Here is a 126,401-nt window from a genome sequence, read left to right as displayed (position 1 = left end):
GAGCTGCCGACTGTGATCCACAATTCTACTGAGGGATTGGAGGCTGAAACAGAACTAGGCCTTAGGACATTTTCAGCCTCCGTAGCATTTCTGCTGCTGAATGGAGGAATGGGGGACTGAATCACAGAACAGCAGCATATTGCAGAGCCAGGTTTCCCTGAGGAACAGCTCTCTTACGCTGATCCTTCTTATATCCGATATGTTTCTTAACTTTAGACCTACATTTTGGCTTGGATAACCTTTTGGCTTTAGAGTCTCTGTAGTATTGATATATTGGTTCTTGGCCAATACACTGTATATCTGTGGCAGGGGTGGGTTTCAGCAGGTTTCTGACCAGTTCTGGAGAACCGGTAGTGGAAATTTTGAGTAGTTCGGAGAACCCGTAGTAAAAATTCTGACTGGCCCCACTCCCATCTATTCTCTGCCTCCCAAGTCCCAGCTGATTGGGAGGAAATGGGGATTTTGCACTAACCTTCCCCTGGATTGCGGAGGGAATGGAAATGTTACAATATCCTTCCCCTGCCACGTCCACCAAGCCACGCCCACCAAGCCATGCCACCCCCACCAAGCCACCCCCACAGAACCGGTAGTAAAAAAATTTGAAACCCACCACTGATCTGTTGAATATTTTGTCCCTTCCCTGTAGGATGGGACAGACCAGCATTTTTATTTATTTTTTAAAAATTTTTATTTATTTGATTTTTATACCGCCCTTCTCCCGAAGGACTCAGGGCGGTTTACAGCCAACATGACCTTATACTGCCTTATATTGCCTTATATTGCCTTATATTATACTGCCTTATACTGCCTTATATTGCCTTATACACTGTAAGCCGCCCTGAGTCTTCGGAGAAGGGCGGGGTATAAATGTAAACAAAAAAAAAAAAAAAAAAAAAAAAAAAAAAAAACAAATTTATAAATAGAATTAAAAACATTTTAAAAATCTAATTCAATTTGGCTAACCCCATTTAAAAGCATTGCCATGTTTCTTTTTAAGAACCAGTTTTTTTATTAGATTTTTCTTTTTCTCCAAGTATGTCAATTCAATCCAAGCAAGACTGAATGACTTTGGGTATTTTGACCTTCTGGTGCCAAGGTCTTTCCATTTGTGGTCTTGGATGAGGTGGCGTAGCCTAAGACAGACCCAGTGCCCAATCTCATGGTCTTCCAGCACTTACAGTTCCTGCTCAAAGAGCAGAGGAAGCCATGGCTGGGAGGGCCTTCGCACAATATCGGATTCTGTGCCAGTTGTACTTATACCTGAACTGGGAGGTTCTGTTCACTAACACTCATGCCTTTCTGGACTACTGCAATGTGGTTTACATGGGACTGCCCTTGAAGAGCATTCAGAAGTTTCACCTGGTGCAGAATGCAGCAACATTGGTGGTAAAAAGTGCTAGTTCTTTGACACATATAACACTATTTCATGAGCTGCATTGGTTGCCAATGTGCTTCCAGGTGTATAAGACATGGCTCTGTAGCTGGGCCTGGGGCCTTGAGTGTGTGCAGAGATCTGTTTCCTGATTTTAGTGATTACAGTGTATTTCTTTACTTATGTACTTTAATTTTTGTGTCATTGTAATTGTTTTTATTTTATTTTTAACTTTGTTCTCTGCTCAGAGTTACTTGTTGAGATGGGCCTCCATTCAAATTGAATGAATGAATGAATGAATTGAATGAATGAATGAATTCTATAGACCTAAAAGAGTTTAACAATTGTTCCTTATTTTCTTGAAAGCCCAACAATGTCATTTAGAAGCAGGAAGGATAAATCTTTTAATAGTATTTTTTAACACTTTGACAAGCTGAGATTCCTAGAATTCCTTAGATGGTTAAATAATCAAACCAGTGTTAATTCAGAGGGTAAATACTTTCCAGCTTTCTTCTTCCTCTTCTGATTTATTGGATAGGATCTGTGTGAATGTGTGTTCAGCAGCTGTGTGCTTAAGGTGGATGTATTATCTGTTGCAATGAGGTGTTAGCATTGAGGCAGTTTGTCACTTTTAACAGTCATGGCTAAGTCATCTATGACTTAGTTCGCAATGACTTTGCTTATGCATTAAGCATTGGGGAAACAAAACAACTTATAAAGTGAACATATAGGAACAGCAAAGAAGAGCTTGCCAATGAAGTTCAACACGGGAGATTCCTTAATAAATTTTCACTCTAAATGTATTTGCAAGAGCGTAATAAAATAAGAACAACAACAAAGGAAGATGAATGATAAGGGTCGGTGGCGTGACCTGAAATGCTTTAGACAACTTCTCGTTCCTTCCTAGAAACAATCTGACATATACTGTATTTGCAAAGACTCCAAGCTTGTGGTGGTCCTTGAAGAAAAAGTTAAAAGGCTTGCTATCTGATGAGTGAAGAGAAAGATTTATCATTTCCAAGGAGAGGCAATGTAACGGAAACATAAAACAGAAGTAACTTTCCATATGAAAAATAAAGGTGCAAACCAATGGACCTCTATCAGAAGCAAGAAATATAAAAATTACTTTGTACCACTGGAAGGTAGAAATGGTTTTTGTACTATCAAGAAGAAACAGATTTTGAGCCTCCAAGAGAAGAAAAAAAGATAGTTTAGAAGAGGTAATAGGATGGAGGATCCCAGGGTGGTGGTAGGGGGCCAGGTAGAATGCAGTTGGGCCTTGCAAGATAACAAAGGAAAAAATGTAATAGTTGGTGAGTCATTACAGTGAAAAATGTGACAACCAGACTCTTTGGTCATGAAACCTTCCATCTACCAGGAGGCAAGGATTAAAGATACCACAGAACTTGGGTTGCATTCACAATAACAAGTCATCGGTAAACTAAAATGGTAGTAGTTTTGAGGTTTGTGGAGGGAGCAACTTTGTTGAGGATCTGCGGAATACATTCTCAAAATTTTGAATGTGCTCATTGGTCCCAAATCAGATTTAAGGGCTGGGATCCTACAAGACGACATTCAGAAGGCATGATAGAAAGCTGAGGTTATGCTGCGGCTTTGCAATAATTAATAATCACAGCAACAGGTCGCTTAGCTCAGTGGTAGAGCAAGTGGCCTGCTTGTAGATGTGTCAGCCAGTGCTCAGCATAGGGAGAAAATGAGGGAAGCTTTGAGAGTAAGTTAAATGTTATGGACGGTCTGACTTGATATAAAGGCTAAGACAGACTTCTGTGGAACTGACCTTCTGCTGGATTTTCACATATGCAGAAGTATGTCTCCAGATCAAGGATCACCCATGGTGCACCAAAACTCATGCCTCATATGTCAATTACAACATGTTTTATTATTATTATTATTATTTTTAAAAGAGAGAACTATCCTTAAGAATGCTCAAAGGTCATGCGTCAAACAAGTAAGGAAGTGTTTCGAAACAAACAGCAACCACTTCAAACATTTCATGTAATTTACATAATAAATTGTCTAAGGTATACACTGTATTTACCAAGCGGCAGCAGGGTTTGCCAATCATAACTCAATCTCAGACTCTTTAAGAGGTTTCATTTTAAACTTTTTTCTTCTTATCTCATCTCTAAATGACATTTTCACCCACTTTTTTTTCAAACAAAAGCCTTATTTTGCCATCAGTTTAGTTCACATTTGCCTTACACCTTACATAACAGAGACAGGAGGTGGGGGCGAGCAGGCTGCCATGACATTCATTACTCCAAACACGCAGCTGCTATTCTGGTCGCTCTCAATACCAGGTGCCACTCTACATGGCAGGTGGTAGGTTTTAATCAGCAGCTTTGCATTGCTTCATATGTTAGCCTTGTTATTTTTATCCTTGGTATGTTTTTGCTTCCATGCCTTATTTAAGCAGCTTCTAAATTACTTGATAATTAATGCAGCAGTTCCTCTTTCCTGAATGCCGAGACAGCACTGCTTTCAATGACAGCTATTTATATGGCATGGCCTGTGTTTTCTTCCCCCATGTTTTGAAAAAGGGAACATCTCTTCTTCCGCCTTCCCCTGTTCCTCCTCCTCCTCCTCCTCCTCCTCCCACCCTTTCTTCATCAGCATGCCTTTGTTTCTAGTACAGTTTTGTACAGTTTTTGCCCACTGATCAAAGAGGAGCTGGATCCAGATGGGGGAAGTGTTGCATTGTGCTTCTGAAAGGCTCACTAAAGTGCAGTTCAAATTAACTACGGTTGGGCATATATCAAATATCACGGGGGAAGCATCAAGAGTCTTATAGAGATTACTAATGAATTCAGGCTGCTGGCCAGTTGCACAGGGGTGAAATGCTCCCGGATTGGACTGGATCCGCGATCCGGTAGCGATAGTGGCTGGTAGTTCAGTGATCCGGTAGTGATGGCGGAGCGAAACTCTGCCCACCCACCCGGGTGTCATGACTTTCTGATTTTAACCAGGAAGTAATGTGTTTTTTTACCTTTTGGGCATGTGGTGTGTGTGCGTGAGTGAGCGAAGTGAGCGCATGCGCGCAGCACATGCACTTCCAGACCGGTAAGGAAGGTAAGTAGATTTCACCCCTGCAGTTGCATCATTTCTTACATACCTTTTCTGACGCATTGACTGTCAAGCGAAGAACGCCTTAATAGTAAGAGTAATTTGATAATGGAGCCAACTATTTGGGGACATTGTGTGTTCCTCCTTACTGAATGCCCTTAAACAGGGACTGGAGAGATATTTCTGAAAGATGCTTGAATTTGGATTCTAAAATCAAGCTGGGGATTGAAATCAATGGTCCAGATAGCCTCTTCCAGCTCAGTGATCGGATTTGTGGTGACTGCCTCTTAACTAATTAACTTCACTGTAGCAGCACTAACAAGGAATTCTCCCCTTGCTGCTTGTAGAAGTGACATAATAGCATTTCCCTGGAATCTAAACATTTATTTTATTTCTCTTAACTTGTAGGCCCTGGAGGCTCTGAGGGATTGTATTATGCCGTGTTTCCTCTTCCTAGGAATTCGAATGCTTAATATAACTGTTACAAAATAAGCAGGGTTGTTGCAGATTTACTGGAGCTGAAAGCACCGTTGAACTGATCTTCATTTATAAACGTTCAGGTTGTGCAGATGAATGGTTCAAAGCCAAATGGGTTTAGAAATCTGAGATCCAAATTAGGGTTGGATTCCGATCTCATATTAAACCAGGTTTTCTTTTTACTCTGTTAAATAAACAGCTTCAGACCTAACACATGTAATCCACCTCTTTTTTGGCAGCCCCTTAAAGTCCTTCCGAGATAGTGCCATTAAAAATACATTTTAACTGTAACTAAAATGCCTGGGTACACAGACTACAATTTCAGCACAGGTTGTTGCAGCTGACTGACAGAAAAGTCATTAAAATAGTTCTGCTGGACAGGTACAGCAGTTTTCAGAAATAGGCTGAGAGTCTAATCCTCTTCTCTTTCCTCATTTTATCCCTAATTGCTACAAGATAGTAAAAAAAAAAAAAAGTTCAGGACACTTGAAGGAACCTGGAGGGAATGCAAAATGGGATCTCCAAAATATTTTTCTGGAAGTGATAAGTAGGAGCTGCAGTTAACTCCAGAGATTCTGCAAATATAAAGCATGATTGAGATACGTTTTTGTAGAATCCTCGGTCATTCACTCGTTAGGAAGCGAGAACAGAAAAGAGGAATAGGCCTATTGGACAAAATAAAGACACACAGCTATGGTTTACATCCAGATGGTAAATAACATTTAAATGAAGGTGACATATGCCTTGTGGAAGCTTTGCTGTATAAAAAAGTTCTTTATAATTGAGTCTGGCCCACCAAAGTACAATTACAATTTAGTGACACTAGGTTCCCAAGACTTTAGACAGGATTTTTTTTGTGTGTGTATGTTGTAACTTTAGATACTAGGGTCAAACCAGAGGTGAAATATTCCCAGTTTGGACCAGATTGGGAGATCCGGTAGTGATGGGGGCGGGTAGTTCAGAGAATTGGTAGCAAAAATCCCTGCCCCCCCCCCCCCGCCCATGACCACCCAATTGCCCGGTCACCACTTGCCTACTTGGCAGCTTGCTGCTCCTTTGGGGTTCGCTCGCTTTTCCTGTCTTGCTTCGGCTGCTGCAATCAATTGCATCAGCTAGCAACTGAATCTGTATTAACATAACATAACATAACAACAGAGTTGGAAGGGACCTTGGAGGCCTTCTAGTCCAACCCCCTGCCTAGGCAGGAACCCTACACCATCTCAGTCAGATGGTTATTCAACATTTTCTTAAAAATTTCCAGTGTTGGAGCATTCACAACTTCTGCAGGCAAGTCGTTCCACTTATTAATTGTTCTAACTGTCAGGAAATTTCTCCTTAGTTCTAAGTTGCTTCTTTCTTTGATCAGTTTCCACCCATTGCTTCTTGTTCTACCCTCAGGTGCTTTGGAGAACAGCCCGACTCCCTCTTCTTTGTGGCAACCCCTGAGATATTGGAACACAGCTATCATGTCTCCCCTAGTCCTTCTTTTTATTAAACTAGACATACCCAGTTCCTGCAACCGTTCTTCATATGTTTTAGCCTCCAGTCCTCTAATCATCTTTGTTGCTCTTCTCTGCACTCTTTCTAGAGTCTCAACATCTTTTTTACATCGTGGAGACCAAAACTGGATGCAATATTCCAAGTGTGGCCTTACCAAGGCATTATAAAGTGGCACTAACACTTCACGTGATCTTGATTTTATCCCTCTGTTTATGCAGCCCAGAACTGTGTTGGCTTTTTTAGAAGCTACTGCACACTGCTGGCTCATATCTAAATGGTTATCCACTAGGACTCCAAGATCCCTCTCACAGGTACTACTATTGAGCAAGGTACCACATATACGGTACTGGTGCATTTTGGTTTTTTTGCCTAAATGTAGAATCTTACTTTTTTCACTGTTGAATTTCATTTTGTTAGATAGCGCCCAATGTTCAAGTCTGTCAAGATCCTTCTGTAATTTGAGCCTATCTTCTGGAGTGTTGGCTATTCCTGCCAGCTTGGTGTCATCTGCAAATTTGATGAGTTCCCCATCTGCCTGCCTACAATCCATCTCATCGGTGAGCAATTCAATCTGCCTGCCTTTTCCCTTGAATTGGGTAATGGGGGGAGGGAGCTTTTAAAAAAATAGTTGATTGGGTTTTTTTTTAGGAGTTTTAATTTTTTTTAGACAATTAGCAATTTAAAGTTAAGGTAGTTTTAAAGTTAAGGAAGTTTTAAATTTAGCTGCTTTTATCTAAAATATAAATAAAATAAAATAATAAAATATTTGTGCAGCTTTCTGAGATTTGGTGTGTTTCTGTAGTATTTCACTCTAACTACACAAACACACAAAATCAACACAAAGCTGTATGTGGCATTTTGTGTGTGTGTGTGAGTCAGTTGTGTTGTGTTGTACTGTGTGTGTGCAAAGTGTGAAAGGTGGTTTTTGGGCTTTGTGTGGCTGTGTGAGGTTCCTGTTTGTTGCAGGGGCCATTTTGTGTGAGGTGCGGCTGCTTTTACATTTTGTGTGAGTCAGTTGTGTTGTGCGTGTGTAAAGTGTGAAAGTTGGTTTTTGGTACCTCTTATTGTTTTGTGTACTTTATTATTGTTATTATTTATTGTTATTGGCCACGGCCACCGGTCATCTGACCACCAAGCTACGCCCACCAATTAAGCCACACCCACAGAACCTTTAGGGAAAATTTTTAGATTTCACTCCTGGGTCAAACTTATGATCTTGAGGCAAGAGAATGATGATGTTGGAAGAAATGTCTATCTGGGTTCAGTTCCAAGTGGGGAGAAAGACACTGGAAACATGGAGGCTGCTTGGAAGGATGGTTTAATGGTGAAGCAGAACCACCAGGCATGTGTGATTCTGGGTAGCTGAGCACATGGAACACAGAGAGAGAGCAATTTATACCCTCTCTTGGGCCTTGCCTTTGAGCTTCCTGTTCCTGTGCAAGAAATGTATTCTATTGGTTATCAGACTCCCAGGGACCTATGCAGGGGTCTTAGCTAACTTTGTAGGCTGCCTGTGTCCCAGGCTTGGTTGAATCTTGCATGGTGATACAATGAAGGGGCTTTGGGCAGTTCCTCTTATGGCTGAGGGCTAATCCTACCTTTGTTGAATCTTGGGTGAGGGTATTTGCTTATGAATAGACCTGGCAATCTTTTTATCTCTTTAAGTGCTGACATCTGCTATGCGCTATTGAGGAAGGTGGGGGCTATTAAGAGTGAGTCTGCTTCCTGCCTCAAAAACCCCCCCCCCCATGTTTCTCCATTTCTCATCCAGGGAAATATAATATTCTGCCTTTTTAATATTTCCTAGAATATTTCATTCTTCTAGGAGAGAGGTGGGTGCTAATTTTCTACAATGACATATTCAAACCCTGAGATTTATAAGGAAGATAGTATAAATTTTAAACAGGGATTTTCAATATGCAATTTGCTTACTGTTTTAAAAGTCTAATCAAAGACCAAAAAGTAAGAAAAAGTATTATAATAAAGTAAAATGAATAAAAACTTTGATTTTCACTTTTGACCTGTAAATTTTAACCTTGTTTTTAATCGTTTTTGAACTGTGCTTTTAATCAAGCATTGTTTCATTTTGTTGTTGTAAACTGTCCACTTGGGTGAGATGGGTCGTGTAGAAATTTGAAAGAAAGAAAGAAAGGAAGGAAGGAAGGAAGGAAGGAAGGAAGGAAGGAAGGAAGGAAGGAAGGAAGGAGCCTTCCTTAATTAATGCAGTGGAAAGGCACAAAAAGAGGAAGAAGATTTAGGCAATCTACTGCAAAAGAAGCACTACAACAAACCAGAATTGCCTTTAGAAGATTTGGGATTTAGCTTTTGGAAAACCTCATACAGTTCTCTAAAACAAAGCCTAATTCCCAAATCTTCTAAAGCAGTGATCCCCAACTTTTGTGGCCTGGCGGCCTGGCTGGAAATTGGGGAAGAGGGGAACTGGGCCATGCGAGTGGTGGACCGGCACTCGTGTGCATGTGTGCAGCTCAACTTGCATGAGTTGCAGCCCACTGCGTATGCACCTGCAGCTCAACTTGTGCAAGTTGAGCTGTGTGCATGTGTGCACGCACGCTAGCTGCCACTCATGCAAGTCGAGCATGTCAACCCACTGCTTACGTAGCCTGGTTTCAAATAGGCCATGGCCCAGTAATGGGCCACGGCCCAGGGGTTGGGGAACCCTGTTCTAAAGGTAATAGTAATTGAGCATCCTTTCCTGGAAAATGTCAGTGAAAAATCTAAAAGTAAGAAGTGAACAATTTCTGCAACTGACGAACCACTATAACTAGGAAGAAGTAGATATAAGAGCTGCACGCTGGTTATTATAAAAGAATCAGTGGAATAAAAGATGAGTAATTGACTCAATGGGTAACTCTGAACAGATACAAAATCACTCCAAGTAAAGGACATTGTTAAACCGTCCCTCTGTCGGAATAGATGGTAAGGAACTGAACATTGCTAGGATGAATATACTTCTGTATTGACAGAAGAGATGTTATGAAGATAGCCTGAAGGTCTGTAACATAGGTCCTCGTAGCCATAAAGGTGAGGTTTTTCACTCTGTCATTCAATATGCAAAGCAAATGCTTTATTAAAGAGCTAGGATTTTTCAATTTGCTGGAATCTAGTCCAATCAGATGCAGTTCTGCTTTTTGCATCTAATACTTCCATATGATTGTCTAGACCAGCACAGGTTATTTCTTCTCTTATTTTTAAAGTTTTCCTACTCTTCACTCAGTCTTGCCGTAGTGTATTTCCTAAAAAACCATGCACAGAAACCTGAGTAGGAAATATTTCATTCACTTCGTTTGTAAGGGAAAGTTAAGGGAAGGGAAGGGAAGGGAAGGGAAGAAAAGGAAAAGAAAGGAAAGGAAAGGAAAAAAAGAAGTATAATGTCTTTTACGGTGATAATCATGAGATCCTTGGTGCTTTCTGAGCCTGGTTGTTTTCTTGCAGACATTTCATTACCCAATGAGATCATCGTCAGAGCATTGATGATGTTACCTAACTGGGTAATGAAATGTTTGCAAGAAAACAACCAAGCTCAGACAGCACCAAGGAGTCCACAGTCCAAGCCTGAGCTACGAATATTCTCTTCTGTTGATATGGAAGAGAATATTCCAACCAGGGAGCAATATAGGATCCAGCGTAAAAGGCAAAGAACAGAGCAAAGTGATAATTTATATCTGGGAAATTCTGTTGGGACTGGGACTTTTCTCTTATTTTGCCTCATTGCTTTATTTAAAACTAGGGGGAAAAATTATTTGCTTAAATCTTCTTTTTGTGATTTTCCACTCCATTAATCCAAAAAGGGTCCCACCCAAATAAGTCTCTTCTTCCTTCCTTCCTTCCTTCCTTCCTTCCTTCCTTCCTTCCTTCCTTCCTTCCTTCCTTCCTTCCTTCCTTCCTTCTTTCCTTCCTTCCTTCCTTCCTTCCTTCCTTCCTTCCTTCCTTCCTTCCTTCCTTCCTTCCTTCCTTCCTTTCCAATTTCTACATCACCCATCTCACACAAGTGGACAGTTTACAACAACACAATGAATTAATGCTTGCCTAAAAGCATAGTTCAAAAACAAATAAAAAACAAGGTTAAAATTTACAGGTTAAAAGTGAAAATCAAAGTTAAAAAATTCAGAAGACTAAAAAAATGTTTCCTGAGCATTTTCCAATTTTTGAAGAAGTAGGTGTAACAGTACCAAATATAAGATGATTCTTCTATTTGATATGTGATGGGGACTTAAGTGTCAATTGTTGCCACCTCTTCTGCTTGTTGCGAAGCAATTACGATTCAATGCTACTTTCTCAATGTCTGTGATGATTTATTCATGCCATGTTCTAATTTCTTAGTAGCGCCTGGGATATTGATCACTTGCCATGGAGATAAGCAGGAGGGAATCAATATTCATTGTATAGGGAGATGTATTGCTAACAACTTCACAGTTTGCTTCGGTGGCAAAGTTACATATATTTCTTGAAACTAGTGGCAAAATTCTGGTATCAGTTGGATCATTTTATTCATCTTTATACCATTTACCCTCCCTAAAGGTCAGGAACCAGGATTCAATTCAGAAGTCCCGGTAATCCTTGACTTACAATAGTTTGTTTAGTGACCATTCAAAGTTGGAACAGCACTGAAAAAAGTGACTTATGTCAATTTTTCACACGTCCATTGCAGCATCCCCATGGATATGTGTTTAAAATTTGGACGCTTGGCAACTGGTTCATATTTATGATGGTTGCAGTGACCACCTTTCCCGACCTTCTGACAAGCAAGGTCAATGGGGAAGCCAGATTGACTTAACAACTGTGTTAATAACAACTGCAGTGATTCACTTAACAATTGGCAAGCAAGGTCATAAAATGGGGCAAAATTCACTTAACAAATGTCTCAGTTGGCAAGATAAATCTTGGGCTCAGTTGTGGTAGTAAGTAGAGGCCTACCTGTACAAGTTTATTTCATGCTGCCTGTACCCAAGAATCTGAACTTAATGGCCAAGGTGAATTGGCATCAAGTAAGAGTCAATGGACTTGAAGGGGGGAGGCTGGACTTTGGCTGGACTAGGATGTAGAGATTCCAAACTGATGATGCATTTGACCCAATCCTTTGGCTCGGCCTAGTTACTTCCTACATCCTCCCCACAAATGAACATTGTGGCATCCTCTATAATTTGTATATTTTAACTTAATTCCTTTTATAGTCAAAGCTCCGGAGCACCTTTTCATCTAAAGCATAAAAACTCCATTATAGTGTATTTTATGTGTATCGTATATCTATATTACCCTTATTTGATGAAATTAGTTAATGAAGCCACTTAAAGAAAATTTTGGCTGATTCAAGAACAGAATAAGAGTCTATTGTTGTTCCTGAAGTCTGCCGAAAACACATCTTATACAATTAATTTCTTAATTTTTAGTATTGCTTTATAATTAGGGGGTCAAAGAACCTTACTCTGTTTGTGGAAAAATGTGAAGCTGCCAAAGCAGATTCATACAAAGACGAGAAGAAAAAAATTAATGAAGCTCCAATTCATTCTAGTTGTGCAGCTGCGAGCTTATGAAAAAGACAGTGTGGGGCAAATGAAAACTCACATGACAGCCATTCAATGCACAACAATTCCCTTTGCACAAAACTCTGGGCTTTGATTTTTTTTTTTATTTGTACACGTTAAAACACAAGACAAACATAATGACATTTATATATATATAACTCTGGGCTTTGATTCTCCTGTTGCATTAAACGTTGGTTTATTGAGTGAATTACAGTTGATAGTATGGTAGCTAAGATGATACAGTGGTTTTAAGAGTTGGACTACAATGAGTTTAGACAGATTCTTGTCTGCCGTCAGCCACGGATTCTCACTGGGTGATTTTGAGCCACTCACTGTTTTGCAGGATAGCCTAAATCAGGGGTGTCAAACTCGCAGCCCATGGGCTGGATGCATCACGTGCTGGGCATGCCCACCTCTGGTTTAGCAAAGGGGGAAAAAGTTGTGATACATCACATGACAATAAGATGTCGCAAGTTTGACACCCCTGGCCTAAATCATAGGGTCATTGTTGCAGGGAAAAATTGGAGGAAGGAGTGCCTCGAGCACCTGGTTGAAACCTGGAATATAAATTTAGTAAACAAACAAATAAGCAACCAACCAACTAAGCCAGGTTCCTACAATTTGCTGAATTATTACCTCAATTTTGTAAATCAGGCTATCCAAATTTGTACCACTCACTTCAGTCAAACTACATTATGGTCCAATGTGGTGCAATTTCAGCCCAATTTGTCTAGAACAAAAGTTCTCCCTTTATATATCAATAGAATATATCTATAACTCTGGAAGGTATAGGGATCTAAAGCTAAGGCTAAGAAAACTGTTTATTTTCAGAAGATTCTTTAATTGCAATTACCATCTCAATAAAAGATATAGCAAATAACTCAGCAGCCTTCAAAATTGCTTAAATACGATATATGCTTACATTACTGGAATATTTACATTTTTTTTAAATTTATTTTTTTAATTACTTTTTTTACAACAAACAAACAAAAAGAAAATACATTATTACACCCTTGTGCTATACATAAAAGGAAGATTTGGGTCTTCGGATATATCCTCATGATTGTCAAAATCCACGTTCTCGAGGTACAGGTACTGAAGCATCCAATGTTCCAAGCGCAAAGTCCACAAATGGTTTCCAAGTCTGCCAGAAAATATCTTCTTTATACACACCACTTCTAATTTTAATATCACATGTCATTTTATCATTTAAAGCTAATTTCCACATTTCAGAATTCCACTCTTCTATTCTAAAAATCACATCTAGTTTCCAATATCTAGCTATTATAATTCTACCTATTATAATCATAATTCTAATCAATTCTTTTTCATATTTTGTTAATTCTATTTCCTTAATTACCAACAATAATATAGTTTCCACTCTCAATGTTATTACTTTCCCCATCATTTCAAATATCATTTTCTCCAATTGTTGCCAAAACTTTTTAACCTTATCACAATTATACCACATATGTTCATAAGTCCCCAATTCCATCTCACATCTCCAACATTTTTACTAATTTTTTATCCATTTGTGACAATCTTACTGGAGTCAAATACCATTTCCAAACAACTTTATAATTGTGCTCTTTAATCCTTATAGATAAAGTTCTCATAATTCTACTCTTCCAATTCACATTCCAATCTGACTCTGGTATTTCAATATTAAGATCTTTTTCCCAATTTGTCCTCATCACTCTTTGTAATTTTTCATCAGAATTTATAATCTTATAAACCCTACTAACGAGTCCCTTTAGCCCAATTTCATCTTTCATAATCCGAGATACTAAATATTCAAATTCAGTTTCACATCTATTTATCGAATAATTTTCCTTTAGTTTTTTTGTCCATTTTTCTATCTGTATTTTTTCAAACCAACTTAACCCTAATTTTTCAATAATTTCTTTATTCCTCCTTTCATTTCCCATAACTTTTATCCAATCTCTAATAATTTCTATATTTTCCTCTTTAATCACTTCATTACGTTTTATATTATTTTTAATCGGCCAAATTCCAATTGTCTCCCCCAAAAAGATTATATCCGGAATTAAAATTTTAACAAATTTATTCCACATTTTACTTAATCCCTTTAACCAATAACTTCTACTTACACATTTTAAATTTGCTTTATCTAAAAACCACTTTGATCCAAATTTCTCTATATCCCTTAACTCTAAGTCTCTCCAATACTTACCTGGCAGGGGAGACACCATGATCATATTTACATTTTTAAATGACTATGAAACAACAATCAATTAGAAATTTAATGTGATGTAACTTCTCCCTTAACAACAGTATATGGGATACATTAGATTTGCATGCTCTTTTGATATTAAGTAACAAAACTCTCCCTTTTTATAACCTTAATTTGGGATAGAGTTGGGGCGACTCGATGGAGCTGAGTATTTACTGGCTGGATGCCCTTCCTGACAATATATGAAGTTTGCTGGAGATACTGGACAAAAAAACACTAATTTATTCCTCGCCTATTTCTAATTTCTCCCTCTCTGTCATTTTTTACATTTGTGAATACAGAAAACCCCCAACTTGTACAGGAAAGATATTGGAAGTTGCATGAGAGGCTTATTTTGCACTTATTTTAGATATTAATTTTCCACTTGCATCCAAAAGTCATCCACTTCCATTTCTTTTAATTTCAAATTGCAGTCATGGAATATATTCTGTTTCACATAATTTAATTGTATGAAGGGGAAAAAAGGCAAGTGCCATCTAGCTTTGCCTTGCATGTCAGTGATTATCTTCTTGAAATGTTAAAGAATTATCCACTAAGTAATATAACTTGAGGGACACGGTGGCTCAGGGGCTAGGAGGTTGAGCTTGTTGATCGAAAGGTCGGCAGCTCGGCAGTTTTAATCCCTAGTGCTGCCGTGTAACTGGGTGAGCTCCCGTTACTTGTCCCAGCTTCTGCCAACCTAGCAGTTTCGAAAGCACGTAAAAATGCAAGTAGAAAAAATAGGGACCACCTTTGGTGGGGAAGGTAACAGCGTTCCGTGCGTTGAGTCATGCCGGCCACATGACCACGGAGATATCTTCAGACAGCGCTGGCTCTTCGGCTTTGAAATGGAGATGAGCACTGCCCCCTAGAGTCAGCAACGACTAGCACGTATGTGCGAGGGGAACCTTTACCTTTACCTAATATAACTTGGCAGACCAAATACCATCTGCCAGTGACTCACCAAATTCTTCTTGGTGTTGAAGAGTAAAGAAAGTAAGCATCTCATTTTTCAGGTTAGGTCAGGGGTCTGCAAACTTGGCTCTTTTAAGACTTGTGGACTTCAACTCCCAGAGTTCCTCAGCCAGCTTTGGAACTCTGGGAGTTGAAGTCCACAAGTCTTAAAAGAGCCAAGTTTGCAGACCCCTGAGTTAGGTGATCAGGACAGCACTATTTTTCTTAGCTATCTGACTTTTGTCTGGAGGAAAAAAAACAAATGAATTGTTCCAATTTCTTCATGAGCTGGCATGAATGGAGCTGCTTTTAATATAGTTTACAATTTTCATGATTTTGTCTAACACAGTTTCAACTCTTATGCAACTGCTTTTGTAACGAATGCACCAGAAAGTAGGAGGCAATGTGTTGTTACAATACCACTGCTTACTTTTCCACTGATGAAACAAATCCTTTCATTGACCCAACACTGAAGCAGCATCTTCATGAATCGGTCAGCTAATGGCACTGTGAAAGTTTTAAAGGGAACTTTTAAAAATATTTCTCGTTCTACTTTGCTTTTTAAACATTTTTACCATAGCAAACAGGAAGAATCAGCCTTTGCAACTGTGTGATCTAGCTATGAATTCTGCTTAGCAATGTTTTTAGAATGTAAAAGTCTCTCAAATTAGGATCAAAGTTATTCAGCAACATGACTTATATTTTACCAAGAAATTTTTGTTCATCTTGCTGTGCACCAGTACTTTATTAGCTAATGACACATTCTGTAATATGATTAATTCATCACCACACTGAGTAATATTGCTAATTAACTTTCCAGCTAGAAATCTTAGTTTATGTAGTCATCCCTGTCTTGCTTATTTTTGGATAACATTCTCCTTTTACTGATAAAGTGATTGATCTATTATGAATTTTGGAATGGCTCCTTGGTATCCTATGGAAGGACTGTTGTTACTTCTTATTGACCAATCAAACTACCTACTTGCAATTGTCCCATACCTCTGCTTTGGTTTTTGTAATGAAAAAACCCCTTACTTCATATAGGCTTTCAAACAATGTAGTATTTTTTAAACATAAGCTTAAAAATCCATTAACCCATTAAAATTTAGATATTCATAACATAACATAACATAACATCAGAGTTGGAAGGGACCTTGGAGGCCTTCTAGTCCAACCCCCTGCCCAGGCAGGAAACCCTACACCATCTCAGTCAGATGGTTATCCAACATTTTCTTAAAAATTTCCAGTGTTGGAGCATTCACAACTTCTGAAGGCAAGTCGTTCCACTTATTATTGTTCTAACTGTCAGGAAATTTCTCCTTAGTTCTAAGTTGCTTCTTTCTTTGATCAGTTTCCACCCATTGCTTCTTGTTCTACCCTCAGGTGCTTTGGAGAACAGCCCGACTCCCTCTTCTTTGTGGCAGCCCCTGAGATATTGGAACACAGCTATCATGTCTCCCCTAGTCCTTCTTTTTGTTAAACTAGACATGCCCAGTTCCTGCAACCGTTCTTCATATGTTTTATCCTCCAGTCCCCTAATCATCTTTGTTGCTCTTCTCTGCACTCTTTCTAGAGTCTCAACATCTTTTTTACATCGTGGCGACCAAAACTGGATGCAATATTCCAAGTGTGGCCTTACCAAGGCATTATAAAGTGGTACTAACACTTCACGTGATCTTGATTCTATCCCTCTGTTTATGCAGCCCAGAACTGTGTTGGCTTTTTTAACAGCTGCTGCACACTGCTGGCTCATATCTAGATGGTTATCCACTAGGACTCCAAGATCCCTCTCACAGGTACTACTATAGAACTATTATAGAAGAATGAAATTTAATTTACAGATAAAATTTCTTCTATAGTGTGTGTGTCTATCTGTAATGACTTAGTTATAAGAATTCAAAGTTTACATTTTTTTAAGATGCCCCTCTTAATGTCAGAATATCTCTGACATTCAATGAGGCCATGAGACCATGGTTGAGATTTTTAAACTCTCAGTTTAATGGACCTGAACTTAAGAAACTTCAGATGCAATGGAAACACTTTTTCTTTTGGCCCATCTAAGTTCTAAGTTTCAAAATTCATGCTGCTTATGTGCCATTGTTTGGGTTGCATGTGGTCTTGGGTCATATGTGCACTTCTAAAGTGAGGAACTCCTCTTTCAATACCGAGACCATCAGAGACCAAGGTTCTCTCCAATTTTGGTTTGACCAGGTCACTAGCTCCTGATCTACTTGTGAAAGTTTCCAAAGTGCTTTTTGATATGTTCTGATATGATACGATGTCTTCTCATTATGTTTTTTTTTATTTTATTTTTTGTCACAACAGGATACACAAACAAATGTCATAGATAAAACAGCATATCTTGAAGAATATATATATATATATAATTAAAATTATGCATCAACTATATTAATTGGATATAATGAAGGGAACAATAGGACAGGAACGGTAGGCACATTTGTGCTCTTATGCACGCCCCTTATAGTCCTCTCAGGAATGGGGTGAGGTCAATAGTAGACAGCTTTTGGTTGAAGATTTTGGGATTTTGAGTAGAGACCATGGAGTCAGGTAACGAGTTCCAAGCATTAACAACTCTGTTACAGAAGTCATATTTTCTGCAATCAAGTTTGAAGCAGTTGACATTTAGCTTGAATCTATTTTTTGCTCTTGTAATATTGCGATTGAAGCTGAAGTAGTCTTTTATAGGAAGGATATTGCAATAGATGATTTTGTGTGTTAAACACAGGTCATGTCGAAGTTGACGGAGTTGTAAGTTTTCTAATCCCAGGATTTCAAGTCTGTCGGTATAAGGTATTTTGTTGTTTTCGGAGGAATGAAGAACTCTTCTAGTAAAATATTTCTGGACTCGTTCTATTGTGTTTATGTCAGAGATGTGGTATGGGTTCCAGACGGATGAGCTGTATTCAAGAATAGGTCTGGCAAATGTTTTGTATGCTTTACTTAGTAGTGTAGAGTTTTTTGAAAAGAAGCTGCGTAAAATTAGGTTTACAACTCTTAGGGCCTTTTTTGCTATGTAGTTGCAGTGGGCTTTGGCATTAAGGTCATTTGATACGAGAACTCCCAAGATCTTTGACACCTAACAGCCATTGTTCATTCATGGTTGGGTTTTTTTTTGGGGGGGGGCAATAATGCAGAAATTGTCTTCTTTCAGGATCGATTTGGAATGCTTTCTCCAATATGAGTTGGCTTCTCTCATTGCTGCTGATCCCACCTGCTAGCACCTCCATCGTGGTTTGTCAAGGTCACCTCTTTTGACCATGTCAATGAGGTTTATGCTATCATGAAGTCATTCCTGCTTGCATTATTCTTAGGATCATTGATACAAGACATAATAGTCACTACTAATTTGGGTAGTGACTACTAAAAAAGGACTGGATATCTTCATGGAAAATAGGTCTGCTTAATGTTATTATTCTTGAAGTCTTAGTGATACATCTAAGTTGGGAGCAGCATGGTTTCAAATAATGGATGTCTTCATCTCCTGCTTATGAATACTCTACGCTGTCTGTGAGTCATGCTGTGTGAAACAAATTGCTACCGGTAGACTTGGGCTAACAATCTTGAATGAGAATCTAAGTTTGTTACTGAAAAAAAGCTGGCAGGGAACTTTTGATCAACTGGATGTGTGATGGCCTTCCAAGATTGGATGACAGGTATCTTCTTGCATTAGCTGGCCATTAAGTATGTGTTTCTATGTGTATAAATCATTCCTTAAAAAAAAAAAACCTTACTTCCTGTCTTCTGTCTTCCGATGTTTTGCCAAAGCAGGCTGGAATTTGTCCTAGTTAATTTTCAGAGTTGATTTCATAGTATTGCATGCAAATTATGCTTTCATGACTGATCCTTGGTTTTTACACATTCCATTCCATTCATTTTATGGAACAGTTAAAATTGCATTGTTTTCTGCCTATTTTCTTATAAAATGCATGTTTATCTACAGTTTACAGATAGCACAACTGGAAACGGCTAGTTTTTGTCAAATTCATATATTGTATCTCTGAAAAGACAAAACTGACTGTTAAATGGAACATCACTCTGGATTGATATCTGCCTCCGTCTCCATGAAGAAAGGCCAGTCAGCTTGCCCTCTCTCTAGTTGCTTCCTTGAAAAGGTTCAACATAGGTTAACTAGTTCTCAGTAGAGTTTACAAATTAATATCTCCTTCTTCTAGAAAAAAGCTGTCTCTATAATGCATCTTCCTGCATCTTGCTGAAGCCATCCTGCCTGACCTCTACTGGTGATTGTAAGCAAATTGTCCACTCCAGAAATAATAGCACCTCTGAATAAAAGGGTACAAGCTTAGATCCCTAAATTTGATGCTATAGCTATTCCATTTATGCCTATTAAAGTGAGGATTCAAACAATGGATCATCCCAGATTCATTGAAAAAGAGAGAGGCTTTAATCTTTTGACAAGCATTTGTCTCACATCACTAAAGTATTCCACCCCATTGTCCCCTCCAAGGATAAAACACCCAGACACAAACTGAGCAATGTGGTATATGCAGTACAATGCAGTGAGCCGTGTGCAGATCTGTACATTGTGGAAACAAAACAACCACTTCATAAACATGGCACAACAGAGGAGAACAAACCCATCAGAACTAGATTCAGCATTACATCTGCATTTAACAGACAAAGGCCACTCTTTTGAAAACAGCAAAATCCACACTTTGGACAGAGAGGACCTCTGATTTGAAAGAGGGGTCAAAGAGGCCATCTATGTCAAAATTGAACAGCCCTCTCTCAACAGAGGGGGAAGGATACGACATCATCTATCTCCAGTCTACAGCATAGTCTTTTCAACAGTTCCAAGAAGGCTCCACAACCATTTGCACCACTCATGATCCTGATGGCACAGATAAACCTCCAGGTGGCCTCAACAGCTCATTCTAAGAATGCAAATGGCCAGCTGTCTGCAAGGAGTATAAATCATTCCATTCCCCACCATCCAGTCAGAGCTGAAAAAGCTTCTTGGATGAGAAGCGAAACATCTTCTAAAGAAAAACCAGAAAGTCCAGTTGCCTCTTGAAAAAGCACCTTTGGGATGAAGTATTCATCCCTCATCATTATACTATACACACACACAAACACACACTTTATTTTCTGTATGCTGTTTCCTAGGTTTTTTAAAATTTCTTATTACCTGAATTATTTGTTGTTGATATTACTGGCATTTTGATGTATATTCAGATTGATCAGGATATCTAAAGGTAGCTGAATGCACTGAATAATGGTACCCATGTATTCTGAAGAACAGTGTAAGCCTTGTGGTTCAAACAAGAAGCACAACAACAAATACAACTCTATCTTTATCATAAGGTTATAATATTGCAAGACTGAAAGTATTTCCTCTTTTTCTTTTACTCCCTGGAAAATTATGGATGGTCCCTTCTGAAATGCTTCCCATTCCATCCAACCTTCACTGAGCTAATTTTAGCTGTCCAGTCTGCAGCTCGCTCTGCTGTCCCCCCATGTCATTTCCAAATATCATTACAAAATGGCCCATCAAGATTTTAACTTTCAGATAAGTCCTCATTTTACCAACCTTGGAAGGATGGAAGGCTGAATCAACCTTGAGCCAGTCAGGATCAAACTGTTGGCAGTCAGCAGAATTAGCCTGCAATACTGCATTTTAATCACTGTGCCATCATGGGTCTTACAACGTATGTACTTATTGTAATTGTGCAATGTACAATTACAATGTAATGCCCTTTTTATATAAGCGATCGATGTCACTAATCATCAAATTCACATGTCATCATTTTATTTATTGCTGTTCCTACAAAAAAACTAAAAGGGCTTCTAATTGGTATTAGATTTGGCCAATGTTTTTTCTCTGATCAAGCTTAAAGTTTCACCATCCCAGTCAGCTATATCAGTTTTAACAACCACTCTTCCTTTGTAGGTATTGTTGAGTACTGCCAACATTGGGCATATAAAAAGTCTTGCTGCCATCACCATATACAAGAACAAAATGCCATGCAATTTTTCCAAACTTTTATCCATCAACCCCATCAACAAAAAATATCTCTGGTCTCAACTGTATTTTGACCTTCAAAGTTTTTTTGAATTAAGATATGTATTTCAGTTCAATAATTCTAGCTTGTTTTACAAGTCCATAAAAGTCCCTGCTTGGTGTTTATATTTCTAACATTACATTGAAGTCCCTTTATACATATTTGACAGTCTTTCCGGTGATAAATGCCATTTGCACATCATTTTATAGAAATTCTCCCTAAGATTGTCACATAGCATAATGTTTCTTTCTAGTTATTCTTTATGGCCATAAATGGAAGCTATCACACTACTATTTCATTTCTCCTGCTTGTAAAAAGGCGAGATGGCCTCCTGTTGCCAAATATAGAATTGTTAGGAATAAAGCCATGGGGAGGAAAAAAAAACAAATACCTTCTCCTTTCAGCTTTGCTAATAGAAATAAGAATAAAAACGTTGTTTTCATCAAACTCACTCGGTAATAAGGAATGAGCAAATGAATTATTTACAGAGACATTCAATATATACTTTGAAAAATAATGACTTATCCTTGGAACTTCTGTGCCACAGATACTTAAATGAGGATGATCTTTATTCCTTCAACCTTGGTTTCCAAGGCAATTTTTTCATATAGGTCTGATAACCTTTGTCCTTCCTCTCTCTCGCTATCTATCTGTCTCCAATTGTTTCTACTTGTCCCAGCAGATCTGGCAAGGAGGGCATGCTCTGGATTCCTTCTATTAAACAATGTTATCTTGCTGGACCAAAAAGTTTTGCCTTCTCTGTCACGGTGCCTGCCCTGGGGAACAACATCTCCCCAGAAATTTGGATGCCCTACCCATCTCCCCTGCCCTCTTCAGCCCTTTGTAAGAGACTTAAAACTGGGCCATGATGTTCAACAAGTTCTGCTGATTGGTTGATTAGTTGGTTTTATTCCTGTGTTTTATGGTAAATTGGGAATGGCTTTTCTTTAGTAAGTTATGTAGAAAGTCAGCAACCCCACCCCTCACCCCTGAAGAATGAAATATTTTGGGAAATATGAAAAATTTCATATTATATTATATTTCCCTAAAGGAGAAATGGAGGAACATGCTCTGAAAGACAGAAAGCAGACTCAGCAGATATTTTGTGTCCATTAAGAAAGATTGGGCTAGCCTATTCAGAAACCAGCCCCAGTTTCCCTGCCCCAAGCAGAAACTGAGGAGGCCAGCTTTTAGAAATGTAGATTTGGTAATCCATTCAGAAAGACTGGGTCAAGACGAAACTCAGATAAGCAGCAAAGAAAAGGTTGACAACATTAGCTCAGACAGGCACCTAGGATTTGCATTTCCTCTTTAGCCTATAAAGCCAGCGATGACCTCTATACAACCCCTTCATGAATTCCATAGGAATCTGACAACACCCAATAGAATATTAAAGGAGATGTTCTTGCACAAGAACAGGAAGCTCAAATACAAAGTCCAAAGAATGTATTAAAAAAAACCCTCTCAACTCCATTTTGTTGAGAGCCACAAACATCAATAAACCATCTTTCCAATCAGCCTCCATATAGCCAGCTTTTTTCTCCCAGCTTGGAACTGAACCAGGTTGATATTTCTTCCAACAGCTACACGATAAAACCCTCAGTGCATCATTCCAGAGCTATTACTATGAAGGCAGCATGAAAAAGAAACCCACAATTTCATCTCAAATCTTAATCTGATTCTTGAAAAGTGATGATGGCAAAAATGCTTCCCTTGGAAAGGATATCCCATAGCATTGGCACCAATATTTAAAAAGGGGTTCATGCTGTGTAATAATGTATTACATATAAAAGCAGTTTTTATTACATTAACTGCTAATTGTATAGCAAATCTGTTCATGTAATTGTTAATGGTGAGATTCACCAGGAATATAGAATATGTTTGAGGAAAAGAAAATGCACACAATCCGCGTAAATAACTGCTAATCAGAGCAGTAGATCTGATGTTTATTTTCCTTTTTTTTTCTTCCTATAATTCTGATTTTCAATTGCAGACATAGAAGATGGAAAAGCGCTAAAATGGGTCTTTTGCTGCCTTTTATAGTTCTTGTTCGTACTAGGACAGAGGACTCTAAGATTCAGCACTTCTAGTTTGAAATGTGAATGGAAAGAAGACAGTCTATAAAATGTTGTGAGGGAGAAAATTTGTAATGATGAAATAATTGCCCTGCCTATGTCGCTGGTCCCTCTGATGAATCCAATCAGAAAAGACCGTACTGTGTAAAATTTGTATGGACTTTGTTGCTGTAGTCTTTTTCAATTTCTGTGGCATTGTTTTAATTTGTACGTTGTCTTGAGGGCATTGTCAGAAAAAAAAAAGTGTTGCAAACAAGTAAATGCATGAAATTCAGAACAATTTCAATTTTTTAATGAAAGAAACATTTATTATTTATTTTTTTATTTTGTCAAACACAACAGTTTATGTAAGTATAAGCATGAAATAACCATATGAATTGGATACAATCAAAGGAAACATTAGAATGGTAGGCATGATGGTGCTCTTATGCATGCCCCTTACAGGCCTCTTAGGAATGGGGTGAGGTCAATAGTAGATAGTCTTTGGTTGAAGCTTGGGGGATTTTGGGAAGAGACCACAGAGTCAGGTAGTGCATTCCAGGCATTACAACTCTGTTACTGAAGTCATATTTTCTACAATCAAGATTGGAGCGGTTCACATTAAGTTTAAATCTATTATGTGCTCGTGTATTGTTGCGATTGAAGCTGAAGTAGTCTTTGACAGGAAGGACATTATAGCAGATGATTTTATGAGTTATACTCAGGTCATGCCGAAGACGGCGGAGTTCTAAATTTTCTAAACCCAGGATTTCAAGTCTGGTGGCATAAGGTATTTTGTTGTGATCAGAGGAGTGGAGAACTCTTCTTGTAAAATATTTCTGGACACGCTCAATTGTATTAATGTCCAAAATGAGGTGTGGGTTCCAGACAGGCGAGCTGTATTCAAGAATTGATCTAGCAAAAGTTTTGTATGCTCTGGTTAGTATTGTAATCTTTTTGGAGAAGAAGCTACGCAAGATTAAGTTTACAACTCTTAAAGCCTTTTTGGCGATGTAGTTGCAGTGGGCTTTGGCACTTAGATCGTTTGATATGAAAACTCCAAGGTCTTTGACGGGGTGAGGGTCATCTACAAGGTAATGTCCATCAAGCTTGTATTTAATGTTCTGATTCTTTTTTCCAATGTGTAAGACAGAGCATTTGCTGGTTGAGATTTGGAGTTGCCAAATTTTTGACCATTCCGACACAAAGTCAAGGTCTTTTTGAGGGTTAGCCGTATTGTTGGTAGTGTTAAATAGTTTAACATCATCAGCGAAGAGAACACAATTACTTATAATATGGTCACAGAGGTTGTTAATGTATAATATGAAGAGTGTTGGTCCTAGAACACTGCCTTGAGGGACACCGCTATTGACAGGAGCGGGATTTGATAGGGCACTGCCTATTTTGACCACTTGTTGTCTGTTTGACAGGAACGCTGTTATCCAATTATGGAGGGGTCCGGAGATGCCGTAGGATTTTAGTTTTAGAAGAAGTTTGTCATGCACCACTGAGTCAAAATCTTTACAGAAGTCTATGTAAATTGCATGTATTGCTTTGTAGTCCATATGTTTTTGCAGTGAAGAAGTTGTAAATTACAGGATAATTTTTTTCTGAAACCAAATTGTTTATTAGAGAATAGGTTGTTTGTTTCAAGGTGGAGGGTGATGGATTGGTTGATGATTGATTCCATTACTTTGCAGGTGACGCAGCATAAAGAAATTGGTCTGTAATTTTCAACTAGGCTGGGGTCTCCGTTTTTGAAGACAGGGATGACTGTGGCTAGTGACCATAGTTTGGGAAGGGAGCTGGTCTTGAAAGATTTTTCAAAGATTATGCTTAGGGGTTTTGCTATAACAGTGGAAAGCTGTTAAGAAGTATGCACATAGACCATCAGGAAAGAGGAAAGGAAGAAAGGAAGAGAGAGAGAGAGAGAGAGAGAGAGAGAGAGAGAGAGAGAGAGAGAGAGAGATGATAGGCAGCTGACTGCTTCTAAACTCCTGCCTGTTGACTAAAGACAGCACAAGAATAGATTTTATTCCCATTAGTTGCCTAGAAATTATTTCTTCATCCTCCACCTCTTCCTCTGTTTACTTACGAACTCCTGGGAGAGAATTTAGCTAAAGCAGCTCCAAAATAGTGTCTTTACACAACCTAATTTTGAGATGTTTGGGAAATAAAGGCAGCTTCAAGCAATAAAACGCTATATATCCCTCAAGAGCACCCACTTCGGTCCTCTTCCACCATTACCTGCAATAAATCCAACCATTTATGTTTTCTTCAAAAATGCTGCCTGTTTCTATTTTGAAATTAATGGCAAAAGACTGCTCCCATGCCATTCTAAAAGCATTCCTCACTAGCCTTCCAATAACAAACAATATTATTTTGTTGTGGTAGTTATTTAATATATTTATGTCTCTTGTCCCCTTACTGTAAATCTTAAAGTGGTTCACAGGAAAACTTGTTATAGATCAAAACCCAGCATCCACAGTGCAGGTATGGCATGATTCTTGTGCTTTTTACCTTCCGCTAAGAAGCAGGGAATGCTGCCAGAGGAAAATACAGAGTAAGATCAGGAATGTAAGTTTAAGTAAATTAGCTGTAGCAACCAATTCCAATATATCAACCAATTCCTCTGCCTCCAAAACTCACCTAATTGCTATTCTACAGGTTTTCTTCAGCCTTTATCTGTAGAAGGGGAAAACCACCTGGGATGCGTAGCTGGAAATTCTTCCATCTTCTCTTACTCTCCAGTTGCACCAATTCCATGGAAATATCATGTATAAAATGGCAAAGAAAGGGCAAAGAAGAGACAAAGCATCCAGCTTTTCTGGCGGTAAAGTAGAGAAATCAAGATCCAAACAAATCAAGACTTCAGTATATTTGAGGATCTGGATATATCTACCTTCACATACCATTTTTTATGACCTGTCCAGGTCACTAAAACTGAGGCTTTTGTTTTGCTTTGAAGTATAAAGGGCTAAATATTGCAGATGCATAAAATACCCCTTTTACTTCCTAAGATTATCATTTCCACAAAATGACTCATGGCCCCCACCTACTTTTGAAATATAAATCCGCAAGATTTATTCAGCCTCAAGTTGATGGAAGTTTTGCTCCCTTGACTTCAGATGCTGAACAACAAGATAAATCTACCTGCTCCCCGAGATCTGCTACAAAAGGATCTTAGAACGGAAAGAACCTGTCTTAATCTGAATAGGATAATTGGCCCCTCTTGCTTGATATTGTCTGCTCTGGCAGCATCTTTACCTTGAAGTGACAAGAGACTGAAGCTGAGATCTGTATTTTGAATTGCTGTCCTCCTCCTATCTAATTAAGGTGTACCTTTACACACGCATAGATGACCTGTATGTGTCCTTAATTCTTGCCACATTGACAGCGCTTTAGAGTTATAAAATCTCTTCTTAATAGGATCAGTTCTATCCTACCCTCTATTAGAGACCCCCTCCCTGTACTTTTCCACTATGATCGACTGACATTTTGTAAATAGGGTGGCACTTCAAAACCACCAGTGAGGATACAAAAGTCTGAATGCAACTCATTTTAGACTCGATCGAATACTAATAAGACCTCATTACTGAGCCAGTAGCATGACAGAGATAAGGGGGAGTGGGGAAAGCATTTCTTCTCTTCTCCGTAGGCATAGTTATAGATCCCTTTTCTTCTCTGCTATAAAGAACAGTTCCTTATTTACCCTGATTATCTCTGGGAGAGGAGAGACATAAAGTGGAATGCCATGCTGTGGTCGTTCCGAGTCTCTCAGCAACTTGCAGTACCAACAGCCACGGCATCCAAAGGGTTGCTTTAATGACACGTGGATAGAGACGTTTCAAAATGATTCTGCTCCTATCTGGAGATCTATCTCCAAAAAGGGGATTTCTGCTCGACTCTCTGGCATTTACACTGTTTTGTATTATTCCCCCATACGGTTCAACATCCGTTCCACCACGGAGTGGTTCATTCGGATTTTTAGAATGAAATGTCATATCGGTAGGTAATTGAACGCTAGCCGTTCCTCCTTTTTTATTGGATTTAGGCGATTGTACATCTAGCGGCAGTCGATGGTCTAAGCGAAGCTGAAAGATACAGACACTCAATCCAAATAATACAAAAGAGCTGTTAATAGAAGCATTATTTGCCCAGAGAACTTGGATTCAATCTATTCTGGGAGAAGTTGCACTCTTCCTAATGACCAGAGCTTTGGCATGCTTCCTGAACCGTTGGTGATAGTATAGCCACAAGTGACCCTTATGGCATGAAATACCTCTCACCAGCTTAGTGTGCAATACCAGCAAAACCCTTGGAATTAGCCTCATAGTTGTGATTCACTGTAACTTTTCACTTAGGTTACTTCAATGCATTGTACTCTAGGTTGTTGTTAAAAGTGAGTTGTAACTTCAGTTAATACAAAATGACAGAGCAAGAGAACTGACTGGAACTGGGTGGTATGTACTTGTTCCTAATTTCTAGACCCAATTCAACATCCTAGTTTTAACTGGTAAAGCCTTTCATGGCTTAGGACTACAATATCTGAAGAAGTATATCTTGACATCAGTGTCACAAATCCTATTTCAGATGTTCTTCTAGGGATAGGAGTATAGCTTTTAAAAATCTATTAACTTTGGAGTATACTTCCCAGTGAAATATTTCTGGCATTACTCTTATTATCTTTTTGGCATCAGGCAAGTATGTTTTTATTCTCCCAGACTTTTTTTATGACAACACTGCTGGGCTATTAAACTTTTTCAACTTTTTTTCAACTTTTATTGGTGCTATTGCTTTGTTATTTTATCCTGTTGATTTATTTAATGCTTCAAAGAGTGTTTTGATTCATTGTTTGAATTCCTGACTCTTATGGTAAAATGCTTTAAGAAGCAGTATAAAAATATTTTAAAGCAATAAAATATTACACAGTCTTGGCTTTATTATCTCTAGCAATAATCAGATATCACAGGAAGGAAAAAGAAGTACACTCAGATTAGAAAAATAAGTGCTCACTTTCCTTTGGGCCAGTTAAACCAACTGGAGAGAAAATAAATTACCGATAATTAAATTACCTTCCTGTTCTTACTGGCTTGGGAGCTTATAGAATGATTGACAATCAATGAGCAGCAATACTGTTGGGAAATATCTTCTTTGTAGTCTACTTGATGAAATAAAGATCTTGAAGTGACCATTCTCAGTCTTTGAGTGGCATGTCTGTCTTGATGTTCCAGGCAGTAGGATGTTTCGTTACCCTCCAAACACATTGCATAGTCATGTTCTTAACGGTTGGTTTTGTTTGCCTATCTCTTTCCTTGGATTACGATTCTAAGTCTTGGACTCTAACTTCTTTTCTCTCCTCACAGTCTTAACTTTTGTGTAGTTTGGCCTTCCTGGATAAGAAACAAACAGATAACTAAATCAACTCTCAGAACTGTCAATCAGTATAGATGCTGTTGACTGTTCTGGAAGTTGAAGCTCTTCCATGAAGCATTCAGAAAACTCAAACTGCCCAAGGAGCTACTGATCCAGTTCTACAGAGGAATTATTGAGTTTGTCATTTGCACCTCTATAACTGTCTGGTTTGGTTCTGCAACCCAACAAGACAGACACAGACTTCAGAGGATAATTAGAACTGCAGAAAAAATAATTGCTACCAACCTGCCTTCCATTGAGGACCTGTATACTGCACGAATCAAGAAGAGGACTGTGAAAATATTTACAGATCCCTCACATCCTGGACAAACTGTTTCAACCCCTACCATCAAAACGATGCTATAGAGCATTGAACACCCGAAAAACTAGACACAAGAACAGTTTTTTCCTGAAGGCCATCACTCTGCTAAACAAATAATTCCCTCAACAATGTCAAACTATTTACTAAATCTACACTACTATTAATCTTCTCATCATTTCCATCACCTCTTTCCACTTATGACTGTATGACTGTAACTTTTTGTTGCTATCATTAAGGGTTAAATTGCAACCTATGACCATCATTTGTGTTGTAAATGTTGTACCTTTGATGAAGGTATTTTTTTTTCTTTTATGTACATTGAGAGCATATGCACCAAGACAAATTCCTTGTGTGTCCAATCACACTTGGCCAATAAAATTCTATTCAATAAAATTCTATTCTATTCCACCTAGGATGGATGGCTTTCAAGTCTTCTTTTAGTTTCTGACTACTGGGCTATCTATTTATATGGCCCCAGACTGCTATGGGAGATCCTATGTTTGCTGTAGGCTTCATCCAGCAGTTTAGTGATTAAACCAAGAGCCAGCTGAATTTAGAAGAAGAGATTGCTTACCTCCTACTTTGTTTCTTTGTTAAAGTTCCATCCCACCTTTCTTCTAGGAATTCTTCCACACATACAAACCCCGAACTAACAATAATGTTGAGAGCTAGGTTGGGTTGAGTGGCCCAAGTTCACTTAGTCAGCTCCCATGTCCCAAAGAAGACTTGAACCTCACTGTCCAACACTCTAACACTATCTTGTACTTATTATTTTTAAACTTATGCAAATTATTCCTTTATGTAGAAGAGTATAGTGATACTGGGGAAAATGTTAAACCCACTGAATCCCGCTTTTGTTCCTAATTTATCTTAGAGTATAACATATTTTTGGAACAAATTAAAAACAAAATGATATCTGGGATGAATTCAATTAAAACTATTCCACAATTCAATTACAACTATCCCAAATTCAATTACAGCCATTCCAAATTCAGTTATAAATATTCTTATCCAGTTTATTCTCTCCCCTTTTCTATCTTCTTCTCCAACTTGTCAGCCGCTGCTACTGCTCTTATTTTATGCTTCTTTCTACCATCTCTTCCCATTTATCTTCGCAATCACTTTGTTCTTTAAGTGATTTATCTCTCTCACCCTAATGCAAGACCACGTATGGCTTCTCACAATATAGTAATGTATGTAGTTGTATCCCAGCCTTCAGCCAAAGAATTGAAAAAACGAGTTGACAATAAAACCCCAAGTAATGACATGCAACCATGCATTAAAATCAATTCAATATACATACCTAAAACTGGTACCAATAAAATAATTAGCAGAGAGTGGAAACAAGTCGAACTAAATTCAACAGAATAAACCTGGTCAGTGGTGCTTTGTAAAATATAGGACTTGGGGGGTGGAATCTAATTGCAGAAGCATCACCACCAGTAAGATTACAGAGTGGGTCCTAGGGGAATCCATGAAGAAAAGCATTGCTTTATAATGCAGAGTTTAATCAATACTAGATTAAGTGCTGTATGAAGCTTCTGTTTTATTTTCCAGTGAATAATGGAGAAGTAATGCCTATCTCAAACTACAGGGCTCTTGGCATGGAAACAGCTTCTGCCCAATTGTGTGAAAGAAATGCTAAGTGTTGTTTTTTTCACAGAATCTCAAACCTTTTAAATCCAGCCTTATGAGTAAACCACTTATTTCTGGGACAGTGATTAAAAAACAACAACAACAAGTATAGAATTGAGTGTTAAAATCCTCAATTATAATCAAGCATTGCTTAAAGACAAACTCCCAATGCTTGGCCCACCCATAGAATACTCTTCCCCTTCCTCTCCAAATAATCAAATGGCAAAATTATAACATCAAGAATGTACTCAAAGGCGGGAATTCTGACATTCTGTCAAATGTAACATCAAAAGTTGGGCTTACCTTTGAGTAAAGATGAATAAGACTAAATACCAAGTTATGACTTTAAGCAATATACACTGTATCTACTGCTTATACTTCCTAAAAATCTAAAAACAATTCTCTAAAATATATATGACGGTGGTTTGGCAAATTACTTAAAAATATAACTTTACAGATACAAACAAACTTCCCGAGATCAATTTTTATTTTCTTGTCACTTCCCTTGATATGAAAAATGTGGTTGCTTTGATAAATGGAATTGAAAGTTTATCTAGTTTCAGAGGAGCTTCTGTATACCGGCTGCTGTGATTTTATTTTGGAGCTTCTTAAAGCTAGATTGCTGGGATGTGGGTGGAACTTGATCTCTGAATTATTTTTCATGCGGTCCCTCAATTTGTCCTTGTTTCAGGAAGTTTTTTTTTTGGGGGGGTGGGGGGAAACTTGAATTCAGAATCCTGCACATAACAAAATAGTATTTTCTTGTTGTTAGCAATGGGAGTTATATAAAACCTTCGCTGTTGGGTTATAAATTGTGCTCTCGACATGTAACTTGAGAGGTATAATAAACAATAAATCTCGGTAAAAGAAAACAAGGGTGCACATGCCAACATCTCCCAAGATACTAATCGAACATATTTTGAACATGAAGTGGACATTTGGCATGTTTTTACTCATCTATCGATCATCTATTTAAAAAGGTAAAGGTTCCCCTCACACATACGTGCTAGTCGTTGCCGACTCTAGGGGGCGGTGCTCATCTCCGTTTCAAAGCCGAAGAGCCAGTGCTGTCCGAAGACGTCTCCGTCATGTGGCTGGCATGACTCAACGCCAAAGGCACACAGAACGCTGTTACCTTCCCACCAAAGGTGGTCCCTATTTTTTCTACTTGCATTTTTTTACGTGCTTTCGAAACTACTAGGTTGGCAGAAGCTGGGATAAGTAACGGGAGCGCACCCCGTTACACGGCAGCACTAGGGATTCGAACCACTGAGCTGCCGACCTTTCGATCGACAAGCTCAATGTCCTAGCCCCTGAGCCACCGCGTCATCTGCAAGTAGAAATCTTTCTCATCCAACTTTGTAGACATTTCCATCAAGGATGACTCCCTTTTTGGTCAAAATGAGAAAACTTCCTCAAGTAGCAAATGTTGGGATGGGCAGCCAGATGTTAGAGGTGAAAACAGTATAGTAAGTGCCATGACCTATATCCTGTAAACAGACTTCAGGAACAATGGAGAATGTTTATCACCACTGTTGAAGAAAATTGTATTTTTCATCTAGGCAACTAGTTTAAATAAAATGGGAAGAAGCAATCTTTCTTCCACTCTTCAACATGGAAAACTCAGGGATATTGGTGAGATGCTGGTATGTGTAATACTGTTATACTTAAGCATCTTATTTCTACTCAATTCTGCTTAGCATCTAAATAGGTCTTTTGTGAAACCTGTTAGATCACCTAACTTTGAGAGGCAAATTAAAGAAAGCCCTCAATGTAACTAGAGGTACCAAGGATTGGACCAGAAGTTTTCTGCATACGGTATTTACACAAAAGTCAACCTGAATTTCAGGATCTCATGAGAAGAATTTTGCTGTCATGTTTCTGAAATGTGTGTATTAAGGAATTCATATTTTTCTAAGGCCACACCTGCTTCAGAAAAGGGGAAAGCAATCATTTTACGAAAGGTTGAACTTCCATTCCCTGCATAAGGAGATATTCCTAATAAAAATAGTCTCCCTTACAACTATAAAAAAGCAAGAAACAACAACCAAAAAACCCTAAAAGAACAATAAAATAACCATTGTTAAAAGTTATGGGCAGATTCCAGTGGTGGGTTTCACGTATTCTTACCACTGGTTCGCCACGTGCGCGCATACTCACTTCGTGCGTGTGCCTTCCACAAATGCGCCCAGCTTTCTATGCACTTTGCTGTGATGTGTGCCTACTGCGCATGCACCTGGTCTCAAATACGTGGCTAAATAGGATGACATTATGCCAGGGTGGGTGGCCAGGCCCACCTGCAGTCGCTGCTACCGGTTCATCTGAACCGGTACGAACTGGCTGAATACCACCTCTGGCAGACTGCCTCTGATATAATGGGATAGCCCAGGGATCTGCAAACTTGGCTCTTTTAATACTTGTGGACTTCAACTCCCAGAGTTCCTCAGCCAGCAAAGCCAGCAAAGCTGGCTGAAGAACTCTGGGAGTTGAAGTCCACAAGTATTAAAAGAGCCAAGTTTGCAGACCCCTGGGATAGCTTATAATGGTAGAGTTTACTATAAATTATAGTGGATACATTCATTTAAGATGATTTTTCCAAATATGTAGACACTAGATGTTCAAAAACTGAACTTCTTAGGCATTTCAAATAGACAGTTGGTGCACGTTTTGTTTTCACTTGGCCAAGCCGAGAACTACTGCAGCCCAAAATATGGAAACCAAAGGTATCTTGTGAAGAGTACATGAAGACGCAATGAATATAAAACGTTATATCTTTGCAATGCCAACAAGTTCCATATCCATCCATCTATCACTTGTCAACTAATTGTGGGAGATAAAATGCAGCTACTCTCCCGAAGGCAGACATCTCCAATTAGAGGAGGAAACAAGAAAAAAGGGGAAAAGGGGAGAAAGGCAAACATGCAGAATATTTTGGAGGTGAAGCACAGAGCAACAGCTTGTTGTAAAGGCTGTCATTTTTATCTATCCTATTAATACAACCCCACTGATATGTTTCCATCTGCTTTCATCTCCCTTTTTATTCCTGGCCCAAAGGGCCTGATGTGTTTCACCTCCTCTTGCACAAATGTCTTTTGTGTCCCTCAGAGCCTACAGTTAAACATCTGCTGTCCCAGGCTCAGACTACTTACTTTGAACCCTGGTGGTGCAGTATTGCGGGTAACCTCTGCTCACAGCCTGGAGTTCAATCCTGACGGGGCTCAAGGTTTGACTCAGCCTTCCATTCTTCCGAGGTCAGTAAAATCAGGACCCAGATTGCTGAGGGCAACATGCTGACATTGTAAGCACTACAGAATAGAATAGAATAGAATAGAATTTTTTATTGGCCAAGTGTGATTGGACACACAAGGAATTTGTCTTGGTGCATATGCTCTCAGTGTGCATAAAAGAAAGGATACGTTCATCAAGGTACAACATTTACAACACAATTGATGGTCAATATATCAATATAAATCATAAGCATTGCCAGCAACAAAGTTACAGTCATACAGTCATAAGTGGAAGGAGATTGGTGATGGGAAAGATGAGAAGATTAATAGTAGTGCAGATTTAGTAAATAGTTTGACAGTGTTGAAGGAATTATTTGTTTAGCAGAGTGATGGCCTTCGGGAAAAAACTGTTCTTGTGTCTAGTTGTTCTGGTGTGCAGTGCTCTATAGCGTCGTTTTGAGGGTAGGAGTTGAAACACTTTATGTCCAGGATGTGAGGGATCTGTAAAGCACTATGGAGTGGTATATAAGCCTAAGTGCTACTGCTATTGCTATAATACAAGGCCATTCAATTTTTATGGATTTCTTGAAATAGGGGTAGCCCAGATTTGCTATGCCTACTTGGCATGGGGTTCTCTCAACTTTAGAGAGTGAGACCCAGGTATCGATCAGGTTCTTTGCAATATTTCGCCCCAAATCACAATGAAACTTCCTCAGTGGAACAGGTCTGAATGCAATGCTAAGGAAGCTTCATCAGGACAAGGGGCAAAATAGCTGAAAAAGATCTGATTAGTTTTCCTTGGGAGGAAAAGTTACTTTCGGATACAGGAGAACATTTTGTACTGGTTTCTCACATTCTCACGTATTTAAATTATTTGTTTACTGATATTTCTTCTTATTTTAGTAGGAGTAAAATGGAAGAAGCTTAGGCACTCAATGGGTTCCTCATCCCTGCTGTAAAAAATACAGCTATTCTAGATGAGTAGTACTGAACCACTTCAAAAAAATAAATACAGTGTGATACCGGTGCATACATACACACATACACACACACACACACATGTACACACACATGCATGCAAATACTGAGACACACCACAACTTTTCATGCACTGATTGATGTCACCAGTTATATGTATTGTTCTAGCACATTGCCCCATTTTGTATTATTTTATCATCAGAATTTATCAGTGCAGAATTGTTTTGAAAATAAATCACGTTTTGGCAGTCTGGAGCGCAAAGAGCTATAAAGACATTTTATGAGCAAATCAATTTTGTGGCCTAATCAAACAGACAGCATAGCCCCCAGTCCCTGGCACTTCAGATGCAGCAGAATAGTTTATAATTATATAAACTTCCCCCATCTTTCCATCTCTTCAGTGAAAGGAAGGTGCATGCTTCCCTTCATTTCTCGAGAATTGTTTTCAATTTGGAAACCAAATATTATTTTATTTTATTTTATTTTATTTATTTATATTGCCGCCTATAAAACCACATTTAAAACAATAAAAACTAACAAAAAGAATCAAATAAATTAATACAGTACAATATAATAAAATCACACCCCATCTCCCACCCCAGGCCCTGGCAGGTCAGCAGATCATACAAACCATTTAATGGGCTTCATCCCACTCTGGGTTCCCCAGGCCCACTGGCAGAACCAGGTCTTCAACACCTTCCATTCTAAACTCTGGGAGAATGATGTTCCAGAGAGAGGGAGCCACCATGGAGAAGGCCATTCTTCTGGGTCCCACTAGGTATATCTCCCTCAGGGATGGGACCTGCAACATTCCCTGCCTCCCCACTCTATCAGGTAGATGTGACCTGCAAGAGATGGTCCCACAGATAACCTGGTCCCAAGCTAGTTGGAACCAAGTTGATGTTGGGGCATTTATAGTCCACATGGATGGAGTAAGAGTTCACAATAACAGAATAATACCATTGGAAAGGACTTTGGAGCAGGGGTGAAATGCTCCCAGTTCTGACCAGATCTGGCGATCTGATAGCAATCGAGGCTGGTGGTTCGGCGATCCAGTAGCGATGGCGGAGCAAAGCTCCACCCCACCCACCCAGGTGTCATTACTTCCTGGTTTTAACCAGGAAGTAATGTATTTTTACCTTCTGTGCATGCGCAGAAGGTCTGCATGCACGGTGTGTGCAGTTCCGAACCGGGAAGGAAAGTAAGTAGATTTCACCTCTACTTTGGAGGTTTTCTAATCCACACCCCTGCTCAAATAGGAGACCCTATACTATTACAGGCAAATGTCTGACCAATCTCTTCTTAAAAACCTCCAGTGATGCGCACCCACAACTTTTGGAGGCAAGCTGTTCCACTTGTTCTCATTATCTGGAAATTTCTACTTAGTTCTAGGTTGGATCTCTCCTTGATAAGCTTCCATCCATTACTTCTTGTCCTGCCCTCAAATGCTTTGGAGAATAGGTTGAAGTTAAACTATTTTCTATGACAGTCCCTCAAATATTGGGAGACTGCTACATATCACCCCAAATCCTTCTCTTCATTAGACTAGACATACCCAGTTCCTATAACTGTTTTTCAAGTTCTTCAGTTGTTTCCCTGACTTTTCAAGAAGGGATTTCTTGTTTAAAGCCATGGTGTTAATGCAATGTTACTTCATTGAAATTATAAATATAAATATGTCAGATTTATACTATACTTTTTCTATGTTTCCTGTTTCAGAATGATATATATATATCTTTACCTCAGGGTAACTCTAGATGGCTTACAATTATGAAAGATAAAAACTGTGAAGCTAAAAGACATAAATAGTAAATAAGTAACTAGTTGGAAAGAACTCTGGGCAGTTAGACAGACAAACATTTTAGGGGATATCAATGAGATTATATTTCCACATTGATTAGAAATTTGGAAATTGTATGGGAGTTGTCATCCTAAACATGTAGATAGCACCTTTTGTCAACATGAGTGTATGTGCACACATGCACACCTACAACTGAATCTTCAGTCCTGGGGGCTATATGTAGAAGTCCACGTACTTTTCTTGACAAGATTTTCGGAAGTGATTTGCCTTTGCTTTCTTCCTAAGATTGAGAGAGAGTAATTGCCCTAAGGTTATCCAACTGATTTTGTGGCTATAGAATAGGGACTAGAACTCATGATTTCCTGGTTTCTCATTTGGGAACTTTAACCGTTATACCAGCTGGCTATTTGTCTACCCCTACTCATACTCAATTGCTTGTTCTGAATACGTCATCTGAAATTACTTGACCTCTGCTTAAAAACTTCCACTAACAAGAGAGTACAAATGATTCAACCGACAAAATTTTCTGCTGAGGAGTTGGGTAAAGTTCTGTGATTTGTAACTCATTCAGAATCAGATGTTATAATCTTCTTTTAAGCACCTGCAGTCCCACCACTGCCAGCCTGTTTATCCCTGCAGGCCTTCATGAATAATGAGTGGCTGTCATTTTCACAACTCTTTTTCCTATGCCTTGCAACAATTTCTTGAGAATAAATATCTGATGGATATGATATGTGTTTGTGAAGACACCTTAGTCCAGTGGTGGGTTGCTCCTGGTTTGGTCTGGTTCTATAGAACCGGTAGTAAAACCAGTGGGAGCCATGACATCATCATGGGTGATCTGTGCATGTGCAGAAGTGCGTGCGAGTGAAGCACACGAGCATGGTCCTGTTGCGAACCAGTAGTAAAGGTAAGTAGAACCTACCCCTGCCTTAGTCTGGTAAGTCTATTTGGAATGATGCATGTGCAAGAGAGAATGTGTGCCTTTCCTTCCAGCAACCCACATTCATTGTTTTTTGAGGGTCCCTGTTAAAAATTAGGTCCAATAGAGTTAAAAAGGACCCCATTGAATGTACATGATAATGCCCAGGTGCCCCTCAGCTGCCACTGAGACAGCTGCCCAGGGAAACACCATAAAATTGCATAAATCATGTATACTTTTGCATCATATTAGTACTAGCTGCTAAAGACTCAGGTTGGTGTAGTGGTTAAGTATCAGGCCAGTAACCAGGAGACTGAGTTCTAGTTTTATTTTATTTTATTTATTTATTTAGTTTGTCAAACATGTACGAGAAAACAGGTATAAGTATAAACATGGACATGAACACAGGAAATGAGTATGAATAAATGGGGACAGTAGGACAGGGACGGTAGGCACGCTGGTGTGCTTATGCTTACAGATCTCTTAGGAATGTGGTGAGGTCCACGGTAGACAGTTTAAGGTTATAGTTTTTGGGGTTTGAGGATGTAACAACAGAGTCAGGTAGTGCATTCTTGGCATTGAGCACTCTGTTGCTAAAGTCATATTTTCTGCAACTGAGTTTGGAGCGGTTTAGCTTGATTTTGTATCTATTGTTTGCCCGTGTATTATTGTGGTTGAAGCTGAAGTAGTCATTGACAGGCAGGATATTGTGGCAGACAATTTTGTGTACTAAGCTTAAGTCAGACTGTAGGCATTGTACTTCTAGGTTGTCCAAGCCCAAAATTTAAGCCTGGTGGCATAAAGTGTTATATTTTGAGCAGAAGAGTAGCGTACTGTCTTCGTGAAGTATCTCTGGACTCACTCAATTATATTAATATCCAATACACAGTGCTGATGCCAGGCAGATGAGCTGTATTCGAGAATTGGTCTGGCAAAGGTTTTGTATGCCCTAGTTTGCAGTACAATGTTACCAGAGAAGAAGCTTCACAAAATTAGGTTAACAACTCCTAATGCCTTTTGGCAATGCTGTTACAGTGAGCTCTGGGGCTTAGTTCTGCCTCAGGCATGAAGCCAACTGGGTAACCTTGATCTATCCATCTTTCTTAGCCCTAGGTGGGAGGCAATGGCAAGTCTATGTCACCATTGAGCAGCCGCTATGTTTTTTTTCCCTGAAGTCTATTCAAATGTACTTTCTTATCCTCTAAATCTTTTGTTCTTGCTGTGCTATGCTAGCAATTACAAGTGTAGGAGATCAGACTTAGTTCAAAGCTCTTTATGGCAGCCATAACTCCTATCCCAATGCAAAAATGTAAGGGCACAACAACAACAACAACAACAACAACAACAAAGCTAACGTCAAAAGCCAAAGTTCTGTACAGACAAATCAAAAGATCCAGGAACCAGGGCTAAGCAGAGTGTTATACCAGGTCCAAAGATCAGCCAGGAAAATAGAAACAGCATACATTCAGGAAGTCAAAACTTAAAAGTTGTTTGCTAACTTTCTGACTTGTTTTAAAATATCAGCCCAGACATGCTTGTGTCGTGCCTGTTATTTTGAGGAATCTCACTGAACGTCTTTGTATTTTCCACTGGATCTTTCTGAAGTTCTTTTCCTGTGCAGGCTCTAGGTCCATTGACTCAGCTTGCAGCTTTGCTTCTGCATCAGGTGGTTGATTTCCCCAGGACTGAAGGCTGACTCTCTAACAGGCCCTGCTCTTTCTGGAGCCCCTGGGTGGAGACATCTGAGTTACACTTTCAATTCAGAGTCTTGACTCATCAGACAGCCCAACACATACTGCCTTTCTGAGATAATTCTGAACAATTCTGCTCTATCTTAATACCGGAAAGGATATAAATTTTCTGATAACCTGTTAGTATTTAAAGACATCTATCACACCTTCTCCAGACTAAACAGACCCAACATTTCTAACTATTTATTTATTTATTTATTTATTTAATTAGTTAGTTTGTCAAACAGGTACAAGATAACAGGAATAAGTATAAACATGAACATGAACACAGGAAATGAGTATGAATAAATGGGGACAGTAGGACAGGGACGGTAGGCATGCAGGTGCGCTTATGCACGCCCCTTACAGACCTCTTAGGAATGGAGTGAGGTCAACAGTAGACAGTTTAAGGTTAAAGTTAGGGGGGTTTGAGGATGTAACAACAGAGTCAAGTAGTGCGTTCCAGGCATTGACCACTCTGTTGCTGAAGTCGTATTTTCTGCAATCAGTTTTTCTTTCTCTCATTCAATCCTCCTACTTGGATGGAGTAAACCACAATTAGCTGTACTTGTAAAATACATTGAGACAAATTATATTTTACAATTCACGCTGGCCTTGATTTATAGACATAGACATAGAATAATAGGGTCGGAAGGTACCTTGGAGATAATCTAGTCCAACCCCCTACTCAAACAGGAGACCCTGTACCATTTCAGACAAATAGCTGTCCAGTCTCTTTTTGAAAGCTTCCATTGTTGAAGCACCCACAGCTTCTGAAGGCAAGCCATTCCATTGGTCATAAAACATGCTAAAGCAAAATCAATGAAATTAAATTAGTTGACATTTGAATCTAGCCAACGAGTTTGTTGTTTATATTAGTGATTGTACAGGATAATTGTATGCATAGTGATGCATTGCATATCTATTGGATACAGTGTCTTGTATCCCTTTCTACACACACACACATATACAGACACACATACACACACCAGTGGTGGGTTTCAAAATTTTTTACTACTGGTTCTGTGGGTGTGGCTTGGTGGGCATGGCATGGATTGATGGGTGTGGCTTGGTGGGCGTGGCAGGGAAGGATACTTTAAATCTCCATTCCCACCCTACTCCAACATTCCATTACTGTAAAATCTCCATGCCCACCCCAATCCAGAGGAAGGATACTACAAATCCTTATTTCCTCCCAATCAGCTGGGACTCGGGAGGCAGAGAATAGATGGAGGTGGGGTCAGTCAGAATTTTTGCTACCAGTTCCCTGAACTACTCAAAATTTCCGCTACTGGTTCTCCAGAACTTGTCAGAATCTGCTGAAACCCACCTCTGACACACACACACACACACACACACACACACACACACACACACACACACACACACACACACATTATAATCTGATTATAGATATGGTCATGGTAAAACAATTCTTTCAAAAATGGAACATTTAATAGATCTTCATTTACCTATCATAGCACTTCCCAACTATCTCTTTTTCACTTATATCAGATTGAAGTTGTAGAAACTTCAGGTAGTATGAACAGCCAGTTTTTAAATTTTGGTGGTATATTCCAGTATATCTGGAAAGAACTCAGTTGGAGAAGCCTGCTCTAGTAGATTACAAGCTAGGCATTTTTTTCATTTTCCCTCATCTTGTTCAAGTTCTTTATTTGTTCATCATTATTATTTTTTTTAATTAAAGTTCACTTGTAAATATGCTTTGATTTATTTGCGCATATAGTCCTTGGGCACTTTCTAGTAATAGATATGCTTTTCTACCTATATAAGTAAGTTTCAGTTTAAGATTCAAAAAGGCAAATCAAGCTATGTCTGCATTAAAATGCAAACTAAATATATTATTTCCCATTGCTTAATAGTTATATGTCCGTTGCTGCTGCAAAGTTGGAGACTAAAAACTGGGTTACATAACCATGTGTGAAAACCCCTGGTGGCTCAACAGGCTAATGCAGCCTGTTATTAACAGCAACTGCCTGCAATATTGCAGGTTCAAGTCCCACCAGGCCCAAGGTTGACTCAGCCTTCCATCCTTTATAAGGTAGGTAAAATGAGGACCCAGATTGTTGGGGGGCAATAAGTTGACTTTGTATATAGTATACAAATGGATGAAGACTATTGCCTGACATAGTGTAAGCCGCCCTGAGTCTTCGGAGAAGGGCGGGATATAAATGCAAATAAATAAAATAAAATAAATAAATAAAATAAAACAAATCCTCAAGCCAGGTTCCTAACTCACCTATTCTGCAAGCTATCTTCCAGACAGTTTCATCTATACTGAGACGCCAATAAATCTTGCAAACTCTAAATGTCACATAATTTGATAACATCTGCCTTTTTCCTCAGACCTCTCAGGGGGAAAAAAGAAAGGGAAAACAAGGAAGAAAAGAAGTGTATTATGGGCAATAAACTGTACTTTTAGCTATTGTAAATCCAAGCAAGTCAAAGATTTCTCCTTTCCCACATTATTCTACAAACAATTTGATTAGGATCCAGTTAAGATTCACTGAAAATTGTTTGTCTTGTTAATTCTCCCTGCTATATTGACTAGGTTCCTTGCATATTTCAGTGAATATAGATAGGTTTTTATTTATTTACCATTCCTATTTGTCCCATTCACATTTTCTTTTTTGTTTGCTCCTGTACCTATGTTGTGACCCAGGCCCAAGTAGGTAGTAGTAAATGCAATCAGTTCAAAAACAAACAGACTTTATTAGAACAGCTGAGAATTAACTCATTCTCAGCGAAGTCCAAACTAAATCAAAGCAAATTCTTCATAACACAATTCTTCAGTCTTATCACCGACCTTGGTCTAATTAGGCAAACTGCCAAAGGCTTTTCTTGGCAAAAGTTCAAAAGCAGAAGACATCAGCAAGAAATAAATGCAGCAAGACAAGGAGCACGTCCATCAACATTGTTTTCCGGCAAAGAGCCCAACGCCGTTGCTGGTGTTTTAAGCCTTATGGGTGGGGCTAATCATCTCTTGGCCCTACTCCCGAGTCATCCTCTTTGCTTTCGCTGCTCTTGCCTTCTGGCAGCTCTTCTCATGTGTGCACTAGGAACGGGCTCCTCCTGTTCTTCTGCTTCACTACTGTCAGCCTCTGGAGGCTCCGGAGTCCGCACATCACTCCCAGATGGCCCTGGCCCCAACTCTGCCTCCGACACAGAGCCCTCATCCGGGCCTTCACCAGCCTCCAGGACTGGCCCATGTTCTTCCTCAGCCTCATCACTGTCCAACTCCATTGCCTCCGCAGGCTGCTGGTGGACCATAACAACCTACTTGATTTAAATACGCTAGCTTGTTTAAAACAAGCACTGGGATGGATATTTGAAAAATAATTAGAAATTAAGTGAAAGGGTGTAGGAGTCTCAGTATCTTTCAGCGGGACATTTCTCTAAAGATGGAACAGAACACATAGGGTATGACAAGCGGAACTCATAAAAGGAAGACCGAATTTGCAAAGGACTAGATCTGACCAGAAGCTATAGAAAGCAGCCCCTACCCCAAAATTTTCGGCACCAGGGACTGTTTCTGTGAAGACAGGTTTTTCTGTGGACTGGAGGGGGTCTGGTTTTGTGTGCTGCCTGCATCCTGCGGATGGGGCTTTGTTTGTTTGCACAGCCCGGTTTCTGGCATGCCAAGGCCTGGAATCAGACTCCTGCTATAGGAAAAAGGGAATCCAGGAAAAAAAATCTCCCATTGAATCCACATGCAAAGACAATGGTGCAGTTGCTTATAATATTGCTAAAATTTTCACTCTAACCTTCAACCATCTTTCTTCCTAGTCACATGATCTGGAGTGGAACTATTTTTAATGGATTGGAAAACATTCTAGAAACAATGCTAAGGTAAAGGTAAAGGTTCCCCTCACACATATGTGCTAGTCGTTCCCGACTCTAGGAGGTGGTGCTCATCTCTGTTTCAGAGCCAAAGAGCCAGCGCTGTCCGAAGACGTCTCCGTGGTCATGTGGCTGGCATGACTACATGCCAAAGGCGCATGGAACACTGTTACCTTCCCACCAACGGTGGTCCCTATTTTTCTACTTGCATTTTTTACGTGCTTTCGAACTGCTAGGGTGGCAGAAGCTGGGACAAGTAATGGGAGCTCACCCCGTTATGCGGCACTAGGGATTTGAACCACTGAACTACCGACCTTTTGATTGACAAGCTCAGCATCTTAGCCACTGAGCCAATGCGTCACTTAGAAACAATGCTAGAGCTCCCTAAATTATGCTGTTTAAATATGGAAGCAAACTGCTAAAAAGACCAGGCATAATTTCATGATGTTTTTGGTCATACAGTGCAACACATACACAAAAGTGAAAGTCATATTAAGCCATATGAAAATAAAGAAAATATGCCAAAACTAGGGTTAATTTATTACTGATATCCTATAACTGCTTCTCTGTACCATAGCCTTCAACGCATCACTATTCATCATCATTGTTTGTGACTCCTGCTTCTTAAAAATCTGTCAGCCTCATCTATTGAACTCTAATATGTATTTATCTATTGGGCATACTAATGTTTTTCAATCCTGGCAAATTTAAGATGTGTGGGCATTAACTCTCAGAATTCCCAAGTGAGCAATAATGCCATAAAGTGTTTCCTCAAAACCAAGCTACCCCAAATATTTCATATTAAAGCCTTGATGGTTTATAACAATATATTATTGCTGGGAAAATTCATTCTTATCTTCCCCTAAAGTATTATCATGGCAAGGGCAAGCCTAAATTCATATTAGCAGTTGATGCATTGTTATTAGCAAGTCATTGCACAACGCTCATTTATACATACCCTCACTTTATTGACAAGAGGAGAAAATTCAGCTTCAGACATTTTATTTATGAGGAAGAATCTAAATTTTGTTTATTTTTCAAATTAGCTGCACTGACCACACTTTTTTTCCCCATTGCTGTTTAGGAGAAACCAGTGTAAAACCAACTTTGGCAGGTGGATTATTTAAATGATATCCATATTTGTTTTAGCACAATATACTAAATATTAAGCAATTCTCTACAATAAGGTTTAATCTTCTGTGGGGAAGAAGATATTTATTTTTGTGGTAATTACAAAGATCTCTTTTCAAAGACGATTAATAGGCTGCATTACAACCAGTAGTGGAATTCAATTTTTTTTACTACCGGTTCTGTGGGCATGGCTTGGTGGGTGTGGCAGGGGAAGGATACTGCAAAATCTCCATTTCCATCCCACTCCAGGGGAATAATATTGCAAAATCCCCATTCCCACCCCACTCCATGGGAAGGATACTACAAAATCCCCATTCCCAACCCACTCTGGGGCCAGCCAGAGATGGTATTTGCCAGTTCTCCAAACTACTCAGAATTCCCACTACCGGTTCTCCAGAACCTGTCAGAACCTGCTGAATAGAACCCCTGATTACAACGCTGTCTCCATTTCTGATCCCCACAACCCAATTTTGCTCAGGATTTCCATTAAAACATTACATTGTTTCAAAGGTTGGAGAGAAGAATCAAGGTTGGGGGTATAAAAAATGGCTGGAAAACCATCAGGGAAATTTAGCAAGATCAGGGACATTTTGAAAGAGAAATCCTCAACAGTTACCAGGTTTTCTTATAATCTGGTTGATGAATGACCATAAATTTCTTCTGTGCCTGGCATCTTAAAGATTTTTTTTCAAAATTAGTACATCAAATGCTCAAAATCTGGTTTTGATTTGAAAAATCAGCTTTTTGGCAAATTCGGAGTCAATCCAAATTGGCGCTTTAATGCCATTACTGTACTTTCACAAGGCGAACATGGCAAGTTTGGCACTCCTGAATTCAGATTCCACTTATGAGGAAAGTTTTGCTATTGCTTTCCAATTCGAATTATAAATATGAAAAAATATCACACCTGCAGTACAATATTTTTACTGTTGGAAGTTCAAAGGGTTCTGATCTGCCCCCATCCCCCCCCCCCCTTAGCACCTCACCAACTCCATTCGGCAGGCAGGAATCCCCTCAGGATAAAGGAAGACATCAGATTCCCTCATGATCAATCCATACCTAGGGAGGAATCTGCATATCTGAAAGCAATCTTCCTTTTTGGGTTTCACATGCACCTCATGATCAAAGGCTAGGGTAGGAGCACCCCAATCTGTACAGGAAGTACAATGACCTTTTGGCAGTCACACACTAGAACCAGCACGTACACAAACCACACATCCCTAAAGCACTCACCAAGGACCAATTCCCCTGTAAAACCAAGTCTGTGGACCAGAGGTGGTATTCAGCAGGTTCTGACCAGTTCTGGAGAACCGGTAGTGGAAATTTTGAGTAGTTCGGAGAACCGGTAAATACCATCTCTGACGGGCCCACGCCCCCATCTATTTTCTGCCTTTTGAGTCCCAGATGATCAGGAGGAAATGGGGATTTTGCAGTAACCTTCCCCTGGAGTGGAGAGAGAATGGAGATTTTGCAGTAACCTTCCTCTGGAGTGGGGAGGGAATGGAGATTTTATAGTATCCTTCTCCTGGAGTGGGGAGGGAAGGGAGATTTTACAGTATCCTTCTGGAGTGGGGAGGGAATGAAGATTTTACAGTATCCTTCTGGAGTGGGGAGGGAATGAGATTTTACAGTATCCTTTTCCTGGAGTGGGGAGGGAATGGAGATTTTATAGTATCCTTCCCCTGCTACACCCACAAACCACACCCACAGAACCGGTGTAAAAGAAACTGAATCCCACCACTGCTCTGGACCCTATTTCCTTTGTAGCCTACCCCCCAAACAAATCTATTTGCTTTTGGGAATAAATAGACCCCCTTTCTCACAGTATGTTGGATTTCATTTTTGATTTGTTCTTGTACAAACCTGGCTTGCAGAACCCCCAAATTATTCTTCTAACAATACGTTATATTTAGTATTTACTGTAAATGTTCAAATATTCTCTCAGTAATCCTTGTTCAGTGTGGTAAAGGCCTTTTCTTAAACTTTACATGAAAATGAACACTGGTAGCACAAGCCTTTGCATATTGACTCAGAAAGTCCCAAGAAACTGACTGGAGTTTATTTCTGACATAAATGTGCATTTGAAGCTAGGTGATTTTAGCTCAGTCTTATTCTTTGTACGAGATGCTGTTCTGTCCATATAACAAAACCAAGGGCCAATGCTACTAAGAATATTCTTAATAAAGCTTTTATACTGCCCTAATTGTAACATTGAATGAATTATGTGAGGTAAAACAGGGGTCAGAAAGATAGAATGCCAAATTGCATTGGGCTTTCAGATGACAAGAATATGCAGAATAAGAAATATTTGGTGGTGGTAGAGTTGGAAAAAGATCAGATTTCAGGAAACAGAAGAAAATTGATTACTTTACATATTTTCTAAAATGCATTGGACTGCAACTCCTTTTTTGTCCCAAACAGTAGAGCATCAAAATGTCAGGTTCGGAAAGGTTATATTTGATAAACTATTTCTTGCCTGCTGATGATTTGTGATCCAGGTTTAACTGATTTATTGCGCCAAAGGTAACTTTCCAATTATATGAAGCAACTTGCATTCCTTGAGAGAACATCCATTACATAGGGCAGCATCCCAGAAGTTAATAAGATGTCAGCTAAGTTGACACAGATGTTCCTTTTGTCATAACCAATTGCTAACCTAAGGAATAGTACATAAAAATACCTATGTTGTGGGAATGTTATGGTGCTAGACAATTTCTCTGATTGTTACAGTGCCTCGATGGTGTAAATTATCATATCCATAGAGAAAAAAGAGAACCAAAATTCTCTAGACAAGGAGATTTTTTTGGTTTGGTGGGGTTTTTTTGGGTGGGGGTGGGGAAGTGGTTTGGAAAAATCTGATGTGCTATTATTTAGAATTGCCACTGTTTCCCCTTGTAATTGGACCCATCCAGAGGTGGGTTTCAGCAGATTCTGACCAGTTCTGGAGAACTGGTAGCAGAAATTTTGATTAGTTCAGAGAACCGGTAGTAAAAATTCTGACTGGCCTCGCTCCATCTATTCTCTGCCTCCCAAGTCCCAGCTGATCAGGAAGAAATGGGTTTTGCAGTAACCTTCCCCTGGAGTGGGGTGGGAATGGAGATTTTACAGTAACCTTCCTCTGCCAGGCCCACCAAGCCACACCCACAGAACTGGTAGTAAAAAAATTTGAAACCCACCACTGGACCCATGTCTCTCTTTCCTGCTTTCCAAACATTTTCTTTTTTTGTAGAAAAAATAACTACACAACTAGGTATATACTGCTTAGCATATGCATTTTTGTTTTGCTTTTTTGAGAAGTTAAATAATAAATAATATTATAATAACTATTTTTCTGGATATGGAACATTAGCTAAAAAGTGGTTTGACTGAAGATGGCACAGAAAAGGGGAAAACATGGGACTGAAACAAATTCCAGTGTTAGTTTTGCTGCTTCTTAGGCAAATGTTTTCAGAAACAGGCAAAAAAAAGAAAAAGAAAAAAAAAGAAAGAAATATGACCAGAGCTTTATCAACATTGGTTTTACATGTATTGGCAAGAAAAATGAACTGGGTGTTGAATGTGAGTAAATACTGGATAACAGTAGCCTGAGCCTTTCAAAATTACAAAGTCAATTGGAAACCAAATATCTCAATTTCAAAGATCAAAGTCTTCAATATTTCAAAAGAAAATGTGCAGAACTTCATGAAAACAGCATTTCATACATTTTTGTCTTTAAAAAATGCACTAAGCACAAATTTTTTTAACTGAAATATTATCCTCTCACGTAATTGTGAAACTCAATCTTTTTTTGTACATTGGAAATGTTAATTTTGCATTTATAGTAAACTTAATTTTATTGCCAGTTTTCAATCATGAAAGCTCTGCCTTTTGATCAGGATTTCAGAAATTATTCAATAATAATTATTTTTTAATGAAAACATTCTGCAGCTTTACTTAGTTTGTAAATTCCACTGTTCTAGAGGTCCACAAGATAATTCACTGAATAAAATGTACATTTTATTGCAGTTCACACAATAGCAATAGCACTTAAACTTACATATTACCCTGTAGTGCTTTACAGCAGGGGTCTCCAACCTTGGTCCCTTTAAGACTTGTGGACTTCAACTCCCAGAATTTCTCACTAGCTTTGCTGGCTGAGGGACTCTGGGAGTTGAAGCCCACAAGTCTTAAAGAGACCAAGGTTGGAGACCGTTGCTTTACAGCACTTTCTCAATGGTTTACAATGATCATCATATTGCCCCCAACAATCTGGGTCCCCATTTTACTGACCTCAGAAGGCTGTAAGGCTGAGTCGACCTTGAGCTGGTCCGGATTGAACTCCTGACTGTGGGCAAAGTCAGCTTGCAATATTGCATTCTAATCACTGTACCACTACGGTACAAATTAAACTCTTTTTAAAGGGGTGAAAAACATTCTTTTGGAACTGAACCTCATCACTTGAAACAGAAGATGAATTCACCTTAGATTGGTTTGGACAACACCTGCTGCATATTAAACTTGGAAAAATACAAAAAAATTTTTTTGAATGTTTCCCCATTGACTATAATTGGAAACCAACAGCCCAATTTGCTGTTGGGTTGCGAATCAGATGAAACTGTTAGAAATAATGGTTTGTTTGTTTTCCTCGGGACTTGAAAGAGTAAATGTCTTCCTTCAGCTCAAATTAGCACTTTCCAACATGGGGACAAACCTCATATGCCTAAGACAAGACAAGAGGTGTTCATAGGTTGTTTATTTATTGAATTATGTATTTATGAAAACTGTCAATCCCAAAGACAATCCTTATCTGGCTTACATAGTACATAACAGCCCCTTCAGTAAAAACTCAATCAGATTTCACTGGCCAAGCAGAAACAATAGCCCAAAGACAACTTTGTGGATTACCAGGTGCTATCTGTATTTTTGAGTCAGTCCAGGGTTTCTGGGAATGGCTTCATTGGTATGCACATGAACACATCTGATGGCTCTATTTGATGATTAGTATTTTCAGAATTTGGGGTACTTTGACCTGTGTAGGCAATTTATTTCAAAGTTCTATTTTTAAGGAGCTGCTGCTGAATTCAGATTACTGCTCAGCGTGAAGGATTAATATGTATTGCATTGTATTGTTATCTCCATTGACTGATATTAATTTAGCAGAACAGAAAAAAGCTTGGTTTAAAGATTGGCTGAAATACATTAGTTTCTTTGTAGATAGGTCGAATTGAAACCTGGTATGCAAAAATAAGGCTTATTGCATTACCCTAATATTATAGATGGAAGGAAAACACATACACAAATCCATTAAACTTTGCCTTCTCTGGGATTCCAATCAGCTAAGTTCGTTCACTAGAAGAGAAATGTGAAATCTGGAATATTTTTGCTACAAGTATTTTAATCAAGAAGAAAACCACTTTCCTAGATGTTTAACTCAAGATTCTGGGGGAGGGGGGAAGCATTTAAATTGAAAATAGAAAATATATAACCCAGGATTTTACTGTTGCTTTCCACCTCTCATGTGCCAGTTTAAAAGAACATGACCCTTTTTTATTGAAATATGATTAAGAATTGGAATTAATAAAATAATATGTTATACAGCTTGGGAAAGCTTTACTGTTGACCTCACCCCATTCCTAAGAGGTCTGTAAGGGGCATACATAAGCGCACCCGCGTGCCTACCGTCCCTGTCCTAATATTCCTTTTTTACTTACTCTTTTCATGTATCCCAATTATGTTTATACTTTTACCTGTTATCTTATATATGATTGACAAATAAATACATAAAAATAAAATAAAATTGAGAAAGAGAAATTGATCTAGTTTGTTAGGAGAGTTATTCGAAAACAAACATGCAACCATTCTCTGAACTCCCTTTTGTAGCTTTCTCCAAGCTCAGCATTTATTTCTAGTAAGCTTATGAGGGTGAAGAAGAATGGAAGTTTATTTCCATTTCTGTTAACTTGTTTGTTTACTTCGTTGATTTTCTTCATTTCTTTTCTTCATGAAGTGCCTAATTCCTGGTATCTGAAACTTCGTTTAGCTCTTAGCAGTTTGTCAAGCAGAGCAATGCAATGGCTCTCATCTGGGTTAAGAATCATCCTTCTTCCCTCACTTGAATGGGAGAAATACTATCTAAATGTTGACCTTCATCATTTTGGCTTTCCATTCTTTGGTGTGTCTTTGTGTATATGGTATCTCTCTCTATATGTGTATATCTACATGTCTTTATAGATATATAGTTATAGATGATATGAGGGACATAATGACTCACTGGGTAAAGATATGAGTTTGTCAACTAGAACTGTTTCAACTCCTACCCTCAAAACGATGCTAGAGAGCACTGCACACCAGAACAACTAGACACAAGAACAGTTTCTTCCCAAACTCTGCTAAACAAATAATTCTCTCAACACTGTCAAACTATTACTAAATCTGCACTACTATTAACCTTCCCATCATTCCAATCACTCATCTCCTTCCACTTATGACTGTATGACTGTAACTTTGTTGCTTGTATCCATACAATTTATATTGATATTGATTGTTTTCTGATTGCTTATTTATACCCTAGGACTATCATTAAGTGTTGTACCTTAGAATTATTGATGATCTTTTCTTTTATGTACACTGAAAGCATATGCATCAAGACAAATTCTGTGTGTGTCCAATCACACTTGGCCAATAAGAAATTCTATTCTATTCTATTCTATTCTATTCTATTCTATTCTATTCTATTCTATTCTATTCTATTCTATTCTATTCTATTCTATTCTATTCTATTCTATTCTATTCTAGAAAGCTGACATCCCAGGTTCAACACCCGAGCACTATGTGACAGGGTGAATTCCCATTACCTGCCCCAGCTCCTGCCCACCTAGCAATTAGAAAGCATGCAAACACGAGTAGGTACCACTTCAGTGTAGGTACCGCTTCAGTGGGAAGGTAACATCATTTTGTACCCCTTGGCATATAGTCATACTGGTACATGATCACAGAAATATCTTTAGACAATGCCGGTTCCCTCAGCTAAGAAATAGAGAAGAGCACCACCCTTTAGAGTCAGAAACGACTGGACAGAGGAAACCTTTATCTTTATCTTTATAGATGATATAGATACAGATATATAGATATAAATAAATTAAAAACAAATGAGATATGTGTTAGTGACTTTCTTTGATTTTTTTCTAATTTATTTTAGAAATGATTGCACCATCTGTAAGCTACCATTCTTAAACCCCGAAAATTCTTTACCTACCACCCAATCTCCATCATTCTTACTTTTCCTTTAATTAACAGACAACCCTACCACTTTCCATTAGATTTGGAGTTATGATCTCTCTATCACTAGCTATTAACCATGTTGACTGTGGCACATGGGAACTGTATTCCAAGCCCCAGAGGACTAGCCTGCCCTATTATTATAATCTATTGCTTTCACTAAAGTTCCATGGCTGGCTGAATTATTCTTTTATTGTCTCCCTACCTGCACTTCCTGGGATGTCTTTCATGACTCATATTTTAGGTTTCTAGCATGAATCTAATTTCAACAAAAGTGTTACTTAAAAACAACAACAACACCTTGCTAGCCATTTTGCCCTGGCTTTGCATCATATTAATTTTGTGCTGCTGCAAAGGTTTGCTACCACAATATAGTAAAACTTTTACTGCTGGTAGAGGGGAGCTGTTTTAATGTTTTATATTATGTAAATTTAAGAAGTCAGCTCTCTCTATAGCAGGGGTCTCCAACCAGCAAAGCTGGCTGAGGAACTCTGGGAGTTGAAGTCCGCAAGTCTTAAAGGGACCAAGGTTGGAGATCCCTGCTCTATAGCACCAAGCACATTAGGAAAGTATTACTAAATGTTAAGCTACAGATATTACTACAAATGCACAAAACATACAAATATTATTGAACAGTATGGATGTTCTCCTCAAGTTTACAAATGAAAAAGACACAGCAATAAAAATAAACCAAGGGGAAGGAAGAACACAAGAAAATGCCGGTATCAGCACCTTGATTTTTATAAGTAGACCTTGTCTTATGACTGTTCATTTAACAACAGTTCAAACTATGCCGGGGAGGTGAGGAGTGATTGGGCAGGGTGGGCGTGTAGGCAGTGTGGTGCAACTAGCGACCCGGCGGGCAGAGGCGGGGCCAGCCAGAGGTGGTGTTTGTCGGTTCTCCAAACTACTCAAAATTTCCACTACCGGTTCACCCGAACCGATCTGAACCTGCTGAATACCACCTCTGGTTCAAAGTTACAACCGTCGTGCATCCATGGTCACATGATTGCAATTTGGTTACTTGGCAACCTGCTTATATTTTTGACCAATTGCAGCATCTTGTGGTCAAATGATTACAATTTCAGACAAAAGCCAGCCATTGGGGAAGCTGAATTTCCTTATCATCCCTGTGATTTGCTTAATGACCATGGTGATTCATTGAACAACCACTGTAACATTAGATCCCATTTGACTTACGATGGAAATTCTGGTCTCAAGTGTGGTAGTAAGTCAAAGATTGCCTGTATGCTCACCATCATCCTTATTCCATATCGAAGTAACTTTCAACAAATACAGCTATTTTGTTTTCAGTCCGGTACAGTTTTACAAATATTACTAGCAACGTTCTTGATTGTATTTGTAATGGTTCCTTAAATGCACCAAGCAAATTACATAAACAGTTATTGATCCTGGAGGACTAGAATTTTTGTTCTTTCCAAGAAGGAAAATTCACGCAAGGGTAAATTCTGCTCTGTGATAGGAAATGTTTTACTTCCAGAAAAAAAGGAGCAATTTCCATATCTTGAATGAGGGAAGCACCTTATGTCCCTCTTTATAAGGTCTATTTTTGGATCAAAGTAGAAGAAAATAAAACAAAGGAATGGAATGGAACAGAACGGAACAGAACAGAACAGAACAGAACAGAACAGAATAGTAAAGAATAGAATAGAATATATAGAACAGAACAGAACAGAACAGAACATATAGGATAGGATAGGATAGGATAGGATAGGATAGAATAGAACATATAGGATAGGATAGGATAGGATAGGATAGGATAGGATAGGATAGGATAGGATAGGATAGGATATATAGAACAGAACAGAACAGAATAGAATAGAATAGAATAGAATAGAATAACGGAGTTCATCTTTGCAGGGTATGAGGATCTCTTAGAATTCCAAGCAGGAGGGGAGGCTTCCTTTTCCATGTACCTCAACCTTTCACAAACTGTTGAGAAGGGAATGAACAATTCATCACAGCACTAAGACCAGTGGTATAAACCCGAGAGGTGTGAGTAGTGCTGTGTAATGAGAGCCTTTTAAGACCTGATACTACAACACTGGGGTATAGAGGCAAATGCTGTCCTCCATTAATTTTCCACAAAATGGCAGAAGGACCTTAAAATTGTATAGGGAACAAATTGGAAAATAATTATCATCTGTCTGTCTGTCTGTCTATCATCTATCATCTATCTACCTACCTACCTACCTACCTACCTACCTACCTATCTATCTATCTATCTATCTATCTATCTATCTATCTATCTATCTATCTATCTATCTATCTATCATCCCAAATTTATATCCCTTTTATTCTTTTTATCCCTCCATTCCCAAAAGCAAGTAACTTTCTTCTGTCAACTGAAGTAGAATTAATTGACTTACCATAAAGACTAACAAAAAAAAAAAGAGTAAACAGCACAGAGTGAATGCAAACAAAGTCTGTCTCTGAAACAAGCCATCTCTTTCCTTTTGGTAAATGCAGGTACTCAGTCTTAATGGCTACATTGGACAGCCAGAGGGGGTTGGGGAACCTGGAACGGAGCTGAACTGGGAAAAGAAAATAACATTATTTGTTGAAGCTTTCCTCCCACTTCCTTCTTCACTTTGAATAATAGAACAGTTGGAATTTGAGGTGCGAGTAGAACAAATGGTTGCAAGCAAATTGGTCTGCAAACCAATTGGTCAATGTTTACTACAGGGGTATATACATACACACACACACACGCACACACACACACATATATATATGTATGTATGTATGTATGTATATATGTATACACACACACACACGCACGTATGTATGTATGTATGTATGTATGTATGTATATGTGTAGGTCTTCGGTTGTTCGGGTTTTCTCCCGTGTAAAATTGGAAGTGTCTTGGCAATGTTTCGACGAAGTCTCATTCGTCATCTTCAGGCTTCAGCTTCGTGCTTCTGGGAGCAATTTGCTTTTGGGAGCAATTTGCTTCTGGGAGCATTGCTGAAGCCTGAAGATGATGAATGAGACTTCGTCGAAACGTTGCCAAGACACTTCCAATTTTACACGGGAGAAAACCCGAACAACCGAAGATCTACACATAAACACCTGTGAAAACCTCAGAAAACAAATATGTATATGTGTATGTATATGTATATATGCAGTGCATATATATACATACATACATACATACATACATACATACATACATACATACATATATCAGCACAATGACTCTAAGCCTGAACCTCATGCAAAACTTTGTTCTAGGAAAGTTGTTGGCTGTGTTCAGATATCCTTCTAAACCATAATTTAATGTAGTTCATTGAATAAGTTCACAAAACAAAAACATACCCAATTCAAAACATTGCAATAAACCAGACTTCCCCAAACTCTATAGCTCATCGATCCCTTCGTGAAATTTCAGAATATTTATTCACCTCCGAACTTTTATTACATGAAAACAATTTAATAAATACTATTTTAACTAATAGCACCATAAACAACACCAATAATGACTTCATAAAAATAGGCAATGTTTAAAATTTGGAGGGGGGGGAGTGATTTAACATACCCTTTTCACTGACACTGTGTCAACAAGAGCAGTGATATTTGGTTGAAGTTTGGGAACATGGAGAAGTACGCTAGTATGGGAGATGAACAGAAACATTGCATTTGTGTTTATCCTTCCCAAGCCTGGGAAAATGAGAGGGGAGGGAGAGAATGGAACCTCACTGAAAAGCTATGTGGGAATGACTGGTAGCCCCCAATGGACTTACCAGTCAGAGGAAGAAAGCTAAGTAGGATCTGCCCTGATTGATGGGGCAGTTAAAAGTGCCAGCAGGAGATTTGAACTTTCAGACTTGCAAGAATTCTATAAATGTAGCCCTACAATCACCCTGCCAACAAAAATGTGTATGGTCAAGGCTATGGTTTTCCCAGTTGCAATGTTGGGCTGTGAAAGTTGGACCGTAAGAAAGGCTGAGCGCCAAAGAATTGAGGCCTTTGCTGGAGAAGACTCCTGCGAGTCCCTTGGACTGCAAGGTGATCAGACCAGTCAGTCCTAGAGGAGATCAACTCTGGCTGTTCTTTAGAAGGCCAGATCCTGAAGAGGAAACTCAAATCCTTTGGCCACCTAATGAGAAGGAAGGACTCACTGGAGAAGAACCTAATTCTGGGAAAGATTGTGGGCAAAAGAAGAAGGGGACGACAGAGAATGAGGTGGTGGATGAAGTCACTGAAGCAGTAAGTGTGTGCTTAAATGGACTCCAGAGGATGGTAGAGGACAGGAAGGCCTGAAAGAACATTGTCCATGGGGTCACGATGGGTCGGACACAACTTTGCAACTAACAACAACAACAACAAGCCTTACAATAAAGCATAACTTGTTTGGAAGTTCTAGCAGGGCAGGGCAACTATTGTATACTCTTGACAACTTTCTTCAACTTTTCAAATGTGCAATATTTGATTAAATTGAATTGCCAGCCTTTCATGGGAAGTTGTCAGGTGTTTAAATCCAAATCCATATACTTCACCTTTCCCTACAACCCCCTTGTTCCCAACTTACTCTGTTCGCTTTTTAATCATTTCTGATGTTAGGACTATTTTATCCATTTTGAATGAGCCAAAGTTATTCTTAATCTCTTTTACTCATGTGGCATTATGTTATTTTCCTTTGAGTTATCTCAGATGTCACTCCAAAATCTTAATTTTTCATCTTTATCAGGGCAAACTTCTATGATTTATTTTCATTTCCCAGAAGTACCTTATAAAACAAATGCTATTCAAAATTGCTGTTTTTGTTGAAATTGATTTTTTTCTGCCTTCTTATTATTCAGTTTTCTGTGAAATATCCTTGACTCATTGCTTGAATCCTCTTAGGATTTTTTAAATTTCTTCTTTAGAACGAAAATTACATCTTTTCTGTAAAAGTTTCTTGATCCAATTATTTTTTTAAATTTTCTTTCCTTCAAATTATTCACATTGCTGGTATCAACTCATAATTTATTGATCTTTCTTTCCAAGTGAATATTTTCATTTTAGTGATTGATTTTTTTTCCCTTTCCCTTTTGTTTTATAGCACTCTATCCCAATTCTGATGTTATTGCAGCTAGTATGTCATAATTTAGTTAATTACTTTTCTCAATATAATTGTTTCAGCATTTTCCACTACCAAATTTGCAACTTTCAGAACTTGCACAATTGCTTTCTGCTCATCTTTTTCAATTATGGAGGCCTTTCTCAATAGTCTGAGATTTTTATATGTTGAATATAAATATATATATTTTTACTATCGGTTCCATCTGTCTGCCAGAATTGATGCTCAACACCTTTTTCTTTAATGTTTTTATGCATTTTATTATCATTACCTGTCACAGAAGTTAATACAATTTCATGTTACTCTTCAAAAACTTCATTTATTTCATGATCTTCCATTTTATTTATGTCATTGGTATCAATGCTATTTACATGCTCAGCTTTTTTCCAATTCTTGCAGTTTGGTATCTGCAAAAGCTTTTTGTTCTAAGGATAAAATCTTGTTTGAAATTTATCCTTTGAATGTTGTTCAGAAATTTCTGATTCTGGGTATTTATGTTTATATCCAAGGAGCGTTCTTTTTTGACATCCCCTCACTTAAGGCTTGATTCAAAATTTTTCATGACTGCTTGATTTTCCACAGTTCATAATTTTCTTTGCTCTATTGCCACTTTATTGCTGGCCACCTGGTTGCCCAGCTGGGCCAGCTGAATCTTTTATCCTATTTATCGTTTGATCCCCAGGAGATGGCTCTGGACATGGTTGTTTTTGTCCCAGGCAATTATCAATATGGCATGGAAATTGTCATTCCAGTGTTCACCACTGGGAATTGCTTTGGAACATGCTCAATCTGGCCATGAAGCACGATCGAATCTACCAGTAGTTAAGCTATCACTAGGTTGCTTGAGATACACAGACCCCCACCCCCCACAAGCTTTACTTTACAATTGTGAGTTCCCTTCATGCCAACTAATCTTCCCCGACACAGATTTTTAAAACAGCGATTTCAAATATTTTTTCTTCCTTTTACTTACATCTGCTCTTTGGGTCACCAAATTTGAGGAAGATAGTTTAAATGAAATGAGTAGGTCTGTTAAAGCCCTTAATGCCAAAGTTGCAGCTATTAGAAAAAAGAAACTATCAGCAAATGTCATATTGGGGAGAAGGTTAAGAGGTTAATTGCTAGAGCAAAATTTCGGAACTTGAATTAACCATATACACTAGCTCTGTTATTGTTGCTTATGGAACTGAGCATTTCTCTCTGGGTCTCTGACAAACATAACCAAGGCATATTCAGTGGTGGGTTGCTACCAGTTTGCCCTGGTTCGGGAAAACTGGTAGCAGCGGGAGGCTCCGCCACCCACCCAGACATCATCAAAAACACTTTGTGCATTGCTCTGATAGCGAACTGGTAGTACCGGGATTTGAAATTCGCTACTGCGTATTATGTCTGACTATTCTGAAATGATAGCTGAACCCTTGAGCATATTCAGAAGCTGCATTAGGTAGTCCATGTACCAGATCTGGCAGCAATAAAGCGGGTGACAAGATCATCACCCAAAAAGATAAATAAAAAACAATGAAGACTTTTTTTCTTAAAAAAACACACCATGAAATCTTCAAGCTCCTTGTCACTCCAAAAGTGACAAAAACAATCCAGATAAAATTGATGATCACTTTGATTTCAAACCAGTAACCTGGCAAACCTACCCCCTCAATCGACATATAAATTACATATAAAATGAATGATTTGTCAACTAACATCTAAGTAGATTTTAAACCAGGTAAAACAATGGCAGGATGCCAAGATCACCTTTTTGGAATATTGGCTGCATATGCTCACAAAGCAGGTGAAGTTGATAACTTGCTTATTCCAAAGTTGACTTTCATGCTGGGCACAACAAATAAATGGCTATGAAATAATAAATATGAGCATATTTATCAAGGAACTGAATGACTACAGACCAGTTGCTTTAACATCTGTAGTCATGAAAACCTTTGAAAGGCTAGTGCTTTCCTACCTGAAAACCATCACGGATCCGCTGTTAGACCCCTTGCAATTTGCATACCGAGCAAATAGATCAACAGATGATGCTGTTAATATGGCTCTGCACTACATCCTACAACATCTTGAGTCTCCAAAGACCTATGCAAGGGTCCTTTTTGTAGACTTTAGTTCAGCATTCAATACCATCATTCCAGACACTCTTCTAACTAAGCTAAACCAGCTACAGGTACCGGAACAGACTTGTAAGTGGATCACAAGCTTCCTAACAAACAGGAAGCAGCAGGTGAAGCTAAGCAAGATCACATCAAATACCTGTACAATTAGCACAGGGGGCCCCCAAGGCTGTGTGCTCTCCCCACTTCTCTTCTCTCTGTATACCAATGACTGCATCTCCAATGATCCATCTGTTAAGCTACTGAAGTTCGCAGATGACACAACAGTGATTGGTCTCATTCGAGACAATGACGAATCCGCATATAGACAAGAGGTCGAACGACTAGCCTTGTGGTGCAACCAAACAATCTGGAACTGAACAAACTCAAAACCGTAGAAATGGTGGTAGACTTTAGGAGAAACCCTTCCATACTTCCACCTCTCACAATACTTGACAACACAGTATCAACAGTAGAAACCTTCAAATTTCTGGGTTCTATCATATCGCAAGATCTCAAATGGACAGCTAACATCAAAAACATCATTAAAAAAGGACAACAAAGAATGTTCTTTCTGCGCCAACTCAGTAAGCTCAAACTGCCCAAGGAGCTGCTGATCCAATTCTACAGAGGAATTATTGAGTCTGTCATTTGCACCTCTATAACTGTCTGGTTCGGTTCTGCAACCCAACAAGAAAAACACAGACTTCAGAGGATAATTAGAACTGCAGAAAAAATAATTGCTACCAACCTGCCTTCCATTGAGGACCTGTATACTGCACGAATCAAGAAGAGGGCCGTGAAAATATTTGCAGATCCCTCGCATCCTGGACATAAACTGTTTCAACTCCTACCCTCAAAACGACGCTATAGAGCACTGCACACCAGAACAACTAGACACAGGAACAGTTTTTTCCTGAAGGCCATCACTCTGCTAAACAAATAATTCCCTCAACACTGTCAGACTATTTACTGAATCTGCACTACTATTAATCATTTCATAGTTCCCATCACCAATCTCTTTCCACTTATGACTGTATGACTATAACTTGTTGCTGGCAATCCTTATGATTTATATTGATATATTGACCATCAATTGTGTTGTAAATGTTGTACCTTGATGAACGTATCTTTTCTTTTATGTACACTGAGAGCATATGCACCAAGACAAATTCCTTGTGTGTCCAATCACACTTGGCCAATAAAAATTCTATTCTATTCTAGAAGTTACTTCTTTGTTTGATAGCATGGTGGCTTTCTCTTTAAATTTCCCTTAATTAAAAAAATCTTTAGAAAAAGTTGAGTCAAATAGAAAGCTTGATGGCTACCAGACGTGTCAGAGATAATAGCGTCTTGCCATTATTAATATAGAAAAATGTTAACCCAAACTCAAAGATTCATATTAAGTGTGTTATTTCTCTAACCTTGAAAAGTATTTCCTTAGTGCAGGGGTCTCTAATCTTGGTCCCTTTAAGACTTGTGGACTTCAACTCCCAGAGTTCCTCAGCCAGCAAAGCTGGCTGAGGAACTCTGGGAGTTGAAGTCCACAAGTCTTAAAGGAACCAAGGTTGGAGACCCCTGCCTTAGTGTCCTGACTGGGGAATTCTGAGAGATGAAGTCCACCTATTTTAATGTTGCCAAGATTGAGAAAACACTGGGTTAGATGAACAGGCTAGCAGATCTGAGCTGTGACAATCCAGAGAGCCAGGAGATGGCAGCAAAGTGTTGGAATTTTTAGTATCCTTGCTGTCCCCTAGATTTTTGCAGTAATTCTACATCGCAAGCTGATTTTATGACAATTGGAATGATTTTTCTTTTATCCAGTATTTTGCAGCCGTTGCTGCTCAGTCTGTGGTACTAAGCAGGGAAGGAAAGTAGGCTGTCTATTTCTCTTAAGAGCATCCGTATCCTGAGACTTTGAGTCTACAAAGATCCAGAGTTCTTGAATATTCCCCTGTAGGCATTGGTTAGGGACGCGGTGGCTCAGGGGCTAGGACGTTGAGCTTGTCGATCGAAAGGTCGGCAGCTCAGTGGTTCGAATCCCTAGGGCTGCCGTGTAACGGGGTGAGCTCCCGTTACTTGTCCCAGCTTCTACCAACATAGCAGTTTCGAAAGCACGTAAAAATGCAAGTAGAATAGAATAGAATTTTTTATTGGCCAAGTGTGATTGGACACACAAGGAATTTGTCTTGGTGCATATGCTTTCAGTGTACATAAAAGAAAAGATACCTTCATCAAGGTACAACATTTACAACACAATTGATGGTCAATATATCAATATAAATCATAAGGATTACCAGCAACAAAGTTACAGTCGTACAGTCATAAGTGGAAAGAGATTGGTGATGGGAACTATGAGAAGATTAATAGTAGTGCAGATTTAGTAAATAGTTTGACAGTGTTGAGGGAATTATTTGTTTAGCAAAGTGATGGCCTTCAGGAAAAAACTGTTCCTGTGTCTAGTTGTTCTGGTGTGCAGTGCTCTATAGCGTCGTTTTGAGGGTAGGAGTTGAAACAGTTTATGTCCAGGATGCGAGGGATCTGCAAATATTTTCACGGCCCTCTTCTTGATTCGTGCAGTATACAGGTCCTCAATGGAAGGCAGGTTGGTAGCAATTATTTTTTCTGCAGTTCTAATTATCCTCTGAAGTCTGTGTTTTTCTTGTTGGGTTGCAGAACCGAACCAGACAGTTATAGAGGTGCAAATGACAGACTCAATAATTCCTCTGTAGAATTGGATCAGCAGCTCCTTGGGCAGTTTGAGCTTACTGAGTTGGCGCAGAAAGAACATTCTTTGTTGACCTTTTTTGATGATGTTTTTGATGTTAGCTGTCCATTTTAGATCTTGCGATATGATAGAACCTAGAAATTTAAAGGTTTCTACTGTTGATACTGTGTTGTCTAGTATTGTGAGAGGTGGAAGTATGGAAGGGTTTCTCCTAAAGTCTACCACCATTTCTACGGTTTTGAGTGTATTCAGTTCCAGATTGTTTTGGTCGCACCACAAGGCTAGTCATTCGACCTCTCGTCTATATGTGGATTTGTCATTGTCTCAAATGAGACCAATCACTGTTGTGTCATCTGCGAACTTCAGTAGTTTAACAGATGGATCGTTGGAGATGCAGTCATTGGTATACAGAGAGAAGAGAAGTGGGGAGAGCACACAGCCTTGGGGGCCCCTGTGCTAATTGTACAGGTATTTGATGTGATCTTGCTTAGCTTCACCTGCTGCTTCCTGTTTGTTAGGAAGCTTGTGATCCACTTACAAGTCTGTTCCGGTACCTGTAGCTGGTTTAGCTTAGTTAGAAGAGTGTCTGGAATGATGGTATTGAATGCTGAACTAAAGTCTACAACGAGGACCCTTGCATAGGTCTTTGGAGACTCAAGATGTTGTAGGATGTAGTGCAGAGCCATATTAACAGCATCATCTGTTGATGCAAGGGGTCTAACAGCGGATCCGTGATGGTTTTCAGGTAGGAAAGCACTAGCCTTTCAAAGGTTTTCATGACTACAGATGTTAGAGCAACTGGTCATTCAGTTCCATGATGGTGGGCTTCTTCGGCACTGAGATGATGGTAGAGCGTTTGAAGCAAGAAGGAACATAGCACATCTCTAATGATTTATTGAAAATATAGGTGAAGATGGGGGCCAATTGGTCAGCACAGACTTTTAAGCAAGAAGGAGTTATCTTGTCTGGGCCTGGAGCTTTTCCTGGCTTTTGTCTGTGAAATAGGTCCTGCACTTCCTTTTCTGTGATCACTAGGGGTTGTGAACCCAATGGGATGGGGTCAGTTGTAGGAGGCTTGGCTGTTGTTGGTGTATCTGAGATGGGGGTTGTGGAGATAGGTGGTTGTAGTTTCCTTTCAAACCTGCAGTAAAACTCATTCAGGTCATCTGCCAGTTGTTGATTACCTTCAGCCTGGGAAGGAGGTTTGCCATAGCTGGTGATATTTTTAAGAGTTTTCCACACGTTTGCTGGTTCATTTGCTGAAAATTTTTGCTGCTTGATCTCCCTTGTTAGTGCATTTCTGGCCTGATTGTACAGCATTTTATCATCTTTTCTGTAGGCTTCCTCTTTGGAATGTTGTAGCTGCTTAAGTTTAGGTGTGAACCAAGGTTTGTTGTTACTGTATATTCGCAAGTTCCTTGTAGGTACACATAGGTCTTCACAGAAGCTGACATGATGTTACAGTATCTGTGAATTCAGATACTGTAATCCAAGTCTGCAGAGGTATCTTCAAAAATATTCCAATCAGTGCAGTCAAAGCATGCCTGTAGCTTTAATTTTGACTCCTCCGTCCAGGTCTTCACTGATTTAATTGTTGGTTTTGTGGTTTTAAGTCTTTGCCTGTAAGCAGGTACAAGGTGAATCATGCAATGATCAGAGTGTCCTACAGCTGCACATGGTAAAGACCGATAAGTATCTTTTAGTGTTGTGTAGCAATGGTCTAGAGTATTCTTGCCTCTGGTGGGACAATTGACATGCTGAAAGTATTTTGGTAGCTCTTTCCTTAAGTTTGCCTTGTTTAGATCTCCCAAAATAATGGCCAGTGAATCAGGGTGTTTGGCTTCAGCCTCCATGATTTGGTCAGCTAGAGTTCGTAATGCCTTGTTTACACAGGCTTGTGGTGGGACATAAACAGCAATTAGAATAAATGAGGAAAATTCATGAGGCGAATAGTATGGTTTGCAGTTGATAATTAAAGTCTCTAAATTATTTTCGCAGAATTTGTAAATTACTTTTAAATCTTGACACCAGTTGTTGTTAATATATAAGCATAAGCCTCCTCCTTTCTTTTTACCAGATGTTTCTGTAATTCTGTCTGATCGTTCAATCTGAAACCCTGGAACCCTAGAAAAAATAGGGACCACCTTGGTGGGAAGGTAACAGCGTTCCGTGCGCCTTTGGTGTAGAGTCATGCTGGCCACATGACCACAGAGACGTCTTCGAACAGCGCTGGCTCTTTGGCTTTGAAACGGAGATGAGCACTGCCCCCTAGAGTCAGGAACGACTAGCACATATGTGCGAGGGGAACCTTTACCTTTACCTTTTAGGCATTGGTTAAACCTTGTTTTGAATGATTTGCTTTGGCTATATCAGAAAGAAACCATACATGTTAAGTGTCTTTCTGTAGATGTCTATACATACATACATACATACATACATACATACATACATACACAAACACATACACAGAGTAATGCTTAAAATTTTGTGAACCTTTTAGATTTTTTAATATTTCCGCATAAGCGTGGTCTGGTCAGATAAATCTTAAAAGCAGGTAAAGGGAACCCAGTTAAACAAATGAGTCAGAAACATTATACTTGTTCATTGAGGGAAATCATTAGGATTAAGTCAAATATTTATGCAGAAATAATGAAAATTCAAAAAGGTTCATGCATTTTTAATCACCACAGTTTTTGTGCGTGTTTGTGTGCATGTATGTGTGTGTATAATTATTTATTTCAAAGGTTTGGGACTGAGGCACAATATTGTTAATTCCAGGTGCCTCAAAAGATAAAGATAATGTTATGCCAGGTTGGTTTTCTTGGTAACAATGTGGAAATGGTTTTTCTTTGTCAAGCCTGTCCGAGGCCAAAAATACACAAATAGCCAAGAGAGGTGGTTGCAAGTGTTAATATTGGTCTTCCAGTAGCAAAGAAGGCATATACACAAGTGGGAAAGAAGTCCCAAGTCTTAATAGCTACCAAACTTACTGAAAGCCCGTGAGTTTGAATTGTGAAATTCTACCAAAAAATTAATCTAAGTTTGCAATCATATTCAAATCTTTAGAAAAAGTTGAGTAGAATAGAAAGCTTGATGGCGACCAGAAGTGTCAGAGACAATAGTATCTTGCCATTATCAATAGTATAGTTCAAATGGTTTTTGCAAACAGTAAACTCAAGATTTCTACACAAATTACCTTGGACAATTTTTGCAATCACGTCAAGTCTTTGTGTATACTCTGTATTATTTTCTCTAGTCACTAATGAGACGATCTTCAGTTTCATCCTTAATTTTACAAAAATGGCATTTGCCATTCTTTAGAAATATGTTCACTTTTAGCCTTAGTTGTATTGATTTGCAGGATTTGTTCCTCAATTGCCATGATTGATCCCTTCCTTTGAAGTGTTCCAGATTTTCATCACAGCAATGTTACATTTGATCTGGTTTTCCTTCAGTATCATGTATTTAATGATCATCCATTATTTTGCTTCTCCATCTGACTTGGAACTATTTCCTTCATGTATTCCAACTTAAGTTAAGAAACCTTTCCTTATAATCTTTCATTGATAGAGCCTCTTTATTTTTCCTGAAATAGCAGACTACTAATAAAGCAACAAATGCTTTTTAATTCTGCAGCTTTGCTACTACTAACAGAGTATAACAACCAAAGGAAAGGTGTTTTTCCTTCAGAATAGAATAGAATAGAAAAGGGGTCTTGGAGGTCTTCTAGTCCAACCCCCTGCTTAGGGAGGAAACCCTACACCACTTCAGGCAAATGGTTATCTAACATCTTCTCTAAAACTTCCAGTGTTGAAGCATTCACAACTTCTGGAGGCAAGTTGTTCCACTGATTAATTGTTGTAACTGTCAGGAAATTTCTCCTTAGTTTTAAGCTGCTTCTCTCCTTGATTAATTTCCATCCATTGCTTCTTGTTCTACCCTCAGGTGCTTTGGGAATGGAATGGAGAAAAAAAGAAGTACAGAGCACCAGCAAAACAAAATTCTGTATGTTGGCCATTTACAGAAAAAAAAAAAAGAAAATTTAGAGGGGACTTAAGACAAGATAGGTTTAATAAACCTCGAAGCAAATTAGTAATATGAGAGTCACTTTAGTCTAGCGGTTAAGGCACCAGAATAATAACTGAGAAACCTTGAATTCTAGTCCTGCCTTAGCTATGAAAGCCAGCTGGGTGACTTTGGGCTCTCTTAGCTCACTTCACCTCACAGGATTGTTGTTGTGAGGAAAAATAGGAGTATAGAGATAGCAATAGAACAGAATATAGGAAACACATATCACTTTTATATGTTTGTTTTTACAAAATAAAACATTTTTCCAGCTCTTAAAAGGAAATATAAAGAAGACACCCGCCGAGGTTCAGATGCTTTGATTTCTCTCCTGAATCTGGATCAGTCCAATTGGCATGCTTTAAAAAAAGAACCAATGACATAATATTTCTGCTATTTAGTTCAAGGTTTTTATTTTATTTGTCTGATACAATTTGAACCAGTGGTCTTTTTTTAACTTGTTCGGCAATAAATAAAAAAACTCCATTAATGCTAAATATTTGTTTTCCTCTTCAGGTGCCAAATGTTTAATGACATTTCCATTTGTTAGCCATAAACTATCTTCTCTCATAAACTTATTTTCTTTAAATGTCAACATTTGTCCAGGCCAAATTTCCTTTCTGTCTTCACTAAATATTTGAAGACAGTCCAACTGAGATTCAGTTTCAGCTTTGGATTTCTTGTTTAGTTTTAGGTTACCCACATAAAACAAATTGTTTGTGATGTTTGTGAGAATAGACTAGACTAGACTAGATAGACTTCTTTATTGGCCAAGTGTGATTGGACCAAGGAATTTGTCTTGGTGCATATGCTCTCAGTGTACATAAAAGATACATTCGTCAAGAACCATAAAGTACAACACTTAATGATAGTCATAGGGAACAAATAAGCAATGTATTGGACTTAAATAAAATAGTAAGATATTCGGATTTATTAGATGAAAGTGGAAATTTAAAGTCAGAACAGAATTTAAGAAAACAAGGAATAAAAACAGATTGGTGGCCATACCTACAGATCAGAACAAAATACAAAAAAGATAAGGAACAATTTGGCATATACAGAGAACAATTGAAACTTGATAAGATATTACTGGGATCTGGGGAAAAAATAATTACCAAAATGTATAATTTTTTGTTAAAATTCAAAACGGAAGAAGAAACCATTAAAGAAACAATGATCAATTGGGCAAGAAATTTTGGACATAATATTTATCTGGATCAATGGGATAGATTGTGGGAGAGAAAAACTACAAGTTAACAATATCAGTTGCTTATAAATAAAATTTGTTCAAAATGTTTTATAGATGGCATTTGCCACCAGCAAGATTGGCGTAGATGTTTCCAAATAGGCCCCCGAATTGTTGGAGATGTGGTTGCAAACAAGGGACGTTCTACCACATGTGGTGGACCTGCCTTAAGATTAAGAAATTTTGGGAAAAGATAAAAAACTGGCTGGATGAAATAACAGGGCAGAAAATAGAAAACAAAACAAAACTGGAACTATTCCTATTGGGCATTCTGGAAGGGAAAATGGAAAAAATATATACAATATACCATATTACACATATTGACGGCATGTAGAATTGTGATAGCACAGAATTGGAAACATCTGGATATCCTGGCCAAACCCAATTTCATCCAGCATTGCAATTGTCAAGAGCAAGGGTCTCAAAACCTGACAACTTTAAGAATTCTGGGAGTTGAAGTCCACAAATCTTAAAGCTGCCAAGTTTGGGGACCCTGATATATATAGACAGAGACCTCAAAAGCATCCTTTGTCAAGGTTCCAGAAAAACCTCTTCTGCATAAAAAAAACTCAGAAGCCATTGTTTTCCAGAGTTCTTTACTAGCATGAGGAAACTGGCACACGATGAGTGAAATTCCAAAACTGAATTTCTGGATTCTTTTCCCAGTTATACAAACCCCAAGAGTCCCACCCCCCTGACCCCTTTGATGGTCACATGGTCCCACGTTCTCCCAGTTCATTCAAATATCTTCTTGCCACTCTTCCTGCAGATGTGAACACCATCCGACCTTGACCGCTTGAAGAATGTTACCATACCCCTCAGCCCCCCTTCCTCCCCTCAGGGGAAAAATGTGGCAGTGTCTGGAACCCTAAAGTCTAATATGGTTTCCAGGCCTGACATCCTTCAGAAATTTAGTCCATAACTTCCACAATCCTTGGAATCCATTAGTCACATAAATGGCTAAAACCAAAACCTGGATTACTGTGCTTCAGCATTTTGAAAAGAGGTAACTTTGGAGAAGCTGTTGTATTATCTAATGTGATGCATGAAGCATAGCATGAAAAACCTATTTATGGGTTTATAAGTAGCTTTTCTCTGAAAAGATAATTTAGATGAAACTTTCCCCTCTTTTGTCCATCCAACAATTCTAAGAAGTAAGAATTAATGGGAAACTCTGACTGGCTCAAAGTCATTCATTTTATCCATCTGTCCTCTCGTTTGTGATGTTTCTTTATAAACAAGAAAATTCAGAGGTAACCTAAGTGAAACTTGGCAAATACCACATCTTGGGCTGCATTAATTCTTTGCAAATTACATTTCTAGTTCTTGGTGCAGAACCTTTGATTAAAAAAACAACTGCATTTCAAATGTACTGTGAAAAGATTGAATTAATGGCTTACGCACTACAGTGCACCTTAAGTAACAGCATTTTAATGTACCTTAAAACAGTTTGAAGAATTTAGCTGCCAATGCATCCTCTCCTATATCGGAGGTCATATTTTATAATATAAGGATGGAAAATTTCAGGAGCTCTGTAATATAATTCATGATGAGAACATCCCCTGCTGAGGGCAAAAGTTGTACCGTTATTCACACTACAGCTCAGTACACTGAAGTGTGATTAGTCTGAGGGGTTTAAATGATGTTTGAAATTTCCCATGTTCTTAGAACGCCACATTATGGATCTCAGCAGGTTTATATGCTAACTCAACTCTTCTTTTGAAGTAGATAAATGGAGCGCTGCACAGTTTGCTTCTCTGCTTTCAAAAATGGAAGTGGACCTCCTTCTCTTTATTTCTCCTTCCACTTCATTTGTGGAAATGAGTATGAGTACTCAGTTTAAAATCTTCCTGAAATGATTTCCTCTTCTGTTATTACTTCTGAGGTCAAGATTAATGTTTAAAATGTGTGGTACTTTCGTTTAAAAACATCATTAGAAATTGTTATAAGATTAAACATAGTAAATCTACGTTTGCGTTTTAGCCAGTTATGTGACCAATGGATTCCTAGGATGGTGGAAGTCATGAACTAAATTTCTGAAGGATGCCATCAAGGACTCTCTATATGTCAGGGGTCCCCAAACATGACGGCTTTAAGCCTTAAATTTTGGTTACCACCTTTAAAGCGCTCCATGGCTTAGGACCCAGGTACTTACGAGACCGCCTGCTGTTACCCTATGCCTCCCACCGACCCGTATGCTCTCATAGAGAGGGTCTCCTCAGGGTGCCGTCCGCCAAACAATGTCGGCTGGCGGCCCCCAGGAGTAGGGCCTTCTCTGTGGGAGCATCGACGCTCTGGAATGAACTCCCCCCTGGCCTACGTCAAGTGCCTGATCTTCGGACCTTCCGTCGTGAGCTAAAAACATACTTATTTATTCAAGCGGGAGTGGCATAATAGTTTGATTTTAAATTGGGGTTTTATTAATATTTTAAATATTTTAAATTTTAATTTTAATTATCAGCCGTTCGTAATTTTGCTATGTTTTAATTTGTTTTTAACTGTACATATTTTGTATTTTATTTCTGGCTGTACACCGCCCTGAGTCCTTCGGGAGAAGGGCGGTATAAAAATTTAATAAATAAATAAAAAATAAATAAACAAACTATATAGGCATATACATACGTATGTTTCAGGATGGAGTGAAACAAAAAATATTTATATTAAGTTCAATGTAACAATTCGCTTCTAGCATTCAGTGACAATAAACCATTTTTGTAGGCCTCAGAATCCCAGACTACTTCTGTAGACTTGCAAAAGTTAATGCATTAGTATAATGTTGACTTTTTTTTCCTTATGCAAACCGCTAAAACAGTTCTATATTTAATTATTCACACTTAGACAGAAGCACACACCCTTAGATATAAATAAAAGCACCATTTGTTTGGAATAACTTTGAATCTTTTTAACATCATACCTTGGGCATCTTGTACCAAGAGCTGACTAAGTAAGTTCCATGCATCAAAAATCTAAGTATAGCTCCTGGGTGAGCCTTTTTCAGAAGGTTCTGAATTCAAGAAGTTGATTCCTCAAGACATCTCTTAAAGCAAGGTCATTTCAGCCTCTATTTAAGTCACTTAAACAAATTTGCTGCCCTTTCTACTAGCTTCGCTATAAATATTTACAGAGGATGATTTTCTGAATGCTCCTTAAATGATTTCATCCTACAATAGTGAAATGATAAGTGCTTACATGTGCAAAAATATGAATTCTGTTGAATGCTTTCATTCTGTTCAGGTGTCCAATAGGAGGTACTTGGCTCAATAGTAGCAATTGTGGCAGGGATCTTGGAGTCCTATTGATCAGTCCAGTGGTGAAATCCAATTTTTTTTACTACCGGTTCTGTGGGTGTGGCTTGGTGGACGTGGTGTGGCTTGGTGGGCATGGCAGGGGAAAGATACTGCAAAATCTCCATTCCCACCCCACTCGGGGGCCAGCCAGAGGTGGTATTTGCCGGTTCTCTGAACTACTCAAAATTTCCACTACCGGTTCTCTAGAACCTGTCAGAACCTGCTGGATTTCACCCCTAGATCAGTCACTTAAATAGAAGCCAGCAGTGTTGCTGCAGCTGCCAAAAAAACCCCAACACAATCCTAGGCTGAATTAACAGAGGGATACGATCAAGATCACATGAAGAATTAGTACTACTTTATAATGCCTTGGTAATACCACACTTGGAATATTGTATCCAGTTTTGGTCTCCATGATATTAAAAAAAAGATGTCAAGACTTTAGGAAGAATTCAGAGAAGAGCAACAAAGATGATTAGGGTACTGGAAGCTTAAACATACGAAGAACGGTTGCAGGAATTGGGTGTATCTAGTTTAATGAAAAGAAGGATTGAGGTGACATGATAGCAGCGTTCCAATATCTAAGGCGCTGCCACAAACAAGAGGAGATCAACCTATTCCCCAAAGCACCTGAAGGCAGGACAAAAAGCAATGGATGGAAACTAAGGAGAGAACCAACTTAGAACTAAAGAGAAATTTCCTTACAGATCAATTAATAAGTGGAACAACTTGCCTCCAGTAGTTGTGTGTGCTCTAACACTGGAAGATTTTAAGAAGATATTAGACAACCATTTGTCTAAGATGATATGGGGTTGGACTTAAAGACCCCTAATGTCCCTTCAGCTGTTATTTTATTCAAATCTATCATGGTTTATATATTAAAAATGATTTTTGTGGAACTCTGCATTTTATTTAGTTTTATAGAATAGAATAGAATAGAATAGAATAGAATAGAATAGAATAGAATAGAATAGAATAGAATAGAATAGAATTTTTATTGGCCAAGTGTGATTGGACACACAAGGAATTTGTCTTGGTGCATATGCTCTCAGTGTATATAAAAGAAAAGATATGTTCATTATTATAGCAATAGCAATAGCACTTACACTTATATACTGCTTCACAGTGCTTTACAGCCCTCTCTAAGTGGTTTTACAGAGTCAGCCTATTGCCCCCAACCATCTGGGTCCTCATTTTACTGACCTCGGAAGGATGGAAGGCTGAGTCAACCTTGAGTCTGGCGAGATTCGAGCTGCCAGACTGCTGGCAGCCAGAGATCAGCAGAAATAGCCTGCAGTACTACACTCTAACCATTGTGCCACCTTGGCTCTTACGTTGATTAGATATTGTTTGTATTGTATTTTGTAGTAAATATTATTGGGCTGTTGTTCCCTCTGTATTGTGGCTGAACTTTATGAACAACATGTGGTGAGGTTCAGATTGAACACACCTTGTATAGAGTAAGAGAAAGGAGATAAAACTCCACATACAACCCAGGTCAAATTAACTGAATAATTCAAATAAAGTATAATGATTTTAATGTAATTCTTAGCATTCATGGTGGCACAAGAAAATTCTTTGTTATTAAAATAAAGCCCAGAGTGTGCGCTCTGCTAGCAACAGATTAAATGGATCTAAAAACAAGGTTGTTTCCATTCTCATGATTAAATTTTGCAGCCATGTATTCCCTAAACTATATGTGCTTGGTATAAATTAAATTCTATTTTTCTAAAATAATAGGAAAAGGCTAATATCTAGCCTCCAGAGACCAAAGGAAACTTTCTCCTTTGGAAATGAAGCAAGCAAGCCAAACAATAGCTTAGCCGTCCTGCTGTTCCTTTAATTGTATTGTTATATTAGAGGACAAAGTGAAGAGGTCAGTGCTGCAGTATGATTGGTCAGAACCGGTATAAATTCCATCTGTCTGAAGATGCTGCAGATTTCAAAGAAGCCCACAGAATTTTTACATAGGGATGGATCATGGAGGGGGAGAATTGTGAAAAAAGATATAGCATGTTTTAAACCTCATTTTTAAAAATAATATAGATTAATTTTTATTTTATTTTTATTTATTATTTATTTCATTTATTTCATCAAGCATATATTTTATGACAGATACAAGTGTAAACATAATTATAAATACATGTAAAGCAGGGATGTCCAAACTTGGCCCCTTGAAGAGTGGTGGACTTCAACTCCCAGAATTCCCCAGCCAGCAACTTGCTCATTTATAGCTCATGCTGGCTGGGGAAGTCTGGGAGTTGAAGTCCACCACTCTCCAAGGGGCCAAGTTTGGACACCCCTGATGTAAAGGAATAAAAGAAAACATTAGGACAGGGATGGTAGGCAGGCTGGTGCGCTTATGCACGCCTCTTAATTAAATTAATTTTTAAAAAAATTATTATTAAATTATCATTAAATTAGCCAAAGGTAAAGTTGCCTATTATTTAAGCCTGTATACATCCTCTTTATAAAGACAAGGTTAGACAAAGCTCGAACAGCATTCTTCAAAATGAAAAAGGAGTAGAGAGTTGCTCTCTGACAGAAAACCACTTGAAGAAACTAGAAGCATTTGAAAGGTGGTTTTACAGATGGCTGTTACGTATAAACTGGGTTGACAAAATCAGAAATGAGGAGGTGATAATCCATCTGAGAAAGCAAAGGGAAATCATCAAAGCCATTAAAAAGCGAAAGTTAGAATATTTTGGACATCTGATGCGACACCCAGAAAAATATGGCGTCCTTCACTTAATCCTCCAGGGAAAGATTGAAGGCAAATGAGGTCCAGTCAGAAGAAGAACATCATGGCTTCAAAACCTAAGGGACTGGTTTGGACAAAACTCAGCAGCACTTTTTCATGTGGCTGTTGACAAAAATAGGATTGCCAACATGATCGCCAACATCCGATGATGGATCTGGCACAAGAAGAAGGAGGATACATCTTCTTAACCACGGTATTCCTTTTCTTTCTTCCCTCCAAAAATGTAGTAAGAAGGAACATCTTCTAGAGGCTTTTCTATGGATCTCCACTAATCTCCTATACCTGAAATTCCATAACAAGAGTATTTGAAGGACACCATTCACAGTATTAGTACCAATGTGAATTTCAGATATGTTAAAAATAACATGCAAAAAGCTGATTATTTTGAGGTCACTATCACAATAGGTTTCCCAACAATGTTTTAGGAGAATAAGAATCTGGATTTATCAGTTTGAGCAAAGAAGATGTATTCCACTCATTTGGAAGAATTGTTCTTGCAAACTGAGCCTGTACTGAATGAAGAGGGCTTACATTTATTATCAGTTTTTTAAAGGAAGCCCACAAAGGGGCTTGAAAAATGTCTTGTGAACAGCACCAACTATGCTCAATTTAGCTGGATTACATATATGTTTATCTATGGGTTAAAATTGGCTCATAATTATTCCTCCATCAATTTTTGAGTTCCATCCTAATTTCTATTTCCTTTTAGTGATGGGATTTAAAACATGCTGTCGTGTCCCACTCCTCCACTGACGGCCGGGTCGGGGAAGTCCGTATCAAGCGTGCCTCTGCAGCTCTGCCAAAGTCCTATCAGAGTTCTCAAGGCAGGCAGGAGACCAGGAAGTGACTTCAGCAATCCAAGTTAGACTTTGCCTGACTCAGAGAATGCCAGAAAGCAGATCCTTTATATAGGCCATGGGGTGTGGCTCCATGACTCAGCACTTATCCAGGCCTGCCCCTCCCTTCTTTTTGCTGACGTCGCCTCTCAATTCTCCGGAAGCGAGGATCTCTCCAGCCTCCAGCTGTTGGTAATCTGAGCTCATGACTGGCTTCACATTCTTCAGGCTCACATGCTGTGGGGAGGGGTTTAGTTGCCCCGTTTGCCTGGGCATGGTGCCAGGACTGGGGGCTGAAGGCACGTCAGCCCCTTCGTCTTGCTCGGCCTGTCCGGGCATGGTGCCAGGGCTGGAGCCTGGAGGCATGCCAGGACATTCTTCCGAACTATCAGCCTCCGGCAGGAGATAAGAGGGGCCCGGCTGCAGCAGGGGAAGCGGGCGAGACACAACACATGCTATGTCTCCTTCACAATCGTCTCAGTCTCTGGAAATTTGGGGGGAAAATGGGATTAAAATCTAACAAATAAATTACATGAATATGCAGACTTAGTATATTTTGTTTTTGGATCCAGCCTTTTTTGCTTTAGTCCTGTGATGATGAACCTATGGCTCCTGTGTCACAGGTGGCACACGGAGCCATATCTGTGGGCACACGAGGGTTGCCCTAGCTCAGCTCCAGTGTGCATGAGCGTGCCATCCATCTGATTTTTGGGCCTTCCGGGCCCACCAGAAGTCAGGAAATAGGCTGTTTCTGGCCTCCAGAGGACTTCTGAGGGATGGGGAAGGCCGTTTTGCCCTCACCAGACTCCTAGAAAGCCTCTGGAACTTGGGGAGAGTGAAAAATGGACCTACCAGGCCCACTGTGCCATCACATGTCAAAAGAGGTGGGAGAATGGGGGCGGGGTCACACGCGCAGGCACAGGGGGGATGGGGTGCATTGAATTATGGGTGTGGGCACATGCACACACGACCCGTCCCACACTCCCCCTGCTTTTGGCACACGACAGCAAAAAGGTTACTCATCACTGCTTTAGTCTATTGAGTGAAGTTAAAAAAAATAGTTAAAGCAAATAATAATTCTGAAGCACCAAAAACTCCGAAGTTCAATCCTGAGCTACTTGTGTTCTTTTCTATTGGCACAAATAATAATATGGGCTTATTTTGTATGCATTTCTTTCATATATGCCAGTTAAGATATACTGCCAAAGTACAGGCTGTCCCTAATCAGCTTCAAAATAATGTTCCCAGATTTATTTATCTTTTTTTTAGCAGTTGAGGGGGTTATTCCAGCAGGTTTTATTTGCTGGATAAACCCATTCAGATGTCATGAGAAATTTTGGTTGGGTAGTATTTCTGAAAAGATTTCTACCTCTGCTGGGTAGATTCAACTGGATTTTGCTGGAACATTATCAGTCATGAGAAAAAAAAGTGAGAACAAAACATAAAACAGAAGCCACAATGTGTCAGCAAATAAAGATTTCTTCTTTCTGGTGCTGAAGATAAATGGAACAGCTCAGAAAATAAGTCTGACTTAAAGAATGGCAAAGTTTGGAGTCAGTTGTACGTTTCCCTTTTATTGTAATAATTCTCAACATGGCGGTATTGACATTTCTTGAAATCAATCTTCAGATAAAATATTCTGCTAATGAGCCATTCTAATAGAATAGAATAGAATAGAATAGAATAGAATAGAATAGAATAGAATAGAATAGATTGGTTTATTGGCCAAGTGTGATTGGACACACAAGGAATCTGTCTTTGGTGCATATGCTCTCAGTGTACATAAAAGAAAAGATACGTTCATCAAGAATTCTAAGGTACAACACTTAATGATAGTCATAGGGTACAAATAAGCAATCAGGAAACAATCCATATCAATATAAATAATAAGGATACAAGCAACAAAGTTACAGTCATACAGTCATAAGTGGAAGGAGATGAGTGATGGGAGCAATGAGAAGATTAATAGTAGTGCAGATTTAGTAATAGTTTGACAGTATTGAGGGACTTATTTGTTTAGCGTTCGGGAAGAAACTGTTCTTGTGTCTAGTTGTTCTGGTGTGCAGTACTCTATAGTGTCGTTTTGAGGGTAGGGATTGAAACAGTTTGTGTCCAGGATGTGAGGGGTCTGTAAACATTTTCACAGCCCTCTTTTCGACTCGTGCACTATACAGGTCCTCAATGGAAGGCAGGTTGGTAGCAATTGTTTTTTCTGCAGTTCTAATTATCCTCTGAAGTCTGTGTCTGTCTTGTTGGGTTGCAGAACCGAACCAGACAGTTATAGAGGTGCAGATGACAGTCTCAATAATTCCTCTGTAGAATTGGATCAGCAGCTCCTTGGGCAGTTTGAGCTTTCTGAGTTGGCGCAGAAAGAACATTCTTTGTTGTCCTTTTTGGATGACGTTTTTTATGTTAGTTGTCCATTTACCATCTTGCAATATGGTAGAACCTAGAAATTTGAAGAAATTACTAGAGAGGGAACAAGCTAATTAATACAAGGACAAACCCAAAAAACCAGAAAATTATTTTTTAAAGACATTTCAGTGCTTTCAGTGCTTTGGATGAGGCCATTCAGTACCGACAAAAAATAAATGGCTTTTACTTATCACTTTATAAAGCTGTTCTTTCTGGTTCTACTGATAAAAGAAGTGGCCATTCCAATTGGACTGTTTTATTAACTAAATTCTCTCATGTTGGTTATCATCAATGCCATGATCACTAAGATGGATATGGTGGTTGGAGTTCTATCTTTGAAGACTCACTAGAGTAATGTATTTTAGTAGGATTGGCCCTGCATTAGCAAACTATTGAATAAATGTGTCTGATTCTCCCATCACCTAAATCAATCATTATGCAAAACAACAATTATGGAGGAAAGAGATAAAATTGAGTAGATACAAATGCCAAGAGGCCAGGAATGCTGGGGGATTGAGGGGAAGGGAGCAGAGGGAGATAAAAATAATAATAATGAATACAGAAAATAATGAATATAGAAATGACAGAGGCTTTAATCGAGTCTTTCAAACTCTCCCACATCTGAAATAGTTGCTATGAGTGATGTCATTGTATGAGTGTGCACTTTGGATATTTCTGGACCCATCTTTCCTCCTTTAAGGGAGGGAAGATTTAAGAGGGACAAAAGTTGATGACCTCTCTCCATTCATGTGTGAAAGTGCTTTTTTGCTTCACCGGATCCCCCCTTTATGCCTTAGGTTTACATATTACATGGATATGTGTAAATTATGAGGACTGAAACTGGCAAGACAGGAAATGAGAAGGCTGGGAACAGACAAGGCCATTTTGTTAACCCAACCAATTGCTATTAAGGGGCCAGCATGGGAACCAAGTAGTTTGTAACAACAAAAGGGTGGGAGAAAGAAAGTCAGAATTTAAACTTTTTTTTATTTTATTTATTTTGTCACAACAGTATATATAAGCATTGACATGCAACAACTATATAATATATAAGCATATATATGAGCATAAGTATGTAATAACTATATTAATTAGATATAATGAAAGGGAATAATAGGACAGGAATGGTAGGCACGTTTGTGCTCTTATGCATGCCCCTTACAGACCTCTTAGGAATGGGGTGAGGTCAGATTTGGGATGGGTGGGGACAGATGGGAATTGTGAGACCCTGCAGAAGCTGATCCTTATGGTAAGTAAGACTATAAAGATACCCTGATCAATTGTGTTCAACTCTAGGGTACAGTTCTCATCTCCGTTTCTTGGCTGAGGGAACCAGTGTTGTCCAAAAAACATTTTCTGTGGTCATGTAGCCAGCATGGCTTATATGTCAAAGCAGTGGTGGAAATCAATTTTTTTTACTACCCGTTCTGTGGGTGTGGCTTGGTGGGCTTGGTGGGCGTAGGTTGGCGGGCATAGGTTGGTGGGCATGGCAGGGGAAGGATACTGCAAAATCTCCATTCCCACCCCATCCTGGGGCCAGCCAGAGGTGGTATTTACCGGTTCTCTGAACTACTCAAAATTTCTGCTACCGGTTCTCCAGAACCTGTCAGAACTTGCTGAATAGCATCCCTGTGTCAAAGGTGCATGGAATGCTGTTTCCTTCCCATAGAAGTGGTACATATTAATCTACTTGCTGTCAGGGTTCCATGTAATAGATCCATACCAAGCAAAACTCCAAAGCAAGTAGATTCCTCAAAGAATAGCTTTATTGGAAATATCATATTAGCACATATCTGGTGAAAACCGAGTCTGAAAAGTCCTGTGGTTTTTCACCTAATTCAAAGTAAATATTTTCCTCTCAACCACAAACAATCAGTCACGTGGTCCAATCCAGGCACCGTCTGATGGTCTGGTGACATCACTCCTCCTTCCTCCGAACAGGTGTGAGGACATCCTTGGTTCCCAAGAGAAAGTATTTTATTTTGACTAGACAACCCCAGCTATCTCTCCCTGCCCCCCTCCCTATCCCTCAGATCCAGTGTGGCAGCACAGAAGCTCCAAGATGGCTTCGGTCAGGCCAGCTTCATTGTTGACACTTGCTTTTGCATGCTTTTGGGCAGAAGCTGGGGCAAGGAATGGAAGCGTAACCTGTTGTGTCCGCTCAAATCTTGAACCTGGGCTTTCTGCTTTCAAGCTCATCATCTTTAACCTATGAGCTCCACACCATCAATTCAGGGGTGAAATGCTCCCGGTTTGGACTGGATCACACGATCCGGTAGCAATGGGGGCAGATAGTTCGGAGAACTGGTAGCAAAAATCCCTGCACCCCACTGCCCATGCCTCTTCTCTGTCCCTGAAGCTCTCAGTGGTGATATAGCTGCAAACAGCCTTAAATGACTGCCGCAGCGCTTCAAAGGGCTGCACTACAGCTGATCAGCGCTGTAGATGGCTAGTAGACCGGTGCCTCTATTTTTAAAGAAGGTAGACCAGTGCCTCCCCAAAAAAAGGCAATTGGTAGACCGGTGCCTCTATTTTTAAAGAAGGTAGATCAGTGCACTCCCAAGTTTTGTATACTTTATTATTTTTCTTATTTATTATTTTTGGCCATGCCCATTCAGTCACCTGACCACCAAGCCACACCCACCAATTAAGCCATGCCCACAGAATCGGTAGGGAAAATTTTTAGATTTCACCCCTGCATCAATTACTATAGTCTTAATTAGGACTAATTAGTCCTAATACAGTCCTAATTAGGACTATAGTAAGTTATTTATCAGATCCAAGCTTTGTCCTTGAATAGTCTGTTACATTTGAGTGTATTTCTGGGTTTGGACTGCATTTGTACTCACTGTCACAAGTTGTGACAACAGCAGTTCTTAGAGGACAAGCCCATCATTGTCTGTTAACTATCATAATTAAATAATAAATTTTAAACATTAGATTTCCAGATTTTACAGATGAATGATCCGGAAATCTGTTTCATTATGGATCTTTTGTAAAGCCTCTATTGGCACTTTCCTTATTCATGTTGCTAATAGAACATTTAATTAGATGGACATGTATGATGGTTTGACTTAGCGGGGCTCTTGATAATATGAAACAAATATAAAATATTTCATTATCATATTTCATATGATAATATGAAACAAAATTGACTAAATGAAAAAGGAAACCTTAACTTTAAAAAACTGAGCTTGATTCTTATCTTTCTTCTCTCATTATTTGCAGAAATAAGAAAATAAAAGCCACATCTACTTTTTTGCAAAGGAAACTATAATAAGTGGTTTCATAATGTAGCTTGCAAAAGAACTAAGAGAGTTGGTGCCAATTTACTTCTCTTTGGATGAGAGAAAAATCACATTCTGGCAAAGAAAAAAAATCACATTGCCAGAAAGGCATTAAGAGTTGTTAACCTAATCTTGCAAAGCTTCTTCTCCGGTAACATTGTACTGCAAACTAGGGCATTTTGCTAGACCAGTTCTCGAATACAGCTCATCTGTCTGGAATCCGCACTGTATATCGGACATTAATACAATTGAATGAGTCCAGAGATATTTCATGAGAAGAGTACTCCACTCTCTGCTCACAGTAGAATACTTTATGCCACCAGGCTTGAAATTTTGGGCTTGGACAACCTAGAACTATGCCACCTAGGATCTAACCTTAAGCATAGTACACAAAATTATCTGCTACAACATCCTACCTGTCAATGACTACTTCAGCTTCAACCACAGTACACAGTACTGTACACAGTACACAGTACACAGTACACAGTACACTGTGTACACAGTACACAGTACACTGTGTACACAGTACACAGTACACAAGCACACAACAGATACAAACTCAAGGTAAACCACTCCAAATTCGATTGCAGAAAATATGACTTCAGCAACAGAATGGTCAATGCCTGGAATGCACTACCTGACTCTGTTGTTACATCTTCAAACCCCTATAACTTTAATCTTAAACTGTCTACTGTGGACCTCACCCCATTCCTAAGAGTCTTTAAGGGGCGTGCATAAGTGCATCTGCATGCCTACCGTCCCTGTCCTACTGTCCCCATTTATTTGTACCCATTTCCTGTGTTCATATCCATGTTTATTATAGCTGTTATCTCATACATGTTTGACAAACAAAATAAAATAAAATAAAATAAATAAATAAATAAATAAAATAAAGTTTTTTGATGACTCTTGCAACTGAAATGTAGCCACTGAAGAATGGTTGCTTATTAGATTGATATCTTGCCTATGTTTCATAGATTGTTATGTTATTGTGGTGAAGAGGTTTCAAATCACATGGGTGCTCATTGAGGGTGTCACCCTCCGCTTATTATTCTAAGAGTATATTTACTTACTAGAGTGTTTAACTGTTTTATTTCTTCGTTAAAGGTTTTCTTGCTACTAATTGTCATGCATTATTTATAGGGGGGAAAGGGAGTTTGCAGTTCATTAAGCTTGACTGTCATTTCGGAGAGGGAGAGAGAGATAACAGTTCAAACTGACTTGGCCCAAGTGCTGCGTGCTTGGCATTCCATCCAGATGAGTGACACAAGAATAACATCGGAAGTAAAGCACCCCATGGCCAAGGAGGAAAAGGACATTGGACTATGACTGTTTGAACTCTGGAGGGAGGAGGGGTCATGAGAGGAAATACTTCTGTACAGTTACAATTACTTTCAGTTCTGGCTTTGCATTCCTTGCTATCGGACATGCTTAGTAAAAGTAATTAGTAAAAGTAATTAGTAAAAATTACCAATATCTATAATCTTATGGAGTTGGGTCTTTATTTTCTTAAGCAGTGATTTGTACTGCAGAAAATCACCCAGCAAGTCAGGTTATAAATGAAGGATTACTGCATAGGATTCAGTGGAGAAGGAAATGGCTAGCCACCACATTACTGTATCAAGAAAATCAAATTAAAATTCACAACCAAAATAGTGTCAAATGATAACGAAGAATGACCTTGGAAAATACCCAAAGAAGTACTGGGGAGGAGCAGGGAGAAAGTACTATTAATATTTTGTTTTTGTTTTTTTAATGTGGATGGATTGAAGTAAAAAAACCTCCAAAACATAAGCTTCTGATGTCCCCAGAAGCAAAAGGAATGTTAGATTTTGCTGCAGTGGTATATGGAATGTCAGAACCATGAATCAAAGTAAAGTTGAGATTGTCAGTGCAAAAATGTCAAGATTGAACACTGACATTTTGGGAATCAGCAAACTGAAATGGGCTGGAACAAGTGAATTTACATCAGAAAGTTTTAGAACTTCTATTGCAGCTAAAAAAATCTTCAAAGAAATTGAGTAGTTGTCATTACTAACAAAAGGATGTCAAAATCAGTGAGACAGAAGGTAGCAGAATGATAATGAAAACACGAATAATGAATCTAAAGCTTCATGTCCATTTTGACACATAATACAAAGGCAAGAGACATTGGAGAAGACTATGAAGGCATTTGAGAGGCCATCAGAAGACAAGATGACTAGATATTATCACTGATGACACAAGCATGACTAGGATAAGTCAAAGAAGGAGATGACAAAAATTATTGTTGAAATGATATCCATTGGGTTATGAAGTGTCAGAAGCAATTGAAGGACTGAACACCAATCCTCTAGGAATTCAAGATGGGATCCTGCATGAAAAGAGTTGAAGGTATCTATATCTTCTCTGAAATCCAAGTGAGTGGATTTGGTGATACTATAGATCAGGGGTCTCCAACCTTTGCAACTTTAAGACTTGTGGACTTCAACTCCCAGAATTCCTCAGCCAGCTTTGCAGAGTTGAAGTCCACAAGTCTTAAAGTTGCCAAGGTTGGAGACCCCTGATCTATAGATAACTTCTGGTTTAAATCAATGAAGCATAAAACTAAAGCAATATTATTAGTATGGGGCTTCATCAAAGGAAATGAGGATGATACTTTCCAAAAACAAATTTCAGAACTTTTAGAGAGATTATAATAATTATGGTGAGCCTTAATTACCCCAATATACTTTATTTCCCAACTCTACAATTATGATCCTTCTAGGATAACGTTCTTGCTGATAAATTTCTGCGTCAGTGGATGGAGGAACGCACAAGAAGATAGTTATCCTTCCCTTATAATAATCAACATTAAATATTTATTAGAGGTCATAGAGATAGCAGAAAAATTGGTGAAGGATGACCATGTAATTATGCAGTTCCCGTTAAGGGAAAATAAAATTAAATGTGTAGTATCTTCAGTAGTTCTTCACAAGCCGGAATGTAGTATTGATATGTATAAGGTAAAGGTAAAGGTTCCCCTCGTACATACATGCTAGTCATTCCTGACTCTAGGGGGCAGTGCTCATCTCCGTTTCAAAGCCGAAGAGCCAGCACTGTCCAAAGATGTCTCCGTGGTCATGTGGCCATCATAACTCAATGCCAAAGATGCACGGAACGCTGTTACCTTCCCACCAAAGGTGGTCCCTATTTTTCTACTTGCATTTTTTACGTGCTTTCGAACTGCTAGGTTGGCAGAAGCTGGGACAAGTAATGGGAGCTCACTCCGTTACGCGGCACTAGGGATTCGAACCACTGAACTGCCGACCTTTCGATTGACAAGCTCAGCATCTTACCCACTAAGCCACTGCATCCCATATTGATATGTATGGTATCATAATATTCCATTCTGGTTCTGTACTCTCCAATCTTTTATCAATCATTGAGTTGTAGGAAAAGCTTATTGAACTTTTTAATTACACAAAATTGGGTGGTGTAATTAAAAATAAATACAATTCAAAACAATATTGATAAGAGAAATGGGCTGGATAACTTATGAAAATAAATACAGATAAATAGAAAATACTTCATTTAGAAAACAAAAATAATGTACAATTCAGGATATTTTAGCTGCCTCAACAGAAGTCTAAAAGGGCAGTGACAAGGATGACGAGGAAGTTAAACATAAAGTTCAATGAAGAAAGTTAATGGGATTTAGAATGTTTAACCTTGAGAAGAGAAAACAAAGTGATCCTAATAGTCTTTTCAGATATCTGAAAGGATGTGTCACAGAAGTATGTCAAGACCTATTCTTTCTGTCTAAAGGGTAGAATACAGATAAATACATTTAAATGAGCAATAGTTTCTGATTTACTATTAAGAAAACCTTCCGGACAGTATAAAACAATTTAGCAGTAGAACAATTACCCATTCATTGATGTGCTCAAAAAGACTCTGGAAAACATCATTCTGGAACACAACTGGACTTTATTTTTTTTTTGAGGAAGAAAAAGACATTTTGCTTCTCATCCAAGAAGCTTCCATGGTTCTGGCGAAGTCTGGTCAGAACTGATGAAGCTTCTTGGATGAGAAGTGAAACATCTTCTTCCTCAAGAAAAAAAAAAGACCCCAGTCCAGTTGGCTTTTGAAAAAGCATCTTTGAGAAGACGATGACCTGGATCACTGAGAAGCTCCACAGAGGTCACTCTGGACATTCTTAATTTGGATTCCTACATTGAACAGTAGACTGGACTCCGGAGCATAATGGCTCTTCCAATTTTATAATACTGCAAATATTATCCTGTACCCTGGTCAAACATAGCATTTACCTGTAATGAGGCTTCATTGTTTCTATCTTTATGTATTCTATGAACCTAAACCTTGTAGGCTTAATGTGGAAACCAATCAATTCAACGAGCCACGATCACACAAATTTAATATGTAAAGCCCAGCTATTGTTTGCAAATGGTTTGCCCTTGTTTTTCCATTAGCGCTCATTGCTGCTTGTATACCGTGAAATAATGGTCACAAATATTCTGTTTTCAATATGGCAGTCTTCAAGCCATAGGATTAATTATTTTATCTGACATTCCCAATTTCTCCACAGACTATTGCTTGTGGAAGATGCCAGCCCCTCTCATTTATCACCCTAAATGGGATTTTGTTCCCCTAACATTATTATCTGATTTTTGTTTGCTACCTGAAAGGCAGGGAGAAATTCCCATAGAGTTTTATTATGATATTTCGCTATCATCTTTGGTTTTTTTCCTTGCTCTGTTTTTTTTTATTATTTTTCTCCTATTCCAGGTGCCATTTTTAAGCAAATGTAATGGGATCATATTAGACTTGGAAATATATTGCCTTGCAGTAATTATGAAGATCTTGCTCTTGTTCTAATATCTCTTTGTCTGCATTACTATTAATTACTAATTCATTATTAATTACTGCATTACTAAGTCTGCATTACTATTAATCTTCTTATCGTTCCTGTCAACCATCTCTTTCCACTTATGACTGTATGACTGTAACCTTGTTACTGGTACCCTTAAGATTTATATTGACTGTTTCCTAATAGGATTTGATTGCTTATCTGTTCCCTATGACTGTCATTAAGTGTTGTACCTTGTAATTCTTGACGAATGTATCTTTTCTTTTATGTACACCGAAAGCCTATGCACCAAGACAAATTCCTTGTGTGTCCAATCGCAATTCACCAATAAAGAATTCTATTCTATTCTATTCTATTCTATTCTATTCTATTCTATTCTATTCTATTCTATTCTATTCTATTCTATTCTATTCTATGTGTAATTATCAGTGTGTGCCTATATGCAAGGCAGGGGTGAAATGCTCCCGGTTCAGACCAGATTGCCCGATCCGGTAGCGATGGCGGTGGGTGGTTTGGAGAACTGGTAGAAAAAATTCCTGCCCCCCTTCCCCCCCCCTCGCATGCCCAGCTGAGCCATGCGATCATCAGAGTTTTTTTTACTTTTAAAAGCATTTTTTCTTTGGCTGAAAAAAGCTTTTAAAAGTTTTTTAAAAAAGCCTCTGATGATCGCGTGGCTCAGCTGGGATTGTCAGAACCTTTCAAAGCATTTTTTCTACAAGCTCTTTGGCTGAAGAGGTTGTAGAAAAAATGCTTTTAAAAGTAAAAAAAAAAGTTGGCAATGCCCACCCAGTCACATTCCCCCCCATCAAGCTACGCCCACAGAAGCGGTAGTAAAAAAATTTACATTTCACCCTTGATGCAAGGGGTCTAAAGCATTTATCGAACTAGGAATACTTTTTAATACTACAGAACCAGCACCCAATTATTACAAAATAACAATGTTGAAAGGGATCTTGGAGGTTTTATAGTTCAACCGCCTGCTCTGGCAAGAAATCCTAGAACAGGCGTGTCAAACCCGATTTCATTGAGGGTTGCATCAGGTTTGTGTTTGAACCTGGGGGGCCGGGCTGGGCGTGGTCAGGGTGGGCGTGGCCAGCTCGACATTACTTGCGTTGGGGCGCCTGTGATGGCCCGAGCACTCTGTCAGTGAAAACGAGCTCTGTTTCTGGCTGTGACGGCCACCTGCAACCCTCTGCCAGCAAAAACAGAGCTGGAGAGGGCACAGCCCTCCTGAGCTCCTTTTTCGCTGGCAGAGGCACCATGGACTGGTCCTTCGCTGTTTCCAGGATGGTCCTGCGGGCCAGATCTAAGTATCCCGTGGCCGGAATCTGGCCCACGGGCCTTGAGTTTGACACCCCTGCCCTAGACCATTTCAGACAAATGTCTGTCCAATCTCTTTTTATAAACTTCCAGTATTGGAGCATTCACAACTTCTGGAGGCAAGTCATTCCCTTGATTAATTGTTCTAACTGTCAAGAAATGTCTCTTGTTGATTAGGATTGTTCCTCTCCTTGATTAGTTTCCATTCACTGCTTCTTGTCTTGCCTTGCTTTGGTGAATAAGTTGACCGCCTATTCTTTGTGGCCACCACTTAAGTCAGGGGTGTCCAAACCTGGCAACTTTAAGACTTGTGGACTTCAACTCCCAGAATTCCTCAGCCAGCAAAGCTGGGAGTTGAAGTCCACAAGTCTTAAAGTTGTCAAGTTTGGACACCCCTGACTTAAATATTGAAACACTGTTAACATTGCATTAAACATTACAATAAAACCCAGGGCACTTTTTATTCACTTTCCACACTGGCTTAAAATACTTCTAAAATATTTAAAAGTATTTTAAGCACACGTGTGGAAAATATTTAAAGTATTATACTCATTACCACGTTTGCACCTTTTTAAAAATTTAAAGAATAATAAGCTCCCCAGGATGTTTACTTTTCAGTTGGGGCGAAAATAAAAGTTATATGTGGGCCTGCGATTAATTCTGAGACTTAGGCTGAACAGTAGGACAAAGTCCCTTGAGATAAAGGCATAGAAAGCCTAAATATTGAGGGGATTGAACAAAGGGTGAACAAGTAGACAACTGTTGTTATATAAATATTTTATTTAAATATTATTCCTCTTGCATAAGTTGCTCTACTGAACTGGTAATCAATAAATGAACGTAGCATTATACAAAAACAAGTTAAAATACATTGTCAGCGTAGTAAGATTACACACACACACAAAAACAACATTTAAGTATTAAAAGAATGCATAATTTAACAGGCAATAATCCTTAGCTGAAAGGCAGTTTACAAATATTGTAATTGTAGTTATTTAAGTTAACAGCCTGGTTTTTTTTCTTGCTCCATGCTTCCAATTTATGCAGTGAATGCCCCTAAACTTTCATGTTTCACTCTCTCATTATAATACTATAAGGAGCAAATCATTTTTTCCTCATTTCTTTTTAAGGAATGCTTCAATATAAAAAAAAAATCAAAGAGTGTATCTAAATTTTAAAGTTGTCTTCATGAAATATTTTGAGTTTATTCACAATGAGAAGGGTTGTGGGCATGGATGCTTTAGCAAGGACCTGCATATTTACTATGCACTTGTTTCTCGGATAGTATTCCTGTGAGTAAGGTAAAGGGACCTTAAATTCCTCCACCCCCCACCCCGCTGCATAATCTACAGTAAAAGGATTGCAACTATAGCCTTTCAAATGTATAGTCAATCTTTGGAAAATTTCAGAAAGGGTTTAAAGGAAATTTGAAACCTATCAGCTGATACTTTTATGAGGAGGGAGAAATTGGTTGATACTGATGACTAAGAAGCCTGAGAAGAACTTGAAGAATTCAAGATCCTTAATCTTGGACTCAATATCTTTACTGGGTTGTACCAGTGATAAAGTCACATTTTCTTCCTTAAGCCAATTGTTGTTGTGGTCTGTCGGCCGCTGGCCCCTTCAGCAGCCAAATCAGAGGAGGAGGAGGAGGAGGAGGAAGTATGGGAGTCAGGGTCAGCATCAAGGCAACCTGAGAGGGAGAAGAGGGAGTGGAGCTGGCAGAGAGAGAGAAAGAGAGAGAGAGAGAGAGAGAGAGAGCGCACCTGGGCCATCTGTCTGTCCGTCAGCCCTCAGATGGAGAGTCAACAACTCCCAGGTCTGAAGATGGCTGATGAGGAAGTAGAGGAACAGCTGGGTCCAGCCTGACGCATGGATACACAGAAGGCAGAGGAGAGGAGAGCAGTGTAAATCCATGGGCCGATCCTTGGGAAGGAAGAGCCACCGCTGCTAACGAAGCCCCACCCTAGCTCTGGGGATAAAAGGCAGGGGGTAGAGATGAATAGATGTGGCAGACAACTGTTCATCTTCCGGCCAGACGGCCTTGTTAGCCTGTGTTGAGAGAGAAACTTTTTTGCCGGAGCTGCCGGCACTCCTAATTAAAAGAATCTTTGAGTTCAGTTCAGAGGGTTTGTCGTGTTTGGGGAGCTGGGTCAGAACAACTGTGCATGGTAGCTTCATGGTGTGTAAATGGTAACTTCATGATGTCATATGCAGGTAGACTTTCAACATTTTCTTTAGTGAACATTCAAAGTTACAACGGCCCTGGAAAAAATGACTTATGATCATTTTTCACACTGATGACCACTGCAGCATCCCCATGGTCAAATTCAGATGCTTGGCAACTGACTCATATTTATGACGGTTGCAGCGTCCCGGGGTCATGTGATCACCTTTTGCAACCTTCTGACAAAGTCAATGGGGAAACCAGATTCACTCAACAACCGCGTTACTAATTTACAACTTCTACACACTTAATGAACGTGGCAAGAAAAATCATAAAATGGGGCAAAACTCACTTAACAAATTTCTCACTTAGCAACATACATTTTGGGCTTAATTGCAATTGTAAATCGAGGAGTATCTGTACCTCATTCTCCATCAGTGACTAAAATGGGTGAGAGCAGAGTGATGCTTTCAACTGATATGGCCATGACCCTCTTCTTGCTAGGTTCCAGGCAACGGTTATCTGTGGCCAGTCTGGTGCTATTTGTGCAATTAAAAGAGGCTCCCCCAACCCTTCCTCCCCATCAGGAAGATCCAACAAAAGAAATTCAAAAGAAATTCTCAAGCACCCAGGCAATGAGATGGGGGGGGGGGGGAAATGGAATTTATTTCATAGGGACAGCAAAGTTTTGAGAAACTGCATGGGGAGATTTAAGCACAGCCTTCATTCTGAATCATTTATGTTGATAGGCTATTTTTCATAACTTGTTATCAATGGAAAAACTATCAAGAAGGGATCTTGAGTTCCCAGCTTGTACCACTTTGCATGTTTGCATGTGTGCAAAAGTCCTGTTTACATGCTTACAAGAACATTGTTGGTATTGCACATGAACCCTATAATGTTCTATACTGAACTCTCTCTCTCTCTGTCTCTCTCTCTCTCGCACACATAAACACACACACACATACACAGACATCTCTTTCATCTATCTATCTATCTATCTATCTGTCTGTCTATCTATCTATCTATCTATCTATCTATCTATCTATCTATCTATCTATCTATCTATCTATCTATCTATCATCTATTTTTGTCAAGCATATATAAGATTACAGATAAAAGTATAAACATGATTATGAATACATGAAATGGATACGAATACGAATAAAAAGGGACATTAGGATTAGCTCTATCTATCTATCTATCTATCTATCTATCTATCTATCTATCTATCTATCTATCTATCTATCTATCTATCTATCTATCTATCGCAATAGTTTTTTCTTGTTTATTTATCTCAGAGAATCTCTTCAAAAGACAGTGTGCTTTATGGATCTGCCCAGTGAATTTACAGCACAAGAGAAAACAAAAGAGGAAGCTGAAGAAAAACAAAGGCAAAAGTTAACAGGGAAGAAATACGTGAGGAAGAGATGACTTATGTCATTTCAGATGCTATTTACCTGCAATTCCCAGCAGCAGCAACCAGCCTGACTGAAGGTGAGGTCCCGTAATCCCTCTCAAGCATGCGATCTTGATTCTGACAACTGGTTGCTGCTGACCTTTTTGAAAAGAAGTGAGGAAAAGAGAGAGTTTGGGAGAAAGAAAAATGGAATGAAGTCATCCCCTTGACCTGGAGGGCAAAAACTACAAGTATTTAAAATATCATTGTCCAACCTCTTGGCTTGCCTGGGCTGCACTGAGTGAAGAAGAATTATCTTGGGCCGCATATAAAATATTTAATAAAGTTAATGTATATAAATAAAACAACTTTTTATTTTTTAATATTTTTATTATCTTATGAGGCTACATTACTACTGTCCAGGGCCCCATGTGGCCCCTAGGCTGCAGGTTAGACACACCTGCTTTAAATCATTTGAAAAGAACTTGACCTAAGAAATTCTGATCTTCATCATGACAACCTCATATTGATTCACCCATCCTACTGTTCTCCCTTAGGTTTCCTCTCAGGTCTCAAGTAATTCATTTACTCATAATGTCAGTCCATTGCCATAATTCTCCCCTCATTTCAGCAGCTCATTGCAATTCTTTAAACATCTGTTTGTTGTGGTAATTTGTAAGCCTTCCAGACAGGAATAAAATTGAAGTTGGGTTTACTGTATTGACCCTATGGGTCATTATGGCCTACAAGCCATTTGCTTGCTTATTTATTTGATCTATATAACTACCCACCTTGCGATTCTGATTTGTCCCTTATTGCTTCCCGGTTAACCTTCTCTGCCCTTTTCCCCAATCTTCTTACCTTGATTTTCCTGTGCCAATTGCATCATGTCAATTGCATCAATTGCTCCAATCTTGATTGCAGAAAATATGACTTCAGTAACAGAGTTGTTAATGCCTGGAATGCACTACCAGACTCTGTGGTCTCTTCCCAAATCCCCAAAGCTTTAACCAAAAACTATCTACTATTGACCTCACCCCATTCCTAAGAGGTCGGTAAGGGGTGTGCATAAGAGCACCAACGTGCCTACTGTTCCTGTCCTAATGTTCCCTTTGATTGTATACAATTTCATATAGTTATTACATACTTATGGTTATATATATGCTTATATATCATATAGTTATTTCATGCTTATGCTTATATATAATGTTGTGACAAATAAAATAAATAAAATAAATAAATGTCCTCCTTTAGAACAGATCCGATAAGCGGTCTCATGAACTTGTCCTTTTGTTTTAAGAGTTTGGAATGGATACGGATACGGATAGACAATTTTAAAAACACTAATCCGAGTTCCTTGTCCTTTAGTTGCAGCTGAATCTGAATCCGTACACTCAGAAAGAGTGAGAATGGCTGATATTGTCCAGCAGGATTTGGGCAGCAGGCAAGACCGATATATTTTTAGTGGGTGCATTTGTCCCTGATATTGCTCTCCTCCCAAACTGTTTGTTCGATAAGCTGCTTTATGTTCAAAAATATTTTGAGGCTTATAACAGTTGCTTTGAGTGGTTAGGAATAGAAGTCAATATATATATTCAAAATATATATTTTGAAAAATATATAGTCAAAATATATATTTCAAAATATATTGAAAATATGATTGCAGAAAATACGACTTCAGCAACCAAGTAGTCAATGCCTGGAATGCACTACCTGACTCTGTGGTTTCATCCCCAAACCCCCACAATTTTAACCTAAGACTGTCTACTATTGACCTCATCCAGTGCTGGGTTTCAAAAAATTTTTACTATTGGTTCTGTGGGTGTGGCTTGGTGAGCGTGGCTTGATGGGCATGGCAGGGGAGGGATACTGTAAAATCTCCATTCCCTCCCCACTCCAGGGGAAGGTTACTGCAAAATCCCCATTTCCTCCTGATCAGCTGGGACTTGGGAGACAGAGAATCGATGTGGGCAAGGCCAGTCAGAAATTTTACTACCTGTTCTCTGAACTACTCAATATTTTTTTTTGGTCACATATTTTGTTATAAGCATAAGCATGAAACAACTATACAACATATAAGAGTATATATAATGAAAGGAAACAATAGGACAGGAACGATAGGCACTTTTGTGCTTTTATGCACCCCCCCCTTATAGTCCTCTTAGGAATGGGGTGAGGTCAATAGTAGACAATTTTTGGTTAAAGCTTTTGGGAGTTTGAGAAGAGACCACAGAGTCAGGTAGTGTGTTCTGCTACTGGTTCTCCAGAACTGGTCAGAACCTGCTGAAACCTGACCTCACCCCATTGCTAAGAGATCTGTAAGGGGCGTGCATAAGCGCACCAATGTGCCTGCCATCCCTGTCCTAATGTCCCCTTTTATTTGTCTCAATTTCATGTATTCATAATCATGTTTATACTTATATCTGTTATCTTATATATGTTTGACAAATCAAATAAATAAATAAATAAAATAAAATAAAATATAGAAGGGCAGGTACCATGACCAGGAAAGCTAATTTAAACTTAGTGGAATCTGCATAAGGGACAGTCAGTGGAAAAGAGTTTCATGATGCAACATTAGCTTTGTCACATTTCCCACTAATTCACAATGGCCTGTGTAAGATGAAAAGTTGTTCTAGGCTGCATAAACAGAAAGAATGCAAATGACCAGCTGTCTGCAAGGAGTATAAATTCTTCCATTCCCCACCATCCAGTCAGAGCTGAAGAAGCTTCTTGGATGAGAAGTGAAATGTCTTCCAAAAAAAAAAAAAACCAAAAAAAAAACACCCCACACATCACAGAAAGTCTAGTTGCCTCTTGGAAAAAGCTTCTTTGGGACAACCTGTTGTGGTCCGCCAGCAGCCTGTGGAGCTGGCAATGGAGTCGAACAGCGACGAGGCTGAGGAAGAGCGTGGGCCAGTCCTGGAGGCTGCGGAAGGTCCGGATGAGGGCTCTGCATCGGATGCTGAGGTGGGACCAGGGCCATCGGGGAATGAGGTGCAGACTCCAGAGCATCCAGAGGCTGACAGTAGTGAGGCAGAGGAAGAGGAGGAGCCTGTTCCTAATACACATATGAGAAGAGCTGCCAGAAGGCAAGGGCAGCTCAAGCAAAGAGGACGACTCAGGAGTAGGGCCAAGAGATGATTGGCCCCTCCCATAAGTCTTAAAATAGCAGCAACGGCATTTGGGCTTTGCCGGAAAACAACGTTGGTAGCTTCATCTTCTTTCATTTATTTTGTATCGGTGTCTTCTGAACTTCTGCCAAGAAAGGCTTTTGGTAGTTTGCCTAATTGGACCAAGGTTGGTGATAGGACTGAGGAATTTGTGTTGGGAGAAATTTGCTTTAATTTAGTTGAACTACACTGAGACTATAGTAATTCTCAGCTAATCGAATAAAGTTTGTTTTTTCACGGACTGAGTTTCCTGGGTCACAACACAACCATGACCTGGATGACTGAGAATCTCCATAGACATTTATTTCTTTGTGCATAAGAAACTGTACTTCTGGTGCAGGTAGTTCTTGACTTTCAACCATTCATTTAGAGGCTATTCAAAATTACGACAGCACTGAAAAAACTGCTTATCAGCAGTCCTCAAACTTATGACCATTGCAGAATCCCTGTGGTTACAAGATCAACATTCGGACCTTCAGCAGCCGGCATGAATTTATGAAGGTTGCAATGTCCTGAGGGACACTGGGTGTAACTCACTTAAGAAATCACCTCACCTAGCAACAAATGTTTTGGATCCAATTGTGTTCATATGTCGAGAGTTATCTGCGTTTTTTTCTCTTGAGATGCTTTTTCTATTTAAACAAGATGTTTTGTAGCATCTTTTACTAGCCTGTTCCAGAACCCAGTTCAAGAAACAGGATTTTAGATTCCCACGTGAAGGTGATTTGGAATCAAGTCCTTTCCATTTTGTTCCTGAACTACCTAATATACAGGCTCCCTCCATCAGCAGGGACACTGTTTATATATTTTGGGAGCGGTCTGCAACCATTGGTCTACTATGGTAGAGGAGCTATCCTATTGGCTAGAGCAGGGGTCTCCAACCTTAGCAACTTTAAGACTTGTACACTTCATTTCCCATGGAGTTGAACTCCCATTTCTGGGAGTTGAAGTCCAAAAATCTTAAAGTTGCCAAGGTTGGAGGCCCTTGGTGTAGAGGAGATCTGCTCTTATTTTCAAGCCTTGTGAGCTCTTTTTTGGCAAATTTTATTTACTTTCCCCATCGTGACTCACTGGTCCATCAAAGCTAGGATTGATTTTGTTTTTCTACCTTACTAGCTTAACTGGCATATAGATTTGTGGAACCTGCCTCCGAAAATATACAAGCAGAAGAATGAGTTAACATTGGGAGTCATGCAGCAAACTCAATTGCAATTACTGCTTTTCTTTTAGTCCTAATTGAATGTTCTTAATGCAATCTGCTTACCTGCCATAGTTAGATGATAAATTCCATATAGCTTTGCTTTATTACACCTGCATTCAGTTATTTATGTAAAAAACATATGGATTGTGTGGGCAGTTAAGTTTGAATGTTATTTAAAACTGTTCCACATATTGCTTATCAATAAGTAACTATAACGATAGAACGCACTTTCTCACAATAAAAATTATTCAGGCCAGTACCACAGTTGGTATTATATCTTTCATAGATTGGATGAAAAGCAGACAAATTAAATAAGAAGATTTCTCAGGTACAATGCAGGGGTGGGCTTCAGATCCTTTAGCAGTGGGTTCGCTGCCCCATTGCTGGGTGGGCGTGGCCATGGTGGGTGTGGCCTAGTCGACTGCCTGTACCACGACAAGTGGGGGGAGGGGCTGTTTTTCATCCTCCCCAGGCTCTGGGGGCTTTTCTTGAGACTCCAGGAGAGCAAAAAAAGCTTCCCCCAGGGTCTGAAGGCCCTCTGGAGGCCAGAAACAGGCCCATTTCCAGACTTCCGGAACTTCTGGTAGGCCTATTTTTTGCCCTCCCACACCCACCGCACGACCTCTGCACTTATGATGAATGATGAATGGGCCGTGTGGAGACTCCTGGGAGTCTCCACACGGTGGAGTGGGAGAGGCGTGGCGTGGTGGGATGGGTGTGGCTAGCCAGGGGTGGCATTTGGGGGTTTGCCGAATCCTGGAGATCCTTGGCTAGAGGATCATCCAAACCTTGCCAACCCCCCAGGAGCACACCCCTGGTACAATGCCTCCTTTCTCTGCCTTTCTCCAAATTTATGGAGAAAAATCCCAATATATCCTAGGAATATCTTCCTAAATACCATAGCATTGCAGTCTAAACTCTGAACCATCATAAACTGAACAAGGACCCTAGTATCAATAATTGGGATCCATGTTCAATTTTTGATGGTTCAGGGTTTACTCTTGGGAAGTATAACATTTATGAAGTTTCTAATCCACCTCATCATGAATTTAGCCCTTTTCCATTGATGTTTTCCCTCTGCAAATGAGAAACGCAGCCGGAATTTGTAATAAAGGATTGCATCTAAAAGACAGGAAGAGTGCTTACCAACAGTAAATAGTAATGCAATCTATAATCACATCAAAAGTGAGAAGATTGGAAAAACATAGATAATCCGCTACTGCACAAACCCAACTTCCTCCCAACTTCACAGATGTCTATGGAGAATCTCAGTCATCCAGGTCACAGTTGTCCCAAAGGTGCTTTTCCAAAAACACTACACTACTAACCAGAGCATATAAAACATTTGCTAGACCAATTCTAGAATACAGCTCGCCTGTCTGGAACCCTCACCACATTTCTGACATCAATACAATTGAACGTGTCCAGAAATATTTTACAAGAAGAGTTCTTCATTCCTCTGAAAACAATAAAATACCTTATCCCACCAGACTTGAAATCCTAGGTTTAGAAAACTTGGAACTCCGTCACCTTCAACAAGACCTAAGTTTAACTCACAGAATCATCTATTGTAATGTCCTTCCTGTTAAAGACTACTTCAGCTTTAATTTCAATAATACAAGAGCAACCAATAGATTTAAACTTAATGTTAACCGCTTTAATCTAGATTGCAGAAAATATGACTTCTGTAACAGAATCATCAGTGCTTGGAATACTTTACCTGACTCTGTGGTCTCTTCCCATAATCCCAAAAGCTTTAACCAAAAACTTTCTAATATTGATAGAATAGAATAGAATAGAATAGAATTTTTATTGGCCAAGTGTGATTGAACACACAAGGAATTTGTCTTGGTGCATATGCTCTCAGTGTACATAAAAGAAAAGATACGTTCATCAAGGTACAACATTTACAACACAATTGATGATCAATATATCAATATAAATCATAAGGATTGCCAGCAACAAGTTATAGTCATGCAGTCATAAGTGGAAAGAGATTGGTGATGGGAACTATGAAACGATTAATAGTAGTGCAGATTCAGTAAATAGTCTGACAGTGTTGATGGAATTATTTGTTTAGCAGAGCGATGGCCTTCCGGGAAAAACTGTTCTTGTGTCTAGTTGTTCTGGTGTGCAGTGCTCTATAGCGTCGTTTTGAGGGTAGGAGTTGAAACAGTTTATGTCCAGGATGCGAGGGATCTGCAAATATTTTCACGGCCCTCTTCTTGATTCGTGCAGTATACAGGTCCTCAATGGAAGGCAAGTTGGTAGCAATTATTTTTTCTGCAGTTTTAATTATCCTCTGAAGTCTGTGTTTTTCTTGTTGGGTTGCAGAACCGAACCAGACAGTTATAGAGGTGCAAATGACAGACTCAATAATTCCTCTGTAGAATTGGATCAGCAGCTCCTTGGGCAGTTTGAGCTTACTGAGTTGGCGCAGAAAGAACATTCTTTGTTGTCCTTTTTTAATGATGTTTTTGATGTTAGCTGTCCATTTGAGATCTTGCGATATGATAGAACCCAGAAATTTGAAGGTTTCTACTGTTGATACTGTGTTGTCAAGTATTGTGAGAGGTGGAAGTATGGAAGGGTTTTTCCTAAAGGGTTCTCACCCCATTCCTAAGAGGACCATAAGGGGCGTGCATAAGAGCACAAACGTGCCTACCGTTCCTGTCCTATTGTTTTTCTTTTCTTCTTCTTATATATATATATGCTTATTCCTCCTATTATTTACTCATATATATGTTTATACACTATATAATCTTTTCTGTATAATACTTATATATATTGTTGTGACAAAATAAATAAATTAAATAAATTTAAAAAAAGGCAACTGGACTATTTTGTCCCTTGCGGAAGGAGGAGGAGGAGGAGGAGGAGGAGGAGGAGGAGGAGGAGAAAAAGAAGAAGGAGGAGGAGGAGGAGGAGGGGGAGGAGGAGGGGGAGAAGAAGTTGTTTTGCTTCTCATCCGAGAAGCTTCATTGGTTCTGGGAAGATGGTGGTTGATGGAAGGATTCGTCCTGAACGAATCCTTTCAATGGCCCCACCATCCTTCCAGAACCAGTGAAGCTTCTCGGATAAGAAGCAAAATGTCTTCTTCTTCTTCAAGGGAAAAAAACAAGAAAAAGCACCTTTGGGACAGCTTCACACACAAAATAAAAAATAAATACACCACCAAATTAAAAAGAAAGCAAAAAGGCTGCATATGAATAGGTCTAGTCCACTTGGATAGCTAAGGTTGTAACAAAGAAAGCTGTTGGAGAGAGGGAGATCTAAGATGGCTTCCAAGAATATCAATGCCATTGGGACAGAAAGAAACTGGAGTTGCTCACAGCATGACACCTATGCTACCATTTTCTGTACCATTGGCATTGTGCTATTCAGGATGCCACCAGGGTCACTCAGTCATGGCTCTTGATCAGAGCCACAGCTACCACCAACCTCCTCCCTCTCCTCCCAGTTTTCATCTGTAGAATATGTATGAAATGTCCTTCTAAAATGAAGGTCAAGGTACTTGGTGATTCTAAAGTGTCCATTTATGACACTGCATATTATTCAGTGTATTTGCAGCCTTCTGTGTGTACAGGACAAATAATACATTTGGACTGTGCAAGACGGATTGTGCAGTTTTGTTTTCAATAACTTTTATAAGACGTTATGAGCTTAAGGCAGACATGCCTTAAAATATCCCCTCCGTTGCTTAAGAATCAGCATTAGGCAGAATTCTGTTAGGTGCCTTATCTAAGGAGAAGAAAGTTGGGCGAGAAAAGGTAAAATATATCCTTGCCTTTCTAGTGGTAAAGCTGTTTTTATCAGTGTGAAATACAGACTTGTACATTAATTTTATATATTGGGCTTTATCTTCCTTCCAGAAAAATTGAACGCTGACACCTCTCTGACAAAAAGATACCTCCGATACATAATAAAAAGTATAAAATGTTTTTTCCCCCTCTCCTGTGATAATTTGCTATGAATTGACCTCACCTTGACTTTTCACTAGTTACGTTGTGTTCTTGTTCTTCCTTTCACATTCCTGTGTACTTTTTTTACTTTGTTTTATACAACTGATACCATTATAATAATCAGTATGCATTCACTGTTTTGGATACAGCTAGATAATTTAGACACAGGATTTAATTATTTTATAGAGGGGGAAAATTTAGATATTTGCTCTTGCGAATAAGCACCATTCTGATCTGAAAAGGATGTTGATAATTATTTGTTCCCATTTGTTCCTAACCAATGACCCGGGATGTTCAATGTTTCAGAATATAAATGTAAAGAAGAGATGCTAAGGTAAGTAGCATCAGAACTGATGAATCTTAACTCATCCAGATCAGTCCACAGACTTATAGGCCCTTTGTTTGTTATACACAGTCTGGGTGTCACCTCGCAAAGCATCCCTGGCCTCCTCTCGAGTTGTCATAGGCCAGGGGGGATGGAGACTAGCAAAACTGCACAGCAGCCAAAAACAGACGTACATTCCATGCTTATCTCCCTCAAGGCTGTATCCCAGAGATACCTACAGCAGTTGAAGGGGAGTGACCTCTACAATCCACGAAATTCTCCCGTTGGCAAATGTGATTGATGACACACCCTGGGGGGAGAGGGGAAACAAGATCATAATTGGAGCATAAATTACGTAGGGTCAGAACTGGCTTCACTTGGGAACGTGCAGACATGAAGCTCCTAATAAATAACTGGATTTGGTTTGAAGCTTGGCTCGAGACTCATGATTTAATTAGGGCATCCGTCGGAACCCTGACACTGGGTTAACATACTGCACTGAGCAATGATTTTTCATCATAATTTTTTAGCAAACAAACTTTGGTTGTTAAATTCAACACAGCATAGTAAGACAAAAACCATACTTTATGAATTGCAACAGTGAGTTAGTACAGGCCGATGGAAACAAGCTCCGGGGAAGTTATAGTTTAGTGTGATTAATGAATCCAATTTCAGGATGGTTTGGGGAAAGGCTCTTTACTACATGCCAATGGGAAAGGTTCATAAGATCTAAAACATCTGGAGGACACTCAACTGACTTTTTTTAGACTAGGACAAAATGTGGTTTCACTGAAGAATTGTGTGCACCGAAGAACTGCTGTATCAGCTTTTTTGGGCTTATACCTGAATGTGCACGAAAGGACAAGTTCATGGAGACTTCCTTCACCTACCAAATAGTATAGGCAGGTTTATGGTGGTGCTAATCTATGTACAGTAGTGGCCAAAATTGTGAAAACCTTTTTGGGAAAGTGTATTTTTGAAGTTTGATGGCTAATAACACCATTTTGGGGGGAGGGGAGTTTCAAGATAATCAATTCCAGTGCTGGAATGTCCTGGGAATAGCCCAGACCTTAACCCAACTGAAAATCTATGGAGCTGACTAGGTACTCACTAAAAAAGGGTTTTTCAAAATGACCATCAGATCATTAGTGTTTCATATACAGTATTATAATCACACTCTGATGCTAAGGAGGTAGATGTTCTACTCCCCTCCCCTCCACACCTGAAAGGAACTCTGTTCCAACTGCCAGTTGCCTTATATTAGCATGCTCTGATACTCCCCCTTCCCTTAACTGGGCATAGGCATGGCCAGTGCATGAGTCATCCGGCCTAAGGGCTGGGACATTTTATTCCCCCTCCCCCCCTTCCAACTGCCAGTTGCCTTATATTAACATTCTAATAGAAACATTAAGTTTCATGTTTTAAGTGTCAATTTATCACACCCGATCACATAGTTTCATAGCGAAGCAGAGGCATCCAGCTAGTGTGTGTGTGTGTGTGTGTGTGTGTGTGTGTGTGTGAATTAACTGGGACAATTGGTCAATCAATTGTGGCAGAATTAACTGCATTTGGAGTAATGGAATCATATAATTTGGGATTATACATGAGTTCATATAAAAATCAGTGGGGCTAGACAGGTGATTGATGGAGGGGGAAAGGCTTGCTTAAAAATGCCTTTCTTTCTAATTCTCTTGACATTCTAATAAAATTAGCATTCTTAACAATCTGGGAATTCCAAATTTTGAATCCTCAGACATGTCTGAATGAGAGATGATAGTGAATTAGTGGGAAAGAAATAGGAGTTAGAGCTCAAGCATACTGATTAGTTTTAATGGGCAAATTTTATATATTTTCGTGAGTCCAAGAATACCTGTCAAGATTTCATGAAAAGTCCAGAACAAATTCCATGATATTCATAATGAAGTGTTGAAAAAAAGAAATGCAAGAAAAAATGTTGGCACACTATTAATAAAGAAATCACTGGAAGTTGGTTTGTAACACACTTAAGTATTTTCACTGCAATATCCTGGTCTTGAAAAGTGATAAACTTACTGTGTCCTGGCTAGAAAACTCTGAAGTGATAATGGCATCTCCAGCTGTTGGCTGGAAACTATTTGGATATTTTTCTTAGTATGTCTACATCTTATCCAATTTTTCTCACTCTCTCTCTTCCCTTTTCTGGCTAGCATTACCCACCACAGCTAAAACAAACTGGACTGGAATTGGACAAAAAAATCAGCTTTAAGCTACTAGTGTTGAATACTAGTATGCATGAATCAGTCCTACTTGCCTTCAATCACTCTATTTAGTCTTGCACTAAAAAAAAGGAGAAGGTGCTTCTTCCCATCCCATGCATTTTCACAATGCCTGTTGTCCAGATAAGGTTCCACTGGACAATCTGAATATTTTAAAGAATGTTCAGATAGGGGTAAATGACATCTCGGAGAGAAGGTAGGTTTTCAAATAAACAAACAAACAAACAAACAAACAAACAAACAAACAAACAAATAGTAATAGCAATAACTTTAGACTTATATACCACTCCCCAGTGCTTTACAGCACTCTCTGGGCAGTTTGCGATGTCAGCATATTGCCCCCAACAATCTGGGCCCTCGTTTTACCATCCTCGGAAGAATGGAAGACTGAGTCAACCCTGAGTCAGTCAGGATCGATCTCTGGGCTGTGGGTTCAGTTAGCCTGCAATACCGCATTCTAAGTACCAGGGCTCCTCCTAAATAAATAAATTATAGTCATAGACCAAAGAATGTCCATAACAAAGAGATACATGAGACAAAAACTGCAAATAAACTAATTAAAACAGTAAGACACACAAGCAAACAAAATGCTGTAATTAATTAATTTGGGTGTACTTACTTGGAAACCTTTTGCTCATGAGCTTTCAAGGAAGGAAATGTGACCTAAGTTTTTGCTTCTGTAGTGCTGTTGTTTATATTCATCATGATTTATTTATGTTATCAGTTGGATGGATATATATATATCCATGCTAGCAGTTAAAAAGGAAGAAACAGCTGCAATCACACATTGCTCCCAGAAGCACGAAGCTGAAGCCTGAAGATGACGAATGAGACTTCGTCGAAACGTCGCCAAGACACTTCCAATTTTACACGGGAGAAAACCCGAACAACCAAAGACCTACATACAAACACCCGTGAAAACCTCAGAAAACATATATATATATATATATATATATATATATATATATATATACCCGAATAACCAAAGACCCTCATATATATATATATATATAAAACACATTGTTTTTCCTCCTAGCAACTGCAAGCACTGCACATTTCACATTTCTTCCAATTTTCCCTGCTTCATAAACTTGTGAGATTGGATGGGATGAGACATGATGATTGGCCTAACATCCACCATTGAGCTTTTGCGGCTGAGAGCAGGCTAAGATCTGCATCTCCCTGGTCTTAAATCTAAACCAAGCTGTAAGATTTCCTAGAACATTTTGTTATACTTATACACAATGAGAATATGTGTTCTTTAGTGTAGTTCAGGTACTAAAGTTGTTTTCCATAATTGAAGATGGCAGCATATTATATGTGACTCTAGTAAAAACTTTTCTTTCTCTAGGAGTAATTTTATTTTAGGAGGATTAGCTAGCAAAGTGACTTTCTGTCTGTTTTAAAAGAACCCCATGTGGATGCTTTCTAGAGCAGGGGTCTCCAACCTTGGCAACTTTAAGACTTGTGGACTTCAACTCCCAGAGTTCCTCAGCCAGCTTTGGAGACCCCTGCTCTAGAGGAATGCTTCAGGGTATCTTATATATCCCACAGGGAATCAGAATGTTGAAAGTGTCTTGAGCTTAATATAAAACTAGTTAATGAACTTGCATACTCTAGTGAGAAAAATAGCACATTGGCATATTAAAGTAGTGGCCAAAATTATGGAAACCTTTTGGGAAAAGTGTATTTTTGAGGTTTGATGGCGAATAACACCACTTTTGGGGGGAGTTTCAAGATAATCATATTCCACTGCTGGAATGGCCTGGGAATAGCCCAGACCTGAACCCAACTGAAAATCTATGGAGCCGACTAAAGAAACTTGTTAGTCAGAAGCGACCCAGCAATAAAACCCAGTTAATAGAAACAATCATTCAATCTTGGTTTCACAGTATAACAGCTGCAGAACTAAAAGACTTGGTTCACTCCATGGGAAGATGTTGTAAGGCCGTAGTTCATGCTAAAGGTTACCCAACTAAGTATTAACTGACATGGTGATAATTTTTGTATTTCTTGTTTTTTTCTATATGTTTCATTTTTCTTCTTCATACTGTAACTGCTATTCTAATAGCAAATCCTTCATAAAAATTATTGCATTACATTCTTGATTAAATTATCCTTCCATTGTTATATAATTTTATGGTACTACTCCCCCCAAAACAGTAGTGTTATTAGCTAGTTTTAGAAAATACACTTTCCCCAAAAGGTTTCCACAATTTTGGCCACTACTGTATAAGATTTGAGGCTAATCAACTTTGCTGTAGGTGAATTCCCCCCAAAAATTATACCTTCCAACATTTCACAAAGTACCTGAGGGCGACACCCTTTCCTTTAACTGCTGGATGTATAGAAATGCTCTAAAGTAGCTTTTTCATCATTTAAAAGCCATTTGGCTGAGCAGCTGAACTGTATGCTATGCTACGTTGTGCAAATAAAACTTGTGAACTTTCTTCAGACATAGTTTTCTTGAAAACTTCTACAGTGTAGAAAACTTCTACAGTTCAAAGTTTCTACAGTGTTCCATGTGATGGGAAATTGAGTTGGCACAAGGATTCCAAGCGAACCCTGGATATCTCAGCAGACCTCTCCCCTTTTTTCTTCAATATTTAGTATTTTGCAGAGTTTGTTAATGTTAATGTTAATGTTTATTCAATTTCTATACCGCCCTTCTCCCGAAGGACTCAGGGCCATTTACAGCCAACTAAGAACAATAAATACAAAAATTAAAAACACATTTAAAAGAATAAATTAGATAGGCTGAATATACTAAAAATTATTAAAATCCCCATTAAAACTATTAGGCCAGTCCTGCATGATGGAATAAAAGAGTTTTCAACTCACACCGGAAGGCCGGAGGTCAGGAGTTGGCGTATCCCTGGGGTAGCTCATTTCTGGAGGAGGTATGGTGAACTGAAGGTGGCTCTGCAAAGACTCCAACAAAGATCAAGGAACTGATGAGTAGACTGGATCCTCTCCAGATAAGGAAAGGATGGGAGATCCCCACTTGTGCTCTGGATCAGGGTCTCAACCTTAGCAACTTTAAGACTTGTGGACTTCAACTCCCAGAGTTCCTCAGCCAGCTTTGGAGACCCCTGCTCTAGAGGAATGCTTCAGGGTATCTTATATATCCCACAGGGAATCAGAATGTTGAAAGTGTCTTGAGCTTAATATAAAACTAGTTAATGAACTTGCATACTCTAGTGAGAAAAATAGCACATTGGCATATTAAAGTAGTGGCCAAAATTATGGAAACCTTTTGGGAAAAGTGTATTTTTGAGGTTTGATGGCGAATAACACCACTTTTGGGGGGAGTTTCAAGATAATCATATTCCACTGCTGGAATGGCCTGGGAATAGCCCAGACCTGAACCCAACTGAAAATCTATGGAGCCGACTAAAGAAACTTGTTAGTCAGAAGCGACCCAGCAATAAAACCCAGTTAATAGAAACAATCATTCAATCTTGGTTTCACAGTATAACAGCTGCAGAACTAAAGACTTGGTTCACTCCATGGGAAGATGTTGTAAGGCCGTAGTTCATGCTAAAGGTTACCCAACTAAGTATTAACTGACATGGTGATAATTTTTGTATTTTCTTGTTTTTTCTATATGTTTCATTTTCTTCTTCATACTGTAACTGCTATTCTAATAGCAAATCCTTCATAAAATTATTGCATTACATTCTTGATTAAATTATCCTTCCATTGTTATATAATTTTATGGTACTACTCCCCCCAAAACAGTAGTGTTATTAGCTAGTTTTAGAAAATACACTTTCCCCAAAAGGTTTCCACAATTTTGGCCACTACTGTATAAGATTTGAGGCTAATCAACTTTGCTGTAGGTGAATTCCCCCCAAAAATTATACCTTCCAACATTTCACAAAGTACCTGAGGCGACACCCTTTCCTTTAACTGCTGGATGTATAGAAATGCTCTAAAGTAGCTTTTTCATCATTTAAAAGCCATTTGGCTGAGCAGCTGAACTGTATGCTATGCTACGTTGTGCAAATAAAACTTGTGAACTTTCTTCAGACATAGTTTTCTTGAAAACTTCTACAGTGTAGAAAACTTCTACAGTTCAAAGTTTCTACAGTGTTCCATGTGATGGGAAATTGAGTTGGCACAAGGATTCCAAGCGAACCCTGGATATCTCAGCAGACCTCTCCCCTTTTTTCTTCAATATTTAGTATTTTGCAGAGTTTGTTAATGTTAATGTTAATGTTTATTCAATTTCTATACCGCCCTTCTCCCGAAGGACTCAGGGCCATTTACAGCCAACTAAGAACAATAAATACAAAAATTAAAAACACATTTAAAAGAATAAATTAGATAGGCTGAATATACTAAAAATTATTAAAATCCCCATTAAAACTATTAGGCCAGTCCTGCATGATGGAATAAAAGAGTTTTCAACTCACACCGGAAGGCCCGGAGGTCAGGGAGTTGGCGTATCCCTGGGGGTAGCTCATTTCTGGAGGAGGTATGGTGAACTGAAGGTGGCTCTGCAAAAGACTCCAACAAAGATCAAGGAACTGATGAGTAGACTGGATCCCTCTCCAGATAAGGAAAGGATGGGAGATCCCCCACTTGTGCTCTGGATCAGGGGTCTCCAACCTTAGCAACTTTAAGACTTGTGGACTTCAACTCCCAGAGTTCCTCAGCCAGAAAAGCTGGCTGAGGAATTCTGGGAGTTGAAGTCCACAAGTCTTAAAGTTGCTAAGGTTGGAGACCCCTGCTCTGGATGATTTTTTAATTTTTTTTTTATTTATCACCCTGTGGAATTTATTAATTTATTAATTTATTTTATTTTTATTTATTTATTTTGTCACAACAATATATATAAGTATCATACAAAAAGATTATATAGTATATAAACATATATATGAGTAAATATTAGGAGGTATAAGCATATAAATATATATATATATATATAAGAAGAAGAAAAAGAAAAACAATAGGACAGGAATGGTAGGCAGGTTTGTGCTCTTATGCACGCCCCTTATGGTCCTCTTAGGAATGGGGTGAGGTCAATATTAGAAAGTTTTTGGTAGTATTTTGTATTTTCTTTCTGTTTAATCTTCAATATAAGTCTGTCCATTCCTGCACAGTCCAATATCTTCTTAATGATCTCTTCATCTAGTGGTATTTCTTCATTTTTCCAATGCTATGCAAATACAATCTTCACTGCTGTTAATACATGCAATATTAAATATACACTTTGAGAGTTTTCCATGGTTTTGAACACCAGGAGATGACGGGATTAGCCACTTTATTCATAACCACAGTGCCAACTTTTAAAAAGCACTAAACTTCCAAACCTCACTTTGTTATTAATTTTGAAAATTGCTCATTCACTACTTCTAAGTCATTACAGATTTTGGGGATACCAGGGTTTAAAATGCCGGATGATTCTATCTTCAATCTTGAATGAAAGAAGGAACTGATATCTTTATAGATTACTCTGACACCCGGATTCAAGAAAAGAAGTTTTATGGATTTGTTTAGAGAAAAGAGTGGGGATATAGAATGAAGAGATAAATGTTTTTGTAATGTTGGGCAGGATGAAGATTTACTACATTTCTTTATACTGGGAATTTTTTTTTATTCGCATTTATATCCTGCCCTTCTCTGAAGACTCAGGGCGGCTTACACTATGTTAGCAATAGTCTTCATCCTATTTGTAGAATAGAATAGAATTTTTATTGGCCAAGTGTGATTGGACACACAAGGAATTTGTCTTGGTGCATATGCTCTCAGTGTACATAAAAGAAAAGATACGTTCATCAAGGTACAACATTTACAACACAATTGATGATCAATATATCAATATAAGTCATAAGGATTGCCAGCAACAAGTTATAGTCATACAGTCATAAGTGGAAAGAGATTGGTGATGGGAACTATGAAATGATTAATAGTAGTGCAGATTCAGTAAATAGTCTGACAGTGTTGAAGGAATTATTTGTTTAGCAGAGTGATGGCCTTCGGGAAAAAACTGTTCTTGTGTCTAGTTGTTCTGGTGTGCAGTGCTCTATAGCGTCGTTTTGAGGGTAGGAGTTGAAACAGTTTATGTCCAGGATGCGAGAGATCTGCAAATATTTTCACGGCCCTCTTCTTGATTCGTGCAGTATACAGGTCCTCAATGGAAGGCAAGTTGGTAGCAATTATTTTTTCTTTGTATATTTATATACAAAGTCAACTTATTGCCCCCAACAATCTGGGTCCTCATTTTACCTACCTTATAAAGGATGGAAGGCTGAGTCAACCTTGGGCCTGGTGGGACTAGAACCTGCAGTAATTGCAAGCAGCTGTGTTAATAACAGACTGTCTTAGCAGTCTGAGCCACCAGAGGCCCTCTTTTATTTATCAATGTAATGAACATTGAATGAAAATCACTACTTTATATAGTTCTTTACACTTTCTTATTATATTCTTACTTTTTCTTCCCTTTCTTCTCTTCCTTTATTATATACTTACTTTTCTCTTTCTTCTCTTTCTCATCATAGGAGGCCAGTGTAACATTTTTCTTTATTTGAAATCAGGCCAGTTCACAAAATCTGTCTTATAGTCATGGAGAGAAGACAGAGATTAAAACAATCATATGGCTGTGAAACCTTTTCAGACACTGTATTTACCACATTATGCATCTTAATGGTTTTCTACCAATCGTATGATGTAATTAGACAAAGGATTGGGTCTTTTTGCTTGAGCAAAGTAATGTCCATATGAGTTTATTATCTTTCCTTTTGTCTGCTGATGTGTCGTGTCCCACTCCTCCGCTGACAGCTGGGTCGGGGAAGTCCGTATCAAGCGTGCCTCTGCAGCTCTGCCAAAGTCCTATCAGAGTTCTCAAGGCAGGCAGGAGACCAGGAAGTGACTTCAGCAATCCAAGTTAGACTTTGCCTGACTCAGAGAATGCCAGAAAGCAGATCCTTTATATAGGCCATGGGGTGTGGTTCCATGACTCAGCACTTATCCAGGCCTGCCCCTCCCTTCTTTTTGCTGACGTCGCCTCTCTACTCTCCAGAAGCGCGGATCTCTCCAGCCTCCAGCTGTTGGTAATCTTAGCTCATGACTGGCTTCACATTCTTCAGGCTCACATGCTGTGGGGGAGGGGTTTAGTTGCTCCATTTGCCTGGGCATAGTGTCAGGACTGGGGGCTGAAGGCACGTCAGGCCCTTCATCTTGCTCGGCCTGTCTGGGCATGGTGCCAGGGCTGGGGGCTGGAGGCATTCCAGGACATTCTTCTGAACTATCAGCGTCCGGCAGGAGATAAGAGGGGCCCAGCTGCGGCAGGGAGAGCGAGCGAGACACAACATGATGCTACAAATATTAAAAAATTTGTCAGGCCTTCCCATTAAAAAAAACCCTGTCCAGATAAATTTGATGGAACTCAGGTGTTATGCAAGGCAAGCTGGAGATCAGGCAATAGCTTATCAAATTTACCGACTTCTTTCTTATACAATAGCATTTGTTTCTCTCTGCCACAATGTTTAGAAAAGAATTACGACTGGGAAAAAAAAAGATCTTTGTTTTAATTTGGGACCATTCCGTGAAGGGTTTACTGACTGCAACAATCCCTTCTTTCTGTTTTCCCCTCTGGAGAGAAGTCTTTATTGTAGATGCCGATAACATATCTTAATTCATATCTTAGAGAGCCGAGGTGGCGCAGTGGTTAGAGTGCAGTACAGTAGGCTACTTCAGCTGACTGCTAGCTGTAATTCAGCAGACCAAATCTCACTGGCTCAAAGTTGACTCAGCCTTCCATCCTTCTGAGGTAGGTAAAATGAAGACCCAGATTGTTGTGGGTAATAGGCTGACTCTGTAAACCTCTTAGAGAGGGCTGTAAAAGCGGTATAGAAGTCTAAGTGCTATTGCTATTCTCAAAGTCTGGGATATCTGGAACCTCCCTCTGATCCATTAATTGCCAAGGAAAGGCATCTTGCCGAAACTCTTCCTGCTTGTTTTTTTGAAAATCAGAAAGTAGCACCTAGACCAGTGATGGCTAACCTTTTTGCCATTGTGTGCCAAAAGTGGGGGAAACATGGGGGGTGTCATATGCATGCCCACAGCCATAATTCTATGCACCCTGCCCCCCGCATTCCCCCTGCTTTTGGCACGCAAAGGCCCAGTGGGCCCAGTAGGCCAGAGCCTCTCTAGGAGCCTGGGGAGAGTGAAAACAATCTTCCCCACCCCCAGGCCCTCCAGAGGCAGGAAACAGCCTGTTTCTCTACTTCCAGGTGGCCCAGAAGCCCCCAAAATCAGCTGGCCAGTGTGCGTATGCACATCAGAGATGAGCTCGTGTGCCCACCAATATGGCTCTGTGTGCCACCTGTGGCACGAGTGCCATAGGTTCACCATCACGGACCTAGATTCATATACTACTTAATAATGCTTTACAGCCCTCTCTAAGCAGTTTTACAGTGTCAACATATTGTCCCCAACAATCTGGGTCCTCATTTTACTGACATTGGAAGGATGAAAGCTGAGTCAACCTTGAGCCCCATCAAGATCGAATTCCTGGCAGCAGGCAGAGTTAACCTGCAATACTGCATTCTAATCGCTACACTACCACGACTTTCAAGGAACTTCCAAAAGCAGGGAGAAACAATGGAAAGCAATGAAAAAGAGCAATAGCTCCCTCTGCTATTTTAAAGTAATAAAAGAAGTTCTACAACATCAGCACAAATTGGAAAGCAATTTGAGAATATGTAAGAAATGAAATGGATAGAACGGAGTCTATGGATTTACCACAGAATAAATCTTCCAAGAAAACAGAATTCAGCAAAGATTAATCCATGACATAATTTCTAAATCCAGCTATGCCCACTGGTTGTTTTTTTTTAAATCACATTGCTTTCTTAATCTCACATATCACAAAAATTTCTTTATGGCATCAAATCTCCACATACTTTTTATCCCCCAGCTAAATCATTTGTGGATCCAATGTTTGCAAACACTTCAAGGGTGATATTTGCACAATGTAAGCTATTGCCTTGAGACTTCATTGGGGCTATTGACATGATCGATGGCTAAACAGAGCAGCGGGTGGCTGGACTTTGAAACTGAAATTGAAAAGCCAGCAGCCATTGTTTCATACTACCCAGGGGGACCTTCTAGTACAAGGAATGAACTCAGAAAGCAACACAATAAAAAGAAGCAAATGGACATGAAAAGAACTTGACTGGAAGTTTGAAGGTTCAAGTAGGCTGTAGGCCGTTTTGACCTTCTGGGAAAAAAAGATGTGAAATCAATGCATTTTCTTTTTTAAAAACCAAGTCCTTAGAGAGATGTAAACAGAAGAATTACATGCTTTCCTTGGTAAGAGTAATCATAATGGCTGCCCATCTGTCTGAATGCCTCGTTCTGTTGTAAGCTCTTCAAATCAGGCATTGGGACATTTGTATGCCCTGAAAAGCAAGATTTAGGAGTCTATTTTGTGTGATGCCTTGATTCATTCTACCTCATAACTGAGATGACCATGTGGAGAGTTACAAGCAGTGGAGGGATTCAGCCAGTTCAAGCCGGTTCGGGAAAAACAGAAGTTAAATTTCTGGCTGACCCTGACCTGCCCCTTCCAGGTGCCCCATTTTGACTCCCAGGCAAGTGCAGGGAGGCCTCCTAGGCCTAAAATGGGGCGTAGGGGGCGCGGCGCATCCCCACATGGCTCGTTTTTCCTCCCAGGAGGCTTCAGGGAGGCCTCCTAGGCCCAAAAGGGGGCACGGGGGGAATACCTCCCCTCCGTGGCCCGTTTTCCCTCCCAGGAGGCTGCACGGAGGCTTCCTACACCCAAAAGGGGGGAGGAAACACCCCCCATCCCTGGCCGGTTTTCACTCCCAGGAGGCTGCAGGGAGGCCTACTAAGCCCAAAACTGGGTGCAGGGAAGGTGGCACATCCCCACCCACCGTGGCCCATTTTTGCTCCCAGGGGGGCGCAGAAGGCTGAGTGCTACCTGTCACACCCCCTGGCCATGGCCACCATGGCCACACCTACCCAGAATACTACCACTGGTTACAAGGATATTTGCAGAACACAGAAGACAGAATCATAGGATTATAAGGAACCTGCTATCCTGGCCAAATGATTGTCCAGCCTATTTTTGAAAACCTCCAGTGAAGGAGCACCCACAACTCTGGGAGGTAAGCTAATCCATTCATTAATCGTTCTCACAATCAGGAAATTTCTCTGTACTTTTAGGTTGGATCTCTCTTTAACAAGCTTCAGAATGCAGAATAGCAGAGTTGGAAGGGACTTTGTAGGAAAAAGAGGGGTCAAAAAGTTCAAGGATATGATTGCAAGTACACAACTGATGCAGGGGTGAAATCCAGCAGGTTCTGACAGGTTCTGGAGAAACGGTAGCTGAAATTTTGAGTAGTTCAGAGAACTGGCAAATGCCACCTCTGGCTGGCTCCAGAGTGGGGTAGAAATGGAGATTTTGCAATATCCTTCCCCCAGGAGTGGGGAGGGAATGGAGATTTTGCAGTATCCTTCCCTTGCCATGCCCACCAAGCTACGCCCACCAAGCCACACCACGCCTACAGAACTGGTAGTAAAAAAGTTTGGATTTCACTACTGAACTGATGCCTCTCCCCCCTTTTACATATGTTTTGTGTAAGATGCACATAGGAAGGGGCCGACGTCAATAACAAATCATTCAAACCTTTTTTTGACTCTTTTAGATCCCCTCATAGATATCCTTGGATGATTAATACAACCTATTCTATAAAATGTATCAAAGTCATACTCGCAGAAAAGTAATAATCAAACTAGCATCAATCTTTTATCCTCAACGTTAGTAGCAACTTGACTTATAACAACTAAGGTATCACAATTAGTGGGTCACCAATGAATGAAAAAGAAGTTAACATATTAATGGCAAATAAGAATGGTTTCTATCCTTGCAATTAGTTCAACTTTGGACTTTTTTTAATGATGATGATGCCTTTTGTGGTATGTTCACTTTCTTCTTGCAAGTTGCAATCAAACCCAGAAAATATAAGATGATTTTGCAACACAATAGGGTAGACAACCATTCCCAAGTTGGGGACAGCCTGCTCCGTTGCACTCATATACTAAAAATCCATAGTTGAAGGGCTGCTTCATTCCAGTTTTGTCTTCCCCACTGATGATAATTAGAGGAATGATCTGATCTGATGTTTGGAGACCAATTTTCTCTTTTACAAATGACACTCATTTCTTACAACAGATCTCACGGCTCCTATTTAATGTATAAAACTGGTGAAAGTCCACATGCACAGATAATTGTTAAAGATCCAATGGCTGACTCTTCAGTTTGTATATTTAAACTGGTTGTCCCCACTGTGATTCGGCTTGGTTCTAACTACCGTATTTTTCGGAGTATAAGATGCACCTTAGTTTTGGGGGAGGAAAATAAGAAAAAAGCTGATTGGCAGATGGATTGGCCTCCCCGAATACCCCCAATTAGCTGTTCTCAGAGGTGAATTTTAGTAACAGGTTCCTTGGTTGTGAGCTCTGTGCCTTGCTTTTTCTTTTTTTTTTGCCTCTGAAACTCTGTTTCAGAAAAAAAAAAATCTGCCTTGGAAAGCCTCCCAAACAGAACTTCAGAAAAAAAGCCTCTGAAGCTCTATTTGGGAGCTTCTTTTCTGAAGCTCTGTTTGGGGGCTTCTTTTCTGAAGCTTCTTTCAGCCTCTGAAACCTCCGTTTGAGAAGCTGGATGGGGATACATTTGGAGTATAAGACGCACCCAAATTTTCACCCTCTTTTTTGGGGGATCTTAAAGGCCCAAAAATATGGTAAATGTCTCACAATCTCATTTTGGAGCCAAGGATACTAGCTCACTTTCAGACTGAATGTTAAAGGCAACCATAAAAAAAGACTGGCACTATCCGAAACATCAGAAAAATCATGACTGTATCTTTATACTGTAGACCCAAACCTGTAATTACAGTGTATAGAATGGAAACAGGATTAGAACCAGTGGTGTTCCTGGTTTGGACTGGTTCTACAGAACTGGTAGTAAAACCGGTGGGAGGCTCCACCCACTTACCCAAATGTCATCAAAACTCTTCTGCGCATGCGTAGAAGAGCGCGCACGCACACGAGCAGAGTGAGCGCATGCATGTGGGCACAATGCGAACCAGTAGTAAAGTAGAACCCACCCCTGATTAGAACCCATCAGTTCAACTTAAAAACCTTTAATATCCACAAGACGAAAATTTTGAAGGTCTCACTCCTTCTGTTTCTTGATCCATTATTCTGAATTACATTGTGGTGAAATTGTAAGGTCACTCCTTAGATTTAATAGTGATATTTAGTAAGGATTCCTACTTATTCTGTCAAATAGAGCTTTCTCCCCAAATCATTGCATAGGGAATCGGCTGTCTTAATGGGCTAATTGGGGGGGACATTTCCCCCTACCATCCGCCTCTCTCCAACATGGAGGCTGTTTTCAGAAAATACAAGTGCCTAGCCTGTTTCAAAAAGCATGATTTCCTGTTTCAAAGCATTTGTAAAGTTTTTTACAGTGCTGAATTAGGGCCTACAAATCAAGTGCAATTTACCATTAGTGGATGTGGACAATCCTAGGTGCCATATATGGCTCTACATTTGGAAGGTCAAGATCAGGCCTAACTATAAGATGTTGCCCATCTCTTTCATGTTTTATAGATATAACAGCCATGGTGAGAATGCAGTATTACAGGCTAATTCTGCCGACTACTAGAAGTTTGCTCCTGACCGGCTCAAGGTTAACTCAGGCTTCCATCATTCCGAGGTTGGTAAAATGAGGATCCAATTGTTGGGGGAAATATGCTGACTCTGTAAACTGCTTAGGGGAAGGCTGTAAAACACTATGAAGTGGTATATAAGTCTAAGTGCTATTACTACAATATTGCTACAAAACAATTGCTACCAACAATTGCTTCCATTGAGGACCTGTATACTGCACAAATCAAAAAGAGGGCTGTGAAAATATTTACAGATCCCTCACATCCTGGACATAAACTGTTTCAACTCCTACCCTCAAAACAACGCTATAGAGCACACCAGAACAACTAGACACAAGAATAGTTTTTTTCCCAAACGCCATCATTCTGCTAAAGAAATAATTCCCTCAACACTGTCAAACTATTTACTAAATCTGCAGTACTATTAATCTTCTCATTGTTCTCATCACCCATCTCCTTCCACTTATGATTGTAACTTTGTTGCTTGCATCCTTACGATTTATACTGATATTGTTTCCTGATTGCTTATTTGAACCCTGTGACTATCATTAAGTGTTGTAAGTGTTATACCTTGATAAAGGTATCTTTTCTTTTATGTACACTGAGAGCAAATGCACCAAGACAAATTCGTTGTGTGTCCAATCACACTTGGCCAATAAAAAATTCTATTCTATTCTATTCACAATTAGTGCCCTTCTCCACCTGCTCTTATAGTGATAGTGTACAGAACTGATTTTTTTCTTCCTGAAACTGAAGATTTATAACCACCAGCCCAACTCCTACTGCAATTTCCTGGCAAAAGCGAAGCAAAAAGAGCAGGAGAAGAACATTTTATTTAAACCTTTTCTAATAAAGTTCAAGGATTCAGTCATATGTCATCTTCAGTTAACATTGTAAGACCACCTTTCCTAACCTGGTGCTTTCTAATATAGCTGGAAGGTACTCTGCTTGGAAAAAGGATGTCATAGGAGTATTTGTGAAGATGGCTCAACTGCAGTCAGATAAAGATCATGTGCAGCCTTTCTGATTATATCTAGTAGAGAAGGTCAAATGCTTTGGGATATTTTCTGCCACCCCAACTCAGTGCCTTGTGATCAGTGAGAAACGAAAAAGCTTTCGAGCACAGCTCTCTGGTATAATGGAAATTAATTGTGCCACTAAATCAGTGACCTATTCAAAGTTTCTGTTTAGATTACAAAAAGTCCATAGTCATGTTTCTTTGAAGGGATGTCTTAGAGCTGGGCTAAGGAAAAATACCTTCGGACAATTGTTAAATTAATACTGTGCTGCAACACATTAAGAAATATATTTTGCTTGTATCCAAGGAATCCATCTTATACTTGGCAAATGAAAGTGTCCCATTTAATGGTTTTCTTTTCTGCCTTGAGGCTACAAGCTCCATTACAAAGGGATTATATTATTTACTTTGAATTCTGTGTGGACTTTTCCTTTGTCTTATTTTTTTTTGGGGGGTGGGGGAAGGGAGACATTGACATTGACTTAACCAAAACCCATCTCTGTTTCATACCCATTAAACCAGTGGTTCTCAACCTTTATAGTGCTGTGACCCTTTTAATACAATTCCCCACAATGTGGCGACCCCTTTAATACAATTCCCCACAATGTGGCGACCCCAACCGTAAAATTATTTTCTGAACTGCTTGCGATTGCCTTGAGGATGGAGGCATTAAAGCGGAGACTCCTCCTCTATTAAGTTTATCGCGCCTGAAGCCAGATTAGGCTAGCGATTGGGAGTGATTGCAGCTGGCTTGAGAGGGAGACATCAGAGCAAAGATTTCTCTCTTTTTTAATTCATCGCACCAGAAGCCGAATTCAGCTAGCGATTTGAAGAGCCTGCAGCTGGCTTGTAGAGTCAACTATTGGAGCGCGATTCTTCGACTCGCAAGTATACGTCCCATATTTCCGATGGTCTTAGGCGACCCCTGGCAAATCGTCATTCGACCCCCAATGGGGTCGTGACCCACAGGTTGAGAACCGCTGCATTAAACCCATTAGCAAGTGTCAGGTACAAGCAGCCAGATCAATTCATGAAAGGTTCAATTATTCTGTTTTACCTAAAATACAGGATTCATCCCAGACTGCTTGCCTTCTAATGGGACAAATTAATATGGTTTTATGGAACTTACTGTGAGGGAGGGACTTATGCCTCTTTCAGCTGCGCAAGGACTCAAAGCTAGTTCCCAACTTGACCTCTCCTCCCTGCCTTGCTGACTGTTTCCCAACAGTGCTGCTGCAATCTTTTTCTAATTACATGAGTGTGCAATGTTCATAGAAGCAAGAATGAAGCTGGATGAAAACCATGTGCTAAATAATCAGACTTTGTGCAGGTTCATGCAAAGCATCTAGGGCAGGGGTCTGCAAACTTGGCTCTTTTAAGACTTGTGGACTTCAACTCCCAGAGTTCCTCAGCCAGCAAAGCTGGCTGAGGTACTCTGGGAGTTGAAGTCCACAAGTCTTAAAAGAGCCAAGTTTGCAGACCCCTGATCTAGGGGAAAGGGGAGATAAATGCTAAGGAAGAGATACAGTAGATCCCATCATTTAGTTTAATTTACTTTATTGTCATTGCACCTCGTACAATGAAATTAAATGCCATCTTCAATGTACCTTATACATTCATGTACATTGAACATTAATGCATATATATAAAATGTATAAAAAATATATATTTTTATAATGTATATGAATATGTACATTCAAATACATTATAAAAAATAAAACAAAAGCACACATCCTTCACATTGTATACAATTGAATTTAAAACCCCTGATATTGCACTAATATTGCACTATATAGTAGAATTCAATATAGCTACTGCTCTGGGATAGAAGCTGTTTTTCAGCCGATTTCTCCTTGATTTTATTGTCCTGTACCATCTCCCAGTTGGTAATAGTTCAAAAAAAGGGTGCCCAGGATGAGATGGATCTTTAAGAATGTTTTGAACTTTCTTAAGGCAACGGGAGTTATGAAGCTCTTCCAAAGAGGGGAGAGGGCAACCAATGATCCTCTAGGCAATGGCATTAACCCTCTGGAGTGCTGTCTTATCTGCCACTGTGCAATTGGGAAACCGTACAAAGGTGCAGTAAATTAAAATACTCTCTATGGTGCAGCAGTAGAAGGTCACCAGCAGTTTTTCCTTAAGTTGTTATTTCCTGAGAAGTCTCAGGAAATATAATCTCTGCTGGGCCCTTTTGACCAGTGCTGCAATGTGAGTGCCCCAGGTCAGGTCGTCTTTTATGATAACACCCGGAAACTTAAAACTGGCCCCTTGCTCCACTCGGTCTCCATTGATAACCAAGGGCTGGATATCTGATCTATTCCTTCTATAGTCCACTATAAGCTTCTTGGTCTTATTGGTGTTAAGGACCAAGTTATTGTCTCCACACCATGAAAGCAACCGTTCCACCTCATCTTGATAGGCAGACTCATCCCCCATGGAGAGGAGTTCCATCAGTTTTGTATCACCTGCAAATTTAATAATAGTATTACTGGTGTGAGTAGGAATGCAGTCATGTACATAGTAGAGAGTAATCAACATGCAACCCTGTGGTGTACCAGTGTTAAGAATAAGAACTGAGGAGATGTGATTATCTAATCTGACCCTCTGAGAGTGGCTAAATAGAGAGATTGCAGAGAGTTTTTTCTCCAATTCAAGACTTAAGTCTGGTTAAAAAAAACTGTTTAAAGACAGGCCTGATTCAGAATAGAAGACTGGAAATAAACTCCAGATGAAAAAGGTGGATTGTTGCCCATAACATCCCCTCTCCATTTCTTATGGTAAAAGAGTTTGATTAGAATAAGGGAAGGCAGGTATTAATCTCCACTTAGCTATCCAAGTTCTTCGGTCACTTTGGGACAGTCACTCACTCTCAGCCCAGCTCTGAATTGTTTTGAATTAGACAGCTGTACAAAATAAATTAAATTAATCTCATAGAGGAAGGAGCACTGTGTATGCCACCTTGAACTCTGGCAGGCAAGTTGGAATATGAATCTAATAAATATATTAACTCAATAAATAAGGGGAGGGGGAAACAACTTGTAGTTCTGCATTGTAATAAGGATTTAGCTTATTTCAAACAAAGTCAATGAGGATATTGTAAGGTGTTACAATTTTAAGATATTATAATTTTATCCTTCCAGTAGATGAACAAAATAGATATCCATGCAAAGTTATTAAAAAATGCCTGACCATTCGATCCATTACCATACAACCAACACAAGCTATGAAAAGGATAACATTATACACATCAAAAACATCTCAGAAACAACAAACTATTAGAACCACATGGCATTATTCTAGTATACAAGCCAGTTAAGGCCCTCCAAAACATCTGAAGTAAACCCAAAAGTTCCAGTAGCCAAAGAAGAAGGAAAAAACAGGAGTCATCTACAACTTATATAGCAGGTATGTGAACTTAAGTGGTCCAATAAGTATTATTTTTTTAAAAAGATGAATAAGGAATGCCACATTATTTAGTCTCTTACATCCAATTTCCTGGCTCAGTGGCTAAGATGCTGAGCTTGTCAATCAAAAGGTCGGCAGTTCAGTGGTTTGAATCACTAGTGCCACGTAATAGGGTAAACTCCCATTACTCATCCCAGCTTCTGCCAACCTAGCAGTTGGAAAGCATGTAAAAAATGCAAAAAGAAAAATAGGGACCACCTTTGCTGGGAAGGTAACAGTATTCCGTGGTCATGCCGGCCACATGACCACGGAGAAGTCTTTGGACAGCACTGGCTCTTCGGCTTTGAAACAGAGATGAGCACCACCCTCTAGAGTCTAGCACATATGACTAGCACATATTTGCCTTTACTTATCCAATTTCCCGAGGCAAATTTGCCGGCACCCCGATTCAGTCAGCTGCAGCCGCGGCTGGCTGTTGGAGGCGAGTTACTGGCCCCAAAGGATAGGGTGCGCAACTTGGGTGTCCTCCTGGATGATCGGCTGTCGTTTGAAGACCATTTGACGGCCGTCTCCAGGAGGGCCTTCCACCAGGTTCGCCTGGTTCGGCAGTTGCGCCCCTTCCTTGATCGGGATGCCTTATGCACAGTCACTCATGCGCTCGTTACCTCTCGCTTGGATTACTGTAATGCTCTCTACATGGGGCTCCCCTTGAAGTGCGCTCGGAGGCTTCAGTTAGTCCAGAATGCAGCTGCGTGGGTTATAGAGGGAGCTACGCGGAGCTCCCATGTAACACCGCTCCTGCGCAGACTGCACTGGCTGCCTGTGGCCTTCCGGGTGCACTTTAAGGTGTTGGTTATGACCTTTAAATCGCTCCATGGCTTAGGACCTGGGTACTTACGGGACCGCCTGCTGTTACCACACGCCTCCCACCGACCCGTACGCTCCCATAGAGAGGGACTTCTCAGGGTGCCGTCCGCCAAACAATGTCGGCTGGCGGCCCCCAGGGGAAGGGCCTTCTCTGTGGGGGCTCCCACACTCTGGAACGGACTTCCCGGTTTACGCCAAATACCCGACCTTGGACATTTCGCGAACTCAAGACTCATCTTTTATCCGCAGGGCTGGCTTAAATTGGGATTTTAATGTTTAAATTTATTAATTTTAAACGGGGTTTTCTTAGTATGGTAAATTTTAATCATTGGGCTAATTTAAAATAAGTTTTTTAAATCGTATTTTAAACTTGTATATTGTATTGTCGGTTTTATTATGCCTGTACACCGCCCTGAGTCCTTCGGGAGAAGGGCGGTATAAAAATCAAATAAAATAAATAAAATAAATAATAAATAGAATTTTGCTTTTAAACAATGCCAAAGGTCTATTGGGATGGAAATTCAAATGATTACTAACTAAATACCATTTATGCATTTATAATAACTCACAGGTGGAAGATTTGATCCATTACTTATTACATTGCAAATTATATCAGGAAACTAGAGCTAGATTCGTTATCCTTCTGTTAATTCAACTGAACTAGTGGAGTTTAAAAGAAAAAAAGTCTATTTTCTATTGACTATTATAGCTCAACATGTAACAAAACAAGTTGCATAAGAGCCATGGTGGTTAGATTGCAATATTGCAGGCTAACTCTGCCCACAGGAGTTCAATCCTGACTGGTTCAAGGTTGACTCCGCCTTCTATCCTTTCAAGGATAGTAAAATGGGGAGCCAGGTAGTTGGGGGGAAATAGCTGTGTTCCAATATCTCAGGGGTTGCCACAAAGAAGAGGGAGTCGGGCTGTTCTCCAAAGCACCTGAGGATAGAACAAGAAGCAATGGGTGGAAACTGATCAAAGAAAGAAGCAACTTAGAACTAAGGAGAAATTTCCTGACAGTTAGAACAATTAATAAGTGGAACGACTTGCCTGCAGAAGTTGTGAATGCTCCAACACTGGAAATTTTTAAGAAAATGTTGGATAACCATCTGACTGAGATGGTGTAGGGTTCCTGCCTAGGCAGGGGGTTGGACTAGAAGGCCTCCAAGGTCCCTTCCAACTCTGTTGTTATGTTATGTTATGATGATTCTGCAAACTGCTTAGAGAATGCTGTAAAACACTATGAAGCAGTATGAAAGTCTAAGTCCTGTTGCTGTTGCTATGAAGAAGAAACAAATTTTAGAAACCAACATTGGTTTGAAGGTAGAACAGGATTGGTAAGAAGAAAACATTACTTGGAGTAAAAGGATTCATTTTCCAGGAGAGACACATCTACCTCTAGGGTTTTCTGAACTTAGAAAGAGGACAAGTCATCCAAAAGATATAAAAATCCCTGGATTATAGAAGAAACAGATATAGAAACCTATTTTCCTGTTTGAAAGGATTACTACCTCTTATAAATGGCTTGAGACTGATTGGCCCTTGATTGGCCCCTAGTTTAACAAGACAGTTTTAAAGACATTGCTTCCCAAACTTTTTCCTCCATTATCCAAAACCACTTATCAAAAAGTTCTTTTTACCCGATGTAGGTAAACATTTTAAGTTTTTTTTTTACTTGACTGTGAACCGCCCTGAGTCCTTCGGGAGAAGGGCGGTATACAAATTTAAATAATAAATAAATAAAATAAATAAAGTAAATTTAAATGCCCCTTTTGTGATTGTCCTATTGTGTATGTTTGTTGTTACCCAAAAAAACCCCACTTTTATCCAATTTTCAGTAATTTACCCAGATTTAGGAAACACTGCTTTAAGAGCTTATAGCAGAGAAGAAAATAGGGATGGAATAGGAATGGATGAATGGACACAAGTGGTAAATGGCCACTATTGGATTCATATCTAAAGCAAAAGCTACTAGCAACGTGTGTAAGAATCACATTGGTTCCTACTTAAAATGCTTTAGATACTGTTCTGCTTTCTACGATCACGTTTATTTAGAAGCAAAAACAACGATATATTCCATGGCAATTCCCCAGGAAGCAAAGGTTGAGTTCTTTTTATGCTGACAATTTGACATTCTCACATTACCAACACAAAGACAATATGTGGTCCCTAATGTAATATTTCAAATACAGAAGATTCCAGGCATTTCCTTCCAAAATATACTGAATTTAATGGACTCAATTGTTTCAGATAAATGTAGGGGAAACATATTTTTCCCCATTCCTCTTGAAAACAAGGTTGGGGAAGACCTTGTTTAAACTTAGACCTAGTTAGCAGTAGGGTGGAAGATTACCAAGAACTTCCAAGCTATAAATTGGATTAGGTGGTCAAAAAGCCACCTAGATGAAGTGAGCGGCAGACTTCTTCCATATTGCTACCAAGAATATGTCCAGGAAAACATATGAAGTCTAGTTTGACTTGATTTCATTGACTACCAGGTAATCATAAATTCCACACAGAAAATATAGAGAAATCCCTTGCCCCATCCTCCAACAGGTATTGGGTACAGAACAGGGGTGGGTTTCAGCAGGTTCTGACTAGTTCTGGAGAACTGGTAATGGAAATTTTGAGTAGTTCGGAGAACTGGTAGTAAAAATTCTGACTGGCCCCACATTCATCTATTCTCTGCCTCCCAAGTCCCAGCAGATCTGGAGGAAATGGGGATTTTGCAGTAACCTTCCCCTGGAGTGGGGAGGGAATGGAGATTTTACATTATCCTTCCCCTGCCATGCCCACCAAGCCACGCCCACCAAGCCATGCCACGCCCACCAAGCCACACCCACAGAACCTGTAGTAAAAGTTTTGAAACCCACCACTGGTACAGAACTCATGTAATATCGCATAATAGGTTGAGAAAGAGGAAAATAAGAAGACTTCATATATGGCTCTTGAGTCCTGGGTGAGCTTAACTTCCTTTGTGTATAACAAACTAGGAGAGTCATTGCCAAGACAGCTGCTGGTATGTGGCATGGAAGCTTGCTGAATAGGGAACCTGAGGCCCTGCAGAATGAATTCAAAGATGTTAACAAGAAAAGTGAAAAGAGAGATGGCCAAAGATCCAAGAATAGGAGAAAGCAAATGGATGTCAAAAGAGACAGTGGAAATTGCCAAAAAGAGAAGAGAGCCCCAAATGATAAAGATAGGTAGCTAGTGGAAGAAACAAGGAAGAATATTACAAGGACATTATGGGAGGAAATGGGCACAAAAAGGTACAGAACATTTTTCAAAAGATTCAAGCAGGTTCCAGTCTCAAACTGGTATGCTAAAGAATGCTAGTGGACAAAGTAAGAACTGATTCAAAGACAATGAAGCAGAAATGAAAGGAATAAACCAAACTTCTGCATAGCAGGGATGTCAACATCCATGGTATCTTAGAAGATATATACAAGAACCTGTAATTTCTAGTTAGATCAGAACTTGGCCATTACCACATTAAAAGGCTACAGGATGATGGAATATTTGCATAAGCGTATCATCAATAAAATATCATCAATGAAGATTCTAAGTCCAACATATCTGGAGATGAACAGAAACTTGAAGATCAGCAAATCTGAAAGTCAATAAATGTTCACCCGGATAGAGTATAGTAGGAGAAAAAATCCTCAAGCTTTTCTAAGCCAGGGCAAGGTATCTATGTGGATGAGCCCTTAGAGTTATGAGCAGGGATGAAATCGAGCAGGTTCTGACAGGTTCTGGAGAACCGGTAGTGGAAATTTTGAGTAGTTTGGAGAACTGGTAGAGGAAATTTTGAGTAGTTCGGAGAACTGGCAAATGCCACCTCTGGCTGGCCCCAGAGTGGGGTGAGAATGGGGATTTTGCAGTATCCTTCCCCTGAAGTGGGGTGGGAATGGAGATTTTGAAGTATCCTTCCCCTGCCATGCCCACCAAGCCGCACCCACCAAGCCACAGCATGCCCATCAAACAATGCCCACAGAACTGGTAGTAAAAAAACCTTGGATTTCACCACTTTTATTTGAGTATGTAACTTCCTTAAGTTTGAGGTCTTTTTAGACCATATGTCAACCCTGAAGAGAACTTGGCTGAAGCCATCTTGGAGGCTTCAGGGTTGCCACACAACAGAGGGAGGGGGGAAATAGTTAGATTAGGTTATTATAGCCAAAACAATAAAGCTTTCCTGTGGGAACCAAGAACATTCTCACAGGTGGCTGACCAGAGGGGGAGTGAAGTAACCAAGCAACTGGCCAGCATCTTGATTGGACAGTGTGACTAGGGACTTGGGGGAAAGGGGAAACTTTTATTTTTAATTAGGTGAAAGCTGCAGGAATTTTAGAGTCCGCTTTCACCAGCCATGCCAATATGATGTATCCAATAAAATTGTTCTTTGAGGAATTTCCCTAACTCGGAGTTCTTCTTTCTATGGGTGCATTACTTGGAACCCTGATACCATCACCAATATCATCCATCCTTGTTAAAGGAGTTGGTTCCATTCACACATGTCTGCTTTGGTACTACAGATACCAGACAATGAATTGTAGCATTCCATCCATGATTATTGCAGAAATTTTCATAGAAAAAACACTTCTGTCTCAAGGTGCTGCCTACTGAATAAAGGATTTAGGGAGATAAAGCGAACGCACTGGGAAAGGAAAAACGTTTTTCAGTATTTGATGCAAGGATAGCATCATTGTATTTTTTTTCCACAGGAAGAGTAGAAAAGATATGGAAAAAGAACTTAAGACCAGTTGCTAGGCAACCTGATTATCTGGACACCATAGGTAAGGAAGTGTGTGGTAATTCAGGCTGACTGCAATTCTAATCAACAGCATCCCGAGATCCTATTTTATAGCATCCTTGGTAACTTGTTACATTCCCCCTGTTATATTCTAAGCAATCCTTAACTGTGAAATGCATGGGAACAATACTGTAAATGAATACTGTAGTGATATATGTCATCCAAATTCATCTTTTCTTCTTTTGCAAAAGAAGATGCATTTTTTAAAATTTAGGATCCTTCTGTGGAATTTGTGAGTTTTCTGCATTGTCTTAAAATGCTGCTTCTGCTTTTGTTGTGTATGTATATGTGTTTGTGTGAATGTAAGAGAGAGAGAGAGAGAGAGAGGGAGAGAGTGTGATATGTCTTATAATTACTTTTTCTTGAACTTCCATTATCTGTTTAGTACATCCAGAATTGAAATGGCTCCTAAATCAGCTTGTAATTGTTATTTATTTTGAAATAATTTACAGAAGATACATAACATTTTCTGTTGAAAATAAATCAAAGCAATTGACATTAACCATGTTCACATTACATGCCAAATGCAATAAAACAGAATTTTAAAAAGTGAAAATAGGAATAGTAAATACTATGATAATTTACTTACTGCATGTGGCAGATAGAGATACAGAATAATAGAGTTGGAAGGGATGTTGCAGGTCTTCTAATCCAGCTCCCTACTCAAGCAGGAGACAAATGGTTGTCCAGTCTCGCCTTAAAAATCTCCAGGGATGAAGCTTCCACAATTTCAGAAGGCAAGCCATTTCTCCAGTTAATTGTTCTCACTGTTAGGAAGTTTCTCCTTAATTCTAGGTTGATTTTCTCCTTGATTAGTTTCCATCCATTGTTTCTTGTCTTGCTTTCTGGTCCTTTGAAAAATAGATTGACAACCCCCACCCACCCACCCCGGCCTTCATTGTAGCAGACCCTCAAATATTGGAACGGGAAATATTGGCACATATGCATTTGTCTGAATTTTCCTTCTTTTTTTGGAAGCAAAAATGGAGAGCAATTTATTTCCAACAAATTGAATGAGAATAGTTTAAAAAGGCAGAATTTTTGGCACAGAACTAAAAACATCTGTCTCAGAAGGTGACAGAGTCTGGTGAACTATGTCTTGGCTTGAAAACGAAGTAATGACAGTTTTGCTTAGTACTTTATTTATGTATTTTAATGTTTTAATTTGATTCAGCTGTGATACTCCAAGCAGTGTACAAGCAATGTTTCCTAACATATCTCTGCAACCAAATTAACAAAACAACAAATATCAATCAAACAATAAATCGTAATAGCTATATGTATATCCATCATTATATTTTATATTTATATGAACAATGTTGTCACATATTTAGTTGAGACCACTCATTTATGCTCCCAAAGGTTTTCATCAGTTTTCTGACTTCATAATGGACATTACCTTACAGATGACCCCCACCCCTTTAAAGACCTTGGAGTTTTCATGTCAAATGATCTAAGTGTCAAAGCCCACTGTAACTACATAGCAAAAAAGGCCCTAAGAGTTGTAAACCTAATCCTGCGTAGCTTCTTTTCCAAAAACACTACACTACTAACCAGAGCATATAAAACATTTGCTAGACCAATTCTAGAATACAGCTCGCCTGTTTGGAACCTTCACCACATCTCTGACATCAATACAATTGAACGTGTCCAGAAATATTTTACAAGAAGAGTTCTCCATTCCTCTGAAAACAACAAAATACCTTACCCCACCAGACTTGAAATCCTAGGCTTAGAAAACTTGGAACTCCGTCGCCTTCGACAAGACCTAAGTCTAACTCATAGAATCATCTATTGTAATGTCCTTCCTGTTAAAGACTACTTCAGCTTTAATTGCAACAATACAAGAGCAACCAACAGATTTAAACTTAATGTCAACCACTTTAATCTAGATTGCAGAAAATATGACTTCCATAACAGAATCATCAGTGCTTGGAATACTTTACCTGACTCTGTGGTCTCTTCCCATATTCCTAAAAATTTTATCCAAAAACTTTCTACTATTGACCTCACCCCATTCCTAAGAGGACCATAAGGGGCGTGCATAAGCGCACAAACGTGCCTACCGTTCCTGTCCTATTGTTTTTTTCTTTTCTTTTCTTCTTTCTATATATATATATTTATGCTTATACCTCCTAATATTTACTCATATATATGTTTATATACTATATAATCCTTTTTATATGATGTTGTGAAAAAAATAAAAAATAAATAAAAATATTTTTTTATTAAAATTTTATTTTAGTTTATTATTTCATTATCAAATAAGAATACAGAAAAAAAACCAAGAAAATTAAAAGAAAGAAAAGTACAAAGAGAGAAAGAAGTGGTGATTTCTGACATTTTTCAGTGTAGTAAAATCAAAAATATACAACCTCACCTTTTGCTTTATATGCTTTACATGGCATATTCCAAGCCATTTCCCTAATACCAAAAATCAAAGTTGGGGTTGGTTTTTTTTAGTTTTGAGTAAAAAGTCTGGAAGCAATTTTCACATGGAAAATTGAAAAACTTGATAAATTCTTCTCTTTAATTAAAACAGTCATTTTCATCACCAGTTTTGTCATGGAAGAAGTGCTAAAAAGAGGCACAATTTTTGCCTCAAATCTCTCCCATATTTTTAAATTTGACTGAAGTAAAGATAAAGGTAAAGGTTCCCCTCGCACATATGTGCTAGTCGTTCCTGACTCTAGGGGGCGGTGCTCATCTCCATTTCAAAGCTGAAGAGCCAGTGCCATCCGAAGATGTCTCCGTGGTTATGTGGCCGGCATGACTAAATGCCAAAGGTGCATGGAACGCTGTTACCTTCCCACCAAAGATGGTCCCTATTTCTTCTACTTGCATTTTTTATGTGCTTTCGAACTGCTAGGTTGGCAGAAGCTGGGACAAGTAATGGGAGCTCACCCCGTTACGCGGCACTAAGGATTCGAACCACCACTGAACTGCCAACCTTTTGATCGACAACCTCAGCATCTTAGCCACTGAGCCATATAGAATTCTAATTGTAATGTAAAAGTATATGCCCTTCTCTTTTCTCAGACCATTTTGCTTTGTATCATTTTTTTTGCCTTTAAACATTTTTTATTAGGTTATAAGATAAAATACAAAAGTAAATAGGAAGACACAGTGGGGGGGGGGGGAGAGGGAGAAAAAGAAAAGAAGGAATGTTGACTTCCAACTACTCTGTTTCAGTAAAATAAAGCATTAACATCAAACCACAACTTATTGTTTTCCCTTAATAATATAAACTAGCCACTTCTATAAAAACGTATCAATCTAATCAATAAAACCCATAATCAAAATTTCATTTTTTCCCCCATTTCAAGCACAAAGTTCAGAAGCGGTTTCCATGTGGAAGCAAAGGTACTTATATTCTTTCCTTTAACCGAAACAGTCAATTTAGCCATTCCTGCCAACTCCATCACTTCTGTAGCTTTGTATCATTTTTGTTTACATTTATTTCATTTAAACAATTCTTCATATGCCAGACTAAAGGGACAATACATATAAACGTTGCTTAGTATCTCTTTAACTGATTACCCCGTCACTCTCAAAATAGATAGATAAAAATTGAAAATCTTAGATTGGACTAAAA

The 126,401-nt window shown here is 39.2% G+C and overlaps 1 long non-coding RNA gene across 1 annotated transcript; it reads left to right on the top strand.

Moving 5' to 3' along the window:
* Positions 1 to 6,539: 6,539 nt before the first annotated feature.
* On the top strand, positions 6,540 to 89,464 carry LOC131202638 (uncharacterized). The gene is made up of 3 exons (XR_009156175.1): positions 6,540 to 6,744; positions 6,851 to 6,990; positions 88,983 to 89,464. It is a non-coding gene; the product is annotated as an uncharacterized LOC131202638 (long non-coding RNA).
* Positions 89,465 to 126,401: the final 36,937 nt, after the last annotated feature.

This window comes from Ahaetulla prasina, chromosome 7 (assembly GCF_028640845.1).
Source record: "Ahaetulla prasina isolate Xishuangbanna chromosome 7, ASM2864084v1, whole genome shotgun sequence".
NCBI classification, from domain to species: Eukaryota; Metazoa; Chordata; class Lepidosauria; order Squamata; family Colubridae; genus Ahaetulla; species Ahaetulla prasina.
This window is presented reverse-complemented; position numbering and strand designations above follow the sequence as displayed.